Source organism: Chiloscyllium punctatum, chromosome 8 (assembly GCF_047496795.1).
Source record: "Chiloscyllium punctatum isolate Juve2018m chromosome 8, sChiPun1.3, whole genome shotgun sequence".
NCBI classification, from domain to species: domain Eukaryota; kingdom Metazoa; phylum Chordata; class Chondrichthyes; order Orectolobiformes; family Hemiscylliidae; genus Chiloscyllium; species Chiloscyllium punctatum.
The window spans coordinates 104,408,647-104,544,423 of NC_092746.1; the positions used below are offsets into that span (position 1 = coordinate 104,408,647).

General features: G+C 40.6%; 1 protein-coding gene across 4 annotated transcripts; it reads right to left on the reverse strand.

The window, feature by feature from the left end:
- Positions 1–807: 807 nt before the first annotated feature.
- Positions 808–105,604, reverse strand: dync2i1 (dynein 2 intermediate chain 1). 4 transcript variants are annotated; one of them, XM_072576191.1, is made up of 25 exons: positions 105,481–105,604; positions 94,136–94,189; positions 86,979–87,495; positions 83,821–83,909; positions 78,809–79,195; positions 74,236–74,306; positions 70,284–70,341; positions 60,217–60,291; positions 58,925–58,999; positions 55,608–55,797; positions 53,427–53,529; positions 48,390–48,519; positions 44,910–45,021; positions 35,116–35,207; positions 34,631–34,760; positions 33,694–33,866; positions 29,967–30,129; positions 25,684–25,797; positions 24,234–24,295; positions 16,948–16,999; positions 11,672–11,729; positions 10,076–10,175; positions 6,991–7,122; positions 5,800–6,023; positions 808–2,494 (listed from the first exon to the last, which is right to left on the reverse strand). In XM_072576191.1, exons 1-25 carry the CDS (start codon positions 105,493–105,495, stop codon positions 2,323–2,325), a joined length of 3,348 nt encoding a protein of 1,115 aa, XP_072432292.1. In that variant the 5' UTR covers positions 105,496–105,604; the 3' UTR covers positions 808–2,322. The 4 variants fall into 4 exon arrangements, with proteins under 4 accessions (XP_072432292.1, XP_072432291.1, XP_072432293.1 ...); XM_072576190.1 differs by having other exon boundaries at positions 60,217–60,333; XM_072576192.1 differs by lacking the exon at positions 94,136–94,189 and having other exon boundaries at positions 60,217–60,333.
- Between the last annotated feature and the right edge of the window lie 30,173 nt (positions 105,605–135,777).

Consider the following 135,777-nt stretch of genomic DNA (forward strand, 5'->3'; position numbering starts at 1 on the left):
GAGGAAAGGCTGAGGGATTTGAGGCTGTTTTCATTGGAGAGAAGGAGGTTGAAAGGTGACTTAATTGAGACATATAAAATAATCAGAGGGTTAAATCGGGTGGACAATGAGAGCCTTTTTCCGAGGATGGTGATGGCTAGCACGAGCGACATAGCTTTATATTGAGGAGTGAAAGATGTAGTACAGATATTGAGAGCAATGTTTGACCCCAAATCTCAGGAAGGATGTATTGGCCCATGAGAATGACCCCAGAAATGAAAGGCTTAAGATATGAGGAACATTTGAGACTTTGGGACGAGATGAAGTTTAGAAGGATGACGGAGGATCTAATTGAAACATACAGAATACTGAATGGCCTGGACAAAGTGGACGTTGGGAAGACAGTTCCACTGGCAGGAAAATGGAGGACCTGAAGGCACAGCCTTAGAGTAAAGGGAAGATCCTTTAGAACGGAGATAAGGAGAAACTTGTTTGGCCAGAGAATTAAGAATCTGTGGAATTCATTGCCACAGAAGCCTGGATGCTAGGTCATTGAGCATATTTAAAACAGAGATAAATAAGTTCTTGATTGCCAAGGGGATCAAAGCTTGCAGCGTGAAAGTGGGAAAATGGGGTTGAAAAACCTATTGGCCATGATTGAATGGTGGAGCAGACTCAATGGGATGAATGACCTAATTTCTGCTCCCATGTCTTAGGGTCTTATGGGTTGCTTGAGTCCCTCACAAATGTTTACAATAAACAATAGTATTCTTCAAAACTACTTTCATGTTTTGTGTAAACTTTATTTTTTAAACAAAATATTGTTAATTTATATTTAAATTTGACGACTGAAGAACAATTCTAGATCCATAGTCTCTGCCTAAATGATGCAGATTGTAAGAATAAGTCTGTTTGAATTGAGTTACAGTGTGGGTTTGAAATATAATTTACTACTCAATTTCCTCTGATGTACAGAACATTTTTTTTAGTTGAGAGTGTTTTTCTGCACTCACTGCATCTATCGCCATGTGTTGGCACTAGTGATAACATGAGAAATGTACTACAGCAAACGTCACAGGGCAACAGCAATGAAAAATTAAGAAACCAAATGCAGTAGGGAAATCAAAAATGAGGCTCATGGAGCACCATGTACTATTCTCCGGCATTGAGCTTTCAGATGGAATCCTGGTGTCGGCATGAAAATATCTATGAGTAAACCATACCTGTGTAATTTTCTCCCAAGTAGTAGGATCTTCTGAAAAGTATTTTAAACTCTGAAAATTCTTTCAGTTTCTCCCAGTTTGTTCAAAATGGTTCCCCTGGATTGCCCACCATGGGAACTAAAACATTTGTATAACCTTGTTGCTGAACTTACCCTGACATTCACACCTACAATGGAACTGCTGTGCTGGCTGGATATTAGATCTATATGATGATCTACTAGCTATCACAGGATTTGTCTTGAGAATCATGTTTAAGAAATTATTTATACCAATAATCTGTAAGTTTTTCTTAATTTCTGTAATATAATATATGTATTCAAATATATATTAAAAACAACTGAGCCCCTATTTAGCCCCTGAATTTAGCTTCCAGGATAAATACAACATTGTAAAAATCGTACATTTTGCATTTTTGTAGTGAGTTACAATATGAGGATTTTTATCAGCTTAACAAGCCAATAACTATATGTGTAATTTAGAAAATTAAGACTGAAAATAAAATTGAGAAAATACTTTACCTCTATATTTCAATATTCTGCCTTTACTATTAAAAGAAAACTCTGCAGATGTGAGTTAGAAATACACAATTTACCTGACTGGTACGTGGACTTGGTCAACCCCAAACGGTGAATATCATGAGTTATATAACAGGCAGTTGAATTCTATATTCAGTAATCAAATCACATGTACAGGACTACACGTGAATAATAAAAACAAGTGTTATTACCTATCATTAATATTGTACTTTCTATCACTGGTGTTGCAATCTATTATTAATAGCTATGTGGATTCTTAAAGTTTTGAAATCATATTAATAATGTTAACTTCCTGATAACCTACAACAGAGAAAAGAATACTCAAACCCAGTCTGGTATCTTCAATGAGCTACAAAATATATTGTATTTGCATGTCTATATATATGAAGGAGAAACAACATATAAATCAGGGGACTTTGTAAATACTTTATATGTCTGATGTACTCTAATGAATATATAATGACATTTTATAAATAACTTTTACAAAAAAAGCTGACTGTAGAAAAAAATAGGACATTTACAAACTCATTATCATGGGCAAGTTGATGAACTCGCAGAGTTCTTTTCAGAGTCTGTACACAATTCTATGCAATTTTCTGCAGAATATAGTGCAATGTTTCCAATTCATTTAGATGAGGCTCTGACCATTGCTTCATTAGATACTGAATCTCAATTCCTCCAGACTGCTTTGCCAACATGAGGCCTGAAGATGCACTTGGCTTCTCTGGATCACCAAGAATAGCTATAGCTGTTATTCTATGAAGTGGGGAGAGGGTGACAAATAGAACAATATTTAGTGAACAAGCCTTATATTTAACTGAAAGGGCACAAACATATCAAACATTCCAGAACACAGACAATAAACTATTGAATATAATGGGTAGCCCATGCATTTTCATTTACATAATGAGTACAAGTAAGAAAATCTCTGTATAAGATTCAGAAATATAAAACAAAATTATTAACTTTTTGTAAAATGTCAATTTGCCACTAGAGTAAAATTTAACTACTGAAATGGAGACTTTTATATATTGCAGGAAAAGCTCCATCATTAGAAAATCCAATCATATGGGTATTAGCGTATCAGAGACTTTAACAAAGATTTACATACAAACAAAGGTACCATTACATGCATACTCAGAAACATAAATATGTAATTGCTGTAACATTTGCTGAAAAACATTATGAGCAGAACTAACAGAAGAGAAATGTGAAAAATCTAACTAAAATGTATAAAAGACATGGATTTACAGAAGAAAAGCACAATTTTTGCAAATAGACAAAAGCACAGCAGGGAAAATCTATACAAATAATTCCACTGCAAGAAAATGAGGAGAAATATGCACTCAGTTAGATTTCCAATTATAGTACACTTAACAATGGACATGGTCAGTCACTTTCAGTAATCAATAAAACAAGCATAATATATTTGAAACAGGAAGCATATTTGGGACCTACACAGTTTGCTGGATAATTATACAGAATGTATAATGCAGAAAGAGGACCAAATGGTCAACATTTAGGTCCACGCCCCTTCCAACCCACCCTCCACCTTTCGCACCTTCCCTTGCTGATGCAGGTGGTGTAAAATTTGTGCCCACACTTCCCCTAAAGAATCCTTCCATATCCAGCAGATATTTTCCTGCATATTCAAACACCTCATTTACTGGATCTGTTGCTCTCGATGTGGTCTCCTCTGCATCAGTGAGACAGGACGCCAACTTGCAGAATGTTTCAGGAAACATCTCTGGGACACATGCACCTAACAAACCCACCGTCCTGTGGCCAACCATTTCAATTTCCCACTCCCACTTCACCCAGGACATGCAGGTCCCGGGCCTCCTCCACTGTCAAATCCTAACCTGGAGGAAGAACGCCTCATCTTCTGCCTTGGGACCCTCTAACCACACGACATTAATGTCGATTTTACCAGTTTTCTTCTTTCCCCTCCCTCCCACCTCATCCCCGATCCAACTATCCAACTCAGCGTCGCTCTCTTGAACTGTCCTACCTGACCTATCACCATCACCCTCCACCTATCTATTGCCTTCCCAGCTACCTTACCCTCAGCCCCACCACTCCTCCTATTTATCTTTCACCTCCTTCCCCCATGCCCACATTCCTGATTTAGGACTTAAGCCAAAAACGTCGATCCTCCTGCTCCTCGGATGCTGCCTGACCTGCAGTGCTTTTCCAGTACCACACTTTTCAACTTTATCAGCATAGCCCTCTATTAGATTGGAAATAGGAGCAAGGGTAGGTTAGTCAGCCCTTTCAGCAAGCTCTGTCATTCAAAATGATTGTGACTAACCAGCTAACCCAGTCCCCTATTCCTATTTTCTCCTCATACCCTTGGATCCCTTTTGCCCTAACAATTATATCCAACTCCTTCTTGAACAACATTCAAAGTTCTGTCCTCAACCCATTTATTCAACCACTGACTGGATGAAACGATCTCTCACAATCTCATTCTTAAATGGCCTACCCATTGTCCTGAGATTGTGACCCTGGTTGTGGACTCCTTGGTCATTGAGAATATCCTTTCCATGTGTACCCTGTTTAGCCCTATTAGAATTTTACAGGTTTGTACGAGATCTCCCCACATTCTTCTGAACTTCACTGATTATTGTCCCAAACAATTCGGTTTCTGTTCATAAGTCAGTGTTGTCATAGAACCAGTTTTATTCCTTTCCCTTCAATGTTTCAAAACTAGTTTCCCCAACTACTCCTTGTTACTGCATGATCCACATCTTAACCATTATTTGGTAAAAGAGACCTCCTAAAATCTCTTTGAATTTATTGGTCATTTTATAGCCCCTAGTTTTGGAATCCCACAAAATGAAACCTCTCTACCCTAATATCACGACCATAGAGGGAAGATGTTAGTCTGTTCCGCCGTTTCTGATGAGCTTATCATTGGATTGAATTTTAGAGAGGAGACCATAAACGGGTAGGGATGTCAAGTGCAGGTAGCCGACTGAGCTATTAAAGACACAGTAAGGGACGCCACACCCCAGGAAGCATCTGGGAACACAGTAGCTGCTTGGAGGCAGATGATGATGGTGATGGTGGTGGGTGAGTTGGAAGAAGGACACAATGGTCCAGGTAGACTGGAAGCCCTCCCGGGCTGTGCTGTGAAGAGGCTCACACCATACAGCCAACCCCAAAACTAAGGGGTGGCACTGCTGCATCACAGCGCTAGGGATCCAGATTAGATCTAGCCTCGGGCGACTATCTGTGTGGAGTTTGCAATTTCTCACTGTGTCTGCATCATTCTCACTGTGTCTGCATGGGTTTCCTCTGGGTGCTCCAGTTTCCTCCCAAAGATGTGCAGGTCAGGTGAATTGGCTATGTTAAATTGCCCATAGTATTAGGTGTATTAGTCAGAGGGAAATGGGTCTGGGTGAATTACTCTTTGGAGGGTTGGTGTGGACTTGTTGGGCCAAAGGGTCTGTTTCTACACTGTAAGGAATCTAATCTAATCTAAAATGATGGTCTGACTGCTGAAGACAGTCTAACTATAAAATTAAGAAAGTTGGAGATGTCCTCTGTCTCACAAACCTGAAAAGGCATCCTCTGCTTCTTCCAAGACATCTATTAGTTTTCCTGCTTTGCATCGAGCCACAGTCCTTACTTGGGCAGTTCGCCTGCTCTCTGACCATTAATTGACCAAGTTGTGGAAAATCACAGTCGGTTGACTGTTTCCTAAGTAGTGCAGGCTCCTGGACCTTATTTCAAGCTGATGGTGGGTCATGAAGCCCACAGGAAAAATTCTCTCCCTCATCTATGTGATCTTTCAGAACAAACTGAAACACTGAGTTCTAGATATTAACCCTACTCCATGCCCTCATCTTCACAGACAGGAGTCAGTTGATAGTGCGGGTTCAAGAGTAACATAGCAGGAACTTTGAACCACCACTTCAATTCTGTTTAAAAAATAAGCTATCCAGCATTTTCTATCTTCTTAATAAACAACACTGTGAATAGCATGACACAACTTTGAAGTACAGTTACCAGAAATGGAGCTATAGCTTCTGTATTAATTAAATCACTGTACTTACTTATCAGACTGAAGGCTCTCCTCTGCAACAGGTTTGGAAACATTTTGCAGTAAATCCCATACGTAAATATGAGATGACACGTCAAGAACGAAAAACATGCTAGGTCGAGTTAATGCCCATAATACAGCCTGGATTGATCTACCCTGAGTGCTTTCATTCCACTGAATAACAGGGAGCTCAGTTGTCACTGAGTGCAGTCTAATTGTTCCATCTGAGCACCCAACCTGCAAGGCAACATCACAAACAGTATTTTCAACCATTCTGACTTTTAAACAATATCTTTGACCTTTGTGATAAGGTCACATACCAACAGTTATATTTTTATTGATCTCAGATATCCTTGTGTTGAAAGACTGACTGACCCATTATCCAGGCCCTCTAGTTTTCTTATATGAATCCACAATATGTTATGATATAAATTTACTTTAATTCTTCAAGAGTTCTCTACTTGTACAATCTCTTCAATTGCAGAAGCAGTGTTCTGATTATATTATATCTAATGAATAAACCTTTGTTATGTATCTAAAATGCCAGGTAGGTTGTAATATCACATAACAAATCATAAAATGTAATTATGAAAAGGATCACATTTATCTTCAATGCCTATTAAATCTGTATTTGACATTGCGATAGGAGTCCATCAATGTTATTACTTGCTAAAGTTAGTAATAGCATAATTTCAAAGGGGAGGATCTGTGTTAAGATTTCTGTTCAGTCCATGTCACAGTGCCCATCCAGGCTGAGGTCATGAATAGGAACAACCTTACTTGTTTCTAACAAATGAACATAAAGTAGCAATGAGACGTGTGCTGACATCTTGACAACAACCCAAGGAGGCTGAAGCCAACTGAGACTGGTGCCTTACAACAAGCTGTGTTATAACTAGAACTAGTCACAATTCCTACTCACCAGCGCTTTCCCCATTAACGCTACCGAATACTGAAGCTTAGCAAAACCAGGATTAGAACCTATGGTTACACACCCAATGTTAAAAAGTTAGTAATACTTTGTGTGTCAAGTTCATGTATAAAGATGTGTGCTAATGACCTGAATGGGATAACACATCCTAAAAATGATAATACTCCAGAACAGGGACAAAAAAAACAATCATCCTTCATTCCCCATTAAGGCATCAGAAATGAGAATAATGAGCATTTGAGTAAATCAAATCCATACTGCTAAGATACTTACCAGGAACAGTGTTTTGCCAAAATGACAGAAATCAATACATGTGACTTGAACTGGTCTGGAACCGTTTATTTGAAATCTGTACAGCTTTGGCGCTGCTTGCAAGCCATGACGTGTACCATGACTCACAAGACCCTATTAAGGGAATAGAAATAATTATACCAAATATGCTATTATTAATACTGATCTCAAAGCTTGATTTTCTTTTCCATTTCATTTCCATAGAATGTCAGTTTCTATTTAGTACAGTATCAAACAAGTTTAAGAAAATCTCCAGCTCACAGCTAAAGATATGAGGACCAGTAGAATCAGCTGAGTTCGAGTTAATCAAATTTAAGGAAAATGGACAAAAATGAACAGAATAAAAGAATCAAACAAAAATCAGATTGATAAGAGCAGAATCTCTTCATAGGGGATCTTCTAGTGCTATGGCTGTGCCTTGTCAATTAAATAACAAAATGTAAAGCAATACACTAAACGATATAGCCTGGTTAACACTAACAAAACATAATAAATTGATTTTTTTTTCTTTCATATTTGATGCTTTGTTCTGTTCTAACTTATTTTCAACTTATTTTCATTGTCTATATAATGGACCTTAGTAAGTAAAACAATGGAGTCCAGAGGGTGAATTAAAACAGACACTGTGGAAAATAGGCATATTAGACAAAACAAAAGCAAAATAAAGGATGCTGGAAATCTGAAATAAACACAGAGAATGCTGGCAAACTCAGCAGGTCTGGCAGTACTTGTGGAGAGAGAAAAACAGAGTAACCATTTGAGGTATGTGACCTTTGATTAGAACAGGAAAAAGTTATAAATATAATACATTTTAAGGTTGAGATGAGGAGCATTTCCTTTATCATAGAAGGAACTTTCTTCTTCAAAAGATGGTGGAAGCAGAATCTTTAAAAACTTTTAAGGTAGAGGTGGATAGATTCCTCATAAGCAAATGGGTGAAAGATTATTGGGGATCAATGGGAACGTGCAGTCATCAGAAAGAAGAAGCAGGCTTCAGGGACTGAGTGGACTGCTGTTGCTCCTAATTGGTGTGTTCATACATAGGTTTTGAGCAGACTGGGTCAGAGTGTGGGGCAAAAGAACATGGACAAAAGGAAAATATGTAATAAAGTGGAATACAGGATGGACTGAATAGACAATAGACAATAGGTGCAGGAGTAGGCCATTCTGCCCTTCAAGCAAGCACCACCATTCATTATGATCATGGCTGATCATCCTCAATCAGTATTCTGTTCTTGCCTTATCTCCATAACCCTTGATTCCACTATCCTTGAGCGCTCTATCCAACTCTTTCTTAAATGAATCCAGAGACTGGGCCTCCACAGCCTTCTGGGGCAGAGTATTCCACACAGCCACCACTCTCTGGGTGAAGAAGTTTCTCCTCATCTCTGTCCTAAATGGCCTACCCCTTATTTTTAAGCTGTGTCCGCTGGTTCGGAACTCACCCATCAGCGGAAACATGTTTCCTGCCTCCAGAGTGTCCAATCCTTTAATAATCTTATACGTCTCAATCAGATCCCCTCTCAGTCTTCTAAACTCAAGGGTAAACAAGCCCAGTCGCTCCAGTCTTTCAGTGTAAGGTAGTCCCGCCATTCCAGGGATTGACCTCGTGAACCTACGCTGCACTCCCTCAATAGCCAGAATGTCAATTCTCAAATTTGGAGACCAGAACTGCACACAATATTCCAGGTGCGGTCTCACCAGGGCCCTGTACAGCTGCAGAAGAACCTCTTTGCTTCTATACTCAATCCCTCGTTATGAAGGCCAGCATGCTATTAGCCTTCTTCACTACCTGCTGTACCTGCATACTTGCCTTCATTGACTGGTGTACAAGAACACCCTTTGTTCTGCCCCTTTATCTAACTTGACTCCATTTAGGTAGTAATCTGCCTTCCTGTTCTTGCCACCAAAGTGGATAACCATACATTTATCCATATTAAACTGCATCTGCCATGCATCTGTCCACTCACCTAACCTGCCCAGGTCACCCTGTAATCTCCGAACATCCTCCTCACATTTCACCCCGCCACCCAGCTTTGTATCATCAGCAAATTTGTTAATGTTACTATTAATACCATCTTCTATATCATTAATATATATTGTAAAAAGCTGCGGTCCCAACACTGATCCCTGCGGTACCCCACTGGTCACTGCCTGCCATTCCGAAAGGGAGCCGTTTATCACTACTGTTTCCTGTCAGCCAATCAATTTTCAATCCAAGTCAGCACTTTGCCCCAATACCATGAGCTCTAATTTTGCTCACTAACCTCCTATGTGGGACTTTATCAAAGGCTTTCTGAAAGTCCAGGCACAATAAATCCACTGGATCTCCCTTGCCCATCTTCAGAGTTACATCCTCAAAAAATTCAAGAAGATTAGTCAAGCATGACTTCCCTTCATAAATCCATGCTAACTCTGTCCTATCCTGTTACTGCTATCCAGATGTGTCGTAATTTCATCCTTTATAATAGACTCCAGCATCTTTCCCACCACTGAGGTCAGACTAACTTGTCTATAATTTCCTGCTTTCTCTCTCGCTCCTTTCTTAAAAAGTGGTACAACATTAGCCACCCTCCAATCCGCAGGAACTGATCCTGAATCTATCAAACTCTGGAAAATAATCACCAACGCATCCACGATATCTACAGCCACCTCCTTCAGTACCCTGGGATGTAGAGCATCAGGCCCTGGGGACTCACAGCCTTCAGACCTAACAGTCTCTCCAACACCAATTCCTGGCAAATATAAATTCCCTTCAGTTCAGGTCCTTCAGCCATTGTTACTTCTAGGAGATTGCTTGTGTCTTCCCCAGTGAACACAGATCTGAAGCACCAATTCAACTCTTCTGCCATTTCTTTGTTCCCTGTAATATTTTCCCCTGTTTCTGTCTTCAAGGGCCCAATTTTAGTCTTAACCATTTTTTTTCCCTTTTTGGCTGGGGGGAATTGGCGATTGGCGAGATTAAAAAAACAAAGAAGCAAAAGATATGTCTACAGCAAGTGCAAAGGAAGAAGTTTCAATTTGTATTACAAAACATTGCACTGCACTTATTTTTACAATTACTCACAGTATCTGTTCCAATAAAGAAATGATTAGGATCAGAAGGCAGAAACCTGATACTCAGAGTCCGAGGAGGTCCTAGCTGCATAAGATTTCTTGGGAGAAAGCTGATTAAGACACAACAGAAAAATAGTATCAATATCCTGGAATAGTATCCTGGAAGCTGGAGGCTATGATCGAAACAACTTCATTTAAATTCTAGCTAATTTGTATAAGGATAGATTAAAAATATATAAGCAAAAAGTTATCTTAAGAAATAAGTGATCAGCATGAATGAAGTGCAGAGTTGAAGAATGAAAATGCATGCAGTAGTCCATTATGAGAGAAACAAGTTCAAAACTAATTCAGGAATGCTCATTCTTTTCACATATTTTCCATTTTTTTTCAAACCAAAACAAGCAAAATACCTTCTATCACTTAGTTCAGTTGGCAGAATGACCAGTTTGCGATGCAACAATGCAACTCTACTGCTTCAATTCCTGCATCATTGAAAATTGACTTTGCCCCTCGCTTTGAGACACGGTGATCCGCAAGTTAACCTTACCATCAGTCCCCCTCCTCTCTCTCAGAGGTCAATGTACTTTAGAAGAAGTATTGAAAGTAAAGTGAGAGAAAACCAAATGGTTTTCAAAAAGTTGATAAAAATGTGGAGCTGGAAAATGCACAGCAGGTCAAGCATCATCAGAGGAGCAGGAGAGTCACTGTTTCGGGCAAGATCCTTCATCTGTACTGATGAAGGGCTGTGCCCAAAACATCAACTCTCCTGTTCCTCCGATGCTGTTTGATCTGCTGTGCTTTTTCCAGATCCGCATTTTATTGACTCTGACTTTCCAGCATCTGTAGTCCTCACGATCTCCAACTTTCAAGAAGTAAAGAGCATTCAATAAGTTAATAGTTGAGTAACTTTTCAAGTTAAGCAGGTGAAGAAAAATAAGCCAAGAACAGTGCAGGATTGTTCAATTATATATGCAATAAACCAAATGTAGTGCTGTTCCATTTAAACATTTTTATTGGGAAGGTAGGGCCATAAAACAGGGTATTAATAAATAATTACGTTCAATCTGTCTGTACTCAGGGAAGGGGAAATTTCTCATTAAAAACTGAATTTTGAGGAGTGAGTGAGGAGGTGCCAGACAATATTCACTTAACAATGAATAGAAAAACAAAAAGCTGCATGTTCTTAAAATAAACATGGCAGCTGGTCCAAATAATTTTAAATTTGAAGTTATAAAAGGGATGCAATTGTAATTACTGAAGCTTTAATCAATAAAATCTAGAGGTTTACAACACAGGAGGACACCATTAGTCTCACTGTCTGGCTTCACCAGGATAATAAAGGCAGCAGGCAAAATAAATTTACATCACCCAAATGTAACACTTCCCTTCAAGATGAAATACTCTATATTGGCTGATTATTATTCTTGCCAAGCTAATTTTAAATGAGTTTTTTCCAACAGACGCTTGTGAAAAGAATGCAAGTTTATAATTGGCATGCCCATCTATGCTTAAGGAATCAACAGGCCTGAAGTGCATACCTCAAATAATGTAAGATCAACTGCATAACCAGTGTGCATTGTCACAGAATTGGGCCACCTGAGCCTACCTGTTCACCTCAATAGAAGAGCTGTGGATCAACTTTATCTTCCCACCAGGAATAAGGCCTGGATCAAGAGAAAAGACAAAGATTTTTATTTAGATTTATTCAGATCAAAGACAGTATTTCATCAAGATTAATTAGGAGTATGGATTAATTTATATCATATGATCGTGGCTGTTGCTTTTTATCCTCCTCATTTATCCTATGTCCTCATCAAACTAACAGCAACTGCTGTTACCTGTCAAATGTAGGCAATAAACCTCTTCCTCTGCCTAGATGGTTAGTTCAGGTATATCTTGGTTTCTGAATTTGTCCTTCCCTGTACAGACTACACTCCTGGACGTATCAGGAAGCAAGGACCAATCACTCCATGTACAGTAATGGCATCTTTAAAAGTGAGCTTTATATTCAGGTTGCATACCTTGGATCTTAGCTTGGATAAATCATAAGATTTTTCACACAGAGGGTGCTTCAAATGTAGAATGAACTTGCTGAGGAAGTGGCGGACAGGGTACAATTACAAAGTTTAAAAGACATTTGAAGAAGTACATGAAAAGGAAAGTTTTGGAGGGATATGGGCCAGGAGCAGACAGGCGCGATTAGTTTAGTTTGGAATGATGCTCAGCATGGACTGGTTGGACCAAAGGGTCTCTTCCCAGACTGTATGACTCTTTGACCATACGATATAGGAGGAGAATTAGGCCATTTAGCCCACTGAATCAGCTCTGCCATTAGATCAATGCAGATATGTTTATCCATCCCATTCTACCCAAAACCCTTGACTCTCTTACCAATCAAGAACCTATCTAGTTCTGGCTTGGTTTCCCTCAATGACATGGGTTCCACAGACCTCTGAAACAGTGAGTTCCACAGATTAACTGGCTGAAGAAATTCATCCTCATCTCAGTTCTGAAGGGCCGCCACTTTATTCTGAGGCAGTGCCCTTGGGTCCTAGTCGCACCTAAAGAAAACAGCTTCGTCATGTCTACTCTATTCAGACCAATCAAATCCCTCCATTCATCCTTCTAAACTCCATGGGTTATGGACATAGAGTCAATACCTGTCCTATAGCAAGCCCTTTGTCCTCAAGATCATTCTTGTAAACCTCCTCAGGACCCCCTCCAATGCCAGCACATCCTTCCAAAGATACAGGGCCCAAAATTGCTCACAATATTCCAAATGCGGTCTGACCAGAGCCTTATACAGCCTCAGCAGTACACCTCTGATCTTGTGTTCTAGCCCGCTTGAAATGAATGCTCAATTGCATTTACCTTCCTAACTGCCAAATGAACCTGCATATTAACCTTAAGAGAATCCTGAACTCGGACTCCCAAGTCCCTTAGTGCTTCACATTTCTGAAGCTTTTCCCTGTTCACCTCTATTCTTCCGACTAAGGTGCATAAACTCACAAAGTGTGCCATTACCACTTCCTTGTCCATTCTCCTACCCTGACCAAGTCCTTTCTGGAGTCTCCCTGCTTTCTCAAGACTTGTCTTTGTGGTATTTGCAAACTTAGCAACAATGCCCTCAGTTCCTTCGTCCTGATCGTTAATTTCGATGTTGTGGTCCAGATTAACAGTGGTAGTTCCAACACTGGCCCCTGGGCCATTCTGACAAGGCCCCTTTATCTCATCTTATTCAGCATCCTCCTGCACAGCTGTAACAAAGGCCTTCTGTAAAAAAATCCAAATAGATTACATCCACTGGCTCTTCTTGGTCTAATTTGCTTGTTAAATCCACAGAGAATTCTAACAGATTGTCAAAATGACCTCCCCTTTTCATAGTGATGCTGAGTCAGCCCTATTTTACCATGCACTTCCAAGTATTCCATAATCTCATCGTTAATAATGGGCTCTCAAATCTTATCAATGACCGAGATCAAGCTAACTGACCTATAATTTCCTGTCTTCTGCCTCCCTCCCTTCTTAAACAGGGGTGTTAGCCATTTTCTAGTAATCCCTGACTCCAGTGATTACTGAAAGATCACTCTGGGGTGTAGTCTATCTGGTCTGGGTGATTTATCCACCTTCAGACTTTTCAGCTTCCCCAGCACCCTCTCCTTAATGATTGCCACTATACTCATCTCTCCTCCTGACTTTCATGAAATTCTGGTGTGCTGATGGTGTTATGCAGTGTGAAAACTGATGCAAGTATAAATCAAGAATTTATTAGTTTATGAAAGTATTGTTTTGGCCATGACTACATTTAGCTGCCTCTGTCCTTGATTCTATCAACGACCAGAACTGCCAGCTTAGGGTGATGCAGGAGTTGAAATGCCAAGTGTTCAGATTACCCCTCTCCACCAAGTCAATAGTTCAGGTTTTTGAGGTTTGAAATTAGCTAACATTTGCTGTGTTGGTTTAAATGAAAACAAAATGAACAAAAAAGCTCAGGTTGAGGTTTTGGATGTAGGTTTGCTCACTGAGCTGGAAGGTTCATTTCCAGACATTTCGTCACCCTACTAGGTAACATCTTCAATGTGCCTCGGGGGAAGCACTGCTGATAATTCCTGCTTTCTATTTATGTGTTTGGGTTTCTTTGGGTTGGTGATGTCATTTCCTGTGGTGAAGTCACTTCCATTTCCTTTTCTCAGGGGGTGGTAGATGAGGTCTAACTCAATGTGTTTGTTGATAAAGTTTCGGTTGGAATGCCATATTTCTAGGAATTCTCGTGTGTGTCTTTGTTTGACTTGTCTGAAGATGGATGTGTTGCCCAAGTTGAAGTGGTGTCCTTCCTCATCCGTATGTAAGGATACTAGTGAGAGGGGGTCACGTCTTTTTGTGGTTAGTTGGTGTTCATGTATCCTGGTGGCTAGTTTTCTGCCTGTTTGTCCAATGTAGTGTTTGTTACAGTCCTTGCATGGTATTTTGTACAAACAGGCAGAAAACTAGCCACCAGGATACATGAACACCAGCTAACCACAAAAAGACATGACCCTCTCTCACTAGTATCCTTATATATGGATGAAGAAAGACACCACTTCAACTGGGACAACACATCCATCCTAGGACAAGCCAAACAAAGACATGCACGAGAATTCTTAGAAGCATGGCATTCCAACCGGAATCTATCACCAACACATCGAGTTAGACCCCATCTACCACCCCCTGAGAAAAGGAACAGGAAGTGACTTCACCACAGGGAATGACATCCCCAACTCAAAGAAACCTAAACACATAAATAGAAAGCAGGAATTATCAGCAGTGCTTCACCCGAGGCCCACTGAAGACATTGCCTAGTAGGGTGATGAAACGTCTGGAAATGGACCTTCCAGCTCAGTGAGCAAACCTACATCCAAAAGGTACATCCCATTGTTAGAAGTGTCTTAGATTATTGATATCTAGAGTAAACCCAATGGGCCAGGGAAAGTGGGAATAAAAGCCTAGACTTCTGCAACATTATAATACTGGTCACTCAAACCTGCTCAACTGATCAGAATTGTTATAGGCCAAATGCTCGCTCACATTAAACCCTGTGCTCCCATTCTCTCAAAGGCCCAGAAACTGCCTGCAAGTTGAGGTGGAAGTTTTCATCTTTTATCTCAAATCCCTCCACTACCTCACCTTAGCTAACCTTAATAACGTCAGTCATCTAGTATTCATTAAAGCCGCATTCACTCCTCCAGCAACAAACCTCGAATTCTTTACTCCACTCCAAGTGGCCATACATTAAGGCTGAATGGTCCTGCTCTCTAAAACTCACCTCAAGCATTTAGGAACACTGGACTTTGGAGCAAAGGTAGGCCATTCAACCCTTCCAGCCTCTTCCAGATTCAATGAGATCACTGCAACTGGTTGATGTTGCAACTCCACTTTTCCAGTCTGTCCCTCATAGCCTATTACACCTTGGGGAGGTGGTAGTCTAGTGTTATTATTGCTGGACTGTTAACCTAGAGACCCAGGAAATGTTCTAGGGTCCTGAGTTCAAATCCGGTCACAGGAGATGGTGAAATTTGAAGGCAATAAAAAAACACTGGAATGAGGAGTCTAATGGTGACCATGAAGCCATTATCAATTGGCAAAAAAAAAATCCATCTCGGTCACTAATGACATTTAGGAAAGGAAACTGTCATCCTTACCTAGTTTGGCTTAATACTCTCAGCAATGTAGGAGCAAATTACTGCAGCTACTGGAATCCGTACCGAAAACAAAAAATGCTGGAAATCACAGCAGTTCAGGTAGATTTCTGTGGAAAGAGAACGAACTAACGTTTTGTGTCTAGATGACTTTTCAAAGCTCTGATGAAGTGTCATCTAGTTTCAAAAGGTTCATTGCTGTCTCCCCACAGCAATGTGGTTGACTCTAGGGATGGGAAATAAATGCTGGCCTAAAAAAAAATTTGTTTGCCTTAATAAAAATCCAAAATCTGTCAGAACAACTCTCTCTGTAATTTGTAATTAAAAATTTCCTTCTGAAAGTTTCTGTTTTGGATCATTAATTTCATTCCTCAACTCATACAATTTTTAAAATTTTTTCCCTTTTACTGAGCAATCGACGATTTGGCTCTACTTCACTAAAGAACAAACTTGTCATTATCCTGACCCTTCACACCCTCCTAAATGCAGCCAATGAATTACTTGGACCTTTCTTTCCCGATTCATTTAAGGCAGCCACAGCAACCAATTTGCCACAAAGCAAGATCTCACAAATAGCAATTAATCTGTTTCTGTTGTTTCCATTTCAGGGGTAAATGCTCAATGCAAATGGAACAAATTACCTGCTCTTTTTTTTAAGTACCAAGAGGTTAGATTAGATTACTTACAGTGTGAAAACAGGCCCTTCAGCCCAACAAGTCCACACCGACCCGCCGAAGCGCAACCCACCCAGACCCATTCCCCTATATTTACCCCTTCAACTCTCACTACGGGCAATTTAGCGTGGCCAATTCACCTAACCTGCACGTTTTTGGACTGTGGGAGGAAACCGGAGCACCCGGAGGAAACCCACACAGACACGGGGAAAATGTGCAAACTCCACACAGTCACCTGAGGTGGGAACTGAACCCAGGTCTCTGGCGTTGTGAGGCAGCAGTGCTAACCACTGTGCCACCGTACCGCCCAAAACTCACTAAGAGCAGATGAGCAGAATGTCTCATATATAATTCAAATATTCCCTTTCGTACTATAACCAAAGTGTAAGTATAGATTATGTGCTCAAGTCCTGGAATAGGACTTGAACCCATGACATTCTAAACTCAGAAGGTGAGAGTTCTGCAATTCTGAAACTTGAAACTGATTTTCTGTTTAACTATTTATCCTGCTGCTCTACATAAACCATACATACCCAAATCAATTAAAGAGCCAGCTAGATCTGCCTTTTGGAGTTCAACCACCACCTGAAAAAAAAATAGAATTTATATAGCACCTTCCACTGCCTCATCAACAACAAACCTCATTTATAAAGTACTATTAATGTAAAAAAGCCTCCCAAGGTGCTTCACAACAGTGTTGTCAAACACAACTTGACATTGTGCAGCTAAGTAGATTCAGAGGATAGGTAAATAAACACTCAGTGTAAAATAGAAACAAACCAAATCCTGGAAAAACTCAGCAAATCTGGCTGCAATCTGTGAAAATAGAAAAGGTTATCATTTCAGTCTGGTGTGACTCTAAAGATCAGTTCGACAGAAGATTCATACCAGATTTGCAGGAATAAATATTTCAGTCTTGCTGGACCTGCTGAGCTTCTCTGGCATTCTATATTTGTACTTGGTTAAAAAGGTTGGTTTTAAGGAGTGTATTTAAAGAATAAGAGCAGCACTGAGTGAGATAGAGAAGAGGAAAGAACAGAGAAGGAATTCTACAGCTGATGACCTTCCACACTTAGGTGAAAACAACGACTGCAGATGCTGGAAACCAGATTCTGGATTAGTGGTACTTGGATGCTGCCTGAACTGCTGTGCTCTTCCAGCACCACTAATCCAGGACCTTCCACACTTAATTCAGTTTAGCACTTTGATAAGCAGGGATACTCTAAAACAGCCTGTCCCAGTTGTTGCTTCCCTTCCCAACTCTCTCAACTGCTCTTTCACCCTTACCTGTTTCCTCATGCTCACTGCTCCTTTCCCTAGACCTTACTCACAATGAGGGCTCAAGAAAAGGTCAGCAAAAGAGCATGATGATTGGCAACTAAATGTTCCAGGATATAGATGCTTCAGGCAGGAGGGAAGTAAAAGGGGGTTGGAGTTGCATTGCTGGTCATTGCTGTGCTAAAGGAGCACACTGTGGAGGTCTTGGGTAGTGAGGCGTTATGGGTGGAGCTGAGAAATAAGAAGGGTGCAGTTACATTGTTGGGGCTGTATTACAGGCCTACCAACGATGATTGTGAGGTAGAAGAACAAATAGGTCAACAGATTATGGAAAGATGTAGAGGCAATAGGGTAGTGGTGATGGGAGATTTTAATTTTCCCAACATTGACTCGGATGCACTTAGTGTCAGAGGTCTAGATGGGGTAGAATTTGTAAGAAGCGTCCAGGAGAGTTTTCTAGAGCAGTATGTCAATAGTCCTACGAGGGAAGGGGCCATATTGGACCTGTTACTGGGAACGAGCCAGGATAGGTGGTAGAAGTTGCGGTGGGGGATTTCTTTGGGAACAGTGACCACAATTCTGTAAGTTTTAGAATACTCATAGATAAAGAAGAGAGTGGTCCTAAGGGAAGAGTACTAAACTGGGCCAATGCCAATTATATCAAAATTAGGCAGGAGCTCAGAAATGTGGATTGGACACAACTATTTGAAGTGAAGTCCACATTTGGTACGTGGGAAGCTTTCAAAAATAGGTTAAAGATAGTGTAGGATAGGCATGTCCCGTTGAAGGCAAAGGATAGGAAGGGCAAGATTCATGAACCGTGGATGACAGGAGAAATTGTACGACTAGCCAAGAGGAAAAGGGAAGCATACATAAGGTCTAGGCAGCTAAGAACAGAACGGGCCCTGGAGGAATATCGGAAGAGAAGGACAAGTCTTAAACAAGGAATCAAGCGGACTAAAAGGGGTCATGAAATAGCTTTAGCAAGCAGAATTAAGGAGAATCCTAAAGCATTTTATTCTTATATAAGAAGCAAGCAGATAACTAGAGAAAGGATTGGTCCACTAAAGGAGAACGAAGGAAGGCTGTGTGTCGAACCTGAGAGAATGGGTTAGATTCTGAATGATTACTTTGCATCAGTGTTCACTGAGGAGAGGAACATGATGAATGTTGAGATTAGAGATAGTAGCTTGATTAGTCTGGATCACGTTGACATAAGTAGGGAAGATATGTTGGGTAGGCTAGAGGTTATTAAGGTGGACAAATCCCCAGGACCGGATGGGATCTATCCCAGGTTGCTGAGGGAGGCGAGAGACAAAATAGCTGGGGCCCTGACAGATATCTTTGTAGCATCCTTAAAAACAGGTAAGGTGCTGGAGGACTGGAGGGTTGCTCATGTTGTCCCCCTGTACAAGAAGGATAGTAGAGATATTCCGAGTAACTACAGACCAGTGAGCCTGACGTCAGTGGTGGGAAAGCTGCTAGAGAAGGTACTGAGGGATAGGATCTATTTATATTTAGAAAAGAATGGGCTTATCAGTGATAGGCAACATGGTTTTGTGCGGGGGAGATTGTGCCTTACCAACTTAATAGATTACTTCGAGGAAGTGGCCATGTTGATAGATGAAGGAAGGGCTGTTGATGTCTTATACATGGACTTTAGTAAGGTGTTCGATAAGGTTCCCCATGGGCGACTAATGGAGAAAGTGAAGTCGCATTGTGTGCAGGGTGTTCTAGCTAGGTGGACAAAGAACTGGTTGAGCAACAGGAGACAGAGGGTAGTAGTTGAAGGGAGTTTCTCAAAATGGAGAAAGGTGACCAGTGGTGTTCCACAGGGGTCAGTATTGGGGCCACTGTTGTTTCTAACATACATAAATGATCTGGAAGAGGGCACTGTTGGTATGATCAGCAAGTTTGCAGATGACATGAAGATTGGTGGAGTAGCAGAATGCATAAGGGACTGTAGAGAATACAGGAGAATATAGATAGACTGGAGAGTTGTCGGATGGTTTTCAATTCAGACAAATGTGAGGTGATGCATTTAGGCAAGACTAATTCCAGAGCAAATTATACAATGAATGTAAGAGCCTTAGGAAAAGTTGATGGGCAGAGAGATCTGGGAGTGCAGGTCCATTGTACCCTGAAGGTTGCTGCACAGGTGGATAGAGTGGTCAAGAAGGCATATAGTATGCTTGCCTTCATTGTTTGGGGTGTTGAGTAGAAGAGCTGGCAAGTCATGTTAAAATTGTACAAGACATGGGTTCGGCTACATTTAGAGTACTGTGTACAATTTTGGTCACTGCATGACCAAAAGGATGTGGACGCTTTGGACAGGGTGCAGAGAAGGTTTACGAGGATGTTGCCTGGTATGGAAGGTACTAGCTATAAAGAGAGGTTGAGTTGTTTAGGTTTATTTTCATTAGAAAAAAGGAGATTGAGGGGGACCTGATTGAGGTTTACAAAATCATGAAGGGTATAGACAGGGTGGATAGAGACAAGCTTTTTCCCAGGGTGAAGGATTCATGCTGCAGTTGTATAAGACTCTGGTGCGGCCGCAACTGGAATATTGTGTGCAGTTTTGGTCGCCATACTATAGGAAGGATGTGGAGGCACTGGAACGGGTGCAGAGGAAGTTTACCAGGATGTTGCCTGGTATGGTAGGAAAATCCTATGAGGAAAGGCTGAGGCACTTGGGGTTGTTTTCATTGGAGAAAAGAAGGTTTAGGGGTGATTTGATAGAGGTGTACAAGATGATTAGGGGGTTAGATAGGGTTGACAGTGAGAACCTTTTTCCACGTATGGAGTCAGCTATTACAAGGGGGCATAGCTTTAAATTAAGGGGGGGTAGATATAGGACTGATGTTAGGGGTAGGTTCTTCACTCAGCGAGTCGTAAGTTCATGGAATGCCCTGCCAGTAGCAGTAGTGGACTCTCCCTCTTTATGGGTATTTAAGCGGGCATTGGATAGGTATATGGAGGATAGTGGGTTAGTGTAGGTTAGGTGGGCTTTGATCGGCGCAACATCGAGGGCTGAAGGGCCTGTACTGCGCTGTATTCTTCTATGTTCTATGTTCTAATAACGAGAGGTCACGCTTTCAAGGTAAGAGGTGGAAAATTGAAGGGGGATTTACGCGGGAAGTACTTCACACAGAGGGTAATGGGCGTTTGGAATGCATTGCCAGTACAGGTGGTAGAGGCAGGCACGGTAGATTCATTTAAGATGCGTCTGGACAGATGCATGAGTAGGTGGGGAGCAGAGGGATACAGATATTTAGGAATTGACCGACAGATTTAGACAGTACATTTGGATCAGCTCAGGCTTGGAGGGCTGAAGGGCCTGTTCCTGGGCTGTAAATTTTCTTTGCTCTTTGTTCACTGCACTTCACATGCCTTAGGTTGACCCATAATGCCCTTAGAGAGTGAATTCCATGATTTTGAACTAGCAACAGTGAAGGATAGGCCATATATTTCCAGTCAGGATGGTGAGTGACTTGGAAGGGAGCTTGCGGGTGGTAATGTTCCCATGTATCTCCTGCCCTTGTCCTTCGAGATGTAACTGGCTGTGGATTTAGAAGGTGCTGTTTCAGGATTTTTGGTGAAGTTCTGCAGTACATTTGTAAACAATACACATTGCTGCTACTGAGCATCGATGGTGGAGAGAGTGGATGTTTGTGGCTGTAGTGCCAATCAAGTGAACTGCTTTGTCCTGAATGATTACCAGCTTCTTGGGTGTTGTTGGAGTTGTATCCATCCAGGGAAGTGGGGAGTATTCCATCACACGCCATATCACAAACATTCATTCCCACCCCCATCCCCCATGCTGTCTCAGAGCTGGGAAATAGCTGTCGGCAGACCCTCCCTTGTCTCCAATCTGTGCCCAACTTGCCCAGACTGGAGTAAATGAAGGCCTCCTCTGCAAGCCTGGGAGGCCATTGCCCTGGTTTCCCTGGCAGTTTCTCATCTGCTGGTCAAGCAGGTATTCAGATTACTGGTGACTCGAGGCCCTTAAGACGCCTTTAAATTGATCACATTAGTGTCGTAATTGTTGGTACTAAGAGGACTTTATTGCTGAGATACCGAGAAGGGGGAGAGAATCTTTCAAGGGCCAATTCACTCAATTACTTGCCCTCCTGGCCATTTCCGGCAGGGGGAGAATTATGTCTATGGTTTTGTGAGGAGAGGATGGGGCAACCAAGAAGACTTATTCCTCACATAACCATATTAAACATGAGAGTTTACTACTATTCCTGCTTTAACACTGGCTAGTAGAGTTTCTGCAGCATCAGGAAACCTGGAATCTGAAGGAAGATGGGGAGTGCAGATTGCAAAAGACAAATGCCTTCCCAGCACTGCACGCAAACAAGGAAGTGAAACAAAACTTCAAACCACTAAGCTATCCAGCTAATGCCCTCACAATTGCATAGCCTGCTGCAAATTTTCCAAGTCCAATTCACCTCTCCAGCTACTCTGATGTATCAAAACACCCAATCCACTATCTTTATAGGAATCCCATCGTCCACTCAAGCCATGCTCTCCCCAACCATGCAATCGCAATATTATCCCCAATATTCCATCCATAATCCCCCAAAAGCTATTTATCTCTCTGTTATAAAAGGGAATGGCTTTTTCCCTCTGCAATACCTGTTCTAAACCTCGCAATTACTCTCCCCCCTTATTTCCTCTCTGCACTATCAAGGCATAATGCACTTATTGTATTTTGTTTTTAAGCAACATAGCCTATCTGCAACATTAGAATTATATGTTTCTAGTCAGGTTATATTTCAAGAAAAGTTCATCTTCACAATCATTGGCATAAGAGGAATGCGCAGTTTCCAGTTTCTCATCTTGACAAAAACAGCTTTTACTAAGACCACATAATTTCCTTTCCCCAGACCCGTGGCTCATTCCTTTGACTCCAAAGTTTCTGGTACAAACACAAGAACTCAACATCAAATTGTCAGGATAAGGCTCACTGTGTCCTTTACATTCATCTTATCTTATTGAATAACCTTTCTAATTATTAAAGCTATGCTGGACTGTTAACTGTTAACATTTAAAACATTATTAATTAATTGAGTGACCAGCTCAAATAATCATCAAATGATTAATTCCTGGTCTTAAAGCAGAGACTCAGGTACACAACAATGTATTTTTTTGTTTAGCTTTCAGGTTCTTCACAAACGGCAGGGTTTGCATTTATTGTCCATAGTTGTTCTCATGCTGTGACTTCTTGAACAGATGTAGTTCTTATGCTCAGAGTCCTCTCATTTAGTGCTAGACAAAGAATCTCTGTTACTGGGTCAAAAAGGTGAAAAAAAGAAATATGTCCATGTCAATTTGTTTAAGACTCGGAAGGGAAACTGGAGATAACAGTTTACCCATACTGTTGTTACTCTTGATGGTAGAAGTTATAGGGTTGACAGCAGCTACTGATAGAACCTTGGTAAGGTTCTACTGTGCATCCTAAAGAGAGTACAGTGTGCCATCAGTGGGTGATACAAAGTCCAAGTACAGGGCAGGACCTGATGGTGTTGAGCTTCTACTTTGATCCCACTCACCAGCTCATTTCCCAGGTACTCCTTAATATCTTTCTTCTTCAAGTTACTACCAAATTCCCTTTTTGTAAATAACACAGCACAGCATTTCTCACTTTAAGGAACCATGCTTCAATTATCGTTCAAGCATTTACAAATTGCAAACCTGCACTTCAAAACTATACTTATTCCATCTTGCAAGTAAACCAGATTGTAAATTAAAAACATTTAAAAATAAAGTGAAGGTCACACACAGTGTGATACTATGGTCACATGTTTAAGCACTAGTTAGTCTAAATAATGTGTTTCTCCACCAAAACCAAAGCCTTGGTTCATATAAACACTAGAATAAGCTGACAGCTCATAAAAAAGCCATAAACATTATAAACGATTTATAATGTGACTCATGAAATAGCAAACATCAAAAGAATTGGAAGAGGACAAGCTCTCTCAAAAATATGAAAAACTGGTTCAGGACTTAAACAGAGTATTGCTTATTTACAGTGAGGGAATGTTGCTATCCAGTTCCAAGAAATTAGATTTTAATTTTAATGCAATATAACAATTTTAAAACTTCTAGCAATTCTGAATTAAATTATAGATAATTGAATGAAACAATTAATTGAATTAACTAAATAATAAAATAAATAATGACCAAAATAACTTGAATTTGAGAATAATATTTGGAGTGTCCTTCCAAAAACTTTAGTTCTATTTATTAAAACATTGTTAGGAATATTCAATAAATAGAGAAAAGTGAGACATGTATAAATATACAGTTGATTCAAGTGCAGAATTGTAAATTTCCTTTCAATTTCATTTTATAGATATTCTGATGCAAACAGAAGTTAATTATTCAAATGCTAATCCAAAATAAAAATATATGTTCCAGAGTCACAAACTTTTACTGGCCTGTACTATAAATAGATTAATGTATTTTGTTAATTCACCAATCGGAAATAAAAATTACTTAGACTTTTATGTGGAGTAACATGACTTGTGCTTACCCACAGATTAAGCAAACCACCTTCATCCAGCGTTGCAAGTTGAAATGACAGGCCTGAACTTCCTTATGCAAAAAAAAAAGAAAACTGTTAAATACCAAAACATAAAAATATAATTGCTAACTATTCCAGTAAATTGGAATTATTTTGATTTCAACCACATGAATATATTACAAAGATAAAATTCGAAACCACATAATTAATCTTTAAGTACAATCACTGATGCCCTGTAGGAAACTTGGCTGCCAATCTGTTCTCAGCGTGTTCCCACAACAGTAAAGTGATAACGATTAGATTTTATTTTTTGAGCTGTTGATTGTAAAATAATTATTGACCAGTGAAGTGATTGTACAGAGGTCAGTCAACTTTACTTCATTGAATAGGAGTGTCCCGATTGGGGCTGTTCATTTGGTCTAATCAGAGAGCCTTGGCTGATAAATAAAAAAAGGGAGTGTCAGAGGTATTGCCACTCTGATAGCTGACTCTGAATGAGGCAGTACTAAAGTCATGAGACAGTGCTAAGTCAAGGACTGTTCATGTGCAAGTAAAACGTGACTTGATGACTGGACAGCAGCCTCTGTGGAGTAATTTCAACCAGGGCAAGGGAGATAACTTCACTGCCCCCTATTGAAACAGTCTGGGATTTTACACATCTCCTCAATAAATGTTAACTTCCTTAACATTTCATCCAAAAGATTACTCCTCCAACAGTTCGGCAGTGGATGGAGATTTGCACCAGGTGGAACCCTCTGTCTCCTGACTTGAGGATAATATGTTGACAAGTGAGCCACAACTGTGGTGTTCAGGTCACACTAATGTGGCAAGTTTAGTCTCAGTCAGGTTATGAAATGTATGCGCCAATCAGCAGGCAAGACCAATTCTGATGGGAGCCATGATAAAGTAATAGCAAAACAATTTGGTTGACTACTTTGTGGTTTTCATCTGCAGTTCAAAGCACATAACTACAGAATCACAGATTGGCAAAATATGAGCAGGAATACATTTGTCTGCTGTATTGGTCATGAACACTGCAGAATATATTTAAATCTTGAATCAATAAGTAGAAAAGCAGTTAATGAAATTTAGGTGGAGTTTTCATTGCTCTCATTATTGTCATAATTTCCAAATTAGTAGTTGTGTTAACACAGTAGACCTCAAATTAAATTGTCAATTTTAGTCTTTATGTGATTTTGTTCAGACTGAAATGACAGGCCCTAAACATTTAATAATGGGAGAGACATAAAACAGGGTTAACAAGAAGTCTCATATTTATCTAAGTAAATAATAGCTAAATATAAATATATAAACAATTTTGTTTCTTTTTACAGCACATCATTGATTATAAAATATACTCAATATAAACAAAATACACTAAAAGGATTTTGTGGATGACAAATGATGATCTTTACTAGAAAAACTGATGGAAGACCCACAATGCTGACTGAAAACTGACCTTTCTGCGATGAAAAGAGTGAAAGCCCAACATCATGATTATCAAAGCAAGCAGATGACACCGGATAAACAGCTTTCACTGCACAGGAATGATTGACAGCTGTGAGAACACCATCTGTAATGAAAATTCATTCAAATAAAATCACATATCCTCACTTTTTTTTGGTGTTACCAATACTTAGTAAGTACATTTATACTGATTGCAATGTGAATTCAAATTATGAGGTTCAGGAAGGAGGCACACCACAATAGCAAACATGTCAACTATCAACTTACAAATCCATTCAAATTGAGAATGCACGAGTCTATAGCACACAAGCAGATTACACAGCCCAAGTGGTTAATCTGTGCGAGACACTGTCCAACCCTCTGGACAATGAAATAACAAAAATCAGGAAGAATTTACCTTTGCAGTACCCAAATTATTTTAGAAGAAGATATTCTCAGGACTAATGAAAAAAAGTAATGAAATGAGAACAAATTGTCTCTAGACATTGATGGTGAGTTATATTGCTGACATGCCATCAATCTGTGTTTCAATTAAATTCACACAACAATTAAAAACTTTGGTGGTAGCTTACTATCTCAATAATCCAAAACACCAGTGATTATGACATATGGGATCATCTTTAATTCAGTAAGGCAGTCACTCCAACTGGTCACTGTTAATCCTTACAACTATAGAGGAGATTCTTCTCAGTTCTTGCTAAGAATCTCTAGATTCTTTTAGGAATTTTTGTGAAATCATGAAGGAAGCAACAGCTAAATGCTTTTTATCGGCAATAGTTTCACTTTAGAGTCAGCCACACAATAATTGTGGTACACTACTTAGGTGAATCTTGCTCAGCAAATAGAGATCATTGAACTCGAACAGTAAAGGCAGTAGCTATGCAGATTTATTGCTGTGTCAGACAGCAGTGTAGGTTTCTCTTCCTATTTGAGTCACTGCCCAGGAGTTCTCTGTCCTTTTTAAAGTGCCGCTGTTTTGATCTTTTCTTCCTCAAACATCCAAAACAGTGTAACAGCTTATATAACAGTAATTACTGCTCAGGGAATACAGTGAAAACTAACCATTTGGATACAGAACTGGCTCAAAGGTAGGAGGCACAGGATGGTGGTGGAGGGCTGTTTTTCAGACTGGAGGCATGTGACCAATGGTGTGCCACAAGGGTCAGTGCTGGGTCCACTGTTTTTTGTCATCTACATAAATGATTTGGATGTGAACATGGGAGGTATAGTTAGTAAGTTTGCAGATGACACCAAAATTGGAAGGGTAGTGGACAGAAAAGAAGGTTAACTCAGAGTACAATGGGATCTTGATCAGATGAGCCCATGGGTCGAGGAATGGCAGATATAATTCAGTTTGAATAAATGTGAAGTGCTGCATATTGGAAAGGCAAATCAGGGCAGGACTTACACTTTTAGTGGAAAGGTCCTAGAGAGTGTTGCTGAACAAAGAATTCCTGGAGTGCGGGTTCACAGTTCCTTGAAAGTGGAGTCGCAGACAGATAGGATACAGAAGAAAGAGTTTGGAATGTTTTACTTTATTTGTCAGTGCATTGAGTATAGGAGTTGAGAGGTCATGTTGCAGCTTTGTAGGACATTGGTTAGGCCACTTTAGGAATATTCTGTGCAATTCTAGTCTCCCTCCTCCAGGAAGGATGTTGCGAAACTTGAAAGGGTTCAGAAAAGGTTTACAAGTACGTTGCCAGAGTTGGAGGATTTGAGTTACAGGGAGAGGCTGAATAAGGTGGGGCAGTTTTCCCTGGAGTGTCAGAGGTTGAAGGGTGACCTTATACCATCATGAGGGGCATAAATAGGGTAAATAGGCAAGGTTCTTTTCCCTGGGATGGGGGGGGGGGGGGGGGGAAAGTCCAGAACTAGAGGGCACAGGTTTAGAGTGAGAGGAGATTCATGCAGAGGGTGGTGTGTACATGGAATGAGCTGCCAGAGGAAGTTGTGAAGGCTGGTACAATTGCAACATTTAAAAAGCATCTGGATGGGTACATCAATAGGTTTAGGATTGGTAGGGATATGGGCCAAATGCTGGTAAGTGGGACTAGATTAATTCAGAATATCTGGTCGGCATGGATGAATTGGACCAAAGGTCTGCTTCCGTGTTGTACATCTCTAGGACTCAATGACTCAAAAACATAGCTTCTTTTTTTTTATTTACGCATGAGATATGAGAATTGCAAGCTGGCCAGTATTATTGCTCTTTCTCGTTGCCATTGAGAAGGTGGCAACAAGCTGCCTTCTTCAATCACTGCAGTCCACATGCTTTAGGTTCACCCACCACGCCTTTATGGAATGAAATCCACAATTTTGACCTAGCAACAGTAAAGGATAGGCCATTTATTTCCAGTTAGAATGGTTAATGACTTGGAAGGAAGCTTGCAGGTGGTGGTGGCCTCTTGTATCTGCTGCCCTTGTCCTTCGAGATGCAACTGGTTGCGGGTTTTGAAGTTGCCATCTAAGGATCTTTGGTGAAGCTCTGCAGTACATTTATAGATAATACAGACTGCTGCGACTGAACATCGATGGTGGATGGAGTGGACGTTTGTCGTGGTGTCACTCAAGTGGACTGCCTTGTCCTGGATGGTGTCCAGCTTCTCAAGTGTTGTTGGAGCTGCACTTATCCAGGCAAGTGGGAAGTATGCCATCACACACCTGACTTGTGCCCTAGATGCACAGGCACTGTGTTCCAGATGTGATTCAATTGGTCCACTGTTAGGCTTTAAGCAAAACACACTTCATTCTTAGACTACAGTTAAAATACAAACAAAAAAATTACCAAACCTTTATCTCCACTGAAATACTTAAGAAAAGAATATATTGTTTAACTACTATTCACCGACTGTTCCAAGAAAGAAGCATCCCATAAACACATCCATGGCAAAAGCAAATTCAGCAAATCCAGTCCAGTAGAAGGTAACACCAAAATAAACATTACTACAAAGGAAGAACTCAAAGTTAGAACAGAAAGAGCTGTATCTAGTAGTTTCAAACCCCAACTTTAACTGAAAGCAAAATTAAAAAGGTGGGTCTGTGTGAACCTGACTCCATCCACTCATGCCTCTTTTGCCTAAGTTAGAAAAACTCTTAGGGAACTCAAAGTGGTTTACCCACTGTTTTTGAAACAAACATTCTGGTCCCAGGGTGATAACACTACTCTGCAAAAGAAATAGCACAGAACGAATCCCTTTAAAGGCACATATCATCACACCATAAATAGGGAGACCAATAACATACTCTTGCTCCACAAACTGACAATTTAAAGTAGATTGCAGATAGGTGTAGTTCCTCTTGGCCCTCTCAAATAGACCAGACAGAATATTGTGCCTGGACTTCAGACTTGCTCTATAATTTTGTCCTTGGAAATCACTCCACAATGACAGTGAAAGTGTGACTGCACCATAAAAAACAATTTTGTTTTGCTACCCATCTCCTGTTCTCATTCCCAAAAACAACAGATGGCCAGTAGTGAGAAGGATACGCAACCCACTGTCAGTACAGCCCAAATATTAGTCAAAGAAGAACAAAAAATAATGACCCAAGATTGATTGCTTTTAAATATACTCATAGACATTTTCGTGCTTGCAGAAAATACGCAATTAGGTTTTCAACGTTTGTGTAAAGATTTGTAGCTCAGGTGCCACTTGGCGTGGTTGCGGGTAACAACCCACCAGGACAAAAGACCCTATACCCATCATGTGCAAAACAAACAGAATTTACAGGATTCCATGCAAAGACTTCATGAAACACTATATCAAGCAAACAGGTAGACAACTAGAAATCCACATCAACAAATACCAACTAGCCACTAAACACCACAACCAGCTGTTCCGAGTAGTCAAACACACAGGTGACAAGGATCACAAATTCGACAGGAAGGGAAACACAACAATCATAGGACAAGCCAGACATAGGACAGCCACAGAACTTCTAGAAGCATGGCACACAGCCATGGATTCGATCAACAAGCACATTGACCTAAACCCAATATACCAGCCACTACAACAAACAACCGGAACTGGCATCCGGAGGTAGCGGAAACGGAACCAAAGAAATTCCCAAAGAGACAGTACAGCAGCACTTTAACAGGAGGCTCCAAAGCACTGAAGATGTCACCCAGACAGGGGAAGAAACGACTGCAAATGAACTTCCCAACTCAGCGACCATGCCCACAATCACAGCAATTAGGTTTGTTCGACCTTAGATATCCTTTACAAATCAATATTGGTTCTCTTGAACCATTCAGTTGCTTTTGCATCTTTGACTTACCAGTTGAGAATGTTGGAGTTCTGAGAATCCACTCTTGGCCCCCAATCTGAAGAGTGTAATGCATAGTGGAATGTTCACGAAGATCCCAAGCTATGACTGAACCATCTACTGTTCCAGCAAACACAGATACCACATTACTTGGGCCAAAGCAGCAGCATTGTACCTGCAGTAGAAGTCACACTACATCAGCATTTACTTCAATATTAAACTTTTAATATGATTGGATAGAAAACTAGCTTGAAATCTGAAAAACAGAGTGAACAACCTTAATTGGGGGCAATAACTAACAGAACACAATAGCAACCTATTGAGTCTGCTGCCCCTCTCAATACAGAGCAACTTAGTAGCATAGATGTTTGCAATGTTCGAACATGTACTGACCATATCAAGTTACTTGTGCATATGAACAAGATAGAAGCATGACACAAGTACCTTAAACCTGTGAACATAACTGCATAAGAAATAAGCACAGAAATAAGCCACATAGACCTGTGCTGACATTCAATATTGTTTACTTTCTATTCCAACTTCACTTTTCTGACATTTCTCCACATTCCATGATTGCATTAGTATCCTAAAGTCTGCATATATTCAGAACTGAGATCAATTATGTCTAATCACTCACAGACGTCTGGGATAGCAGATTCCAAACAGTTACAATGTTGAGTGATGCCATTAGACATCAATGGAGCCCAAAAGGAAATGCCTCTTCTTCAGAGACCATGCCTCCTAATTCAACCAGCAATTCATGATAACCACCACTGATTGGCCAAGACCTTAATTGGACCTAAGTCATATAAATAAACTGGCTAAATGAGCAAGGCAAAGGCTGCGTTATGGAAAATAACTTCACTTCCATTTCTCTAAGGTCTTTCCACCATCTGATTGTCAAAACTCAGGAGCTCAGAACAATAAAAGGCAACTTGAATGAAACATTTACCCGAGTAATATTAATAGGTCGCATGGAGAAAGGATCTTTCCTCTTTTGTGAGAATCTAGAATTAAGGATCATTGTTAAATAATTAGGTGGAGAGAATGAGAATTTTTCTCACAGTCATGTATTTTGGAAGTCAGCTTCCATTGTTTCGAGAAACAGTCTTTTTGATTTTTTTTAAAAGGTATGTAGATTCTTGAGAAATGGGGAGGGAGTGTTGAAAGGTTATAGAGGGTAGGCAGACAAGTAAATCAGACAAGTCAAGATGTTATTGAACGTGGAGCAGGGTTAAAGATCTTTATACTTGTTTTAAACTTATATGTTTACATGTTTCTAATGCATCAATTCCTATTTGCCTGGACAAATGCATCTCCAACAGCACTCAAAACCTCTTCTGGAATATTGTGTCCAGTTCTGGTTGCCCAATTATATGAAGGATATTATCAAGCTGGAGGGGGTTCAGAAGAGATTTCTGAATGTTGCCAGGTGTGGAAAGTTTGAGTTATAACGAAAGGCTGGATAGACAGGGACTTTTTTCACTCGAAAGTTGAAAGATGACCTGATAGAAGTTTATAAAATAATGAGAGGTATAGATAGAGTTGATAGTAGTTGGTTTTTCCCTAAGAAAATGGAATTTCAAGACTTGGGGGCACCTTTTTAAGGTGAGACAAGAGAGATTTAAAAAAGACATTACAGGCAAACTTTTTACACAGAGGGTGGTTTGAGTGTAGAATAAACTTCCTGAGGAAGAGGTGAATGCGGAAACAATTACAACGTTTAAAAGACATTTGAATGGATACATAAACAGAAAAGGTATGGAGGGATATGGGCCAGGAACAGGCAGGTGGTACTAGTTTAGTTCGGGATTATGTTTGGCATGGACTGGTTGGACCAAAAGGTCTGTTTCTATGTTGTATGAGACTATGACTCTATGATAGTTATGGCATCCTATTCAATACGTTAAGGATTCAATTCCTCCACTACCATTGTGCCACTACTGAAGACTCTATCATCTGCAGGTTGCAGCGCAGCAACTTGCTCAGGGTTCTTCAATTACACCTTCTAAACCTGCGAGCTCTCCTACTCAGCATAAACAAAGCAGCAGGGTAAGGGAACACCACGACCTGCAAACTTCCCTTCAGTTACACATCATCCTGTGCTTTCATTGTTGCCAGTCAAAATTCTGAAATTTCCTCCCTAACAGAATGGTGGACATTCCAAAAATACACAATATTCAGCAGTTCAAGAAGATAGCATACCAATACCTTCTGAAGGACAAATAAATGCTAATCTTTCCAGCTAAACCCACTTGTGATGAACAAACAAGATAATTTTGGACACTAAAAGCAAAAGCAGGGGTAAGAGCTTTACAAGCTCTTAGTGACGCTACAAGAGTTATTGAACAAGGAAGGGAGGCAATAGCAGAGAGCTACTTTCACTGGGCTGGTAATCTAGAAATACAGGCAATGTTCTGGGGACTCGCATTTGAATCCCACCACATCAGATGGTGAAACAAAATCAATAAAATCTGCAATTAAAATTCTAATTACGACTGTGAAAACATTTTTGATTATCCAACTAGTTTAATAATGATCTTTAATAACACAACACTATTATTAATATTCAATGGTACATCTGACCATGATGATATCGATAGGAGTGACCAAGACACAGTCCTTGTGGAAACGAAGTCCCATATTCATATTAAAAATACCTTCCATCATAAGTGTGGCACTATGATTGTGCTAAATGATAAAAACCTTTAACAGATCCGCAAACTCAAGCTTGGCATTTAGGAGGTAGGATGGATAGTCAGCATGGTAGAACTATTTCCAAACAATATGCAAACTCAACCTGATGTGTCACTCAATTTATCATTATCATCAAACCAGGGAATCAGTCCTGGGTCAATGAAGAGTAAAGAAGGTTATTCCAGGAACAACAATAACCATGATTACATAATTTAAAAGGTCCCACAGGAAATTTGGGCAACAATCTTCACCACCAATGCAAATTTATAAAAGCTACTCTTATTAAATTAGTAGTAGCTATACGTCACAGAGCCCAGCTCTTTAGAATTGTCCAATCTCATTTCATATATGTTCCTTAGAAATAGCATTTCGTATTTATTTTCTTGCTAGAAATCGCTGGAATTGAACTGGTAGGTACATCCCAAGGATGTTACATGATTGTAGCTTGCTGCTTAGGGTTTTATAGAGATCTATTTTGCTTTTATAAACAGTCTCTGCCCTTAAAAGTAAAATATTGTAAGATTCCATCACTGCACTCAGGTTTATACCTATTGTGATTTACATAGGCACAGACACTAGAACACCACTACTCCATTACTTACTGGTTCCTGTGTGTAAATGATATCAAGAGGATACACTTTTTCCATCAAGGTTTATCAAATGCATGGTGGCACAGTAGTTAGCACTGCTGCCTTCCAGTGCCAGGGACCCAGGTTCAATTACAGCCTTGGTCAACTGCCTGTGTGGAGTTTGCATGCTCTCCCTATGTCTGCATGGGTTTCTTCCCACAGTCCAAAGATGTGCAGACTGGGTGGATTGGCATGTTAAATTGTCACATTGTGTCCAGGGATGTGCAGGCTAGGAGAATTAACCACAGTAAATGTGGGGTTAAGGGGATAGGATGGGATGCTCTTCGGAGATTAGTGCAGACTCAGTGGGATGACTGGTCTTTATCTGCACTGCAGGGATTCTACAAATTATCGATAATTGCATCCATTATATTATCTGAATAAACAAGACTTGTTTAAAACTTTCCACAGACCTCAGACTCACAGACAAGGATTTTCTGAGGTGCTGATGGTTCCCAGATATTCCAAACGCAAATCATGTAATTGCTAGCAAGTTGGACAACCCCAGGCTCTTTAGGAAGACTGTGGACTGAAAGCAGAGTTTGTCTCTGGACTTGTGAAAAATGTAGACATAATATCTCACGACCTACAAAAGAAATCACAAAAAACACATTTGCCATTTGGAGTATCACTGAAGTACAAACATAAAACTAGCTTTTGGTGACTACTTGTTGAATTCTGTGGAAGTAAATTGCATAGTATTGTATTTATCAACATAACTTAAGACAATATATGTACTACAATACATCATTAAAAAAAAGTTGATGACATAGCTCCATCAAGTGGTAAGGTTTGAGGTGGCAAATCCTCAGCTTACCAGTGCAAACTCTGGGAAGATAGTGTTGCTGGACAAGCTGATCAAGATGATGTACAAAATGTTTAGCAGATGACGGAAATGAAAATGCTATCAGTCACATGGAAACTTCAATTAGAGCCAGTCTGGCTGACACTAGGTTCGAGCAAAGAAACAAATACATTTCAAAGCGATAACTTTGTTCTGCAAGCCTGAATCACAACAGAACTACTGTATATAGAACCCATAAAGTAAGGTACTTCACAGGCACTTTATAAAACAAAAAGATCCAAACCACAAAGGAGACATTAAGTAAGATGACCAAAATTTTGGTTAAAAAGGCATGTGTTAAGGAGTGTCTGAAAAGGAGAAAAGATAGGTCAACAGGTAGAAGGAAGGAATTCCAAAGCTTGGGTTTTCAACAGAAGGCATAGACACCAATTAAAAATTACTTGCTTTGCAATTTCATTAAACAAACGACGTATGTGGAAAAGAGAATACAAATTTCAAATAAATGTTTACATTCTTCTTTTAAACATGCTCAGACTGTTTATTACCATGTAAAAATGGCAAGTTGACATTCAGTTGAGCACATCCATCACTGACAGACAAACTGGCTGCTTTTGACGGTACATTCTGACTGGCGTGGTCTTCTGCCTCATCTTCTTCAAGTAACACGGAGATTACCTGTCAGTATATTACAGTGATACTGTTAGCAAACCAGGAAGATAACACACAAAGATTAACACCCCATACAGTAACAGCTCAATCTACCATGCACCTTTTGACATTGAAAACAATCAGCATTGAACAACTGCATTAGGTATTATCAAAATGCATTTGTTTAAAGCTTCAGAAGGACAATATTGCTATATTGAACAGTTATTCTTCCTATTCTGTTCAACACTTTAAATTAAACCTATCAATGCAAGGCATTTTAATTTAAATGATCAGATAAAATTAAATTAGATGTGAGAATCTTGCCAGAAATGTTGTAAAATAACGTGTTAGGTCATAGTGCTACACATGTTGAATACAGCACCTGACAAGCAGATTTCAGGAAGTTGGTCAGTCTCTGAGAGTCAACATTTTTGGCCATTGAATCCAAGGACAAGGCATCATTAACATTAGCACCTGTTCAAGGAAAGAATATTAAACATTAAAACCATTAGCTTAACATTCATACAATTTCAATCCTTGTGTTTGTTCATAAAAATTAATACAATCAAGACTGATCAAAACAAATGATTGAAGAACATAAGTCATACATCCACCAGCCAATAGAAATCCTTTGGAGGAACGCATAGAGGCACACAATTAAAAATAAATAGATGCACATTTTTTCCTATTAAATAACATTAACAAAATAGGAAGAAATTACATTTAGGGCCTTTTACAAGCTAGGGGCAGCCCAAAGCATTTTACAGCCAGTAAGTACTTAAAATGCAGTCATTTGGGAAATACAGTAGAGACTTGCACATAGAAAGGAGAGGCAATGGCCTTGTGGTATTATCGCTCAACTATTAATCTAGAAAACTAGAATACTGTTCTGGGGACCTGGGTTCGAATTCCACCACAACATATGGTGTTGAATATGGATTCAATTTTAAAAATCTGGAATTAAAAGTCAACTGATGACCACAAAACCACTGTAAACTGTTGGAACAACCCATATGGTTCCTAATGTCTTTCAGAGAAGGAAATCTTCCATCCTTACCTGATCTGGCCTACATATGACTCCAGACCACAGCAATATGGTTGACCCCCAACTGCCCTCTGAAATGGCCTAGCAAACCACTCAGTTGTATCAATCGTTAGAAAGTCACAACAAAGAAACTAAACCTGATGGACCACCTGACATCGACCTTGGAACCGGAAAAGACAACAGCAAAAATACAAACAGCACTTACCAACAACTGGGGTCTCATGCCAAAATCACAAGAGCTGTCTCACAGACTAGTCAAGCAACAACCTGACAGTCATTCTTACGGAATCATAGCTTACAGATATAAATCCAGACACCACAATTACCATCCTTGGATATGTCCTGTTCCACTGGCAGGACAGACCCAGCAGAGGTGGTGGCACAGTAGTATACAAGGGGATGGAGTTGCCCTGGGAGTCCTTGACATCAACTCCGGAGCCCATGAAGTCCCATGGCTTCAGGTTAAACAGAGGCAAGGAAACCTCGTACTGGTTACCACACACTGTCCTCTTTTGGCTGATGAATCAGTACTCCTCTGTGTTGAGCAACACCTGGACGAAGCACTGAGGGTGGCAAGGGCACAAAATGTACTCTAGGTGGGGGATTTCAATGTCCACCACCAAGAATGGCTCGGCAGTAGCATTGTTGATTGAGCTGGTCGGAACCTAAAAGATATAACTGTTAGACTGGGTCTGCGGCAGATGGTGAAGGAACCAACAAGAGGAAAAAACATACTCTACTTCATCCTTACTAATCTGCTAGCTGCAGAAGCATCTGTCCATGACTGCATAAGTAAAAGTGGCCACTACACGGTCCTTGTGGAAATGAAGTTCCGCCTTCACATTGAGAATAACCTCAATTATACTGTGTGGCACTATCATTGTGCTAAATGGGAAAGACTTCTTGCAGCTCAAGACTGGGCTTCCATGAGGTGCTTTGGGCCAATAACAGCAGCAGAACTGCACTCCAGCACAATCTGCAACATCATAGCCTGGCATAGCCCCCACTCAACCATTACCATCAAGTCAGGGGATCAACGCTGGTTCAATGAAGAGTGCAGGAGGACATGCTAGGAGCAGCATTAGGCATTCCTAAAAATGAGGTATCAGCCTGTTGAAGCAACCAAACAGGACTACTTGAGTGCCAAATGGCATAAACAGCTAATGATAGACAGAGCTAAGTGATCCCACAACCAACGGATCAGATATAAGCTCTGTAGACTTCCACTTTCAATCGTGAATGGCAGTGGATAATTAAACAACTCACTGGAAGTGGAGGCTACACAAACAGCCCGATCCTCAATGATGGAGGAGTCCAGTACATCAGTGCAAACGATAAGTCTGATGCATTCGCAACAATCTTCAGTTGGAAGTGTCGAGGGGATGATCCATCTTGGGCTACTCCAGTGGTCCATAGCATCTCGGACACCAGTCTCCAGCCATTTGACTAACTCCACGTGATATCAAGAAACGCTGGAAACACTTGATACTGCAGTGGCAATGGCCCTGATAACATTCTGGTACTGAAGACGTGTACTCCATAATGTGCCGCTCCCCTAGTCAAACTCTTCCAGTACAGTTAGAACACTGGCATCTACCCAACAATGTGGAAAATTGCCCAGGCATGTCTTGTACACAAAAAGCAGGACAAATCTAACCCAGCTAATTACTATCTAGTCTACTCTCCGTATTCAGTAAAATTATGGAAGGGATCATCAACAGTGCTATCAAGCAGCACCTGCTCAGCAACAACCTACTCAGCGACACCCAGTTTGGGTTTCGCCAGGGTCACTCAGCTCTTGATCACATTACAGTCTTGGCTCAAACATAGACAAAAGAGCTGAATTCCAGAGGTGAGGGGAGAGTGACGGCCCTTGACAACAAGGCTGATTTGACAGAGTATGGCATTAAGGAGCCCTAGCAAAACTGGAATCAATGGGTATCAGGGGGCAAACACTCTACTGGTTAGAGTCATGCCTGGCACAAAGGAAGGTGGTTGTGCTTGTGGAAGTCAGTCATCTCAGCTCCAGGGCATCTCTGCAGGAGTCCCTCAGTATAGTGTCTTAGGCCCAACAATTTTCAGCTGTTTCATCAATGTCCTTCCTTCTGTCACAAAGTCAGAAGTGGGCATTTTCACCAATGATTGCACAGCGTTCAGCACCATTGGCGACTCACCAGATACTGAAGCAGTCTATTGTCAAATGCAACAAGATCTGGACAATATCCAGGCTTGAGTCAGCAATTGGCAAGTAACAGTCAGGTCACACAAATGCCAAGCTATGACCATCACCAAGAAGAGATACTCTAACCACCGCCCTTGACATTCAACAGTATTACCATCACTGAATCCTTCACTGTCAACATCCTTGCAGTTACCATTTACTAGAAACTCAACTGGACTCACCATATAAATACAGCAGCTACAAGAGCAGGTCAGACACAACTGCGATGAGTAACACACCTCCTGACACCCCAGAGTATATCCAACATCTGCTAGGCACAAGTCAAGAGTGTGATGGAACACTCCCCACTTGTCTGGATGAGTGCAGCTCCAACAACACTCAGAAGCTTGACACCAGCCAAGACAAAGCAACCCACTTGATTGGCACATCTGCAAACATTCAATCCCTCTACCAACAGCGCTCAGGAGTGCAGTGTCAATGACCTACAAGGTGCACTGCAGAACCTTCCAAACCATGACCACTTCCACCTAGGAGGACAATGGCAGGAGGTACTTGGGAACACCACCACCACCTGCAAGTTCCCCTCCAAGCCCCTCACCACCCTGACTTGGAAACATACTGCTGTTCCTTCACAGACATCCAGTCAAAATCCTGGAAATCCCTCCCTACCAGCATTGTGGGTCAATCCAGAGATTCAAGGAAGAGAAAGCTAAGAGCAGCAAGGAGGGGACATGAAAAGTCCTTAGTTGGTAGGATTAGGGCAAACCCAAAGGCTTTCTATAGGTATGTCAGGAATAAAAGAATGACTAGGGTAGGAATAGGTCCAGTCAAGGATAGTAGTGGGAAGTTGCGTGTGGAGGCTGAAGATATTGGGGAGACACTGAATGAATACTTTTCGTCAGTATTCACTCAGGAACAGAACATTGTTGCCGATGTGAATACTGAGTCACAATTAATTAGAATGGATGGCTTTGAGGTATGTAGGGAAGAGGTGTTGGAAATTCTGGAAAGGGTGAAAATAGATAAGTCCCCTGGGCCTAATGGCATTTATCCTAGGATTCTCTGGGAAGCAAGGGAGGAGATTGCAGAGCCATTGGCCTTGATTTTTATGTCCTTGTTGTTTACAGGAATAGTGCCAGAAGACTGGAGGATAGCAAATGTGGTTCCCTTGTTCAAGAAGGGGAGTAGGGATAACCCTAGTAACTATAGGCCGGTGAGTCTCACTTCTGTTGTGGGCAAAGTTTTAGAGAGAATTGTAAGGGATAGGATTTATGAACATCTGGATAGGAATAATGTGATCAAGGATGGTCAGCATGGTTTTGTGAAGGGCAGGTCGTGCCTCACAAACCTTATTGAATTCTTTGAGAAGGTGACTAAGGAGGTGGATGAGGGTAAAGCTGTAGATGTGGTGTATATGGATTTTAGTAAGGCATTTGATAAGGTTCTCCATGGTAGGCTACTGCAAAAAATACGGAGGTATGGAATTGAGGGTGAGTTGGAGGTTTGGATTAGGAATTGGCTGGCTGGAAGAAGACAGAGGGTAGTAGTTGATGGTAAAGGTTCATCTTGGAGTGCAGTTACTAGCGTTGTTCCGCAAGGATCTGTTTTGGGACCATTGCTGTTTGCCATTTTTATAAATGACCTGGAGGAGGGGCTGGAAGGTTGGGTGAGCAAGTTTGCGGATGATACGAAAGTCGGTGGAGTTGTTGACAGTGAGGAAGGATGTGGCAGGTTACAGCGGGATATAGATAAGCTGCAGGCTGGGCAGAAAGGTGGCAAATGGAGTTCAATGTGGGTAAGTGTGAGGTGATTCACTTTGGTATGAGTAACAAAAAGATGGAGCACTGGGCTAATGGTCGGATACTTGGTAGTGTGGATGAGCAGAGGGATCTTGGTGTCCATGTACACAGATCTCTGAAAGTTGCCACCCAGGTAAATAGTGCGGTGAAGAAGGCATATGGCGTACTGGCTTTTCTTGGTAGAGGAATTGAGTTCCGGAGTCCTGAGGTCATGTTGCAGTTGTATAAGACTCTGGTGCGGCCTCATCTGGAGTATTGTGTGCAGTTTTGGTCGCCATACTATAGGAAGGATGTGGAGGCACTGGAACAGGTGTAGAAGAGGTTTACCAGGATGTTGCCTGGTATGGTAGAAAGATCGTATGAGGAAAGGCTGAGGCACTTGGGGCTGTTTTCATTGGAGAAAAGAAGGTTTAGGGGTGACTTGATAGAGGTGTACAAGATGATTAGGGGTTAAGATAGGGTTGACCAGGAGAACCTTTTTCCACGTATGGAGTCAGCTATTACGAGGGGGCATAGCTTTAAATTAAGGGGTGGTAGGTATAGGACAGATGTTAGGGGTAGATTCTTTACTCAGCGAGTCGTGAGTTCATGGAATGCCCTGCCAGTAGCAGTGGTGGACTCTCCCTCTTTATGGGCATTTAAACGGGCATTGGATAGGCATATAGAGGACAGTGGGCTAGTGTAGGTTAGGTGGGCTTGGATCGGCGCAACATCGAGGACCAAAGAGCCTGTACTGCGCTGTATTCTTCTATGTTCTATGTTCTATGTTCTAAGGAAGCTCATCATCATCTTCTCAAGGGCAAATAGGGTTGGGCTATCAATGTTGGCCAGCCAGTGACACCCAAGTCCCACAAATGAATATAAAAAGTCTAAGTTATAAACCAGGCCAGACCCCCTCAAAATATTTCAAGAAAGTAGCTCAGATCCTAACTTTGCGAGTTATTTTAAGTAGGTGTAATGTTGATATTCCAGGAGTGATGCTTGGCTCAGCCACTTACTCTTAAACAAAACAAAATTTATTTGCAAGATTACCAAATGAAAGATGAACAATAAAGAGAATATAGAATAACTTAATCAATCTGAAAACTCAACAGATTGTCCCAACTTAATGATGCTGTTCCAAATTCCTGCAACAATCCCCATAAATGCCCCATGGCAGAAAAGGTAAAATCCAACATCTTTGTCATACAGGAGAGAGTCAGAGAATGAGATGACAGAGAGATTCAGCATGGAACACCTTCTTCCATGTAGCTGTTTCTTTGACTAGCAGCCTCAAAACTGACTGATTACTCTCTCCGAACAACGAGACTGCTAAAACAAAACAAAACTAGAGATAAGCTGATCTGGGAGAACTGGCCACCTTCCTTTCATTGCACAAGTGTTGTTTTTTTTAATTTAAAAGCTTCCTGAAGTAGATCAGCCCAGACATTTCCAAACCTGTATTTTTATGACCTCCTAAAAAATAACTAAGGCCAACATAACCCAGTTAAAGGAGCAGCATCATCACACTACAACAGCAATGTCCAAATGTCTGCTTCTCTGTTCTTCAAAATTATGCCATGGTAGCTTTCTTCATGCACCAGAGAGAGCACTAATTTTAAAATATCCCCCACAAAATGGCACATGCTAAAAAAGCCCACCTCATTAAGAAATTCAAAGACATGTCAGTCTATCGTCATCCCTTAAGGCCTGAATCTTCACTCCCAAGTCAGTATTGGAGAATTGGAACATTACATGACTCAGAAAAAAAAACTACAGAAGTTGGAATTTTCGTTCCAGATGGGGTCAGGCTTCAGAGATGCCACGGAAAGAATTCAGATACTGCAAAGTATGAAGGCCTACTGGCAAAAGACTAGCCTATGCAATGAGTCTCGATTCTAACTGCAAAGAAAATAAAACAAAAACACTCCAGCCCTCACCCTTCACATCCCGCACTGCCTCGTATACTCCATATGCCCAACCATGCCAATTAATGGTCTCCACCCACCTCTCATGACCTTGCCAACCAAGCTCACAGTCTCACGTACATGCTAACTTGTCCCCCTCCATCCACTCCAATGGCTCAAATATCTTCCATGCAAACCTTAATCCCTCAACTCAATAACTACACTCTCTTCTAGCTATCCGCCAATCCATGATCCACACCCATAACACTTTTCTGGATATAGGTTTGCTTGCTGAGCTGGAAGGTTAGTTTTAAGATGTTTCGTCACCATTCTAGATAACACTTTTAGTGAACCTCTGAATGAAGCACTGGTGGTGTAGCCCGCTTTCTATTTATGTATTTAGGTTTCCTTGGGTTGGTGATGTCATTTCCTGTGGTGGCATAATTTCCCAATATTGAACTACAGAAGCAATCAACCCAACATCCACAAACAAAGCTGCATTAGAACATTATTTCAATGAGCCACCATTGATGATTACTATAATGTCAATGCTCATCTCATCTCACTGCACCTGTGGAATTCGACTCTTTTGCCCATGTTTGAATCAAGACTGTAATGAGGTCGGGGGGTGAGCGGCCCTGGCGGAACCCAAACTGGTTACTAAGCAGGTTATTGTGAACAGGTGCTGCTTGATAGCACTGTTGATGACACCTTCCATCATTTTACTCATGATCGAGAGTAGACAGGGAGGTCAGGATTTGGCCAGGTTTGATTTGGCCTGCTTTTTGCGTACAGGACATGCCCGGGCAATTTTACACATTGTTGAATAGATGTCAGTTTTGTAACTGTACTGGAAGAGCTTGGAGCACAAGTCTTCAGTATTACTCTGGTTTGCTGTCAGGGCATTGAATTTGCAATATTCAATGCAACTGTTTCTTGATATCAAGTGGAGAGAATCTAATTGCTGTGATTGTAGAGAGTGCTTTGGCCTTATATTTTACACTGATTTTTAGGCTTTTCCATAATTGAGGAAAGTGATATCTTCAGAGCCTCCTCCTCCAGACAGCTGTTTAACTGTCCACCTCCATTTACAACTGCATGCGGCAGGACTACAGAGCTCAGTCTATCACTTTCTGCTTATGCTATCTGGCATGTACGTAGCCCTGTTTGGTAGCTGTCCTTGGTTAACCTCATTTTTAGGTACGCCTGGTGCTGTTCCTGGCATGCCTTCTACACTTTCCATTGAAGCAAGGTTTATCTCCTGACTTGATGGTAATGGATGAGTGGAGGATATGCCTGGCCATGAGTTTGCAGGTTGTGTTGGGAGTACAATTCTGCTGGTGATGGCCGACAATGCCTCATGGATGCCCAATCTTGAGTTGCTAGATGTGTTCAAAGTTTGTTCAATTTAGCACGCTGATAGTGTCACACAACATAATGGAATGCATTCTCAATGTGAAGGTGGGACTTCAAACAAACAAAATCACATCCCACATTTCTCACTCTTGGCTCGAGGTTCTACTGCAGGACCTGAGTGACTGAAGTGAAGAGATTTTCTCCTGAGCACAGGAGGAAGGCAGCACCCTCCCCAGCCAAGCAGACAGATATGGCACAGGTTAAGAATGTCAGCAGCATAAATGCATTTTCTCAGAACCAGAGAGCACTCTTCAAAACAAACCTTGCAGCTATACTCATTCCTCTTTATTCAGGTACCTCTCCTTCTGATATGAACAACCAATATTCACACCCACCCTCATAGCATTGTCCACTCATCTCTATTCCTCACAATTAGCTAATCAGAATCACGTAATTGTTATGGTACAGGAGGCCATTCAGTCTGTCATGTCTGTATCAGCTTGGAGTAATTTTCCACAAATGCAGTCTTTCCCTTATCTCCTGTGGGAAAAGAACTGCCACCCTACCTATCTATAGCATGCCCACACAGAACATAGGAAATCAAACCTGTCCAAACCATACCAGAAACACCCAGAATGCCTCAGCATTGGCCAAACAGGCTGACAGGAGAATCCAGACGTGACCACAGTCAAAGACACTAACAATAAGCTTCCTGGACCTGGTCTACACAACTGTCCCAAAGCCCCGAGGTCAATTTCATAACCCAGCAATACCAAAGCCACACAAAGGACAGATCAGACGGAGAGGCACCAGAAAATCTCGCTCATAGGACAGGTAGAATGGAAACACCTTATTGTTTCAAAAGAGACATTCTCACCTACCTGCGAAGAAAGCTGGAATCTCTTGATCCCATAAGAACTCATTGATTCTACCAGGATGTTACGTTATATCGACAATCAGGACATGCTTCCAATAACGGTCTTTCAATTATCACCATTGTAACTGGATTACTTAATTTTCAAACACATTGTATTTTTCTCAATGTTAACTCATTGTACAAGATTCCTATAAATCCTGGCTTGATTCTCAGCTCGAGGAAGAGAACTCTTGATCTACCTGTACAGACCGTCAGTTCTGTGTCAGCCTAGTCAACTTCTCTTCCAGCGATATTACTTGAAATAAACAGCTTATCAATTTCACCCAATCTGGCTTGTCTGGTCTCTGCTTTATTGGGCTAATTTCTCCGACATCTCCACTCCAGCAACTTCTAATACTTTTGGCTTGACCTTTCCAAATCTTTGTGGAGAGGCAGAGATTAGGGACAGGGGCAAGGTGACCATAAAATGAAAGCCATTTGCAATGATGGGCATTAGGCCATCAACAACTTTTCTTTTTATTTGTTCAAGGGACATAGACGTCACCCATCCCTAACTACCCTCTTGAAGACAGCGATGAGCCACCCTCTTGGACCATAACAATCTGTGTGATATAGGCATGTAAGTACATTTTTAATGCTGTTAGGTGGAGTATTCAAGGGTTTTGGCCCAACAATGAAGCAGGAACAATAATATATACCCAATTCAGGATGGTCTATGCCTTGGAGAAAAGTAAAAATAAGAGTGTTTCGGTATGTACCCTTGTCCTTCCAAACAGGCTAAATTGTAAGTAATAAACTTTTATGAAAGAAACAACACATTTCCATTCTTTTATCACCATCAGATTCTTTAAAGTGAACCTTTGTGAACAAAGTAAGACAGAAAAATTTAAAAGATTTCAAGACCAAGTCAGGTACCACCAAATTAGCAAACCATCATCAGGCAGTTTGTGGACTTAGAGTCAAATGGGCAATTTAAAGTTATTTCGTGAAGTAAGATATTTGTTTTCTCAAAGCTCACAAAAGGTGCTTACCCCCACACAGCAAGTTACCCTCTCCAGGATGCTGTGTCCACTTTTCAACAGTTTCAATTTCATCTGTTTGAATGTCTCGGTCCACATTGTCTTCATTGCACTGAACAAAAGCCTAAGAACAATAAAACCAAGTTAAAAACTAAATACTTAAACCAACATGCTTCCTGAGAAGGTCAAACTTCAGCCAGCATAACCATTGGATAACAACATGTTTGGAAGATTTGACACATTCTCTGGATAAATAGTTCAATTCAGGAGGAAAAATTAGTTCAAAGTGAGGCATACATTCCAAGCAACTGTTGAAATTACATTGAACGTTAACTCTCTTAAAATAAATCAAAAATAATATCTATATAAAAATAGTATAAGTGGGAACTTTTGCTAACACAATAAACTGAAAACTATGGCAGGCAGCGTATAATATCTTGTTCCTTCCATTTTCTACAAAAACAATTTAATATATCCATCCTAGAACACTGAAATACTTCCCGACATGTTTACACAACTCTTTCAAAGTTTAAGACATTATCACAATAATCTGTATGTTTAAAGTGTTCAAATAATTCCATCAATTAACATTGACCAACAAATCTGCATGCTTCCTCCAAATATCAGAGCATCATTGAATACATGTTGAATTACAAAGAAATTGTTGCACAAAAATATGCTATTTGGGTTCATTAGGCAATCTTGATGTCTAATTCATACACAAACACTGGGTTAAGTTCTTGGCCATATCCATGCATGTGCTAAGTACATGCCTACTGACAAGCATAAGTGTCAAGTCTCAAATTAGATTGGAATCACTGAACAGAGACCTATATGCACAGTGAAGATAAAGTACACAAAAATACAAAGCAGCAACCATTTATTTTCTCTTCTATTCTCTTCTTTTGTTGAATGAGAAAACAGTATTAATAATTCAGCTTATCTAACTACAGGACATTTAAAGTGACTGGTATATAGACAATGACAGGAATCATGCTGTCCTAGCTATTTTTCACATTGTTCTTATTATAATTTTATTTCAGTGGTACCAAGAGTTTTCTTGTGAATGTGAATTTATGAATCTTTAATCTAAAAATTCGATTTCAAATTTTTAAAAACAATTCAACTGAGTCAGTTCATTCATTAAGAGCATCTTTTATTGCAAACAAGCATACAAGGATTAGTGATAGACCTGCTTCAACAGTTCTAGTTTCAAATATTCACCTGGAGCAAGTAAACTTGTGAATCAATCTGAAGTAACCAAAAACAAAATGCTATCTGGATGAGAGTCATTCTACAGTCAGCAATAATAATGGAGACTGTTGATCTTGGTTTTTTCACTGATGTTTGTTGAAAAAGGAATATTGGCCAGGACACAAGGAGAGCCAACTGCACTTCCTCCAATAGTCACGGACCTACCTCTTAATCCAACAATAGCATCTCAAACAATTCAGCATGTTTTTAATATAAATATTCCAAAACTCTTTTGTTTATATGCTCATGTTTGACTGCAATAGCAGTTTCAGAATTAGGGAAACTTAGAGAGCAGGGAGAGGTCCCAAGGTGTGTCACACCCATGCTGGCTTTTGAAAAAAGTTGTCAAGCTAGTCCCATATTCTTGCCTTTTGTATTGTATGTTGCTGATCCGCAAATTCTTATCTAATCCCCTTTCAACAGTATTTATGTACCAGCTTTTCAGGTGGAACATTCCAAATCCTGAAAACCTCCTTCCAGATCTTTGACCAAAGATTTTGAATATTGCCTCTATGTATCGTCACCTTCAAAGTTCTATTGTGTACTTTGTACCAAGATCAGGTAAGATCTACGACTCTGGAAATTTATACATCACACCATCATTAATTCACCAACAATGTATGATACCTGTTCAAAACCTCCAGCAAAGTACTTCAACATACCATGTTGTTAACAAATCCATGCTGGGTTTCCTTGATGAACAACATGGTCTCTCTGTTTTTACATTTATTTTTCTATTTAAAAAAACATTTCCTTGTAAATCACCTTTCCCTGCAACCTCACTCACTCGTTTCTCCCATGTCACACCCACCAATGTATATTATACACACTATAAACAACAAGAACTCTAGAATCATACTGGCTAAAATCCACGAGGATTAAAAAGTAACAAAAATACTTAGTTGCTGAAATCATGTTTAACTTCATATTTCACAAAACTAAAAGGCCATGCTGAGCTGAAAGGTTAATTTCCAGATGTTTTGTCACCCTATTAGGTAACATCTTCAATGGGCCTCTGGACGAAGCCCTGCTGATAATTCCTGCTTTCTATTTATATGTTTGGGTTTCTTTGGGTTGGTGGTGTCATTTCCTGTGGTGATGTCATTTCCTGTTCTTTTTCTCAGGGGGTGGTAGATGGGGTCTAACTTGATGTGCTTGTTGATAGAGTTCCGGTTGGAATGCCACGCTTCTGGGAATTCTTGTGTGTGTCACTGTTTAGCTTACCCGAGGATTCATGTGTTGTCCCAGTCAAAGTGGTGTCTTTTCTTACCTGTATGTAAGGGTACTAGGGAGAGAGGGTCATGTCATTTTGTAGCTAGTTGATGTTCATGTGTCCTGTTGGCTAGTTTTCTGCCTGTTTGTCCAATGTCGTGTTTGTAACAGTTCTTGTATGGTATTTTGCAAATGACATTAGTTTTGCTTGTTGTCTGTATCGGGTATTTCAAGTTCATTAGCTGCTGTTTTAATGTGCTGGTGGATTTGTTGGGTACCATGCTGCCAAGGGGTCTGAGTAGTCTGGCAGTCATTTCCGAGATGTCCTTGATGCAGGAGAGAGTGGCTAGGGTTTCTGGATGTGTTTTGTCTGTTTGTTTGGGTTTGTTGCTCAGAAATCGGCGGACTGTATTTATTGGGTTTCCATTCTTTTTGAATAAACTGTACATGTGATTTTCCTCTGCTCTGCGTAGTTCCTCTGTGCTGCAGTGTGTGGTGGCTCGTTGAAATAATGTTCTGATGCAGCTTTGTTTGTGGGTGTTGGGATGATTCTGCTGTAGTTCAATATTTGGTCCGTATGTGTTGTTTTCATGCAGACACTGGTTTGAAGATCCCCGCTGGCTGTTCGCCTCTACTGTGACATCTAGGAATGGCAGTATGTTGGTGTTTTCCTCTTCTTTCGTGAATTTTATGCCAATAAGGATATTATTGATGGTCTTGAAGATTTCCAGGAACTATCAGCAGTGCTTCGCCTGGACGCTCACTGAAGATGTTACCTAGTAGGGTGATGAAACATCTGGAAATGAACCTCCCACCTCAGCGAAAACCTCAACTCGAGCTACAAATCTTCTCATAACTTACTAAAAGGCTATGAATGATTTAAACTTATTGCTCAAAGTTGTCCATCAAGCTTCACGTTTGAATACCTGTTCAATTCAACAAATTTTAGAATTAAAAAAAATTAAGACCATTTTATTTAAATGTATTCTAATGACCATAAATAAATGTGGAATATTCCTAACATACCTGTTTGGTGTTTGAGCGTCCAAAATTCTTGATATAGACATCGTACTCATTCAATGGAGGCAGATCAAGCATGGAAAAGCTAACTGAGAAATCCAAGTCAATCAGCCGGAGCAACTCCGCACTGCGCTTTCTGCACAAAATTCAAAATTAGGGCTTTTAACATATCCACCAATGTGAAGAAGGCAGGCTTATTTCAATGTAATGAGTTCATGGAGTGCTCATTATTCAGCACTGGTTTTCTTTCTTGTTGAAATTAAATGAGCTAAAAAAATCTCCATCCAAATTTTTTGTGTGAACTTCTCATTTCTAAAGCTATTACGATGGACTGAAAAATTATTTCTATGTTTAAATTTAGATTTCGTGCAAACTCCGCGTTTGCCAGCCTTAAAACTAATAATTCCAGAAATTGATAATGAAAATCTGCTATTTTATAATTCACTTTTCAAAGGCAAATTGCTTATGGTTATCTCACGGAGTTTGAAAATCATGTTTCATCAAAGCCGGCAAGGCCAGTGGAAATGGAAAACTTTGAAAGCTGATGTTAAAAATGTCCACATGAATTATACAAATCCGTTACTTGCGTTGTGACAGTCTTATGCTATCCTTCAGATTGTTTTGTCAGTCGGATAAGGAGAAAATAAGAAATTCACAAGTATGATTTACATTGTGTAAACATTACATTTACAGTACAATCATTCTTGCAATACATGGAACTCCAAACATTTCAACACTTCTTTTTAATGTTATACCACTTTCAAATACTGGAAGTGCTAAAATACTCAGAGAATGTAAATATCCATCCTTCACCACAGTTTATCCAAACTTATTGCAACTTAAGAAGGACAAAAAGCAAATTAACTTTTACACATACATATATATACGACCATATGAATTTGGAGCAGGAATAGATCATTCAACTCCTTAAGCCTGCTTCACTATTCAATAAAATCATGGCTGATCTGATTGCAACCTCAAATCCACATCCCTGCCTACCCTGAAACCTTCCAATGCCTTGCCTAACAATAATCTATTAAAAAAAATTAAGGACCCTGCTTCCATTACTTTTTCAGGGAGACAATGCTCTGTATTCACTGCAAGAAAAACATTCACCTAGCCTATTTTAAGAAGGCAATGCTAATTTTTAAGCAGTGAGTGCTAACTCTAGATTCTCCCTTAACAGAAAATATTCTCTCCACATTGAAACATACAAAATCTTAATAGGTTCAATCAAATGACCTTCTAGTGTTCTAAACTTGAGCAGATACAAGCCTAGTCTGTCCAATCTTTCCGCAAAAGACAAACCCCTATTTGTGGTATCAGTCCAGTATTCCTTCTCTGTGCTGCTTCCAATGTTAAATAAGGAGACCAACATTTTGCAAACTAACTCAGGTGTTTTCTCACCAGCACTCTGTATGAGCGAAACATAACCAGCTACTTTTGCATTCAATTCTCCTTTTGATGAATGTTAACATAATTAGCTTTCCTAATTACTTGCCTCTCTTAATTTGCATATGCAAATCAACTGTTCAGTAGTTCATGCACAAGAACATCCAGATCCTTCCGCATCATGGAGCTCCGAAATTTCTCACCATTTATAAAATATGCTTTGTTTTCATTCTTCCTGCCAAAATGGTCAATTTTACATTTTCTTAAATTGTATGCCATTTGCCACATTTTTGCCTACTCACTTATCGATAAATTTTGGTAGGCTCCTTATATCCTCAACCCAATTAGTTTCTAATCCGTATTTTGATCATCAGAAAATTATTCAAAAAAAACCATATGAACCCTTAAGTCATTTACATAAATTTTATACAGTTGATGTCCCAACACAGATCCCTGCACCACTCACTGCATCTTATCAACCTGAGCAAGACTCATTCCAGCCAACCTTCAATCTACTCAGTCAGGCATTTGACAAGGTTCCCCATGGGCGACTGGTTAGCAACGTTAGATCACATGGAATACAGGGAGAACTAGCCATTTGGATACAGAACTGGCTCAAAGGTAGAAGACAGAGGGTGGTGGTGGATGGTTGTTTTTCAGAGTGGAGGCGTGACCAATGGTATGCCACAAGGATCGGTGCTGGGTCCACTAACGTTCATCATTTATATTAATGTTTTGGATGTGAGCATAAGAGGTATAGTCAGTAAGTTTGCAGATGACACCAAAATTGGAGGTGTAGTGGACAGCGAAGAAGGTTACTTCAGATTACAAAAGGACCTTGATCAGACGACCAATGGGCTGAGAAGTGGCAGATGGAGTTTAATTTAGATAAATGTGAGGTGCTTCGTTTGGGAAAGCAAGTCTTAGCAGGACCTATATACTTAATGGTAAGGTCCTAGGGAGTGTTGCTGAACAAAGAGACCTTGGATTGCAGGATCATAGCTCCTTGAAAATGGAGTCGCAGGTAGATAGGATTGTGAAGAAGGCATTTGGTATGCTTTCCTTTATTGCTCAGAATATTGAGTACAGGAGTTGGAAGGTTGTGTCTGTGCAGGACATTGGTTAAGTCACTTTTGGAATACTGTGTGCGAATCTGGTCTCCTTTATATTGGAAGGATGTTGTTAAAGTTGAAAGGATTCAGCAAAGATTTACAAGGATGTTGCCAGGGTTGGAGGATTTGAGCTATAGGGAGAGGTTGAATAGGCTGGGGCCTATTCCCTGGATCGTCGGAGGCTGAGGGGTGACCTTATAGCGGTTTATAAAATCATGAGGGGTATGCATGGAATAAACAGACAAAATCTCTTCCATGGAGTAGGGGAGTCCAAAATTAGACGGCATAGGTTTAAGGTGAGAGAGGAAAGATATTAAAGAGACCGGAGGATCAACTTTTTCACACAGAGGATGGTACGTGTATGGAATGAGTTGCCAGAGGAGGTGGTGGAGGCAAGTACAATTGCAACATTTAAAAGGCATCTGGATGGGTATATGAATAGGAAGGGTTTGGAGGGATTTGGGCCGGGTGTTAGCAGGTGGGACAAGATTGGGTTGGGATATCTGGTCGGCATGGACGAGTTAGACCAAAGAGTCTGTTTCCATGCTGTACATCTCTATGACATTATGACTATTCCAATAAACTGCCTGCTACATCATGAACATTCTTTTTCTGCAATAACCTTTGCTGTAGCACCTGATCCATCTTCTGGAAATCTACCTGCAGAACATTCATCAGCTCCCCTTTTTTTTACCAAAGCATGTTACCTCCTCAAAGAGTTTTAATAGATTGATCAAACATGACTTCCCTTTCATACAATCATGTTGACTCTAAGTGATGATCTTGAACTTGTCAGAGTGCCCTTCACTAACATTTTTAATAATAGCTTTACATTTTCCCTGTAGTCTGCTTTCCTTCCTTTCTGAATAAATGAGTTACATTCACTATTTTCTAATGTAGTGGGATGTACCCAAAACAATGAAGTTTAAGAAAATTAAAATCAATTTGTAAACTACAAGTTACTTCTTTTAAGACCCTAAAATGAAGCCAACGAGGACCCGGCACTGAGCAGCCTCCAACAATTTATTAAGTACCACTTCTCTGGTATTAGAAATATTCTGGAGTCCATCCCTCGCTTTTCATTTCAGACTTATTACTGCTTCTGGGATGTTATTTGTAGCCATTATAGTGAAGATTGATGCAAAATACCTTTTCAATTCATCTGCCATTTCTTTGTTTTCCATTATTCATTCTCCAGTCTCACATTTTATTTACACAAACTCTAAGTATCTGTTTTTATATTTACGTTTGGCTTTGCTTCATACTATTTAACTTTTCACTGTTTCTTTTTGGTTGTTCTTTCATTTTCTTTATATTCTGTCCAATCTTCTGGCTTATCACCTGTCTTGGTACAATTATGTGCTTTTTCTTGTCATTTGATACTATGTTTAACACTTGCAGTTAACCACAGATAGCGTTTCCACCCCTCCCATTTCTATTTGCATATTATTTAAACGGTTTTATCAATTCATTAGAGCCAGCTCTGCTTTCAAGCTGTGAAAATTCCTCTTATTTTCATTTTGAAAATGGTCTCAGACCCACTCCTCTCCCTCAAACTGAATCAAAACTTATTCATATTATGGTCCCTACAACATTGGTGGGTGGGTGGATGGGAGGGTGTTGGGGACAGGGGTGCTTCATTATGAGATAATTCATTAATCCTACCTCGATTGCATGATATCAGGAATGGTACCTTGCTGTCTGGTCAGCTCCAGAAAATGCTGTTCTTAGAACTATCCCAAAAATATTTCAGGAGTTCCTCATCTCAGTTATCTTTGCCCATCTGACTTTCCCAGACAACATGTATATATGAAATTTTCCATGGTTAGTACCATAGATTTCTGACAAGTTTTCATTATCCCTTACTTTATGCTTCACCCTAATATATAGGCACTGTTGTAGACCTGTGCACCACTCCCACAAATGACTCCTTGCCTTTATCATTTTTAGTATCTACTCAAATTGTTTCTCATCTTGGGTCAACCCTCTAAATTGTGTTAATACCATCATTAATTAACAGAGCCACCTCTTCACTTTATTTTAGCTTCCTGTCATTCCTAAAGGTCCTGTTCCCTTTAAAATTCAGGTCTAAACTCATTCTGCAGCTATGATCATTAATGCCTCTATAACTCTGAATCCACTTGCCAATCAATCAGCACTCTCCTTGTACGCAGAATAAATGTTGGCTTTTTCCTTGAACTTGTATTCTTGTGAAAAGTCCTGATGAGGACAAGATGGAGAGCTTCAACAAAATGTGTTTTTCTCAACCATATTGAAATTCGAGAAAAATATTGGCAGTCAGAAAGCTATATTGTTGACTTCCAGGCCTGTTTTCACATATGAACAGGTTTATCTGTCATTTTTCAGAGTGGAAAGTTTTGGTTTTTGTTTGAGTCTTTGATGAAGAAATAATTAGAAATCCCATATTCAAACAAGTATTGCATTGTTGCAATGTAGATTCTAATTCCACCATAAACATCTGTGGGTTTTTGCTGGCACGCAATTGTTTGCACGTAAACTGTTAGCTCCAGTTACCTACTTTTGTTTACTAGCCATGTTTGAACTGATCTCACGCTGCTTGGCTGCCCCAAAATCTATGAACGCTCCTCGGACAGGTCCTATGGTTGGAGAGTTTCCAAAATCTAAATTAGGCAACAAATTACACGTAAATAAAATGAACAGCTTACTGCAAGCAGTAGATAATATTTACTAAAACATAAGTAAATGCAAATTTAATTTTATTCATTTACATCTGCTTGATTAAAAATGCAATATCATTTCATGATAATTCAACATACCTAGCTGGCTGTCTGTCATGGTCAAGATTTACTGTGGTATATTACTCGCTGTTTCTGAACTGGAACATTTGTATTCTGAGCTTCACTGGCAAAACTTCAATATGATAGGCATGTGTTTTATGCCTGCACATGCTGTCAAGGTCATAGCTGGACAGAACCTCAGATTACATTAATTGATGATGCAGGTCCCTTGTTCCATCACCCACTGTACAGTGAAACTAATATGGTTTTTACATTTAATGCAAAGCCTACCCATAGGGCTAGTTGACACATTCCCTCCAAAATCTAAAATACTAGTGTCCACGTAAAACTGGGATGATGTGCTGACTGTAAAAGCAAAATGTACATTCTATCCAAAGCCAACTATCTTCAGGACTTCCAAATTAAATAAGTATTCTACCTGAGGTGTGGCAGATGGAGTTTAATTTAGATAAATGAGAGGTGCTGCATTTTGGAAATGCAAATCAGAGCAGGACTTACACACTTAATGGTAAGGGTCAGGATTAGAGTGGTGCTGGAAAAGCACAGCAGGTCAGGCAGCATCCGAGGAGCAGGAAAATTGACGTCTCGGGCAGGAGCCCTTCATCAGAAAACATTCCTGATGAAGGGCTTCTGCCTGAAACGTTGATTTTCCTTCTCCTCGGATGCTGCCTGACCTGCTGTGCTTTTCCAGCACCACCCTAATCTTGACTTAATGGGAAGGTCCTAGGGAGTGTTGCTGAACAAAGAGACCTTGGAGTGCAGGTTCATAGTTCCTTGAAAGTAGAGTCGCAGGCAAATGGGATAGTGAAGAAGGCTTTTAGTATGCTTTCCTTTATTGGTCAAAGCATTGAGTATAGCAGTTGGGAGGTCATGTTGCGGCTGTACTGGACATTAGTTAGGTCATTTTTAGAACAGTGTGTAAGTCTGGTCTCCTTCCTATCAGAAGGAAACTTGAAAAGGTTCAGAAACGACTTACAAGGATGTTGCCAGGATTGGAGGATTTGAGCTATAGGGAGAGGCAGAATAGGCTGGGGCTGCTTTCACTGGAGTGTTAGAGGCTGAGGGATGACCTTATAGAGGTTTATAAAATCATGAAAAGGCATGGATAGGATAAATAGACAAAGTCTTTTCCCTGAATTGGAGGAGTTCAGAGCTAGAGGGAGTAGGTTTTGCATTAGAGGGGAAAGATATAAAAGGGACCTGAGGGGCAAAGGTTTCATGCAGAGGGTGGTGCGTGTATTGAGCTGCCAGAGGAAGTAGTGGAGGCTGGTACAATTGAAGCATTTAAAAGGCATCTGAATGGGTAAATGAATAGGAAGAGTTTCAAGGGATAGGGGCCAAGTGCTGGCAAATGGGACTAGATTGGGTTAGGATAGACAATTTGCACCGAGGGGTCTGTTTCCGTGCTGTACTTCTCAATGACTCTATGACTCTGCATTACTTTATTCAGGCAGTAGCTGCGAGTCACTACCCATCTTTGTTATGCTATGTAAAAGTTGACTAAACTGGTCCTTCATAAGATCAGCTGCAGCTTATCAATAGCACAGAAAATAAGTCCATAAAGAATACTGAATTCAGGCGCTACACTAGCTTTAACAGTTGAGAATTGTGCAAAGCTGGGATAAACATGTCCTCAGCTGAAGGGCAGTTAGCACCAGTGCAGAACAGTGAAAAAGTTTTAGCAATTCAGCAACCAAAGAACAAACAAATAAGATATTTCAGTAAATTTTTACTTATTCAAGTGAGGGGTATCAATGTTGGAGTTAAAAAAGCAAATCTGTCAAAGCATTCATCTCAAATTTCACTTATAACACAGTATGGTGTATTGAAAATGAAGCAGGAAATCACAAAAGCCAGTGGTTTGACAATTTTAAAACACAGTTTTGGTAGTCCAATAATTATTTTAAAACCATGGAAATTCATATAATAATTAATCTCACCTCTATTTGGATCTTCCTCACAGGTTTTTCTGTGACTTCCAGGGTATTTTTCTCTGACCTGGTCATTTTCTGCTGTTATAGCCTTTTGAATTGCTTCAATTTCAGCTCGCTGATGTGCTGGAATTTCCTCTCTTTCATGCTGTACCTCTTCATCGTCACATTCCTCTTCCTCAAAGTCATCCTCGTAGTCCTTTAAACAAAGGGACATAACAACATTGTATTTTGTGACACAGCTTTACAGTTGAAGTATTTATTTATTTCTTCCTTTTGTAGACATTTTGCTGAACAGACATTTTAAGGCAGTCTCTAATACTGCTTTGCTGTAAGCTGCTAGAACTGTTAAGTCTGCCATGACCAGAAACTCATATACAACAATATACTGGGGATAAATAATACAAAATTTCTGTCTATAGTTAAGCCCAATATACAAAATGTTTTTATTTTTTAAGTTTTCTTTGCGTTTCTCTCATCTAAAAGTCTGATGCAATTATAATATTAAGTGCATATGAATATTAATTTTCATACTAATAGTCTTGTTTATCAGTGTAATTAAATTCCATGATTTTCTCAAATGAGAAAGAAACAGAAAAAATGCTGGAAATTAGATTGTTCAACAGCTTTCTCATAACAGCTATAAATAGCAGTCTGCAGATATCCAATTCTAAGGTCAATCACCCCATTCTCAAGTCAACTATTAATGTCTAATAATTTCCTTCCCAGTGATTCCACAGGATTCTGTTTGCCATTTCTGTAAATGATTTAGATAAGAATATAGGAAGCATGCAGATGACACCAAGATTGGTGGTATAGTAGACAGTAAAGAAGATTATCTACGTAGAAACAGATGGTGATCAATTGGGCCAATGAGCTGAAGAGTAGCAAATGAAGTTTAATTTGGCTAAATGCGAGGTATTACATTTTGGCAAAATAAACAAAGACAAGACTTAGACAATTAAAAGTGGGACTTTGGATAGTATGGTAGAGCAGACAGACCTAGTGGTTCAGGTACATAATTCTTTGCATCACATATAGATAAGGAGGTTAGGAAGGCAGTTAGCATGCTTGTCTTCATTGTTCAGACCTTTGAATATAGGAAATAGGACGTTATGTTGAGGTTACCCAGGATGTTGGTCAGGCCTGTTCTGAAGTACTGCGTCCAGTTCTGGTCACCCTGTTATAGGAAGGATATTATTAAGTTGGAGAGGGTTCAGAAGAGATTTGCCAGCATGTTGCCAGGACTGCAAGGCTCCAGTCATAAGGAGAGGCTGAGACTTTTTCACTGGAGGTTGAGAGGTGACCTTATGGAGGTTTATAAAATAAGGAGGGATACAGAGGGATAAGGTGAATGGAAGGTGTCTTTCCCTAAGGTGGGGGATTTCAAGACTAGGGGGCATATCTTTAAGATGAAAGGAGAAAGATTTTAAAAAGACATGAGGCAATCTTTTTTAAAACAGAGAGTAGAGCATGTGTGGAATGAACCTTCTGAGGAAGTGGTGGATGTGGTTACAGTTACATCATTTAAAAGACATTTAGATAAGTACATGAATAGGAAATGTTTAGAGGGATATGGGCCAGGAACAGGCAGGTAGGACTAGCTTAGTTTGGAATTATGGTCAACATGGAATGGTTGGACCGAAGGGTTTCGTTCTGTGCTGGATGACTCTATGATGCCCACTTTTCAATAATAAATAGTTGATTAAAGTGACTGTGTGTACGGATGCGTGTGTTTTTGTATGCGTGTAAGAGAGAGAGAGAGAGAGAGAGAGAGAGAGAGAGAGAGATAAAAGGGGCTGGTGGCAAGAATGTGAAGAGTACTTGGAGTGTTGAGACCATCACTGTTTTCCGTACTTTAGGTTTGGAACGGAGAACTGAAAATGAGAACTGAACATATGAACATCAGCTTGTTTTCATAAAAAAAAAGGAAAATCTGATGTTTGCTGTTGGGAACTGACCTGGAAAAATAATGCAGATTAATTACTGCTTGAAGAACACTGTAGACAAAGCAACACAAAGATGTTGTTATGCTTAGGAACTGGTAGCTGTTTGCACGTTGAATTGATCAATCAAGGGAGGACCGGTGTTGGCCAGCTACCCACTGAGAAAATGTTGGGAAAAAAAGACAACAAAGAGTGAACTACTTCTGACTGGGTTTTTTGCAGGAGGCAGTTTTGCTTTGGAGGCTGCTGGATAGGGATGGGGTCTTGGCTTTGCACTTCCTAGTTATTCTCCTACCATTGACTGGTTGAAAGTTCTGAGAAAAGAATCCTGGTCAGTCAAAATAAGCAAAAATCTCCAGAGATCCCTGGAAACTATTTGCAGTTATCGATGAAGTCAGAATTCAAGTAAGATAAAGTCTTACATGCCTGTAACACAGCCCGTTTCCAAGAATATCATAAAGACCTTTGATAAGACATTACAACACAGGTAGAAACACCATCAGTGAGCCACAAGAACCATTACTTTCAGCTTGCTGTTCGACATGAATAATGTCCACCAGCTGAATCCAATTAACACTAAAAACTCTTGTGGCACAGTGATTTGTCCCTACATCAGGACCAGGAGGTCCAGGTGCAAGCCCCATCTGATTCTGACTGTATAATAACATCATTGAACAGGTTGATTAAAAAATATCTTGGGGAGGAGTGATAATTTTCATAAGGCTCTTGTGGTGCAGTGGTAGCGTCCCTATCTCTGAACCAGAAAGCCCACTCTCACATCCTACCTGCATGAAAGGAATGCAATGGCATTTATGGACAGGTTGCTTAGAAAATATGTCATAATGGCCCTTCTTCTGAGTCAGGGGCCTGAGGTCAAGTTCCACCCGTGAGTCATAACGTATCCAAAAAAAAAGTAGATTAAAATTATACAACCATTGTGGTAGTGATAGAGCCGCTGGCTCTGAGCCAGGAGGCCTGGGTTGAAGTCCCACCTGCTCCAGGTGCAGTAATGACATTTCTGAACAGGATAATTAGAAAATATCAATTAAATTAACACTTTAGTTTTGTGCTGCAGTTTACATGCGAATAACACAGTCAAATGCTGCAATATGAATGTGATCATGGAGACTTTCCAGACGTGACTGTGTTAACATAAGTAAACTAATATGCACATCCTGAGAAGAAAATTCTTTCAAGCCTTGCTAACATGCTAAACTAGAAGATGCTCAATAAATAAAACAGAATTACGTTTAAAGTAATAAAAAAATTGCAAATTTTAACAGCCTGAAAACATGTCAACCCAGGTACAAAAGTATAGTTGAGAAATGTTACAAATCATGCTTTTTGATTATCTATACACTACAAGCTAATGGTCAATACCTCAAAATCATCATCATAGTTTGACGATTCAATAGGGGACTGGCTATCCATAGCAATTTCTTCTCTTTCAACAAACTGCAAAGAAATTTTCAGTTTTTTAGAAGTAGGATAATAGTTATCTGCAGTAATACGAATATCAGATCCAAACAATACTCCATTATTAAGTCACTTCGAAGTTATACATAACTAAAGCTTTCATGATTAGGACATAGAAAAATTACACAATTTCCATGCGAGCAGAAAAGGCCAAGAAAATCTGATAGCCATTCTTTAAATTACAAACTGCTTTGATATGGTAAAACGGGAAAAAGAAGTTGTCATTCGTCAGCCAGTCATTAACTCAATAACAGACTTTAGTTTGACAAAAGAATAATGAGATAAAAAGAGCTATATGCCAGGCTTTGAATGATCAACATAAAAACAGTATTCAAAGACAATGCTTTAAAAAGGGATATAGGTAAATATTGTTCAACATAACAAGAGTCCAAATTAAGGGCAAGTGCAGAAACATCATTTAAAATTTGACATTTTAAAAACTAAACATGAATTAATACCTAAAAGAATAAGACTGCATACAAAACTTAATCTTCAGTGCCCGAGGGCGGTTAACTATGATTAACACAGAAGATATTCACAAACTAGTTTTTAATGCTTGATATGTTAAGATATAACATTGTGTGGCCAGTCTGTATCTACCACAGAAATAAAGTAACTTCACACTATTCAACACTTTTCATGAAACAGTAAAACGGTTTTCACAAAACTAACAGAGGAGGATGAAACTTGAACAAGGTAGTTTGGATTTTTGCACTAAATGATGCAACTCCTTTTCTGAAATTATTGAACCATTTACAGATAAAAAAAAATTGCACATAATGCTACTTAACATTTCTTTGACAGCAAAGTATTCCAATTTGAGAAATTTTGAAAAAAAAGTAAATTCATACTGTGCATCAAACAGTGAAATAATGTCTTCAGCCTTGTTAAGAATAAAAAAAACTTTAAGTGCAATTATAAGCGCACAAAGAAAAGATTTGATTAATATTATTCAACTTTGATGACTCTATTAATTTTGAAATGGACGAACAAAATATTCACACAGCAAAATACTTGAAAGAAGAAAATTAACTTCTAAAATTAGTAATTTTTTCACTGAATAAAATCCTGCATATTTTAAAATAAAAACGACACTAACTCTCTCTCTCCCACTGTCTAGATTTCTAATAAGGGAATGGAATAACTTTAAGCACTGATTTAATTGAACTACTTTACAAGAAAGGTCAAATTCTTACAGCTGCATCATCATCATCATCATCAATTAATCCGGCCTGACTGGACCGCCATGTGGATGGAAATCTGCCTGTACCCTGCGATTTTGTCAGGAACATAGTTGAAAAGACAGATAAGAGCTATAATAAACAAAAGCATTTTACATAATGGAAAATATGATAGCCTTTTAAAATTATACTATAGGATTAAGATATGTTACATTGCCAGATGGCACATCATTGATACAAAACTGAAATAACAAGTGGAATTCAGTTCCTTGCTTCTTACTTTAGAGGGCTCCAACTACCTTTGCAAGTGACAAATTGAACACTGGTGAGACATAAACTTGAAAATAATCATAATCCTGCGGTTCCAGTGAATATCAAAAATTCTCAACTGTTCCTTATATTTCATATGAAGAATATTCACATTAGGAGATCACCCCATTTGTAAGAAATAAACAGTCCCACAAAAAACTCTAAAGTTCTAAAGTTGTGTTTTTGACCATTCTAGAATTGGTTAGCATAATGGTTGGCATGCTCACAAAGCCCAAATTGGCAAGGCCAGGGGTTGGCATGTGGAGTTGCAGCAGCCAGCTAGATGGCCAAAAGGTTTTGTGGTGACATTTACCTACGCAGATTTTGAATCAAATGGTTGAAGGAGCTAATCACTTATCCTATTCTCAAGCCATGGAGAAATCCATGAGTGGGTGGGAAATAGATCCCAAGTACAGACAGTTAGATGGAAACTCATTGACCTCAATAATCAGCCTGAATTCTGTATCCCTCTGCAAATATAGCCAAGCAGATGACAAAGAAGTAATACAATGGACATTCAATCTTACTAATAGAGCCACAGAATGGATACAGCACATTAATTCACCTCATTGTGTATATATCAGTTCCCTGTAAGAGCAATTAAGTTAGCCGACTGCTCTGTCCTTTTCCTGCACTTTTGCACATCTCTTCTCTTCAGACAATTATCCAATTCACATTGAAGGTCACAACTGGATCTGCAAACACACACTTTCAGGCACTGCATCCCAAGCCTTAACCAACTGGCATTTCCTTAAAATGTCCATTTTGTCAATCGCCTTAAATTGACTTCATCTGGTTCTCAACTCTTCTGCCAATGCGAACAGTTCTCCTTATCTACTCTGATCTGACTCCTCATGACAGTGAAAGCCAGTATCAAGTCTTGTCCCAATCTTTCTTTCTCCAAGGAGAACAATGTCAGGTTTTGATTCAAGTATCCATGTTAAGTGGAAGCCTCTCACATCTGGGAACACTTATGCAAATCCCTTCACATCTCCTCTAATACAGTCACAGTGTTCCTGAACTGTGGTGTAGAGAACTGGCCATAATACTCCAGTTGAGGCCAAATCAGTATTCTATAGGAGTTTGATTCCTTGCTGTTTCACTCTATTGACAGAATTTTCTCCTTTCGGTGTTTCAAGAAAGGTGACAAAATAGATTAGAATGAACAGAGTCTCAACAAGAGGAATGCTCATATGATTTTCCCAAGTGACAACTCTCTTATTTCTATGTATTTGCATCTCAAACCTCAACTCACCTAGTTATATCTTCCTTCTAATTCTCCATCTCTCCTCTAAGAAGGCACTTCATGCAAAACCACGATAGGTAAAACAGGTGTGGTAGCTGCAGTTTGACAAGTGCCTGTCGTGGTCACCACATAACTACTACTTCTGCATGATCTCCATGCATAGTCCATGCCACCATCCTTGGAGACCTTTCATCTACACAGCACAGCATTGGAGAACCATCAGGCTCATTTGCTCCCAGACCAACTCAGCACTGAATACAGCCCTCCAATCAGTGTACCTTGAAGCTGAGGGACATTTATGATTAATACTCCTGTCAGATTGCTTTGTCCATAGAGTAGCCATATATCTAATGCATCATCACAGGATACTTTTGTACTGACATGAACACATGCACTTCATGCCCCTTCCTTCAATTTCTGAGCCTCAATGGCTTTCACACTTGCTTGGAGGCTGCTAGCATCTATCTGGATAACATTGTTTTCCTCCTGCACAGTCAGCTACTGAGCAGTCAGTTGCAGGCTACCAGCCTCTGCCATTTAGCTGGCTTTTTAGTGCAGATTGAGAGGCATGCAGCTTGGAAGGATTTAGAGCACTGAACAATCAAACTCTCAGTTCAACAAGGGGTGGCTGCGTCACTGGAGAGCAATATCCTACATCAATGTCAGAGCTGTAGCGTGTCACAGTAGATTACATGGTAAAAACACTACCATTTGCTTAAAGCACAAGCAATGCGTGGAATTCAAAGGGGAAAAGTCCTGAGTTACATGAAAGAAAATGACAGTCTGTCAGAGGGCACCACCACAGTGGGCAGCACGGTGGCACAGTGGTTAGCACTGCTGCCTCACAGCGCTAGAGACCTGGATTCAATTCCCGCCTCAGGCGACTGACTGTGTGGAGTTTGCACATTCTCCCCGTGTCTGCGTGGGTTTCCTCTGGGTGCTCCGGTTTCCGCCCACAGTCCAAAGATGTGCAGGTCAGGTGAATTGGCCATGCTAAATTGCCCATAGTGTTAGGTAAGGGGTAAATGTAGGGGTATGGGTGGGTTGCGCTTCGGCGGGTCGGTGTGGACTTGTTGGGCCGAAGGGCCTGTTTCCACACTGTAAGTAATCTAATCTATTCTAATCTAATCTAATCACAGGCAATCAAGAAGTTTATTCTATGCCAGCCCAGGGGTTGGCCATGGTCAGTCCTGCAAGTTAATGACAAACAGTCTGGGGATTATAGATAGGTCAGTCAGGATGCTGAGGAGTGATCAGGCAGGAGGGTTAGTTTAACCTGCAATGGGATTGAATTTGAGGGAAGTGGCTGCGAAAGCAGTCATAGGTCAATCATAAACTGATGCAGTGCCCCCTCTCAGAAGTGCAGAGGGCTAAGAAATGCAGAGGGCAGACTGGATTGGTAATCTGGAAGGATGAGGCAGATCAGAGGTCTTGGTCAACATGATGCCTATAGTACTGAGGATTGTAGTCCATCAGACTTGGTGAGGTCTATGCGTGTATGCAGCACCAGACTTAGAATAAGCCCTTGAATGTAAAGTAACAAAGAGAAACACTATTACTTAGCCCTTCGGAGAGCAGAGGATCAATGACCTTCTTGCAGCTCTGCTAGGCATCCCTTTTCGTTGAGCTGCAATTTCTGTCCAAGCTACTTGGGCCTGTTGGTGCGGCATCCTTTGGCAATCAACAGATAAAAGAATTACCCATCTTTCCATCACTCTAACCACCAGCATCTCCAGATCCCAGTAGGAAGTAAGGAACAAGCTTGCCTTTCATTGGAGTCATTTCAGGGACGAGCAGGAGACCGGAAGGTAGTTGCTAGGTGCAGAGCTGGGCTCTAAATATGGCAACAGAAATGTGCAAGCTGGAGCTCCTGGCAGTGGAGAGCACTTCTGCCTCACTTGCCACAAAAGTACCTCAGAGTCACACCAGACATATAGCTGCATAGTTAGTGAGGTGAAAAATGAACAAATCATTTCACCCCTAGCCATGGTGGGCTATATGCCATGGAACTCACTTGCCACCATATTTCTACAATTCAGTCTAATGTCTGAAAGCCCAGTCAGAGTCATTAAGCACAGAAACAGACCCTTCGGTTCAACTTGTCCATACTGACCAAGTTTCCCAAATTAAACTAGCCCCATTTGGTCCATCTCCCTCCATCTTTTCTATTCAGGCATATATCCAAATGTCTTTTAAATATTGTCACTGTACCTCTATCCCTTTCTCTGGCAGTTCATTCCACATTCAAACCACCCTGTTTGAAACAGTTGCCCCTCTGGTCCTTGTTAAATCTTTCTCCTCTCACCTTAAAAATATGCCCCCGTTTTGAACTTCCCCCACCCTAGAGAAAAGACTTCTGCTATTTAGCTTATCTATGCACCTCATGATTTCATAAACCTCTCTAAAGTCACACCTCAATCTCCTATGTCTATTCTCTTCCATAATCAATGAGTTGCATCCATAAAAGCACAGACAGCTCTACTCTTAAGTGCCCCTTAGAATATCATCCTTTATATTATGTTGCCTCTCCTCTGTCTTCCTAACAAAATGAAACAACTTTTACTTGTCAATTTTCTGAAAAACATTTTTTCTGCCACATGTCCATCTTTCCACCAGCCTATCCATATTCTCTTGAAGTCTATCACTACTCACAGTGCATAATATTCTCAAAAATTTGTCATCTGGAAATCCTGCAATAATTCCCTGTGCTCTTAAGTCTAGTCCATTAATACTGATCAGGAAAAGCAGTGGTCCAAATAACAACCCTTGAAGAATTTTATGTATATTCTTCTGACCTGAAAATAGCACATTAACCACAAATCTCTTTCCTGTCATTCAGGGAACTTGGTGTCTATGTCACCACTGGTCCTTTTACACCATGAGTATTAACTCTGTTGCGGAGCTTGTTCTCAGGCATGTTACCAAATACTAGCACACACCACATCAACCATATTATCTATGTCAATGTTGTCTATTACCTTACTGAAAACCTCAAATGAGTTAAACATTATTTGTGATGAACAAATTTGTTGCAGCTTTCCTTAATTACTGTACACATGCCCAAGTGACTGTCAATTTTGTCAGAGTATCTTTCCTAAAAGCCTTCCTTCACTGAAGTTAAACTGATGGGCCTATAGTTGCGAGATTTATCCTCACATCTTTTTTGAACAAGGGTGTAGCTTTTACAGTTATCCACTCCTCTAATACTGTCCCTGTTTCTCAGGAAGATTAGAAGAGATTGGTCAGTGCCGCTGCAGTTTCCATCCAGAATTCCTTCAGTATCCTCAAATGCATATGATCCAGTCCTGGAAAATCATCAACTTTTAACTAGAGCCAGCCTTTCTAATACTTTTGCCTTATTAATTTTTCAGCCCACCCAGGGCTACAACTACTTCCAGTTTTATTACGACATTAGCAGCATCTTTGTTGGTAAAAACTTATGAAAAAAACTCATTTAATACCTCAGACATGCCCTCTGCATCTACAAGGAAATCCATTTTTCAATGTTTAATGATTCTACTCCTTTTATCATCATTTCACTACTTATACGCCTTTAGGAAACTTCTACATTCCTTTACTTACTTGCAGAAATTTCAATATTTAACAGGTTCTCACATATTATCAAAATGTTATACAGACCTTTTCCGGCTTCATCTTACTCTCTATCTCTTTCCTCATCCATAAATGTCCAGCTCTGATTCTCCTATCACTTACCTTTGGTGAGAATATACCATAAGAAATAGGAACAGGAGGAGGCCATTTAGCCCCTAGAGCCTGCTCCACCATTCAGTAGATTTCATGGCTGAGCCAACCTTCCTCATATGCACAGTTCTCTGTGGCAAGGAGCTTCAAAGACTCAACTCTCAAAGAAACTCATCCTCACCTCAGTCTTAAATTGGCTCTCCTTTATTCTGGGATGATATTCTCTCCCATGAGGGAAATATCCTCTCAGGTTTTATCTTGTCAAGCCCCCTAAGAATCTTATACATTTTAATAATTTCACCTCTAATTCTTGGCTCATAAGACAATCCCTCCATACCGGGGATCATTCTACAGAATCTTCTGAAATCTGACCCTCCTTCTGCCCTCTGGTCCTAGACTCACCCAAAATGGGGAACCACCTTTCCACATCTACCTTTCAAGCCTCCAAAGGACCTTCCACATTTGAAAAGAGGTCACCTCTCATTTTTTTTTATTTAAATGACTACAGGCTCAATCTACTCAGTTTCTCCTAGTAAGATAGATCCTCCATAGCTGATACCAACTCAGTGAACTCTCCCTCAGTGCCAGTATCTCTCTCCTTCAATAAAGATCCAAAACTCTGCACAGCATTCCAACTGTGGTCTGACTAGAGCCATATATAGTTTGAGCAAAACCTCTCAACCTTTATTCCATTTCTTTTCAAATAAAGGCCAACATATATTTTGCTGTTCCTATTACCTACTGAATTTGAATGTGATTCATGTATGAGTTCTGTGGTTTTCTGCAGTCTTTCTCCATCTAAATAATAGAGCTCCTCTATTTTTCCTGCCAATGTACAAATACTTGTATTTTTCCATGTTAGATTCCATTTTTCAAGTTTTTGTCCATTTGCCTAATCTGTCCATATCCCTCTGCCAACTCTTTATATCACCCTCACCATTTGCCTTTCCATCTATTTTTGTGTTACCTGCAAACTTGGCTATGGTACATTCACTTTCCCCATTCAAGTCATTAATATAATTGTAAATAATTGTAGCCCCAGTTCTGATCCCTGTGGCACATCACTAATTACAAGAACCACCCTGAAAACGTCCCCCTTATCCCAACTTTCTGTCTTCTATTAGTTAGTCAATCCTCTATCCACCTCCAACACCATGGGCTCCTATTCTGGTGAGTAGTACAATGTAGAGTACTTTATTAAATGCCTTCTCAATATCCAAAACAAAAATTACATCCACTTCTTTCCTTGATGTATCCTGCTTGTTACTTCCTCAAGGGCAGCGCAGTGGCACAGTGGGTAGCACTGCTACCTCACAGCACCAGGGACGTTCGATTTTAGCCTTGGGTGAGTGTCTGTGGGAGTTTGCATGTTTTCCCTGTGTCAGCAAGGGGTTCCACTGCATGCTCCGGATTCCTCCTACATTCAAAGATGGGCAGGTTAGCTGGATTGGCGATGTGAAGCTGCCCTGTGGTGCCCAGGAATGTGCAAGTTATATGAATTTACCATGGATAAAAATATTGGTTTGGGGGTGGGGATGTGGTAGAGGGGTGGGAGGTGGGCACCTCTGAGTGAGATGCTTTTCGGAGGGTAAGTTCAATGAGCCACATGGCCTCTCTCTGATTAGATTAGATTACTTACAGTGTGGAAACAGGCCCTTCGGCCCAACAAGTCCACACCGACCCGCCGAAGTGTGACCCACCCAGACCCATTCTCCTACATTTACCACTTCACCTTACACTACGGGCAATTTAGCATGGTCAATTTACCTAATCTGCACATTTTTGGATTGTGGGAGGAAACCGGAGCACCTGGAGGAAACCCACGCAGACACGGGGAGAATGTGCAAACTCCACACAGAGAGTCGCCTGAGGCGGGAATTGAACCCGGGTCTCTGGCGCTGTGAGGCAGCAGTGCTAACCACTGTGCCACCGTGCCGCCCGCCTGTAGGAATTCAATGATTCCATGATTCAAAGAATTCTACTAAATTTGTCAGGCATAATTTCATTGAAACCACACTCACTCTGCTTGATCATATTACATATTTCTAAATGCCCTGCCTTGTATCCTTTCTAACATGCTTGAACATTTTCCCAATAAGACATTAAGTGGCATAAAGTGAAGAATATTCTTGCCTCCGTTCCTTTTTAAATAAAGGAACATATTGTCAGTTTTCCAATCCTCTAGGACTTTTCCAGAATCTAAGGATTCTTGGAAAATTACTACTGTCTTCTTTGACAGAACCTTTTAAACAGATGACTTATAACACCCTAGAAGAATAAGGACCACATCTGCATGGGAACACTACCTGCAAATTACATACAAACATACCAATCAGGAGCAGTTAATCCTTCAGCCCTTCTAGCTTGCTCCACCATTCAATTAACTCATGGCCGATCTGACTGTAACCTTTAATCGGCATTCTTATATTTACCACTGTATCACCCCATTTGCCATATTTTTGCCCACTCACAACTAATAAATAGCTTCTTGCATCCTTCTTCTACCTTCTTAAAAACATGTTTTTTTTAAACCAATCTTTGTGGCATCAGCAAACTTGGCAACCATTCCTTCCATCCTTTTGTCCAAGTCATTTATACCAAATATAAACAGTTGAGATCTCAGCATCACCCTGGCAGGACACCACTTGTTGCATCTTGCCAACCTGAAAAAGACCCATTTGCACCTACTCTGCTATTTGTTGACCAGCCAATCTTCTGTCAATATGCTACACTCTCTATATTAAGCCACACACCTTCCTATATTTCAGTTCTTTCACTGTCACTCAGTCAAAATCCCAGCTCGTCCTGCGGAGGAGCACAGGATTTCAGTTGTTAAGAAAGCAGCTTCCCACCACTTTCTGTGTGGCAATTAAGGATAAGCAATAAAGGTCGACCTTTCCAATGATGTCCATATCTCAAACAGATAAGCAAAAAGAAATAGCACGACAATTCTACCCAATTGCAATGAATCAGTGGCCAATAGAAACTTGTATACAAGGCACAGTTTGATGCTGATATAATCGTACCTATTCTGGAGGAATCAACATAGAAATGGTAACAGACAATGCTGACAGCAAGGGATGCAAGAGAATGAAAAATAAATATTCACCTTCTATTGCAACAATCCAAGAACAATTTCACTGGCACAGCTCCTTTAAGTACTTCAAACCACTTTCGGGAGCAAGATACCCAAAGCAACCTTGGGTGAGATTAGGTAGAATGTCTGGACTTTTAGTGAAAAGATGAGTTTTGCAGAGGTACTTAAAAATTGAAAGAAAAGCGAGATCATGAGAGATTGTGAATGTTGCATATCAACCACAAGGTAAAGAGGGCACAAATGTATGCAAGGTCAGAATTAGAAGATCATAGATTGAAGAAGGGGATGCAAGCCTGAAGGAAACTGCAATGACCAAGTCACTGGGTCAAAATCCTGATGCTCCCTCCCTTAAAGGCGCTGTGGGTTCACCTTCAGCATATGGACCACAATGGTTCAAGAAGGTAGCCCACCACCACCTTCTCAAGGGCAACTAAGAACAGGCAATAAATGTGGTCTGGCAAGCGATACTACGTTCTATAACAGAATCAATAAAGGAGGGTGCCATGAAGCCATGGAAGAATTTAAGAATAAAGGCAGGGCCATTACATTTAATGTGTTGAGGGATTGCATGTGACCTAGAATCAGTGATTTCCATTTACACAGATTGAAACAGAAGAAGTCTGAAAATCAGAAAATTGAGAAACAATTGTTACAAAAATTTGTTTCATTGTACAAAACTTCAATAGAACTGAAGTATTAAAACATTTCAGAAGTAGAAAGGTGAAGTATGGATGGTGATGGGAAGCATTGATTTTGATCAGCCATGATCATATTGAATGGCGGTGCAGGCTCGAAGGGCTGAATGGCCTACTCCTGCATCTATTGTCTATTGTCTATTGCATTCTGAACATGTAAAGTAAACATGCTTGTTGCCAGCTCATGTGGAATTTGCATCTCAGCTCTGTATTCAAAGGTCATTCAGATTCTACTTGATCTGGTTTGGCCTGGAGGAGACACCCTTACAGGAGATGGACTCAACAGCTAAAGTAATGTTTACAATGACATGTAAGAATATTGCTTTGATTCTCTCAAACGTTCCATCAGACTTGCACAACTCTAAATCAAATAGAGATTCTCACAAAACAGAACCAGCCATATGATTAGATTAGGTGACTTACAGCATGGAATCAGGCCCTGTGGCCCAACAAGTCCACACTGACCCTCCGAAGAGCAACTCACCCAGACCAATTCCCCTACATTTACACCTTCACCTAACACTACGGGCAATTTAGCATTGCCAATTCACCTAACCTGCACATCTTTGGACTGTGGGAGGAAACTGGAGCACGTGGAGGAAACCCACGCAGACAGAGAATGTGCAAACTCCACGCAGACAGTTGCCTGAGGCAGGAATTGAACCGGTCTCTGGTGCTGTGAGGCAGCAGTGCTAACCATTTGCCACCATGCCGCCCATCATAAATGATGGTGGTGAGGTAGAAGGATGGTGTTGGTTTGTTTGTAAAATGGAAATCTGACTCCATGTCTGTAAATTATGCAAGAAAGAGATAGGATGTAGATAAAGGAAGTGGAGCAAGCCAAGGATAGATGATTAATTATCAGGTTCGGCAGAAATGTGAAATTAGAAGTTTGGTGGTTTTCTCACATGTGACAGATTAAAATAGTTTGTATGTCAGGAAAGGTTAAAAAAAAGGCAACATTCTTTGAAACATCCAACAAATTTAATAAGCAGTTATTATCCTGGGAAGTTAACATAACAGAGAAAATTACCTCTTCCGCAAGAGTTTCGTTTGCTTTCTTTTGACTATCAATTTGTTCTGACGTACTCCTAAAAATAAATACAATTGATTCAAAAATAGAGTTTGTAAAATTGCATACACGCTTATATCTCCATCAAAAATTCCTTTTGAACAAGTCAAACTGATTCAAACAAATATAATTAACTTCATTTCTATTTTTACAGTACATTTTATTGTATCACTTTGGGTTCAGTATCTTAAGGAGGCCAGTGCAGCAAGTGAATTTATATTAATGCGGCAACTCCTAAAATCATATCAGCTTCAGATAAATCACGACATTTATTTCCACTTTTTTCACCATTCTTTATCTCCAAATATTCAATCTTAATTTCTTACCGGAGTTTGTCTCCAAAGATTCTGAACATTTCTGACATCACAATTGCAGAAGCTAATATACGTTTTGAACCAAACCAATCAGATCATGTTCAACCTATCCCTGCAGCAGGCCACTGTCCCTGCCTGTTTCAAGAGGGCCAACATCATCCCTGTGCCTAAGAATGCTCGTGCAGCATATCTCAGTGAGTACCGCCCAATGGCCCTAACTTCGGTGGTCATGAACTGCTTTGAACGGCTGGTCATGGCATTAATCAACTCCAGCCTCCCCACTACTCTTGACACACTCCAATTTGCCTATCGGACTAAGAGATCCACATCAGATGCCATATCACTTGCCCTTCACTCCTTCCTAGAACATCTTGACGCCAAGAAGAGCTACGTCAGAATCCTATTCATTGACTACAGTTCAGCCTTCAACACTATTATCCCCTAGAGATTGATCTCGGACTAAGCCCCACTCTCTGCAACTAGATCCTCAGTTTTCTGACCCACAGGCCACAATCTGGAGATTGGGGACAATACTTCATCATCACTAACACTCAACACTGGAGCCTCCCAGGGGTGCATATTCAGCCCACTACTGTACTCACTGTATACCCATGACTGCATCGCCAAATATGAGACTAATGCCATTTACAAGTTTGCTGGTAACACCACCATAGTCGGTCGAATCTGAGATGGCGACGAAACAGACTACAGATGGGAGGTGGAAGACCTGGGAAAAAGGTGCACTGAGAACAACCTAGCTGTCAATGCCAGCAAAACCAAGGAACTCATTATTGACTTTCGACAGGATGTTATTCATGTCCCCCTACACATTAACAGCACAGAAGTGGAACGAGTGGAGAGTGTCAAGCTCCTGGGAGTGGTCATCCACAACAAGCTTTCTTGGACTCTTCATGTGGACGCACTGGTTACAAAGGCCCAACAACATCTCTTCTTCCTCAGGCAGCTGAGGAAATTTGGGATACAATGAATACCCTTGACAACTTTTATAGGTGCGCCATCGGAGAGCATTCTGCCTGGATGTATCACTACCTGTTATGCAACTGACCCATTCAAGATCGGAGATGGTTACAGAGAGTGGTGAACTCGGCCTGGACAATCACAAAGGCCAACCTCCCATCCACAGAATCCATCTAACAGGCCCACTGTCAAGGAAAGGCCGCCAGTATTCTCAAAGATCCATTCCACCCTGGCAATGCTTTTCTGCAACCTCTACCATCGGGGAGAAGGTACAGGTGCCTGAACACATGCACCAGTCAGTTTCATAACACTTTCTACCCTACTGTTGTTAGAATACTAAATGGACTCTCAAACTCTTAACATTCGCCTGCACATGTGTTTTTGGTTTTGCTGCTGTTTACCTATTATTTACTTACCTATGCTACTTAACTATGTGATCTGCCTGTATTCCTCGCGAGACAAAGCTTCTCACTGTGCCTTGGTACACGTGACAATAAATTCAATTCAATTCAGTATCAAGGGTAAGTGGGTGAGAGCTTGAGTGTGAGTGAGATATAAAATGAGTGGGGGGAGAGTGAGAGAGAGATAGAGAGAGAGATAGAGAGAGAGAGATAGAGAGAGAGAGATAGAGAGAGAGAGATAGAGAGAGAGAGATAGAGAGAGAGAGATAGAGAGAGAGAGAGAGATAGAGAGAGATAGAGAGAGAGACAGAGAGAGAGAGATAGAGAGAGAGAGAGAGATGTGGGGAGGGCAGGTACCGTACAAAACTAAGCCCAGTTCTCCTTTGACCTCGATATCCACAAACTAATACTTCCAGCCTTGTTGATTGAACTATTTTTATTCATTTAAAGGATGAGAGTCTCACCAAAAGAGTATTCATCCCTAATTGACCTTGAAAAGGTTGTGGTGAGCTGCTTTCTAAACACCTGTGTCCATCTCATTCATCAGTTACCCTCATACTTCTAGTCAGCAGAGGTCCTGGGTTTGGAAGGTTCTGACAAAAGAATGCCTCCATGTTACTTGTACATGATACGCACTGGTGCAACTGTGCACCAGTAATGGAGAGAGTAAATGTGGAAGCTGATGAATCTGGATGTTAATACATTTCAGTCGGAAGAAACAAGAAAAGCAACATTAAAAAGGTACAATTCTGATGGGGTGCAGGAATCGAGTAACCTACGAGGAAAAGGAAACAAAAATCAACCTGTTGGATATGTTCTAACACACTTCTGTAGTAATCACATCCCGAGATACAATTTCAACTTGAGCTTCTGGCCACAAGACCTCTTAAACATGATATGAATGAGAATTGCTATCATTAGTATGGAGTATTTGGATTTCTAGTCCAACGACAATACCACTATGAACCAAATAATTTAAAATGGCAACGTATGCTAAGAAAGGAGGTTAGCAATGCATATGGGATCCTGATCTTCATTCGAACCTTAGAGTACAAACACTGGTTCAACATCAACTGGCGTACTGGACCAAATTCTGGGCAAAACATTTAGGAAAAGTAGTAAAAGCATTGGAGAGGATGCTATTGTTCAAGGAACGATAAGAATAAAATGGGACTCTTGCCCTGAAAGAAGGTTGAAAGGAGATTTAATACAGATATTAACCTAAGTGTGAACAGAGGAGAGAGAAAATGGTTCTATTGGCAGAAAGGTTGAGAACCAGAGGATGCTAACATAAGGCAATCGGCAAAAGAAGCAGAGATGAAATTGTATGGAAAGAAAAACATTTTCCAACATGAAATGTTGGATCTGACTGACAATGTGGTGGGGGCAGATTCAGTTTGCAAAAGGGAATTGGATCATTTTACATTAAGTGAAAAGATCTACAGGAAAAGGCAGGGCATTGGGATCAAGTTGCCTCACAGATAGCCAGCAGGAATATGACATCTTTCTTCTGAGCTGTCACTATCCTACAGTATTATGATTCTCGGAGCTGAAGGTGACCAGGCCAACAACAGTCAAAGGAAGCCTCGTAAAGATGTCCAGGGCTGAAATGATTAGTCTCCAAAATAGATAACTACCTTCATTCTTGCTAGCTAAGACTCAAACTTAATCTAACAACATAACATCCTAACATTGAAATGTTCTCAAAGGAGATTTATAAATTTATCACAATGTAAATTCAAATTTCCAACTTACACACAAATTATCTTTTAATCATTGCAATGTGTATAATTTTAGAATGCACTGAAAATTAAAAGGGAGAGACATTTGCTGAAATAGTGCACACTGCATTCCTCAGTAATAAAATTCCAGAAGGCTGCAGGGGTCATGCACATATTGGCCTGCAAAGCTGCTTCACCACAGGAAGGTGATGTTATTCTGTGCAGTCCCAGCAGAAACAGTGCCAAGCAAGTAAATTTACCCTCTTGAAAACTGCAATAAGCAGAACTGCTCAATGACAGAGACATCAAGGATTTTGTACAAAGATATATGAATAGGGGGCACATATTCAAAACAACACATAGCTCCTAATACTATAAGAACGTCATGGAGAGCACTGCACAATCATAAATCTTCATCATGAAGACATCACTGGATCTACTTATTAATCTACTTATGTACAAATCACAATGCAAAATTATCAAAATCATAGCAATTTACCCTTTCCTTCTGCTATCATTTGTGGCTTCTTGCACAAATTTCCGTTCTTTTTTCCTTTTGCTATTTGGTTCCTGTAAAATAACAGTGAGATAATGTCAATAGATCAAATGCATTCGCTATCATTTACCAATAGGCACAGAAAGGTGTTGAAATCAGGAAGATTTATTTTTATATAGAGTAAGTTAATTGTATCAGCCAAACCAGTCTGGGATTAAACAAAACCCAATGAGCACCCAGGACGCCAACAGGCAGAAAGACAGCAGAGGGCTATTTAAGCAACCAAGAAACACTAAAAACCAAGAAGCCTGATGAAGGATATAAGAACCTGTAGTTTGCCAGGGATATCAGATCATAGGAATTGGAGAAAGTGCAAAGAAGAGATTGAAACACAGCAATGTTGGGGAAAATTGGGAGGGAGGGTATTAACTCAGAAAGGATGATTCAGCTGAACATGAAAAGGCAGATTGCAGCAGGCTTGCTTCCTTCTGACCCACACACAGTACTGGAAAAGCATGTATTAGCTGGAATCAACTTTGTTTTATTTATCAGGTTTCCTAAACTCTGGGTAAACTAAGCTAGATTCTTTTGCCCAAAACGTCGATTTTCCTGCTCCTCCGATGCTGCCTGAACTGCTGTGCTTTTCCAGCACCTCTAATCCAGAATCTGGTTTCCAGCATCTGCAGTCATTGTTTTTAGCAAATAGATTCATTAAAGTCAAATCAGTACGATGTGATTCCAACTAAGCATATTCTAAAAGATAAACAAAAAAAAGAGAGCCAACCTGGGCTATTCATAAAAGCACACCAAGCAATGGACTTTATTTCTAGGGACGGATAATTGAAAACTAGGGAAATCATACTAAACTGTTACCAAACCATGGTTAGATCACATTTCAAGTACAGCATGCAATTCTGGTTGCCAAATGGACAAGATTTACTAGAACAGTCAGAGGTATACAGCATGGAAACAGATCCTTCGGTCCAACTCACCCATGACAACCAGATATCCCTAAATTAATCTAGTCCCTTTTGCCAGCACACGGTTCTCTAAACCCTTCCTATTCATATACCCATCCAGATGCCTTTGAAATGTTGTAATTGTACCAGCCTCCACACCTTCCTCTGGCAGCTCATTCCATGCACCTTCTGCATGAAAACATTGCCCTTTAGGTCCCTTTTAAATCTTTCCCCTCTCACATTAAACATATGCCCCCTAGTTTTGGACTCCCCTACTCTGGGAAAAAGACCCTGGCTATTCACCCTATCTTTGCCCCTCATGATTTTATAAACCTCTAAAAGGTCATCCCTCAGTCTCCAAAGCTCCAGGGAAAATAGTCCTATTCAGCCTCTCCCTATAATTCAAACCGTCCAACCCCAGCAACATCCTTACAGATCTTTTCTGAACCATTTCAAGTTTCACCACATCCTTCCTGCAGCAAGGAGGCCAGAATTGAAAGCAGTATTCCAAAAGTGGCCTAACCAATGTCCTGTACAGCCGCAACATGACCACCCAATTCCTATACTCAAAGCTCTGACCAATATAGGCAAACATACCAATTTTTTTTTTCTTTTTTTTTAAGCCTCATTTAAGTGCATACCTTTCCAGGCAACCCTTTATCTCTCACAGAATTCAAAAATGAAACTAAATTCTTCTACTCTTAACCCTCACAATGTCAAAATAGAAATCAAAATGAATGCTACACATGGTTCCTTCCACATTGGAATGCAAGTTTCCTAACAATAGTATCATGAATATTCATCACAATTTCAAATTCCTTCATCATTTAAAACACCTGATTATATCGCTATTCAACATTCTTATTCAAGAATATGCAAATCAAGTTTATTCGACCTATCTTCATCATTTAAGTTTCAACCTTTTAATCTGGTGAATCTGCACTGTATCCTATCCAAACTCAATATATTCTTTGTGAAAATCTGCCCAAGGCTGGTACTCCAGATGGAATCTGACCAATTCTTGGTACAACTGAAGTATAATTTCTTCACGTTTGAATTTCAACTCTTTGGAAATAAAGACCATTGCCTATTTGGTGTATTTTATTAGTGTACTAGACTTTAGTGATTTGTGAAAATGGGCACCAAAATCTCATTGCTCCTCCACAGTTTTTAATTTTTCGCCATTAAGAAAAAATTTTCATTTCTTTCTCGAAATCAAGATGGACGACCTCACACTACCCACAGCAAATTCCATCTGCAATAGTTTTGATCACGATTTCTGAAAGGCATTCAGTAAGGTGCCAAATAAAGGTAGAAGTTTACTAGACATGGCAACGGGGAACTGTTCCTCCAGCAGAAAGGTTGGGAGTGAGCCAACAGGCTGAGATCAAAAGCTGTCTTTCAATCATGGTACAACAATGGACTAAATTGGTGTAGAATGGCAGAATATCCAGCAAATCAAATTTATTGGCAAATTCAACTGTTTGAGCAGAGTCAGAGAACCTGGATTGCAAACTGGTGGAGGTCTAATAGCATCCTAGAACCAGGTAGGTCTGGGCCTTGGGTAAGAAAGGTTTTGTCACCTTAGTATGGAGATGGAGGGGAGGGGAGGAGCAAAAGCACAGGCAGGTTAGAAGTAGGCTAGCAATTACTCAGAAGTTGGCCTGATTGGCCAAAAGTAACAAAGACATCAAAATATCGCGAATGATGGTAACCGTTTCCTTCCCATACTTAAAAAAAAATGGGCTGTCACCCATCCATGCCAACCATACTATGGTGTGGCCAGCTAGGTTTTTAACTAGCCTAGTTGACATTTATTTGGATGTAGGTTTTCTCGCTGAGCTGGAAGGTTCATTTCCAGATGTCATCCTACTAGGTAACATATTCAGTGGGCCTCCGGCTTTCTATTTATTTGTTTAGGTGTCTTTGGGTCAGTGCTGTCTTTTCCTGTGGTGATCATAGGCAGGCTAGTAACAGAATATTAGTATGAAGGTACAGCATGAAATTAGGAAGGTAAATAGCTTTTAATGCAAGGAAACAAAATCTTACTCCAACTGCATAGTGCTTTGGTAAGGTTACAGCGAGAATATCGTGTACAGTTTTGGTCTCTACATTTCAGGAGGGATATACCTATACTGGAGACAGGATAAGAGAGGTTCACAAAGTTGACTGTAGTGATGAGAGGACAGACAGTCCTTTGATGAGGGGCCGAGTAATTTGGGTCAGTGGTCTCTGCAGTTTCAATGAGACCATCTCACTGAAACACACAAGTTTCTGAAGGAGCTTAACAGGGTGACACAGAGGATATTTCTCAGGCTAGGGAATCTAGAACATGGGACATTGCCTTAGCATTAAAGAACAAATACTTAGAACTGAGATGAGAATTTCTTTCACTCAAGTAGTTACAAATTTTGGAATTCTCTGGCCCAGAAATTGTTGATGCTTCATCACCAAAGATATTCAAGATTTTTTTTTTTTAAATTTGTTTCTGAGAATCAAGGGATGTGGGGAGCAGGCAGGAAAGTGGAACTTGAAAATGAAGATCAGCCACAACCATACTAAATGGCAGAGGGGGCACAACAGGCCATGTAGTCTTGTTCGTGTTGCTTACATTGTGTTCCTGTCGCGTTGCAACTTCCTACTCCCATCCAATTGGTTTCCTGTGTCACCTGCAAACATATATAATGTTCTAATCCTTCCTGCAAGTTATTAATATGCATTATGAAAGATAGGTCCAGTCCAGATTTGATAGAAACATCATTCCACCGATCCAAAAACATACCCTTTAAGTTAAGATGTCTCCTCCACTTAACTAATTACATCCATATCATAATCACTTCCAATTCCATATTTTCCAAATTTTGCGAATATATTCATATGAGGAACCTTATTAAATGCCTTCTGAGTGTTCAGATACATAACATCCTCAGAAACCCCCCTTTCACTATGCCAAATACCTCAAAACTCAATGTCACTCAGACGTGATCAACACTGTCAAATAAATTTCTGTTGACTTTCCTTATCAATTGGTAACTGTCCAAGCACTCAGTCTATCTCAGATGATAAGTTCTGATTAAGTTTCTATCCTGCTGTTAAAATTCTTACTATTATATTTTGAAAAGAGCCATAATGAAAATTACCCCTAGAAAGGAGCATGCACTTACTGGGTGTGCTTTCAGTGAGTGGACATTCAAAATAGAGTAGGTAAAAGTTGCTGCCTGAACTGCTGTGCTCTTCCAGCACCACTAATCCAGTATTCAAAATAGAGTAGCTGCTCTGTCTATAACCTTTCCACCCAATCTTGTATTCAAAATAGAGTAGCTGCTCTGTCTATAACCTTTCCACCCAATCTATCACCTCCTGGTCCACGCTAAAATTACTAGACTGCCCACCATATCTAAATAAATAAATGTCACAGCGAGTCTTGAGAAGATTTGTAGCTCAAAATGACCAGTGCCAAATCTGCATCTATTAAGCAAACGCAGTTCACCTCTTGAGCATGCTTCTTGCAAGAATTAGTGTTTTATACTTTAATTCAATATTTCTACACAAAACATAGATTGAATTTTGAATAATTGGTTAAGTACAGGAAAATATACAACTTTAGAAAGACTCACCTCATTGTAATCCCCTTTATAATCCACTTTTTCCTCATTTTCTTTCTTTACTTTGTGTTTATGTTTTCGCTCTCGATCCTCTTTTCTTTCCCAATCTCTTTTTTCTCTGTCTTTGTGTTCTCGCTCTCTGTCCCTATACTCCAGGGTAGAATTTTTTGTATCTTTATACCGTTGTTTTTTCCCATCCTCCTTGTATTCTCTCTCTTTTCGGACTCTATGTTTCCTGTCCGTTTCTTCAACCTCTGTTTTCTGACCAAGGTCTTTTCTTTCTTTATGTCGTTTTTCACGATGCCCATCATGAGATCCATATTCCTTGTAATGTCGATCAAAATCTTCATCTCGAAATTCAGAAGACCTTCTTTTCTTCTCTTTGCTGTCTTCAAAGTTCTGTTCAGAGCAAATATATTTTCATGGTACATATTTAGTTTTATTTACTGAGGAAAACTGAGAAACAATTTCATCAATGGCCTTGACTCATTGGTTAAAAGTCCATTGGCGTAAGTTGAAACCACTACAAACCAAACGTACATGTCCGAGCTGCTGCTCTAATGTTACTTTTCACATTGTTACCTCATTCTCAAAACAAAACTCGTGTTTTGAATGGAGTTGTTGAAATGCAATTGTTGGCTGGAATAACCAGGGAATTCATCATTTATGATTTTGAACTTCATAAAAGATTTAGAACAAGGAACAATTGTATAAAAATGTAATAACAAATTAATTAAATCAAGACAAAGGCAACTGAGCAAGAATTTTGTCAGTGAGGCAAACAATACCACAATTCACTGTACCACTCTCCTTGATCTTCCAGCGGTAAGTGTACAGAATTCACATGGGGGGGGGATGAATAGAAGTCACTGCAACAAGCACAAAAGCAGATCAAAGGCTGCATGAACAGTGGAAATTCCAAACTCTTAATTTTGTGGCAATGTTAATCTTTTCAACATAAAATCAAATATTAAATTCAATTTTGTTAATTATGATTAATATTGTAACACCAAAATGCCATGGATATTTTTAACATATGGTTCCAAAATGTTGTTTTAAAACAGGACTCACAAAATGGCTGTGGATGTATATTAAGTAGCTGCTCAGGAGAGACAAAAAGAGAGAGGCAGAGATTGGATATAAACCCTAAAAATGTTGAAGAAACTTCAAACCAACCAAATTGTGACCTTTTATAACAACAAAGATAATTAGGGACTAATTGCCCCTGCTCAACAGCAAGCCACCCCTGTGGAGTTTAGGTATTTTTCATCAACCTGTTCAGGGATGTCTGACACACATGTGGAGCAGGTGGGACTTGAATCCAGGGCCTCCTGATTCAGAAGTAGGGACTTTGCTTCAAGAGCCATCTCCCCTGTAGATTATGTCCCAAACTGCAGACAAGTTATGTTTATCCCTCTCAATGATACATCAGGACAGGATTGAAAAGTCAGTTTGAACTTGACTGGAGCAAACAAGTGGGACTCAATACTGTCATGTATAGCTTCAAGCGTTGGTATGCTGTTAGGGTCATAGTAGAAGACTTATTCCCTATTTAAGTCCATGCTATATATAAAGACTCCACTGGTTGCAAAAAAGTTTTTAAAAAAGGAATTAGAACAAATAAATTTCAATCAGTCTATAAAACCAAGAATCCCACAAAACAACTGTTCAAGTATCATCAAGGCTTCCGGTAACTTCTACTTCTACTTCTACAATGCTTAACTGTGAATTGTTCAAGAAAAACAGGCTGGGAGCTATATCTCTTTTTGTAAAATTCTGATATGCTTGGATTCATTTCTAATCAGTGTGTAGCATTATTAATTATTCTAATTTTCAGTAATCAATGGCTCTTTTTTTAGTTCAAGGAAGTCTCGTTAAATTGATTTCTATTAAAGCCTAGACTCATTTGGAGTCATAGAGATGCACAGCATGGAAAGAGACCTTTCGGACCAACTTGTCCATGCTGACCAGATATCTTAACATAATCTCGTCTCACCTGCCAGCATCTGGCCTGTAACCCTCCAAACTTTTCCAAATGCCTTTTAAATGTTGCAATTGTACCAGCATCCACCACATCCTCTGGCAGCTCATTCCATACACATACCACCCTCTGTGTGAAAAAGTTACCCCTTAGGTCTCTTTTATATCTTTTCCCTTTCACCCTAAACCTATGCCCTCTAGTTCTGGACTCTCCGACCCCTGGGAAAGGACCTTTTCTATTTATCCTATCCATGTCCCTCATAATTTTGTAAACCTCTCTAAGGTCACCCAAGGAAAACAGCTCCAGCCTGTTCAGCCTCTCCCCATAGCTCAAATCTTCCAACCCTGGCAACATCCTTGTCAATCTTTTCTGAACCCTTTCAAGTTTCACAACATCTTTCCAATAGGAAGGAAACCAGAACTGCATGCAATATTCCAACAGTGGCCTAACCAACGTCCTGTAAAGCCGCAACATGACCTCCCAACTCCTGTACTCAATACTCTGACCAATAAAGGAAAGTATACCATACACCTCCTTCACTATCTAATCTACCTGCAACTCCACTTTCAAGGAACTATGCACCTGCACTCCAAGGTCTCTTTGTTCAGCAACACTCCCTTGGACCCTTCCATTAAGTGTATAAGTCCTGCTAAGATTTGCTTTCCCAAAATGCAACACCTTGCATTTATCTGAATTAAACTCCATCTGCCACTTCTCGGCCAATTGGCCCATCTGGTCAAGATCCTGTTGTAATCGGAGGTAACCTTCTTCACTGTCCACTACATCTCCAATTTTGGTGTCACCTACAAACTTACTAACTGTACCTCTTATGCTCACATCCAAATCATTTATGTAAATGACAAAAAGTAGAGGACCCAGCACCGATCCCTGTGGCAATCCACTGGCCACAGGCCTCCAATCTGAAAAACAACCCTCCACCACCACACTCTGTCTTCTACCTTTGAGCCAGGTCTGTGTCCAAATGGCTAGATCTCCCTCTATTCCGTGAGATCTAATCTTGCTTAACAATTTCCCATGGGGAACCTTGTCGAACACCTTACTGAAGTCCATATAGATCACATCTACCACTCTGCCCTATTCAATCTTCTTTGTTACTTCCTCAAAAAGCTCAATCAAGTTTGTGAGACATGATTTCCCACACACAAAGCCATGCTGACTATCCCTAATCAGTCCTGGCCTTTCCAAATACATGTACATCCTGTCCCTCAGGATTCCCTCCAACAACTTGCCCACCACCAACATCAGTCTCACTGATCCATAGTTCCCTGGCTTGTCCTTACTACTCTTCTTAAACAGTGGCACCACGTTTGTCAACCTCCAGTCTTCCGGTACCTCACCTGCGACTATCGGTGATACAAAACTCTCAGGAGGAGGCCCAGCAATCACTTCTCTAGCTTCCCACAGAGTTCTAGGGTACGCCTGATCAGGTCCTGGGGATTTATCCATCTTTATGCGTTTCAAGACATCCAGCACATTCTCCTCTGTAATATGGATTGGTCTCGAAGAAAGTAATCACAAAGGAAGGATCCTTTTGAAGTAACCTTCTTGCAACCAACCACAGGAATGGTGAATAAAGGAAGGGAGCCAATTAATCTCTCATCATTCAGGGGCTTCACAACTTGGGGTATCCCATTTGGAATCATAATGAATTGGGAACATTGCCAAAAATAGAGAATGCAGAAAAGCAGAAGTTGTTGTCAATGATTCTACGCTTCTCAATACAATTCACTGAAGCCTCCAGTCAGACTCAGAGTCTAAACTACTTTTGGAACACTGCATTCAGTTCTCGCCTCCCTGCTACAGTATGTTGTGAAACTTGAAACAATTTGAAGAAGATTTACAGGAATGCTGCCAAGGTTGGAGGGTTTGAGAAGAGGGAGAGCCTGAACAGGCTGGTGCTATTTTCCCTGGAGGACCGGAGGCTGAGGGGTAACCTTACTGCTGTTGATTAAAATCGTGAAGGGCATGGCTAGAGTAAATAGCCAAGGTCTTTTCCTCAGGGTGGAGAATTTCAAAACCAGAGGGCATAGGTTTAAGGTGAGAGAGGAAAGGTATAAAGGGACCGAAAGGGCAACTTTTTCACACAGAGGATAGTGTGGGTATAAAATGAGCTGTCAGAGGAGGTGGTGAAGGTTGGCACAATTACAACATTTAAAAGCATTTGGATGGGTATATGAATAGGAAGGGTTTCAAGGAATGTTGTCCAAATGCTGGCAAACGGGACTAGATTTATTTAGGATATCTGGTCGGCATGGACGAGTTGGACAGAACAGTCTGCTTCCATGCTGGCCAGCTCTAAGGCTTTAATAGAAAAATCTCCTTTTCCAACATAATATCACTTTAAAAAATTCTGCAAAAATAAAAAAACTGCAACACTGTCTTATTCATGAGGAGTAACTGAGTTTTTAATAGCATACAACTTTAAAGAATTACTACTTTAAAGAATCCCTCACACTCTAGAAAAAAAATGTTATGTTTGTGAAATGTCAATTTTTTTCATGATAAAACAACACAACCTTATATGTAATCAGTTCTGACAGGGCCACTTAAACTGCCATCCGAGTCTTGAACTTATCAACCAAAACCTTTCACTGTTTATGTGATCTACTGTTAAATCAGTGTTAAACGTCTCTCCCTTGGCCCCTCAACCCTAATTTCCAAAAATGCAAGAAGCTCATGATGATCTTTGTTGTTAATTTGCAGTCATCTGATGAGCTGTTTGTGTTATTTCTTTCCCTTCTACTAGCCTACCCAGTCAAACATCCTCCAATACTCTCCTTTATCCTTTTCTCTTCTAAATTTCCATCGACAATCAACTCTTCAGACAAACATTCCCAGTCTTATCTGTGACAACAGGGTAGAAGTATCCATTTGTTTCTGGAGTAACATAAAAGGGCAGGTGTTTCTTTGATTTTAAAACAATTTTGACAAATACCCACTCTCTCAAATTGAAAGGATAGCTTGTGAAGACAAGACAATGAAGCAAAAAATTTACAAAATGAGACACAATACATTTACTCACTTCAGTACTTCTCCCTTCCTTTTCTTTTCGCTCTCGATGTTTTCTTTCTTTTCGTTCATATCTATCATCCATTTTAAATTCCAAATTTTCTGAAAGACAGAGGGACACTAAAAGTGCATGCAAGTATTAAATTTTTTACTAGAAATTGATTAGTAACTACCAGGTTGGTTCTATCACGTCAGAGGATAAAATTTCGGCAGTAAACCACTCATATTTACAAAGTACACAAGCTGTTTGAATGGAGATACAAAGTCTGCAACACTTGCAGAGAGGTGACATAACCCAATGTTTGAATGTAAAATATATTGGTTTTGACAGGGTCAGAGAAAATCCGCCACAGGATCAATAGACTTCACCCTTTCTTTCACTGAAGGCATTTGGAGTGAAGCTTGAGAGTTGAGAAACCTTTGGAAGACCTTGGATGAATTTTCAAAGTCTCTAATCATTGTGAGACAGTTGGGAAAATATTGAGAGAATGGAAACATGGGAATCCTAATGTCAAGACAGCTTTGATGGCTAAATGAGAATCTCATTAGTGAGCTGCAAGAGGTCTATTTGCATGAATTAACATCTCATTTCAGTGATTTTCACCTATTTAGGGAAATTATTGGGAAAACTCAGTAGGTCTGGCAACATCTCAGGGGAGAAAGCAGCATTGATGTTTTGGGTCTTATGATCTTCCTTCAGAACAGTTCTCTACATCCCAGCATGCTGCCTTCAATCCCACACTTGATTTTCCTGTCTTTCCTACCAAAGTGGCTCCTGATAGCCCTCCAATAAATTTCAGTGAGCCGATTGCTAGGACCAACCCCTGTAACTGACTTGGAGTGACAGATCTGACTGATGATCAAAAAGATCTCTGACTAATTTCTCTGCAGTTCTCCAACTGACTTCATGCTCATCCTGAACTGGCTACAACTCAATCTGCAAATTTGACTGTGGCCCACTCTGTGACTATAATCAGAAGGATCCCTGACACTAAACATCCCTAAACTGAGTGTATACAAGCCCCTGAGCTGAGAACAGGCAATGCCTTGACGGACTATGGCAGCACCTCCTGACCTGGGTTCAAGTCCCACCTGCTTCAAATGTGTGTAATATAATCTCTGAACAGGTTGATTAGAAAAATAAGTCATGTCAGTTAACTAGCAGCTGCAGCACACCGTGTCTTTACTGGGCCTGCATCATGGTCAGCATTTCCCAATATCTCAGGGGACACTCCATGGGCAACAACCACCTGAACTTTCCATCTTCAGAGGTTGGTAACAGCAAAGTGCCAGGCTCACCGCATTATCATGGTATACCTTGTACACACTTATAGTATAGTTCAGCATTTCAGTGCTACAATTTATAACCTTAATAGCAATGCTGCTTCCAGGTCTTCGGTGCACAGGGACAGGCACCTATCTCATGCATCAGAACATGGTGCATCACAGCGTTCCTGACTTGTTTTTTTCAGTTCTCATTCACTTTGTGCCTACTGGGATGCTCACAGCATCGTTACCATGCTTTTCTGCACATTGCCACAAGCTTACAATAGTTCTGGTGTGCCTTGCCTTTTAGTGCTGACAGAAAGCTGGTCATATTCGCTGGCACTGATCAGAGGGGATGAAGATGATGCAAAAGAACATCATGCTAGACAAATGTCACACCTGCACTATGTGCCAACAGCTTAGACTGCAAACACACTGTGTACATTAACCAAATGGCCAATTTTCAAAAGCCTAAGGGGTGTAGCCCTTATTCTAGTCAAGCAGGGCTATTGTCAGTCAGGAGGTGCTGCCATAGTCAATCAAGGCATTGCCTGTTCTCAGCCCAGGGGCTTGGATACACTCAGTTTAGGGATGTTTAGTGTCAGGGATCCTTCTGATTATAGTCACAGAGTGGGCCACAGTCAAATTTGCAGATTGAGTGTTACCAGTTCAGTATGAGCATGAAGTCAGTTAGAGAACTGCAGAGAAATCAGGCAAAGGATCTTTGTGATCATCAGTTGGACCTGTCACTCCAAGTCAGTTACAGGGGTTGGTCCTAGCAATCGGCTCACTCAAACTTATTGGAGGGCTATCAAGAGACACTTTGGTAGGGAAGTCAGGAAGATCAAGTGTGGGATTGAAGGCAGCATGCTGGGATGTAGAGGACTGTTCTGAAGGAAGATCATCAGACCCAAAACATCAATGCTGCTTTCTCCCCAGAGATGTTGTCATACCTACTGAGTTTTCCCAATAATTTCCATTTTTGTTACTTGACCAAAGTACTTTTAAGGTAACAGGCTGCAGAGTTCTCTTTTCCCAAGTTGGATGGCTTGTTATTTTTCAAGAAATTAGTTGGCATAGTTGTACATTTTAAACCTCTTATAAATATTTTTGAAGGTTTCCTTGAGCAAGCTTACTTTCCAATAAACTATTTGTTACTTGTCAATGGAAGGAACCTGACTAAAATGCTTCTGATACTGAGATGGATACTCTAATTGGCAATATTCTTTTGAAATATAAAATTTGCTGTGGCCAGTGAAGTGGGTCATTAAAAAGAATCAGTTGACACTCCTAACTGGGTTCTAAAATGAGTATCAGCAAAGTTAAGGCTGACAGTTATTCTTCACTAGGTTAATCAGGATTCAGAATTGATTCTTGAGTAATGGAAATAATAATTGAAGCACCAATCAAATGTTCAAAAGAGGTAATTTGAATACCATTCTAGACTTACAAACTGACAGTTGCCTAGTTCCCTCATCCATAAGTATCTTGGAATTGACCACTCAAAGAGGAACTTAATATTTTATTGAGCTTTGAGAAGATTTGTAGCTCAGGTTGAGGTTCTGGATGTGGGCTTGCTCGCTGAACTGGAAGGTTCATTTCCAGACGTTTCGTTACCCAACTAGGTAACATCATCAGAGGGCCTTCGGGCGAAACACTGCTGTTGGTTCCTGCTTTCTATTTATATATTTGGGTTTCTTTGGGTTGGTGATGTTATTTCCTGTGGTGATGTTATTTTATAACAAAGTAGAGATCATAAAATGTATTGAATAAGCTAACACAAAAATGGCAATATGGAAACCTATCCTTAAAAGTCAATTACAATATATTTATAATGAAAAGTACAATGCCATAACTTTTCAGAAACCAATTCTCATGAATTTTGAATATTAAATACAAATCTACCTTTATCTTTTTTCTGACGATGTTTAGATCGCTGGTCACCAATTTCATCTTTTCCTATCTCTTTTTCCTGGAGTTTCTCTCTTTCTTTTCTCCGGTCTCTTTCCTTATCTCGGTGTCTCTCAGATTCATGTTCTTGTTTTGTCGGTCTCTGTGCATAAGAATCCCATTGTTTCTCTTTGTCATGACCTCTTGAATCTGCATCATATTCTAGATCTTGGTCCCATACTGGGAGCTTCTCTTTATCTTTATATCTTTCTCTTTCTTTTTCTGGTTTCTTCTCTCTTTCTTTATACTTTTCATCATTCTTCACTTTCTTTTGTACTTTTTCATACTCTCTTTCTTCTTTTTGGTCTCCATCCCTTTCCTTGCCTCTGTTCCTCGGTCTGTCCTTATCTCGTTCCCTTCCCTTGTGTCTACGCTCTCTAGAGTCAGAGTTCCCAGTAGGTTCTTCATCCTTAAGTCTTTTCTTTTCTCTGCTCTTTTTACTACTGTCATCTGTATAATCTCCTTGAGCCGCCTGAAATAAAACAACATTAAAAAATTGCATATAAGACCAATTTTTATTAAAAGTAAATTTGACAATTCAAATGAAACAATTTCAAATAATGAGAACTAGATTGTGCCAGATCTGAGAAATTAAATAGTCATGTCTCATCGTAGCTCCAGTTGCTACTCTTCTAGAAATTAAGTGCACAGAGAATCCCTTCTGACACAAATTGCTGGATCCTAAAATCAAATTCTTCGATTACAGCTGATTCTGTCTTCCCCCTCAGCCAACAGAATAGACCATAAAACAATAAAATGTTGAATCAAAAGTCAGTCCTGCTGTTCTGCTGTTCAGGAGATTTTTGATGGTGGGATAATCCTCAACTTCACTTTCTTGCCTTTGCTCCAAAACCCTCAATTTCTAAACTGTTGAAAAAATTCACCTCAGTCTTGAATATACTTAATGACCCAGCCTCCACAGATTCACACTCTATGAAAAAAGAAATTGCTCATCTCTATCTTTGTGGGCGGCACAGTGGCACAGTGGTTAGCACTGCTGCCTCACAGCGCCAGAGACCCGGGTTCAATTCCCGCCTCAGGCGACTGACTGTGTGGAGTTTGCACATTCCTCGGGTTTCCTCCGATGATCCGGTTTCCTCCCACAGTCCAAAAATGTGCAGGTTAGGTGAATTAGCCATGCTAAATTGCCAGTAGTGTTAGGTGAAGGGGTAAACTGGGTGGGTTGCGCTTCGGCGGGTCGGTGTGGACTTGTTGGGCCGAAGGGTCTGTTTCCACACTATAAGTAATCTAATCTTAAATATGCAACATCCTTCCTTACTCTGCGACAAGGAAAAACAGCTTCTCTGCATTTACCTTGTTAAGTTTCTCAATCCAAAAAAATATACAAGCTCCAATTTGCTCATGCTCTCCTCAAAAGAAAATCCCTTCATACCAGTTATTTATCCTGGTGAACATCCTCTAGACTGCTTCCAACGTGAGTATATCTTTCATAGAATAAAGCGAACAAAATTGGTCACAGTATTCAAATTGTGGTCTGACTCGTGCCTTGCATAGTTTTAACAAGACTTCGCCATTTTTACACTCCATTCCCTTTGAAATAAAGAGGTGGAATTCTTTGAGTGCATATGACATGATTTTCTGGTTCAATATGTTGAGAAACCAACTATAGCATAGGCCACCCGAGACTGGTAATATGTAATGAGAAAGGAATATTTGGAAATCAAGCTGCGCAAGGCCCTGGGAGAAGAGTGACTATAATATGATGGAAGCTTTCACTAAGATGGAGAATGACGTTATTGATTTTTAGATTGAGGTCCTGAATCTAAATAGAGGAAACTAGAACAGTATGACATGGAAGCTGGTTATTATAAATTGAGGGGAGTTACTTAAAAGGATGACAGTGGATCAGCAACGGCGAACATTTAAATAGTGCATGGAAGAACTGCAACAATTGATTCTTTTGTCTGGAACAAAAATAAAATGAGTAAGGCATGGCAAACAAGGGAAATTTGGGATAGTATTAGGAAGAAGCATACAAATTTGCCAAAAAGAGCAGGCTGGGGTACTGTCAGCAATTCAGATTTCAACTAAAGAGGACAAAAAGATTGATTAAGAGGGGAGAAATCTCCAAGTATGCAGATGATGCCGAGCTGGGTGCAAGGGTGAAATGTGAGGAATATGCTTCTATGGGTTCAAGAGTAAGCTTGCAGGGAACATATAAACTGATCGTTAAAGCTTCAATAGATATGTGAAGAGAAAAAAAGAGGAGTGAAGACAAATGTGGGTCCCTTACAATCTGAAACATAAGACGTTACAATGGGGAATAAAGAGACAGCAAATTTAATACCACATCTTGGTTCTGTTTTCACAAAAGAGGATACAAATGAGGTTCCAAAAAAAACTGAAGAAAATATGGTCTCATGAGAAAAAGGAACTAAAGGAAATCAGGATTACTAAGAAAATGGTATTGAGGAAACTAAGGGGATTAAAGACTAATAAATCCCCAGGGCCCGGTAATCTGCATCCCAAAGTACTTAAGGAAGCGGCCTGAGAAATAGTGGATGTATTAATGGTCCACCTTTCAAGATTCTATCGACTTTGAAACAGTTCCAATGTACTGGGGAGTAGCTAATATAACCCCAATATTTAAAAAAGGAGGTAGAGAAAACAGGGAATTATAGTCTGTTTATCCTGACATCGGTGATGGGGAAAATGCTAGAGTCCATTATTAAAGATTTCATAGTACAGCACTTGGAAAATAATTACAGGATTGGACAAAGTCAGCATGAATTTACACCAGGTAAATCATGTTTTAACAAATCTATGGATGCAAGATTAGAATTTTTTAGATTAGATTCCCCACAGTATGGAAACAGGCCCTTCGGCCCAACAAGTCCACACTGACCCTCCGAAGGGTAACCCACCCACACCCATGCCCCTACATTTATCCCCGCCTCATGCACCTAACACTATGGGCAATTTAGCATGGCCAATTCACTTAACCTGCACATCTTTGGATTGTGGGAGGAAACCAGAGCACCCAGAGGAAACCCACACAGACAGGGGGAACTAACAGCAATATCTCCAAGTAGGCAGATGACACCAAGCTTGGTGCAAGGGTGAACTGTGAGGCATATGCTTCTTCAAGATGTAGACAAGTTGAATGAATGGGCAAATGTATGGTCAATTAAGTATATTGTGGATAAATGTCCACTTTGGTAGTAAAAACAGGAAGGCAGTTATCTGAATGCTAATGGATTGGGAAAGAGTGAAGTGAAAAATGACCTGGATGCCCTTGCATACCAGTTGCTGAGAGTAAGCATGCAGATGGTGAAGATGGCAAATGATATCTTGGCCTTCATAGTGAGAGGATTTGAATACAGTAATAAGGATTTTTTTTTGATTAGATTAGATTCCCTATAGTGTGGAAACAGGCCCTTCGGCCCAACAAGTCCACACCGACCCTCCAAAAAGCAACCCACCCAAACCCATTCCCCTACACCTAACACTACGGGCAATTTAGCATGAAGGAGAAAGTGAGGACTGCAGATGCTGGAGATCAGAGCTGAAAAATGTGTTGCTGGAAAAGCGCAGCAGGTCAGGCAGCATCCAAGAAGCAGAAGATTCGACGTTTCGGGCATAAGCCCTTCTTCAGGAATTCCTGAAGAAGGGCTTATGCTCAAAACTTCGATTCTCCTGCTCCTTGGATGCTGCCTGACCTGCTGCGCTTTTCCAGCAACACATTTTTCAGAGCAATTTAGCATGGCCAATTCACCTAAGCTGCACATCTTTGGACTGTGGGAGGAAACTGGAGCACACGGAGGAAACCCACGCAGACACAGGGAGAATGTGCAAACTCCACACAGAGAGCTGCCCAAGGCGGGAATTGAACCCGGGTCCCTGGCGCTGTGAGACAGCAGTGCAAACCACTGAGGCACCGTGCCGCCCTAAAGGATGTCTTACTGCAACTGTGCAGGGCCTTGGTGAGACCACACCTGGAGTATTGTATGCAGTTTTAGTCTCCTTTTCCGAGAAAGGACGGTCTGGATATGAAGGAAGTGGCGGATGGCAGGACTGACATATGAAGAGAAATTGGATTGGTTAGGCCTGTATTCACTGGAGTTTAGAAGAGTAAGGATAGGGAACTCAGAAACCTATAAAATTCTAACAGGATTAGACCAGTAAATACTGGAAGGATGCTCCAGAACCAGGGGTTACAATCTAAAAATACAGGATAGGCCATTTAGGACTGAGATGAGGAGAAATTTCTTCACACAGAGTGTGGTAAGCTTGGAATTCTCTGTGACAGAAAGCGGCTGAGACTAAAACATTTAATGCTTTCACGGAGTTAGACCTTAGGGCAAAAGGAATCAAAGGTTCTGGGACGAAAGCGGGAATAGAGTACTGAGCTGGGCAGCCATGATCATACTCAATAGCAGAGCAGGCTCAAAGGACCGAATGGCCTTCTCCTGTTCCTATTATTTTGTTTATATGTTTCTATTACCTGCTGAAGTTGGATGATAGCTTTTTGTAATGAATGCACACGGACTGCCAAGTCCAAATGCTGCAGCTTTCTGCAGTTAAATAGCGATTAGTTCCTCTATCTTTCAGTTGAGGTGCATAAACTCACGTTTTTCCACATTATATTCAATCTGGCAAGTTTTTTGCTCACTCGCTCAACATGTCTGTGTCCTGTGCTCTTCTGTCATCCTCACCACTTGCTTTCCCACCTATTGTTGTACCATCCACAAACATGGCAATAGCACATTCACTTTCCTCATCCAAATCATTGATATATATTGAAAATAATTATGGTCCCAGCACTGATTCCTGTGGCTCACCACAAATTACAGGATGGTATCCTGAAAATGCCCCTTCTGATCCCAACCTTCCATCTCCTCTTCGGCAGTCAGTCCTCCACACATGCAAATATACAACCCCAAAACCATGGGCTTACCTCTTCTGAAGTAGCCTTATGTGTGGTACCTTATCAAACTGCTTTTGGAAATTTCAATATGAATTATACCGGTTGTACATTCTTTATTACATTATTAAACAACTGCAAGACATTTGTCAGGCATGATTTCCCCTTCATGAAGTCATACTGACTCTATCAAGCTACATTATATAATTCTAAAATGCTCTGCTCTTACATCTTTCGAAATGCATTGTATAATCAATACAATGCCATTTGACAACCTCCTCAATTTTATCAGCTGATACTATGATCTCTAAATGTCTGCTGGATTCACTCCTCACCAAAGCTGGCTCTGAATTTTGTCAACGGTTTGTTGACAAACTGACTCCACACCCTTTGCAAGACAATGTAATTCCACCAGAGAATCCCACATTTTAACTCTGGAATGTTTAATATCACCTTCCCACCCACCATCCCATCCAACCATTTCACCCTGTACTCTATGAATTCACGAAGTCTTACTAACATCAGACCCAAACTGGAGTTCATTCTCTCGTAGGAATTGGCTTCCATTTTTTACTTAAACGTCCATTTCTTTTTTTGTCCATCCCTCTGAAACCATTCTATATTCTCCCTTCAATTTCCCTCTCACGTCACTTGGCTGTACCACCTTTAATTTCTCTTGATTGAGGTGCCTTGCCACCAAACCTGTATCCCAATTCAACACATGCTCTCTACATAGTAACACATTATCAAAGGTTTGGTTTCGCCTTGAAATGATTAAGCCCAAGTCTTTACTAAGACGAATCAGCTCGCACTGCTGCTCTCTCTCATCCAGCGAGACAGCGAAGAGGGTTACCTCAGATTACAACAGGATCTGGACCAGATGGGCCAATGGACTGAGAAGTGGCAGATGGAGTTTAATTCAGATAAATGCGAGGTGTTGCATTTTGGGAAAGCAAATCTCAGCAGGATTTATACACTTAATGGTAAGGTCCTAGGGAGCATTGCTGAACAAAGAGACTTTGGAGTGCAGGTTCATAGCTCCTTGAAAGTGGAGTCACAGGTAGATAGGACAGTGAAGAAGGCACTTTATTGCTTCTTATGCTTTCCTTTATTGGTCAGAGTATTGAGTACAGAAGTTGGGAGGTCATGTTACGGCTGTACAAGACATTGGTTAGGCCACTGCTGGAATATTGCGTGCAATTCTGGTCTCCTTCCTATTGGAAAGATGCTATGTTCAGAAAAGATTTACAAGGATGTTGCCAGGGTTGGAGGATCTGAGCTACAGGGAGAGGTTGAACAGGCTAGGGCTGTTTTCCCTGGAGCGTCAGAGGCTGAGGGGTGACCTTATAGAGGTTTACAAAATTATGAGGGGCATGGAAAGGATAAATAGACACAAAATCTTTTCCCAGGGATCGGGGAGTCCAGAACTAGAGGGCATAGGTTTAGAGTGAGAGGGGAAAGATATAAAAGAGACCTAAGGCGCAACGTTTTCACACAGAGGGTGGTATGTGTATGGAATGAGCTGCCAGAGGATGTGGAGGTGGCTGGTACAATTGGAACATTTAAAAGGAATTTGGATGGGTTTATGAATAGGAAGGGTTTGGAGGGATTTGGGCCTGGCGCTGGCAGATGGGACTAGATTGGGTTGGGATATCTGGTTGGCATGGACAGGTTGGACCGAAGGGTCTGTTTCCATGCTGTACATCTCTATGACTCCAACCCCAAATCCCCTATCTTTTCTCCCACCAACGTCCATCATCAAAACATACCTTACCAACTGATAACACCTTCACAACTATCTTTCTCAAAGAAAGAGATTTAATTATTGTTTTAATTAGGATTAAATGGTGGATGGTGAAAAATAAGCATCCAGCAACCTTAAGCAATATAATTTTAAATTAATATAATGAAACATTGTTTCAAACGTTTCATTAACTTAAACAGAATGAATGAAACAGTATACTTAATGAAAATATAGGAAACTGATGATATAAAGCTGCTATAAAATTGAATATAAATGAACTTCGGGATCTCTGAACATCACCGCCAACATTAATCAAAGTATACAAAACCAATTCAGGACTCAAGTATAATTTGTACCTGAAAATCTATAATACAAAGTAATCTTAAATAATAATTCTGCAGTGAAATTGACCCATGAATAATCAACTTTTACATTCCCGATTGTCCTATGACGGTATTATATTTTGTAATTGAAAGCAATTACTTTGATATGCTTGAGCAGCTCATCTGATTTCCAAGTATCATCTTTGGTTTTTGCCTAAAATAAAAGTAAAATTGAACATATTTAAGAAAATATATATATACTGTGCACACATATGACACAATTACCAGGAATCTGAACCAAAAATAGAAACCACCACCAAAATAAAGCAGATCAATTGGGAATTTGAAATATTTCTGTAGGTGCTTTAAAAATCAGAATACAATTGTGTATTAAATGCATATCTTGCTCAAAATTCTACATAAATATTATGTTTCCTTTGCTTGAAAGCAGAATGGCCCATTTTTCATTTATGGAATCAAAATATAATTTTTTTATCTAAGATTATGGAAAGAACAGAGAGTGTGAAGTCGACAGAGAGGGAAAGATGAACTTTTGAAGCTGTTTCAGTTTTAGTAATATCAATTTAATATTAATTTATTCAGGATTTTACCATTTATACAATTTATTCAGCAAGTTATTCTGTGATCCAAGATGGTGCCAGAATGTTGTCCACTTTTCACTGTGCCTAGGTACAGGTAACAAGATATTAAATAATTTTTTAAAAACTGAATTTGAATTCTTGAAAAGCACTTTGCTAAATGAGATTTATATATGCACACTAAAGGAAAATGCTGATTTTGTCATGCTTTGTTAGGAAGTTGTAAGGTTGAATGTTTAGCTTATATTGCCATTTGAGAAATAATGTGTCTTTTTGGCGGAGGTTATCTTGCATTACTTAAACTTTGCCCTACTTGGAGTCTAAAACAAATCATAAGGCTTACTAAATTTTCTATAGCACAAAACATTTGAAGTTAGGGAAAGCAGGATAGTCAGTGATTAAATTTTCTTTAATTTCTGACAGAATCAGCTTGAACTGGGCAAGGAACCAAATCTCCAATCTAAAATATACTATAAACAAAATGCCATACAGTCCTAATTCTGGTTACATTTCAGTTTCGGATCCGCTCTATCTCAGTCTTTGGAAGATCCTAAAACTTGGCCCGGGTCCCAAGTTTTATTATCTTATCTTATTATGACTTCTGTCATGAATACAAGCATCGTGGTGTGGCGACTTATAAAACTTTTCACTGTACTTTTCATGTAAAAGTACACATGATGATAAATTTTGATTCTACTCTTTTCTGCTTCCATCAGTGGAAACAAAATAGATGTTTACCTGTTAACCAAATGAAACGATTTCCAAGTTTGATTTATTAAAAGTAATACATCAACACATTATTTGCAATCTTAAAATGCAGGACATTTCAGAGTTAATCACAAAGCTCCCTCATCAAAATCACATGCGCCAGAACTTAATGAAAGTAGCAAAAGGACAGCATCTGTCACTTACTCTTGCCCACTAAATTTCTATGCCATTTGACAATGGAAGTTGTTAATTGCAAAAGACTGAAACAGTGTGGCATTTTTTGCAGGATATCTGGGCCCGCTTGAAAAAGACATGCAACTACATGCTTCCTTAACCAACCAGGATAAAAGAATTGTCAATGGAGAGAGTAGAGTCTGACCAGAAAATCCAAGTTCACATCACAAATTATGAATAATGAGTTCCAAGGAAGGGTCACTGGATCAGAAACATTCACTATGATTTCTCACCACAAATGCTGCCAGGCCTGTTGAGCTTTTTCAACAATTTTTTTTGCTGTTGATAATGAAGTGAATGTTATTTTAGGCACAGAAAACAAAAGAAAGAAAATGAAGCTATTTTAACAGCAAGGAACGAGGCAAAGAAAAGTTTTTAAAAATTAGTTTCCATTTTTTAAAATCTCCAGTGATCGAGATCTGAAGGAATAAGAACCCTGACTGATTAAAGTTAACTTCCAGTGAGCACTATCGTGCTCTTACCTAAATAACAAGGACCATGAGTATCATCATAACTTTCATAGTAAATTCTTATCCATAGAATTGTGGGCGGTACTGTGGCACAGTGGTTAGCACTGCTGCCTCACAGCGCCAGAGACCTGGGTTCATTTCCCGCCTCAGGCGACTGACTGTGTGGAGTTTGCACGTTCTCCCAGTGTCTATGTGGGTTTCCTCCGGGTGCTCCAGTTTCCTCCCACAGTCCAAAGATGTGCAGGTAAGGTAAATTGGCCATGCTAAATTGCCCGTAGTGTTAGGTAAGGGGTAAATGTATGGGTATGGGTGGGTTGCACTTCGGCGGGTCGGTGTGGACTTGTTGGGCCGAAGGGCCTGTTTCCACACCTTAATGTAATGTAATCTAATCTAATCTAATCTAATGTACAGGTCAGGTGAATTGGCCATGCTAAATTGCCCATAGTGTTGGGTGCATTAGTCAGAGGGAAATGGGTCTGGGTGGGTTACTCTTTGGAGGGTCGGTGTGGACTGGTTGGGCCGAAGAGTCTGTTTCCACACGGTAGGGAATCTAATCTAATCAAAAGAAAGATTGGGTAATCACAGATTGTATTTACTTAAACAATAAACCCTGTGGTTAAAATAAGTAAAGCATTAAACACTGCTTCACCCTAGCAGTAGAGTAACACATTGTGATTTGTATAAAATAACATTCCTTTCACTAAAAGATCAGCTAATTTAAAACGAAGTATGCCAATTTTTATTTTCATTGTCACTTTTAACCAAGTCCAGGCCAATTTGAAAATTTCTTTGACTCAATAGTCAGGGAGGTACAACAATAGTTGTTAAAGAAGAAATTTCTTATGAATACCTTCATGCTGAGCAGGGATACTTTTATTCTGGACAGTCATCACTTAGTTCAGTAGATTCTCAAATTACCAGTTCAAAGAACAACCACTTATCAACACATTATACCAATTCAATCACCAAAATAACATTGTCACATTAGCAAAGTACATTGCTAACAACTGGTATTTCACATGATGCTGCATAAATAAAACACTGCTGAAAATTAAATCCTGGAGATGTTGGTTAAAATGAAGTAAACATTCAAATCATGAATCCACGTAATTGGTTACTTATGTACTACAGCACAGTTAGACAGCCAAGAAATGACTCATCAAACTCACAATTCACTTATTCATTGTTTAAAATATTAACAATCTGGAAACAAAACTATGATGAAATTTGTATAATTATTAATTTTATTGATAAAGTTCATAGATTTCACAAAAATAAAACTGTTATTGCTCCCCTTCTTCAAAGCTTCCGTTTTGATTCCTTGGTCCTTGAAAACAACCACTTCATCGTCAATCTCTTTCCTATTCAAGGTCCTTGGAAATGTAGGCACTTCCAAAATTTGAATTGCTCCAACTAGTTTTTGTACCTGGTACAGCACCAGGAATTTTAAGTGAAGTCACAGACAACATTTTGTGACTGTGATGCACTAAAACTCATAAATCCCACCCCTACCTTTGAAGATAATTATCCAACTATGCTGCTGCAACACGTCTTTCACTCTACACTGAGGCAAGCTGGTTTTGCTAAATTCTATTCATACCAATCATACTATAGCCAAAACATCTCCAGCAAGTTTCTTTCTTTATCTCTGCACTGTTATTTCAGAAATGTGATCAGCTCCTATAAATACACAGCCAATGCCCAATTTTACCTCTATACTGCCTGTCTTTACCCCTCCCTTATATCTCCTTGCAATTGATTCCACCATGCTATGGAGCAGTTTGTTTCCAACCTCATTATTGTGTTCAATCCCTATAGCAAGTTGCTGATCTTTTATCATCAGCAACACAAGAACACCTACTTCAAACTTTGTCAAACGTCGATTCTCCTGCTCCTTGGATGCTGCCTGATGTGCTGCGCTTTTCCAGCAACACATTTTTCAGCTCTGTCTCCATCCTCACCTCAATCCAACTGCAATGATCTGCAATTCTGAAGGTGAACTATCCCCATTCTCCACTGAGTAAACATTGGTTAGATTTCTGTCGCCTATATCCTATCCTGCGCAATTTTTTTAAAGAAACTACAATGCTGAGTGAATAAAGACATCCTAAAGATGAGGTCATCGTTGACTGAGCCAGCATTTATTGCCCATTCTTTAAGGCCCTTGAGAAGGTGGTAGTAATCTACATTCTTCAATATATACACCTACAACATATTTGGGGTAATAATTCCAGGAATTTTACTCAACAACATAGAAGGAACAGCAATATATTTCCAAGTCACGATAGTGAGTAACTTGGAAAAGAATTCGCAAGAATTTTGCACAACTCCCAATGGAGCATTTATGGATTAGAAAATGCTATCTAAGGAATCTTGATGCTTTACTGCGTGGATCTTGTAGATGGTACACACACCACTGTTTATCAGATTACTGCAGAAATCCAAATTTTGACCTGCTCTTGTAGCCAAAGCATTTATATGGAAGATCCAGTTCAATTTCTGGTCAATAGCAACTCCAAAACACCAGTTAAGTTAATAGTAGGGGTTTCAGTGATGATAATGCTATCAACTGATCTTAGAGTAGGATATAAAGGTCAGCATAATATCGGGGCCGAAGGGCCTGTACTGTGCTGAACTGTTTTATATGCTATATAAATGTCATGTAATAATTGATTAATTGCCACTTTTTGGAGACTGTCACTGCCTAGCACTTGTGGGCAGGAATGTCACTTGCCACAAGCTGAGATTTTGTCCAGGTCTTGCCACATACAGACTTGGACTTCTTCAGTATCTGAGATGGTGTGAAGATTGTTGGACGTTGCACAATCAGCAACAAACATCTCCACATCTGACTTCAAAACAGAGGCAACTTCATTGACGAAGTCGCTGAAGATGGTCAGACCTTTGACACTATCCTGAGGAACATCTGCACTGAAATCTGACACTGAGAGAATAGATTTCCATTAACCACAACCATCTCCCTATGTGCCAGGTATGACTCCAACTAGTGCACAGATTTTCCTGATTCCCATTGACAGCAATTTTGCTAGGGGTTCTTGATGTCATATTAAGTCAAATGTGGCCTTGATGTCAAAGTGCAGTCATTCATCCAGGGAGTACAACTCTTTCATCTATGTTTGGATTAAGGGTATAATGAACTTGGAAGCTGAGTGGCCCTGAAGTAACCCAAAGTGAGTGCTAGTGAGCAAGTCAGTACTCTGTAAGAGATGTTCGATAGTACAGTCAACAACTCCTCTCACTATGCTGATCATTGCAGGTAGACCTATTAGGCAGTAACTGGTCAAGTTGGTTTACTCTGCTTTGGCAGGACTTACATGGTCAATTTTTCACATTGTCAGGTGGATACTTGTGTTAGACCTTTACTGGAACAACTCAGGTAGGGGAACACCTCACTCAACAGCCATCTTCAGTACCATCAGTGCAATGCTGTCTGGACCCATAGCCTTTGCAATATCTGGTGCTTCCAACCATTTCTCAGAAGGCGATTAAGGTAGATTATCCATTCTTCACTCTGGTTGCAGATTGTCATTAATACTTTAGTCTTACCTCTTATACTGATGTGCTTGTTTTGCCCATTATTGAGGGTGTGAATATTTGTAGAGCATCCGGCTCTTCTGCTTTGTTGAATTGTCACCGCCACTCATGATTGGATATGGCTGGACTGTTGAGCTTAGATTTGAAGCACAGGACGTGGGGCCACATAGCAGCATGCAATGGACTGAGCTTCAGCAATTCAGCATGAAAGTAGGCACGTGACTCCAGGTTTTAATCCAACAGGTTTACTACTTCACATGAAGGAGTAGCATTCCAAAAGCTTGCGATTTCAAGTAAACCTGTTGGGCTCTAACCTGGTGTTGTGACTTCTGACTTTGTCCACCCCAGTCCAACACCAGCAACTTCACATCACAGCATGAAAGCAATCTTGTGTTTTAGCTTCACCGAGGTGACAGCTCATTTTTACTGGTGCTACATGTGGCTTGCCTTCCTGCACTCGTCACTGAATCAGAGTTAATGCCCCAACTTGATGGTGATGATAGAATGGAGATATGCTAGCCATTAGGTTATAAATTGTGAAAGATATAAAGAAAGAGATACAACGAACAGTCGAGCACGTGTCCTTTGGCCCTTCAAGATTGTGCTAACACATTATACCTTTCTAAACTAAAATCAGTTTGCTTCCAAGCTGCCATTTTCTAAACTGCATACATTTTCAAATCTTGCATCATTGCATTTGTCTACAGTTCATGAACAAAGCTACAAATTAAACAAGCTTTTCCAGACAATACACATCAGGATAATGCTCTGAACTGATTAATTTTTCACTCAATTGAAATGATGTATCCTATTTATAAATATATAAAAAGAAATCAAGAAAATGTCATCAGATTTTTCAATGCTCACCACATCAATTAGATGTAAAACATCACATTCCTAAAGCTTGACAGATGCTAACTCAGAAGGTGAACAAACAAAAGACTTCAAAACCACCTCTGGGTTTCCCGGAAAATGGCACAGTGGTTAGCACTGCTGCCTCACAGCGCCAGAGATCCGGGTTCAATTCCCGACTCAGGCGACTGACTGTGTGGAGTTTGCACATTCTCCCCATGTCTGCGTGGGTTTCCTCCAGGTGCTCCGGTTTCCTCCCACAGTCCAAAGATGTGCAGGTCAGGTGAATTGGCCATGCTAAATTGCCCGTAGTGTTAGGTAAAAAGGGGTACACGTAGGGGTATGTGTAGGTTGCGCTTCGGCGGGTCGGTGTGGACTTGTTGGGCCGAAGGGCCTGTTTCCACACTGTAAGTAATCTAATCTAAAACTTCCTGGAAATTACTCCCCCAAAATAATTCTGCATATCGTGTACTGCAACTCATGGCCGATCGAAAGATACACAAGTCTTCCAAGCTCTCTGTGGAACATATGGAGAGACTGCGACTTGGTGGTAATGTTATTAGGCTAGTAATCCAGAGCTAATGCTCTGGGGAGACAAGTTAAAATACCACAATGGTAGCTGGTTGTGGAATCAATTAGCTCTATCACTTGCTGCTGAGGAGATCTGGTACACAAGTAGTCCTGCGTTGTAACTTCATTATGCTAACACTTCAATTTCAGGTGTACCTTCCTGCACTCCTCATTGAACCAGGATTGATTCCCTGGCTTGATGACAATGGAAGGGTCGGGGACAATTTATCAGGCCATAAATTTACAGATTATGTTGAAGTACAATTCTGCTGCTACTGATTGCCCACAACATTTCATGGTTACCCAGTCTTGAGTTGCTAGATCTGTTCAAAGTCATAGTTATAGAATGGAGGGTATCTTCAATATGAAGACAAGACTTTGCTCATTAACGACTGAACAGTGGTCACTCTGACCAATAGTGTCACGGACAGATGCATCCCTGATTGGGCAGGCTGATAGGTGATAGAATTCTTAAACTGTAATGAGAGCTTTTTAAGTCAATTGTAGAAAATTCAAATGAGACAGGATAGTGCTGTCATGGAATCATAGAATTGAACCCCTACAGTATGCAAGCAGGCTATTTGGCCCTTCGAGTCCTTCACCAACCCTCCAAAGAACATCCTACCCAGAGCCATCTCCTACCCTGTACCTGTAATCCTGCATTTCCCATGGCTAACCCACCTAACCTGCACATTCCTAGATGCTATGGGCAACTCACTCTGGCCAATCCATCTAACCTGCACATCTTTGGACTGTGGGAGGAAACCAAACCATCTGGAGTAAACCCACACAGACACAGGGAGAATGTGCAAACTCCACACATTCTCCACCAAAGGCAGGAATCAAACTCAGGTACCTTGCATTGTAGGCTGCAGTTCTAACCACTGAGCCACCATGCCAATCCCTCCTGTCGTTGGTCAAGGACTGTTTTTGACAAAAAGAACAAAGATAAATCAGAAATACAAGCTTTGAATTGGGAGAAGGATGATTTTAATACGGTAACACATGATCTGGTCAAAGTGGATTATTTCTTTTAGGAAACTCTCTATCAGAGCAGGGGAAATCTTTCAAAAAGGGATAGCGAAAGTGCAGGGCCAACATATTCTTATGAAGGTGGTGAAAAGTGGAACCAATTATTCCAAGAACCTTGTATATTGAGCAATGGATAGGATTTGATCACAAAAAAGGAAGCTTATGGTAGATACAGAGGGCTCAGAATAACAAAAGCCCTGGAGAAGTATAGAAAGTGCAGGGTTTACTTGTAAAATGAAATAGGAAAGTAAACAAGGGACATGAGGAAACAATGACAGGTAAAATTAAGGAAAATCCAAAGACATTTTATAAGTATGTTAAGAGAAAGAGGATAGCCAGTGAAAGACTAGGTCCCATTAAGGATCTAAATGGCAAACTGTGGATGGAGGCAAAATACATAGGTGAATTGCATCTGTATTCATTACATTTGCATAATAAAGAAGAACTATGTTAGTATAGAAATCAGAAAAGAACTGTGATATACTTGAACAAATTATAATTGAGAAGCAGGTGGATTCAGTAATTTTGAGTGGGCCTAAAATTGGATAAATCCTCAGATCCAGATAAAATATATAACCGGCTACTCTGGGAGATAGGCAAGGAGAATGAAGGAGATCGGACAGTAATTTTCAAATTCTATTTCAAGTATGGCTCTGTTGTTCAAGAGGGTGGAAGGAATAAAACACAGAACAATAGGCCAATGAGTATAACATCAGTAATACTGAAATTATTGGGAAAAAAAACTGCAAAACAGAACTAATCTCCACTTGGAGAGGCAAGGGGTTCATCAAGGAAAGTCAGCATGGCTTTGTCAAGGAGAGATCATGTTTAACAGGTTTGAGTGAATTTTTCAAGAAGGTGAGTAGATATCTGTATCTCAATAAGACTTTTGCCAAAGTCTTGCATGAGAGATAACAGCCCAAGTGATCAAGGGCAAATTTAGCAAACAGGATAGAAAATTATTTTAGCAACAGGGGCCAAAGAGAAATGGTCAAAAGTTACTTAAAACATTGGAAGCCTGTTTCCAGTGACACACTGTATGGTTTAGTGATGGGTTCCTCGCTCTTTGTAGTGTATGTTAATGATTGAGAGGTAATGCAAGAGGTTTGATCAATACATTCAATAATGACACAAAAATTGGTGGTCTGGTGAACTGTGAGAAGAAAACTACAGAATAATATGTTTGGGGTGGTCGGCAGGCAAATCAACAGCAAATGTAATTTAACTCTGAAGAGAGTAATTTTTTAGGACTAACAAGATAAGGAAGTCACAAATGGTAGGACACTAGGAGGCATAGAGGATCTGAGAGACCTACATGTCCTTTAAAGCAACAGAGCAGGTAGACAATATGGTAAAGGCAGCATGTGGGATACATGCCTTTATTAACTGCGACACTGAATACAACAGCAAGGAAATTATGATGAGGCTACATATTACATTGATCATGCCACATCTGGAGTACTGTGTGCTGTTTTGGTTGCACAAGAAAGGGTGCAGTGGAGATTCACCAGGATGTTTTCTGAACTGGAGCGATACTCGTTAGACTGGGGTTGTTCTCCTTAGAACGGAAAAGATGGAGGGAGGACCTAATTCAGAATTCCTAAATTGTGATGGACGTATTTGGGTAGAGAGGAAGAAATGTCTTCACTTAATGGAGGGATGAATAACTAGGGAGCAGTTTTAAATTAAAGGACAGGAGATTTAGATAGGACTGGAGGAAGAATGTTTTCAAGCAGAATCTGGTAAGTATCTGTAACTCTCTGCCAAATTGAAAGGCAGAAAGTTCCAGATTTCTAAACAGAAATCGCACAACATTTAAGTGGTATTTAGATGATCACTTGAAGCATTCTAGATACAAGGATATAGGCCAAGAGTTGGGAATTGGGGTTATAGTAAAATCATAGAGTCATACAGCATGGAAATGGGCCCTTCGGTCCAACCAGTCCATGCCAACCATAATGTAAAACTAGTCTCACCTACCTCCACTCAGCTCATATCACTCCAAGATTTCGTATTCACATATTTATCCAAACGTTGATTCTCCTGCTCCTCAGATGCTGCCTGACCTGCTGGGCTTTTCCAGCACCACACTCTCAACACTATCCAAGGCCCTACATTTAATTGTGTAAGTCTTAACTTTGTTTGTTTTCCCAAAATGCTATCATCTCGCATTTATCCAAAGTAAAGTCCATCTGCCATTCTTTAGCCCATTAACTCAACTGATCAAGATCTCTTTATAATAAAAGATAACTTTTTCCACTGTCCACTTTACCACCAATTTTGGTGTCATCCACAATCTTACTAACTATGCCTTCTATATTCACATCTAAATCATTTGTACAAATGACAAATAAAAGCAGACCAGTGCTGATTCCTGTGGAACACCATTGGTCACAGACCTCCACCATCGTTCTCTATCTCCTGCTGTTAAGCCAACTTTGTGTCCTACTGGCAAGCTCACTCTGAATCCCATGCAATGTAACTTTACTCGTACAAGTTAAAAATCACACAACACCAGGTTAAAGTCCAACAGGTTTATTTGGAAGCACTAGCTTTCAGAGCACTGTTCCCCAAATAGACCTGTTGGCCTATAACCTGGTGCTGTGCGACTTTTAACTTTGTCCACCCCAGACCAACACCGGCACCTCCACCTCCACTAGTCTACATTGCAGAACTTTTGCAGAACAGGCTTTACCAAACTCCAATAATTTGGGGGGGGGCGTGGAATGCAGAGCAGGTCAGGCAGCATCGGAGGAGCAGGAAAATTGGCATTTCGGGCAGGAGCCCTTCATCAGATTCCTGATGAAGGGCTCCTGCCCGAAACGTTGATTCCTCTGCTCCTCCGATGCTGCCTGACCTGCTGCGCTTTTCCAGCACCATTCTAATCTTGACTCTGATCTGCAGAGGTAAAAACAATGACTGCAGATGCTGGAAACCAGATTCTGGATTAGTGGTGCTGGAAGAACACAGCAGTTCTTCGAAGCTACTTGGATGCTGCCTGAACTGCTGTGCTCTTCCAGCACCACTAATCCAGAATCTGATCTGCAGTCCTCACTTTCGTCCAAGTAAATAGTGTCTACCGCTGTGCCCTTATCAATCCTCTTGGTTCCTTCCTCAGAAAACTCAATCACGTTTGAGAGCCATGATTTCCCTTGCACAAACCCATACTGACTATCCTTAATCAGTCCTTGTCTCTCCAAATGCATATAAATCCTATCTTGCGGGACCATTTCTAACAAATTACCCACCACCGAAGTTGGACTCACAGGTCTACAGTATAGCTGGATGAACTGCACGGACACGATGAGCCCAAGAGCCTAATTCTGTCCTGGACAAGCAGCGTGACATTTCTGAACCCCTTCGCTCCCGGGTTTTTTGTCTGAGCCCCCCCCCCCCGCCGTTCTGAGCTTCTTCCCAAATCTCCAAGACTCGTTGCGTTACAATTCAAGCACATTTTCTCCCCACCCTTTGTTGTTTAATCTTACCTTGCTGGACTTCATGGTGCCAGCGGGCGGCGTTACTATAGCGTGCCCGCGGATCCCTGGTTACCAAGGAGCCGCCATTTTGGTTCAGGGAGAAACATTCGAAACAGCGCCTGCGCCGATCGGGCCTGCAACCATGGCGACTGGGTCGGGCCCTATTGTGAAACCATGGCAACCGCGGCACGAATGCCCCCCCCACGCCCCGCCCCAAACACTGGGTTCAGCCAATCCGGTGGCGGGCTGGCTTCGTTGGACGTCATCGCTTCAGCCAGTGATCTTAAAGGGATTTATCTGGAGTGCCTGTCAGATGCTGAATATCTGAAAAAATACACTAAAATAATGATATCCACACCGACTCAGGGAATGTTCTTTATTTTGGATATTACCTGATATATAAACATACATTATACTAGATCGAGCTAAAACACTTCAGTAACTGCTGAAGTTAGCATTTTGTAACACTGTGATAATCTGCAGATTTAAACATGAGGTCCCAGAAATAATCTGTGCATCAAACGAAGCTCACTGCATTAACTAATACAGGAACTTAACATAAGCTCATCATAAAGCCTTGCTGACTATCCCTGATAAAACCTTGCCTCTCAAAATGGAGATCCAATTTTCTCCCCTATTTTCTCCAATAGTTTCTCTTAACACTGATCTGATACTTACTGCCCAGTGAAGTAGTTGAGGCATCCTCAGTAAATGCTTTCAAAGGTAAAATTTTGAAAAGTAAAGGAATTAAAGGTTATGGTGAGAGGATGGGTAAGTGGAGCTGAGGCCACGAAAAGATCAGCCATGATTTTATTGAATGGCAGAGCAAGCTCAAAGCGCCAGATGGCCTACTCCTGCTCCTAGTTCTTATGTTCTATAAACAATACATGGGCTTGGGCCAAGTACTGGAAAATGGGATTAGAATAGTTAAGTGGTTGTTTTTGACTGGTGTAGACTTGATGGACTGAAAGAAGATTTTCTGTGCTGTGGATCTTGCTGACTGTTGAGTCAGAAATATTGTCCTCATCACTCCACCCACTTGAATACTGGGTTCAAGAAGGACACCAAAGTCTTTGCACTGAATTTTGAGGAAGTGGCAGAGAAATTGTTGATGGAATGTCTCCACTTCTTTAATGTGACAATGGTACACAGTCTGGGTCTCATTGCAGTACAGGAGTGTGGTGATGACAGCTACTCTGTATGTTAGGAGTTTAGTTGACTTGCAGAAGTCTATACTGACAAGTACAGTCGTGGATTGTAGAAGACTGAATTGGTGCAGGTGGTCCAGGTGTTGGAATTTCTTATCAATGGTGACTTTCAAGATAGATAGATGACAATGTATGAGCAGTGCCCAATATATTCCAAAGTCTGCTTCACTGTGTATGGCAGGTAAAATAATTCCTCTGAAACAAATGCAGAGATTACTACAGGAATTCAGCAGGTCTGGCAGCATCTGTAGAGATAGAAAAACAGTTAACTTTTCAGTTCTTCTTCAGAACTGAAAGGTGTTGGCAGCTGAGTTTTTTTAACTCCATTGACAGAAGTGGAGGAAAAGCAAGAGGACAGATGGTATAGCAGCCCAGTGCAAAACACAAAGGTTGTTAATGGTGGTGAAAGAGAAAAGAAGATATAATTTAGGTGTAAGTTAAGATTTGGAAGGGAGAAAATGGAGTCAAACACTAATATCACCACATTACCCTGCACTGAATGGTACTACAAAAGAAAGTTATACAGACTGCGATGAAATCTTTTCATGTATATTTGCTTGATGGCATGCTAGGTCATGATTTTCATTTTGTTTCCTTCAACACCACCTAGACATTTTATGTTCTCTTACAGAATAACCGCACAATCAATAACAGGTTTCCCACCTTGTGAGTTAGTTTTTAAATACATTCCTAGGACAAAGGTTAGGTTGCTTAAGCTTGATGTCAATAGCAATACAAAACATAATACAAAACAAGTAATAATACCTAACACACGAAACTTCAGTGTTGGTCAGAAGGTCAGATGTTGGTCATTCTCAGCAACCACCAAGGTGACAAAGAGACATATATGATCATTGGTGTTAGTTGAAGGAGATTCAGTGCATTCACTATTCATCCAGTTCTGAACATGGAGAGGTAACAGCCATGCAGTTCTACCACTGAATTGTTAATGCAGAGAGCCAGATAATGTTCTGGGGACCCAAGGTTTGAATCCCTCCATGACAGATAGTGGAATTTGATTTTCACAAAAATCTGGAATTAGGAGTCTAACATTGGCCATGAAACCAATGTTGATTTTTAGAAAACTGAATCTGAATCACTAATTTTTCTTCAGGGAAGGAAATCTTTTGCTCTTACCTGATCTGGGCTACATGCAACTGCAGACACACAGCAATGTGGCTGAAACTGCCCTCTGGGCAATTAGGGTTGGGCAAAAAATGCTGGCCCAGCGATATCCTCATGCTGTGATCAATTAAAATAAAGTAAATTATAATCTGAAAATGCAGAACATTGCACTTTCAGGAAATAATCCTTAAGTGTCTACTGCCAATAATTCCATCTTCAGACTGATTATCATCATCAACTTTATCCATTAAGCAGCTGTTTTAAATTTGTGATGCTTTAGTTTTAATACCTCTGCTTCAAAGCTAATGCTGTTGTCATTGCACATGGAATTGGTGACAGCCTGTCACAGCCAGATCACTTCACTGACCCCCCTGCTTATGAGCAGGTAGGCCATTGTATCAACCATTTTGATGTTCTTTGTTTTCTTTTGTGGGATATGAGCATTACTGGTTAGGCCAGCATTTATCAACCGTACTTCATAGTGCGTGAGAATTTAGCAATAATCCACCTTATAGAACTGTTGTAGTCCATGTACGGTCTTTTTCCCTCTCTTTTGGGGTTGTTGAAATAAACTTAGTTCCATAATGACTGCTGAAGGTTGAACATTTGTTAGTGTTATCATTATGTTATAGCAGCAAAATAGAACATGGTATTCTAAATGCGGCTGGTCCAAGGCTTTAACAAGGCAAAGACACTAATACTTTAATGCTGACTTTATGTCCTTATGTAGTATTCACTTTTGCAACAATCTTGTGTCACATGGACCTTCATAGAGTTTACAGACATTCATAGAGCTTTTACAGCAATGGAAAGAAGCTTAATTGTCTGGAAAAACATGAAGCAGGAAAATGAAGCTACAATAAAATTTAAATTGATGTGGCAATACTACAGAGTTTAGATCCCACCAGATGATTGTGGAATTGCTTAGCTCTGTAATATGTTGTCACTTCACCAGGTTGAAACTGAAATTACTTCACTGAGGCCAATATATTGTCACTAAGTTGCACTTTATTTACATTTGGAGTGTCCCTGACACTGATACAGCTCCCTCCGAGCAAAGTCCCAGAGTGAACACAACCTCTGGCACGTCTGTTTTTATCTGTCAGCCAGGACTCTCTGATTGGACCAGATTAATAGCCCCAAACAGGGAACTCATATTCTATGAGGTCCACCTGGCTGATGTCTTTACAATCACAACAGATACTTTATTTTTGATTATGTGCAGTGCTGTCCTGCCACTCTACAATAAACCAATGTTAATTTCCTGTCTCGATGGTAGAGTGGAGGATAGGCCAGACAATGAAGTTACATGTTGTGATTGAATACAATTCTGTTGCTGCTGGTGGCACACACAGCCTAACAGATCTCCAATTTGAGTTGCTATGTCTGTTTAAATTCTGTCCCATTGAGTAGAGTGATTGTGTTGTGTAGCATTATGAGGATGTCCTAAATTTGAAGATAGGAATAGGGCAAATGCAACCAATTCTTTATCTGATACCTGCTGATCTACAAGATTTTCTGAGAAAGGGTCAGTGGACCCGAAAGTTAACTTTGATTTCTCTTCGCTATTGCTGCCAGATGTGCTGAGCTTTGACGGCAACTTCTGTTTTTGTTTCTGATTTACATCATCCACAGTTGTTTTGATTTTTAGTTAGTACTTTGAAGCCATTTGTGCAGAAGTTTTTCAAAAGCTTTTTGTAAGCGTGGACAGATAATATAAACTGGCCTTTCCATATTCACCATCTTTATAGCCTCCTAAAATAAAATGTCAATCAAGTTGACTCTCATTTTCCAGGAGGCAAAGTGAAATATCCTAATATTCCCTGTTAAAAATCACGCAACAGCAAGTTATAGTCCAACAGGTTTAATTAGAAGCACAATTAAATCTGTTGGACTATAACCTGGTGTTGTGTGATTTTTAACTTTGTACATCCCAGTCCAACACCAGCATCTCCAAATAATAATATTCCCTGGTCTTTCAAAATTATCAGATAATGCATCTTATAACCCTTCTCAGCAATGAACATGAATGGTGGCACACAGGCTGCATATTTATTGGAACAATCATAGTTAAATATATTCAAAGCCAAATATATTCTCTATGTTGAGACAGACGTGATTATGCTGCTCCGTGCACAAGGTTAGATTGTCCTTGGTTTTTTTTCAGAGGGATCGTAAAGAAACAGGTTCCAAAATGTTTGTGTTTATCTACTCAATGAAGCTTTTAAGTTAAAAAAAAATGTATAATGAAAGGGGAGCGGTCAATACTCCTAGCTCTGCATTTTGTCATTTTGGTTTGGTTTGACTTTTAGTATTCTGGCTGTTCAGAGCTGCTGTTCAGTTGTTAGCTGGGAAAGAAGAAACAGCTACATTGAAGAAGGTGTTCCATCCTGAATCTCTCTCTACTGTAAAGGTCCTGTGTTTAATTTTACCTTTTTTGTCAAAGTGTGTTTATGGCAATTGTTGCAGGAATTTGGAGCAACATCATTAAGTTGGGATAGTCTGTTGGGTTTTCGGATGGTTAAGTTATTCTGTTTCCTGTTCTCTTTTATTTGTGTTTAATTTGGTACTCTGTAAATAAATTCTGTTTTGTTTGAAACCAAAGGGTTTTGACCAGCTGTATCACTTCTGGAATATAGAACAGTTAGGGTCTGGGCTACCTTCTTGAAATGTTTTGAGGGGGTCTGGTCTGGTCCATAACACAGACAACAGCAAAGACCAGTGCCAGTGTAGATGGCAGAAGAATTTTTCAATAACAAACCTTGAGGCCAGGACATCAGCAGAACCTTGAGGAACTCTGACAGGATTTGCCTTGAGCTGAGATGATTGCCTGGCATCAATCACAAACGACTTCCTTTGTGTTGGGTATGACTCAAACTAGTGGAGAACTTTTGCCTGGATTTCCAGTGACTTCACTCTTAAGAAAAACCCATTTGGTTCACAAATGTCCTTGAGGGAAGGAAACAGCCGTTCTTACTAGGACTTGCCTACTTGTGACTCCAGACCCACAATTTAGTTGAATCTTGACTGCAGTCTGAAATGACCCAACAAGTGTTCAGCTCAAAGACGTTTGGAATGGACAATAAGACCTTAAGACATAGGAGCAGAAATTAGATCATCTGATCTATCCAGTCTGCTCCACCATTCAATCATGGCAGATAAGTTTCTCAACCCCATTTTCCCGCTTTCTCCCAGTAACATTTGATCCCCATGACAATTAAGAACCTATCTATCTCTGTCCCAAATATGCTCAATGACCTGGACTCCACAGTTTTCTGTGGCAATGAATTCCATACATTTGCTACTCTCTGGCTGAAGAAGTTTCTCCTCATCACTGTTCTAAAGGATCTTTCCCTGACTCCAAAACTGTGTCCTCAGGTCCTTCTCTCTCCTGTTAATGGAAATATCTTCCCAATGTCCACACTGTCCAGGCCGTTTGGTATTCTGTAAGTTTCAGTTAGATTCCCCCCCTCATCCTTCTAAACTCCATGTATAGACCCAGAATCTTCAAACATTCCTCATATGTTAAGCTGTTCATTCCTCAGACCATTCTCATAAACCTCCTCTGAACACACTCCAGGGCCAGCACATCTTTCCTGAAGTATGGGGCCCAAAATTGCTCACAATATTCTAAGGTGAATACCTTTACTAACTTTCATAGGTACACCATCGAGCGCATTCTGTCTGGATGTATCACTACCTGGCAACTTTACCATTCAAAATCGGAGATGGTTACAGAGAGTGGTGAACTCGGCTCGGCCAATCACAAAGGCCAATCTCCCATCTATAGAATCCATCTACCAGGCCCGCTGTCAAGGAAAGGCCGCCAGTATTCTCAAAGATCCATCCCACCCTGGCAATGTTTTTCTACAACCTCTACCATCAGGGAGAAGGTACAGACACACACACCAGCCGGTTTCGAAACAGTTTCTACCCTACTTTTGTTAGAATGGACTCACAAACTCTTAACATTCACCTGTACCTGCGTTTTTGGTTTTGCTGCTGTTTACTTATCTATGCTATTTAACTCTGTGATCTGCCTGTATTGCTTGCAAGACAAAGCTTTTCACTGTACCTCAGTACATGTGACAATAAATTCAATTCAAATGTGGTCTGACCAAAGCCCTATAAAGCCTCAGAAGTACATCCCTGCTTTTATATTCTAGTCTTCTCAAAATAAATGCCAACATTGTATTTGCTTTCCTAACTACTGACTCAACTTATAAGTTTACCTTGAGAGAATCCTGGACCAGGACTCTCAAATCTCTTTGCATTTCAGATTCTGAAATTTCTCCCCATTTAGGATATAGTCTGTATTCCTCCTAACAAAGTGTATGACCTCACACTTTCCCATGCTGCACTCCATCTGCTGCTTTTTTGCCCATTCTTCTAACCTGTCCATAACTTTCTGCAGTCTGCTACCCCCTCAATACTACCTAACCCTCTACCTATCTTTGTATCAATTGCAAACATAGCCAGAATGCCCTCAGTTCCTTCACCTGAATCATTAATGTATAAAATGAAAAGTTGTGGTTCCAACACTGACCCTTGTGGAACATCACTTGTCACTGGCTACCATCCTGAAAAGGACCCTTTTATCCCCACTCTCTGCTTTCTGCCAGACAGCTAAGCTTCTATCCATACTAGTACCTTACCCCTAACACTATGGGCTCTTATCATACACAGCAGCCTCCTGTGCGGCATCCTGTCAAAGGCCTTCTTGAAATCCAGGCAGATAGTATCCATTGGTTCTCGTTGGTCCAACATGCTCATTACCTCCTCAAAGAATTCTGACAAATTTGTCAGGCATGGCCTCCCTTAATGAAATCATGCTGATTTTGCCCAATTTCTTGTACACTTTCAAGTATTCAGAAATCTCATCCTTCACAATGGACTCCAAAATCTTAACAACGACCAAGGTCAGGCTATTCAGCCTTCAATGTCCTATCTTTGCCTTACTCCCCTTTTAAACAGAGCGGTTACTTTAAGGATTTTCCAGTCCTCTGGAACAGTCCCTGATTCCAGTGATTCCTGGAAGATCACCACTAATGCCTCCACAATCTATTCAGCTATCTCCTTCAGAACTCTGGGGTGTAGTCCATCTGGTCCAGGTGATTTGTCATTTCAGTTTTTCTAGCAGCTTCTCCTTGGTGATGGCCACCAACTCACCTCTGCCTCCTGAACCTATTGAATCTTTTGAGATGTTACTTGCGACCTCCGTCCTGAAGCCTGTCACAAAGTTCTTGTTCAGTTCCTCTGCCATTTCTTTGTTTCCCATTACTACTTCTCTGGAGTCATTTTCCAATGGCCTAATATTCGCTTTTGCCTCTCTTTTGCCCTTTAAATAGCTGAAGAAACTCTTGCAATCTTCTTTTATATTATTGACTAGCTTACCCTCTTTAATCTTCTCTGTTGATCTTTGTAGTCTTTCTAATCCCCTGACTTCCCATTGCCCTTTGCCATATCATATGCTTTCTCTTTTGCTTTTATGCTGTCCCTGACTTCTCTTGTCAGCCATAGTTGCCTCATTTGCCCTTTAGTATGCTTCTTTTTCCTAAGGATAAATCTCTGCTGTGTCTCCCAAATTACTCCTAGAAATTCCTTCCATTGGTGTTCCAATGTCTTTCTTGTGAGGCTCATCTCCCAGTCAATTCTGGTCAGCTCCTCCCTCATGCCTCTGTAGTTGCCTTTATTTAACTGTAAAACCGCTACATCTGGTTCCACTTTCTTCCTCTCAAATTGCAGAGTAAATTCTATCATGTTTTGGTCACTGCCTCCGAAGGGTTCCTTCACCTTAAGTTGCCTTATTGATGTGCAAGAGGCAGACTTCATAAATTTGGAATAGCTGTTCCCTCGTGGGCTCCATCAGAAGCTGCTCCAAAAAGCCATCTTGTAGACATTTCACAAATTCCTTTTCTTGCAATCCATCACCAACCTGATTTTCCCAGTCCACCTGCATATTGAAATCCCCCATGATCATTGTAACCTTGCCTTTCTTACACACCTTTTCAATCTCCTGGTGTGTCTTGTGCCCCACATCCTGACTACTGTTTGGAGGCCTGTACATCATTTCTTCCTATTGATTTGTTTGCATTTCTGACTAACAAGGCAACCCCACCCCCTCTGCCCACCTGCCTATCTTTTCAACAGGATGTATATCCTTGGATATTTAGCTCCCAGTCCTGATTCCCTTGCAGCCATGTCTCCATGATGCCACCACATCATACCTGCCAATTTCGATCTGTGCCACAAGCTTATTTCATATACTGTGTGCATTCAGATACAACACCTTCAGTCCTGTATTTACTGTTTCTCTTCCCATAGTTATTCCTTTATCCAGTGTACTTGAAGTTTGATTCCTAATCCTTTCCAAACGCTGTCTTATTTTGTGTCCTGGACACTTTAATAGCCTCTCTTCTCTTTTCATTTTTTTTCGTACTTTTCCATGCAGTAAAAGGTGGTCTTACCAACAATGCCTGCATCCCAGTAAATAAAATTTAAAAAACTTCCTTCATACCCCCATTCATTCAACTGATGTCAAAGACAATCATTCATCTTACCTCTTAGTTTCTGCTCTTTTGTTCATGTTTGAACTAAGGTGGTAATGAGGTCCGGACTTGAATAGCTCAGACACAGCACAAATTGAGCATCCATGAGCAAGTTATCACAGTTTAAATGCTTTCATTTTGCTGATTTTTGTAGGACAGGACAAACCTGGACAATTTTCCACATTGTCAGGTAGATGTTAGTGTTGGAGCTGTACCAAAACTAATTGGTGAGAGACATGACTAATTCTATTTTTTTTTATTCACTCATGAGATGAGGGCATTACTAGCTAAGGCAGCATGTATTACCCATCTCTAATTGCCCAGAAGGCAATTATGAGTCAACCATATTGCTGTAGACCTGGAGTCACATGTAGGTTAGACCAATTAAGGATGGGCAGTTTCCTTCCCTAAAGAACATTAGTGAATCAGATGAGTTTTTCTGACAATGGTCTCATGGTCATTGTTAGACTTTTAATTCCAGAATTTTATTGAATTCAAGTTACAACATCTGCTGTAACAGGATTCAAACTCGGGTTCCCAGAATATTATTCAGATCTCAGGATTATCAGTCCAGTAATAATACCATAAGGCCATCAACTCCCTTATTCTGAAGCATATGTCTTCATTCTATTGCCTAGATCATATCAGGGAATTTAGCCTTTGCTGTATCTGGTGCCTTCACCCTTATCTTAATATCACATGTGGTGCACTGATTTGGCTGAAGGCTTGGCTGATGCTGAATGACTCACAAGGAGTCTGAGATTGATCACACACTTGGCACTTAAGACAACATTTAGTTGCAAATGCTTTAGCCTTGTTTTTTGCACTGATGTGCTGGGCCCTTTATCATTAAGGGTGGGAATATTTGTGGGGTCTCTTTCTCCAGTAAGTTGTTTAATTGTCCACCAATATTCAGAACTATGGACTGCAGACCTTTGATTTGGTCTGTTGCTCACTTATCTCGTCTTTCACATGCTGCTTCAACTGTTTGGTATACATGTAGTCCTGTGCGATATATTCATCATTTGGCACTTCATTTTCAGTACTGCGCCTGGTATGTTGTCCTGCTCTCCACACTGAACTAAGGCACTCCCTTAGAGATGCCTGGAATTATGTGGTTCATGTTTTACATCTCTGCTGTATTTATGTAATTCAGTTCCAAATCATAAACAAGACAGCAACTTCTGTTTAGAAAGTATGTAGACTTATGCCTGACAAGAAAATGAATATATTCTGAGTGAATGCCAATGTTATGATTCAGACAAGACCTTCTCATTTCCTCTGTTCAAAGTGAATGCATTTTTTCTTTATCTCTGTATTTAACATTTTGTTCCATACTTTCATGCGCTGTAATTAGGATAACTCCTAGTCTACAAATGTTAAAAGTTTTCTTTGAAAAAAGTACTACTTTTGTCCAATTGAATGTTGATCTCACTTCAAAATTTTAATTTTGAATTAATGTTATTTTAGCTTTATTTTCCTGCTTCAATTCTCCATAAATATCCTCTGACCATTCTCTTCTCGAATACAGCAGAACACATTCTGGAGTCACACTGAAGTAGCTATTCTTCATCTGTGAATTTAAGTAGTGAATGGAGTTGGCTAGCCACCTAACATGGGGTGGCATGGTGACTCACAGCACTACAGACCTGGGTTCAATTCTAACCTCAGGCAACTGTCTGTGTAGAATTTGCACGTTCTCCCTGTGTCTGCGTGGGTTTCCCCTGGGTGCTCTGGTTTCCTTCCACAATCCAAAAATGTGCAAGTTAAGTGAATTGGCTGTGCTAAATTGCCCATAGTGTTCAGAGATCTGTAGGTTAGGTGCATTAGTCAGGGGTAAATATCGGGTAGGGGTCTGGATGGGTTACTTTTCTGAGAATTGGTGTGGACTTGTTGGGCCAAATGGCCTGTTTCTACATTGTAGGCATTCTATTTTATTCGAGCAACAGTTGAAGAGTGTAGAGCTGGAAAAGCACAGCTGCACAGGCAGCTTTGGGCTGCAGGAGTATCGACGTTTCAAGCATAAGCCCTTCATCAGGAAACATTGATTCTCTTGCACCTCGGATGCTGCCTGATTGGCTGTGTTTTTCCAGCTCCACACTCTTTGCTGATCTCCAGCATCTGCAGTCCTCACTTTCTCCTGGATACCAAACAACAACTTTATATTCTACAATAAAAGCAGACGTTGAAAAACTGAAATAAAAAGAAAAAAATGCTGGAGAAATTCAGCAGGTCCAGCAGCATCTGTGGAGAAATCAAGTTAATGGTTGTTTCAAGTCTAAACCAACTCTTCTTCTGAATTTTAATTTCTATAGCAACTTCTGTAGCACCAAACCACAGGAGGCAGTATTAATTCAGAAGCTTGGTCAAAGAAGCAGTTTTTATGGAATGTTTTAAAGGAAATATGCAGACTGGTGTAGGAATGCTATTTCAGAGATTTTGACTGAGGCAACTGAAGGCAAAGCCAGCAATGGAACAATTAAGATTAAATGTGCAAGAGGCCAAAACTTGTCCAAGTCTAGCGGTATCAAAGATTGTAACTGAAATATGCAGCAGCATGATCTCCCAGCTTTCACATGTGAACAACACCAACAACAGGAACAGTAACCATTCTTTCCCTCTTTACTAATAGCAGGAATACTAAGACCAGTTGTTGACTTATACACTCCCCCCATCCTTGCTCCTTTCCCCACTCCCTTCACACCCAGCTGTGTCACCATAGCCAAATCAGATAACTCACTGCAGATAGAAAATGGCACATGGCTATATTCTTGATCTGGATGGATTAGTGACACATCACATGGGGGACATGGTGGCAGAGTGCTCATGCCTGTGGACTCGTAATCGAGAAACAAATAGAATATACTGGAGAAACTCAGTCGGATAGCAGCATCTGTGGTGAGAGAAACAGAGTTAATGTTTCAATTCCAATGTGACTCTTCTTCAGAGCTGTAATCCAGAGGCCCAAGCTAATGTCCTCCAGATATGGGATCAAATCCTCCCAGTGGCAGCTGGTGCAAATTGAAGTATTAGTTCATAAAAACAGTTCATGAAAACAAAATTTGGATTTGAAAGCAGAACTAGATTTACCCTCCTTGGGAAGAATTGTAAATAATTGAGCAAGTTTCTCCTTGAGAGAAGCTCAGCACTTTCTCACCATCTCTGCATTTTTAAAAAATTAATTCACAGGATATGGGTTTCGCTGGCTAGGCTAGCATTTGTTGCTCATCCCTAATTGACCAGAGGGCAGTTAATAGCCAATGCACATTGCTGTGGGTCTAGAGACACATGTAGGCCAGATTGGATAAGGACAGCTGTTCTTTCCTTAACAGAAATTAGTGAATCAGCTGGATTTTCTGCCAATTGACATTGGTTTCATGGTCATCATTGGACTCTTAGTGATTTAAAATCCTTATGTGCCAAGGCAAGATTTGAATATTGAGAATCCATGGGCAACTTTCTTAACTCTCCAGCAATGAAGGTCCTTCATTATTTAGCCAATTAATGGCTACTTCAGGACCTCCAACCAGTACCTCCCTGATCACCTGCTTCCTGGGTGGGCAAGAAAGGTGGCTAGTTTTCTGACTGGGAAACAATGACGACCTGCCTGCTAAGTTGATTTTGGGATGTAGAGTTCAATTTACCTCTAATCTGTAGGATTGCCCCCCTCCCCACCCCTCAGGTCCCCTGACTCCCTTCTTCACATGATAAGGAGGCAAACAAAACTTATGTTCTCATCACTGGATCCCCAAGGACTAGGCCTTGACAAGTGGACTTCAGGATCCCGAAACTGCTGAACTCTAGTTGTTGGCCTCCATCAACTCAGGTCATCAGTGTCAAGGCCTACAGGGTACTTGCCCTCAGTCACCTTTCAAGTCTTAATGAGCTGACTGGGCCACCTAACACATACATCCTTTTACATCAGGAAAAAAGAAAAATCATGATCCTAATCTATGTAACAGTGGCCAATTGTTGTAAAACAGAGTCTGGTTCACCGACGACCTTTCGGGAAGGAAATGTGCCATGCTTACCTGGTCTGGCCTACATGTGATTGCAGACTCACATCAATGCGATCATCTCTTAGCCACTTTTAGAGATGGACAACAAATACTGGCCTTGTCAGTGATACCCACAGCCCACGGATAAATAAAGAAAATCACAGAGCTATTAACAATTGAAATATGTGTCTTGGCAAGCAATGATTTTATTTACTGCTTTGTCAGTGTCAGTAGCTGTATGCAGATCAATACTAGAATGCAGTAACCATCGATTCTGAAGCAAATACAGAAATAGCTGGTGAAACTTGGCAGGTCTGACAGCATGTGTGGGATGAAAGCAGAGATAATGTTTTTGCTGAAGTTAAGGCTGGACGAGGAGAGAGGGGCAGAGTGGAGAGGTGAGTGGATGGGTAGAGATGGAGCCCAGACAGATGGAGAGGGAGATATGAAAGGGCTAGGTGAACAAGGAAATTATGGATAGCACACTAGGACAGACAAAAAGCTGAATAATTGATTCTAAGAGTAGGAGAGAGAATGGGTGATCTGTACTAATTCCTGATGAAGGGCTCCGGCCTGAAACGTCGATTTGCCTGCTCCTCGGATGCTGCCTGACCTGCTTTGTTTTTCCAGCAGCACACTCTCAAGTATGATTATTTTTACATCATGCTCAAAATCAGCAGGAGTTATTCATGGCGAAACCCCCACTCATTTTCCTTCTCATCCTTTTCCCAGGACACCATAGGTGCATCTGACTGAAATTCTACAAATTGATATAAACCCCAGGGTTCTCTGGGTTTAAAATTACTCAGTTCAACATTAGTATTCAATAATTAACTTACTGACCAGACAGCAGAAAGAGAGAGATCTTGAATTGTTTCTTTTTCAAAAAAAGCTATATTCCCTCCAATAAATTTTCCTAAAACGGTCTTTTGCTGGATTGCTAAAAGAACTGCTACCAAACACAGAATGAGCAAGCTGCTTGCTTCTTGATATTTCCAGAAATCATCAAGACAAAATCTTCAAAGCAAACCCAACCCCTCCTGGGATGTGAACTTCCTTGCTGTGTGAGGACATTGCAGCAAGCCAACACGCTGATCTCATCAACAAGATGATTGGAACAAAAGAAAGCATTGTTGGGTAGATGCCAATAATTTAGCAGTTCTGGAACAGCTTGGCTAGGGGTGTGGCAAGTTCTGGAGCACAAATCTTCAGTACTATAGCCTGAACATTGTCAAGGCCCATAACCTTTACAGCATCCAGTGTCTTCAACTGTTCCTTAATATCAAGGTGAGTGAATGGAATTAGCTGAAGACTGACATCTGTGATGCTGGGGAGCTCTGGAGAAGGCCAAGATGGATCATCCAGTCAACACTTCTTGGTGAAAATTGTTGCTAATGCTTTAGCCTTATCATTTGCAATGTAGGTATCCGCCAAAAAGACCCTGAGCTCCCGGTTGCCTTCCATTTCAACATACCACCATGTTCCCTGGCCAACATCTCTATCTTGGGCTTGCTGCACTGCTCCAGTGAAGCTCAGCACAAGCTAAAAGAACAACACCTCATTTTCCACTTGGGAACACTGCACACTCTCAATCAGGTTGAACAATTTTAGGGCTCAGGAAACTTCTCCCATGTCCTTACCCAAGCCCCCAAAGACCAGGCCCTGTCATTACATGGGCTGCTACCACAACTGCTAACGGTCCTCATTAGCAGCTATATATTCTCTCAGACTGACCTTTACCTACTCCTTTGCCCACTGTCTTCTTCTTTATCTCTGGGTTCCACCTTCACCTATCCTTTACTCCTACCCCCACCCCCAACCCCACCCTGACTTCAGCATATATACCAACTTTTTCCCAGCTACAATCAGTTCTGAAGAAGGGTCGCTGGACCTGAAACTTTAATTCTGCTTTCGCGCCACAGATGCTGTCAGACCTGTTGAGTTTTTTAATCAACCTCTAGTTTAATTTCTGATTTCCAGCATCCACAATTCTTTGGAGTTTGTCCCTGTTTTATCAGTTCACTTCATTTTTAGGTGTCGCTGTTTCTGCTGTTGGTGTGCCCTCCTGCACTCTTTATTGCACCAGGGTTGATGGTAATTGCATGGATTGAGGATTGATTAATGGATAGGAGCCAGTGAGTTGGGCTTAATGGGTCTTTTTCAGGTTGGAAAGGTAACTACTGGATTAGTTACCAAGGATTAGTCCAAGGACCTCAATGATTTACTAACTACATTGATGACTTAGAAGGGGTAGCAAAATGTGATTGTATCCAAATTTGCCGACAACACAAAAATAGGTGGAAGGATATGTTTTGGTGATGACATCAGGAATCTGTGAGGTGATATAAAGATATTGAGTGAATGGCCAAACTTTAATGAAAGAAAATGCAAGGTTGTGGACAAGAATCAACCAAAAAGTCCAGGAAGGCTTATCTTGATTTTGGGACCATGTTGCTCCATCAATCCTTTTCACAAGTGGTGAGTTTCGTGCTAGATAGTGGTGAGTTGCCTATCATATGATTCATTAGTATTGCAAATTGCTTCATCAATATTCAGCTTCCCAGCTTGCCAAACATGATAAACCATCTAGAAAAAGAGAAAAGTCGACCTGGAAATTAGTGCAGGTATCTGGCAACTTAAGCTCTCTGCTTGCTTTGAAGGACCTCTCTGTTGCTTAGAACCAAACAGATCCCATGCATCTTTTTGATTCATTTGTAGGCCACTCAGAAACACAGATTTGCATTGAAGGGTGTAGCAGCAACTAGCATTGAAAGGGGCACTTTGTAAACATGAACAGAGACCAAATCACGGGTTGGACATGGCTGCCTGTTTGCTTTCTTAATGCATGCTCAATTAGCACCTACCTGCATGCTCACAGCATCCATGCCTTGCCATGCTATGCCAATTAGTGCAGCCACACAACAGGCAGCTTGCCTATTGGTCAGTAATCCTTCATCAAGGGGACATCTATTTTGACATATGGCAGCTTGTTACATCAATCTCACACCTGCACCATGTCCCAGCAGCTCACCCAACAAAAACATAGTGCGAGTGCAACAAGCAAGCAGCCAGGTCTCAAACTCTTAGAGTCTCACTGAAGTCCATAGAGGCTACTGTCTGTCAGGGTTCCCATCACAATAAGTCAAGGACAGCCGTCCATACCAATGAAGAGGATTGGCTACTATCAGGCATCGGTTCAGACGATTTCCAGTCATGGAGTCTGTGCTTCTCCAATCCAGAGAGTGAGTGTCAGTCGCATGGCTCCATTGTAACCAGTCTGTTGGTTTGGGCTAACATGGTCAGGCAGATGTACATGCAAATGGGATTAGAATAATTAGTTGGTTGTTTTTGACCGGTGCAGACCTGTTGGGCTGAAGTGCCTTCTCCTGACCTCTATGACTATGCACCAGGTAGGGGACTGGGAACCTCTCATTTGGAGCTGTCTGCTTCTGTCACTCAAGAAGAGAGGCCACAGTCAGTCTATTCAGTCTGGCTTCAAAAACTTTCAATGTAAAGATTTGACTTTATCTCCACAAGAACTGTGATGGTTACTCACACTGATATTGTCATGGACCAACTGTGGCAGGAAGATTACTGAGGATGAGGTCAAGTATGTTGGTTCCCACTCCACTTGCCACAGTCACAGTCTACCGTCTGCAGCCATTAGGACTTGGTCAGTTTAATTATTAATGGTGCTACCCAGCACTCTTGGTAATGGCAATTAAAGTTCCTAAAACAGAATACATTCCAAGCCCTTACCATCCTCAGTGCTTCCTCCAAGTCATGTTCAACATGAAGGAGAATTGATTCATCATGTGAGGGCCTAGGGGGCCAGAGTACTTGGTGGTAAGCAGCAGGAAGTTTCTTTGGCCACATGTGATCCTGATGCAAAGATTTCGTGGAGTCCATAGTCAATGTTGAGGACTCCTAGGGTTATTCCATCCTGACTGTATAGCACTTTATAGCCACCTCTCTTGGGTTTGTCCTGCTAGTTGACAGAACATACTCATGGATAATGATAAGACATTTTTTTAAGGTATAATTCTGTGAATCAGTTCCTTGACTAATCTGTGAGACAACTCTTCCAATTTTGGCACTAGCCCCCAGATGGTTATAGGATCAAAAGGGCTGAAATTGTTCTTGTTGTTTCCATTGCCTAAGTTGGTTACAGGTGTTGGATCTTATTCATTTTTGAGATTTTATAGTGGTTAGATAATATTGATTTGCTAAGTGAAGGCTGTTAAATACATCCTGCCCTTCACATTGCTCTATGTTTGGAGTCACATGTCAGTCAAATCAAAAAAGAAAGCAGATTTCTTTTAGAAATAGAGTCTAGAGATGAACAGCATGGAAACAGACCCTTTGATCCAATTTGCCCACACCAACCAGAAATCCTAAATTAATCTAGTCCCATTTGCCAGCACTTGGCCCATATTGTGAATTAATAGGCATTTACAAACATTGACAATGGTTTCATGGCCATTGTGAGATTCTTAATTCTAGATTTTTTTAATCATTTAAATTCCATCAAGTACAATGGTAGGATTTGAACCTGGGCCCCAGCTCTCTTCTGTTGAAGACATGCAATAGTCATAGCAATACTGCACCCCTTTCTGCTCCCACAATTCAGACAGCACCTGCAACACTGGAAAATAGTGTTTTTTATGTTGTAGACATAGGGGAGGAGACGAAAATTGGTCAGATTGCAAAGACGGCCAGAGAAAAAGACAAAGGTTGTGATAATAGAGACAAAGGAGAGATAGATATGCAAACTAGATATAATTGCTAGATATGTCTACAGCATTAGAACTACATCATTTTCCATCTCTTATCAGTTCTAAAGAGTCATACTGGATTTGAAATATTAACACTTTTTCTGTCATCACGTTTGCTACCATTGCCATTGAATTTCCTTTGCTCTTACATCTTATTGTCTTAATCGCCAGCATTTCTGTTTTTATTTCAGATTTCCAGCATCTGCAGTATTTCACTTTTATTAGAGTAAGGATTTGACATAGCTTCCCAGGCCAACACTGATAGAGTTCTGAAGAAGGGTCACTGGACTTGTTACGTGAATTCTGTCTTCTCTCCGTAGATACTACCAAACCCGCTGAGTTTCTCCAGCAGTTTCTGGGTTTTTTTTGCTTGTTTCAATACTGGTACAAGTTGCTTCTCCTCTTATCTAATTCTTTATTGAAGTTCTAAGTTTTAAGTATGAAACATAGAAATAGGAATATATTCTTCAACACTCAAGCGTATTTCACTATTCTAGTCAGATCAATGGCAGGCCTCTAACTCAACTCCATTCACGTGGTTTCATTCCACATCTTTTGCCAGCATATCGAACAAAAATCTGGCTGTCTCAATCTTGAAAATGTAATTGATCCAGCATCCAAAGCCTCGAGGCCAAGAAGTTCAGACCTTGGTAATAATACCAATTTCATTCTGAAATGTTCCAGGACTAATTTTAAGATTCATCCCCTCTGGAATACCCCATGAGAGGAAATAGTTGTATCAATTCTCCTCAATCTACTAATCAGTTAACCACATGAATTAGGTCACCCTCAAATGGCCATCCTAAAGTTGGAGAACAATTTCACAGTGTTTGCATTATCAACACATCAATGTTAATTTTAATACTAGTCCTGCATTACTCTTATGCAACAATACTTTTATACTGGAGCAGCAGAGAGGAAAGGATACAGCTTGTCATTAGCTGACAGAACTGTGCCATCCCACAAATTCATGCAACAAAAGTGAAACAACAGATGCAAGGGTCAGACTGTCCACATCCCTACAATGGTCCCTGGGCAGGAATGTGCAGTTCTTGTGGTTATACAACTTCACAATCTATCTGAAGCATTGAAATACTCATGAAATTTTCCAATAGAGCTGAGAAGGCAAAAGGAAAGTTTAATAACAACTTTTAAAAATCAGGTACCATTTTGATATTGAGTACAGAATATTAATTTTGTGTGTGAGGGAGGCCAGACAAGACACCATCAATTATTGTTTGGAGTCCACATAAAAAAACCGGGTGACATTTCTTGACACAAAGAATTGGAGTTATTTGACCAGGAAGCCAGTTGAATTAGAGATAATAAGGGAAGAGGGGATAAGTATTAGCAGAGGAAGATACAACACTTCAAGGAGAAAACAGCAGTTAGATTTGGATTGATCTGTCAAAGTCCCAGTATGAGCTCCACACTAAGAAAGGGCTAGCTTTTAAATACAAATAAAGTGTTATAGCCACTTAGCTAGATCTCCAATTTCTAACATGTTAGTTTTGACTCAATGACAGTTCTTTTCTGTCTGAGCCAAAAGGTTGTAGGTTTAACTATAGAAACATGAAATGTAATATCACAGAAAGAGTCAATTGTGTCTCCATTGGCTGAATAAACTAACTTTGTCAAAAGCCTTCTGAAAATCTACATATACTACAGGGCATCAACTCTCCTTTATCAACTTTGTTCGTAACATCTTCAAAAAACTCCAAAAAGTTCATCAAACATGATTTCTCCCTTTCAAATCTATGATGACTTACTCAATGGGAGGCATAGATAGTGTGGATAGCCAGAGACTTTTCCCCAGGGCAGAAATGGCTGTCGTGAGGGGTCATAATTTTAAGGTGATTGGAGGAAGGTTTAGGGGAGATGTCAGAGGTAGGTTCTTTATGTAAAGGGTGTGTAGAATGCACTGCCAGCAGTAGGAGTTGAGACAGATACATTAGGGACATTTAAGCAACTGCTATGAATTGAAGGGTTTGAAGGTTGGGTTACTCTTAGGCTAAGATAAATGCTTGGCACATCTTGGGCCGAAGGGCCTGTACTGTTCTATGTTCTGAGATTCCCTACAGTGTGGAAACAGACCCTTCAGCCCAACCAGTCCACACCGACCCTCCAAAGAGTAACCCACCCAAACCCATTGCCCTCTGACTAATGCACCTAACACCATGGGCAATTTAGCATGGCCAATTCACCTGACCTGCACATCTTTAGACTGTGGGAGGAAACTGGAGGAAACCCACGCAGGCACGTGCAAATTGCACACAGACAGTTGCCCAAGGCTGGAATCAAACCTGGGACCCTGGTGCTATGAGGCAGCAGTGCTAACCACTGAACCACCCTATGTAACTTCCTATGACAGTAATCAAGACCTAATTTAGTTAACGAATTCCAGATATTTGATTAATAACTGACACTATCAGGCAGTAGCCTGTTAATCTTCCTTCAAGATTACTAATCCTAGATCTGATTCTGACTTTACCCTATGACTAAACTTGCAAAATATTTACCAGTTGAATTCCCACTTTGATTCAAATTCCAAGATATTGACTCTGTCACTGCCTATCTATGACCAATTGGATTACTCTGACTGTATGCTTTAAACAAATCCTTTTTACATGGAAAGCTCTGATCAGTCCATTGTTTTCCTTAATTTCCTGCTTCAACAACTTGAAGTTAATATGTTGGCATGCTGATTGGCATGTGCAGAACTTCAGAGAAACCATGGTTGTGCTGCAAGTTGGGAAATAAATGGTGAAATTAAAGAAGATTAAGAGGCTGTGAACTCAGAGGAGAGAGAGAAAAATAATGAGTTGAGTGAATGGGTTAACATTGATAGCAAAATCAGCAAGGTAGATTATCTGAATGGTGATAGATTGGGAAAAGGTGAGATACAAAGAGACCTGGATGTCCTTGTAAAGGGTAAAGTTGCCATAATCTTACCAGACTATAGGGCTGTTTGTCATTAGGGAGCGATGACTGGTGGTGGTTTAACCTGAGGGTTACCATGCCTCAGGCAAGGGAGACGTTGAGGAGAGTTCCCCCATGGTAACCTTGTTCATGCAGGAATTCGGCCCCCGCTGTTGGCATCACTCAGCATTGCAAACCAATTTGCCAACCAACTGAGCTAATTGACCACCTAAGTGATTGTATACCAGTTGCTGAAAGTAACCATGTGGGTGCAACAGGTGATAAACAAGGTAAATGCTATGTTGGCTGCCGAAGAGGGGATTTACATACAGGGATGTCTTTCTGAGACAATCGTACAAGGCTTTGCTGAGACTACACCTGGAGTGTTATGTGCAGTTTTGGTCTCCTTTTCTGAGAAAGTATATTCTGGATATGGAGGATTTGCAATGAAGGTTTACCAGACGGATTCCTAGGATGGCAGGACAGATGCACAAAGAGTGACTACAATTCTAAAAGGACTAGACAGGGTAAATGCAGAAAGAATGATTCTGATGACTGGAAAGTCCAGAACCAAGGGTCCCAGTCTAAGGATTCACAATAGGCTATTTAGAACAAAGAAGAAACAAAGAAAATTTACAGCCCAGGAACAGGCCCTTTGGCCCTCCAAGCCTGAGCCGATCCAAGTGTACTGTCTAAACCTGTTGGTCAATTCCTAAGCATCTGTATCTCTCTACTCCCCACCTACTCATGCATTTATCCAGAAACATCTTAAATGAACCTACCGTGTCTGCCTCTACCATCTCTGCTGGCAACGTGTTCCAAACGCCTACCACCCTCTGTGTGAAGTACATGCCACATGTATCCCCCTTAAACTTTCCACCTCTCTCCTTGAAAGCGTGACCTCTCGTTATTGAATCCTTCGCCCTGGGAAAAAGCTTGTCTCTATCCACCCTATCTAGACCCTTCATGATTTTGTAAACATCAATCAGGTTCCCCCCTTAATCTCCTTTTTTCTAATGAAAACAAACCTAACCTACTCAACCTTTCTTCATAGCTAGCACCTTCCATACCAGGCAACATCCTCGTAAACTTTCTCCGCACCCTCTCCAAAGCGTCCACATCCTTTTGGTAATGTGGCAACCAGAACTGTACACTGTATTCTAAATGCGGCCGAACCAATGTCTTGTACAATGTTTACATGACTTACAAGGTCTTATACTCAATACCCCGTCCAATGAAGGCAAGCATACTATATGCCTTCTTGACCACTCTATCCACCTGTGCAGCAACCTTCAGGGTACAATGGACCTGCACTCCCAGATCTCTCTGCCCATCAATCTTTCCCAAGGCTCTTCCATTCATTGTATAATTCGCTCCAGAATTAGTCTTGCCTAAATGCATCACCTCACATTTGTCTGGACTGAAAACCATCTGCCACTTTTCCACCCAACTCTCCAGTTTATCTATATCCTCCAGTATTCTCTGACAGTCCCTTATGCTTACTGCTAGTCCACCAATCTTCGTGTCATCTGCAAACTTGCTGATCATACCAACAGTGCCCTCTTCCAGATCATTTATGTATATTAGAAACAACAGTGGCCCCAGCATTGACCCCTGCGGAACACCACTGGTCACCTTTCTCCATTTTGAGAAACTCCCTTCAACTACTACTCTCTCTCTCTCCTGTTGCTCAACCAGTTCTTTGTCCACCTAGCTAGAACACCCTGCACACAATGCGACTTCACTTTCTCCATTAGTCACCCATGGGGAACCTTATCAAATGCCTTACTAAAGTCTGTGTATATAACATCAACAGCCCTTCCTTCATCTATCAACATGGCTACTTTCTCGAAGAACTGTATTAAGTTGGTAAGGCACGATCTCTCCCACACAAAACCATGTTGCCTATCACTGATAAGCCCATTCTTTTCTAAATATAAATAGGTCCTATCCCTCAGTACCTTCTCCAGCAACTTTCCCACCACTGACGTCAGGCTCACTGGTCTGTAGTTACCTGGAATATCCCTACTACCCTTCTTGTACAGGGAAACAACATGAGCAACCCTTCAGTCCTCCAGCACCGTACCTGTTTTTAAGGATGCCACAAAGCTATCTGTCAGGGCCCCAGCTATTTTGTCTCTTGCCTCCCTCAGCAACCTGGGATAGATCCCATCCGGTCCTGGGGATTTGCCCACCTTAATAACCTCTAGCGCACCCAACACATCTTCCCTACTTATGTCAACGTGATCCAGACTAATCAAACTTCTACCTCTAATCTCAACATTCATCATGTTCCTCTCCTCAGTGAACACTGATGCAAAGTAATCATTCAGAATCTCACCCATTCTCTCAGGTTCGACACACAACCTTCCTTTGTTATCCTTTAGTGGACCAATCCTTTCTCTAGTTATCTGCTTGCTTTTTATATAAGAATAAAATGCTTTGGGATTCTCCTTAATTCTGCTCGCTAAAGCTATTTCATGACCCCTTTTAGCCTTTGATTCCTCGTTTAAGACTTGTCCTACTCTTCCGATATTCTTCCAGGGCCCGTTCTGTTCTTAGCTGCCTAGACCTTATGTACGCTTCCCTTTTCCTCTTGGCTAGTCGTACAATTTCTCCTGTCATCCACGGTTCATGAATCTTGCCCTTCCTATCCTTTGCCTTCAACGGGACATGCCTATCCTGCACTGCTGTTAACCTATCTTTGAAAGCCTTCCACATCTCAAATGTGGACTTCCCTTCAAATAGCTGTGTCCAATCCACATTTCCGAGCTCCTGCCTAATTTTGATATAATTGGCCTTGGCCCAGTTTAGTACTCTTTCCTTAGGACCACTCTCTTCTTTATCTACGAGTATTCTAACACTTACAGAATTGTAGTCACAGTTCCCAAAGAAATCCCCCACCGCAACTTCTACCACCTGTCCTGGCTCTTTCCCCGGTACCAGGTCCAATATGGTCCCTTCCCTCGTCGGACTATTGACATACTGCTCTAGAAAACTCTCCTGGATGCTTCTTACAAATTCTACCCCATCCAGACCTCTGACGTTAAGTATATCCCAGTCAATGTTGGGAAAATTAAAATCTCCCATCACTACTACCCTATTTCCTCTACATCATTCCATAATCTGTTTACCTATTTGTTCTTCTACCTCACGCTCACTGGTGGGAGGCCTGTAATACAGCCCCTACAGTGTAACTGCACCCTTCTTATTTCTCAGCTCCACCCATAATGCCTCACTACCCAAGACCTCCATAGTGTGCTCCTTTAGCACAGCCATGATATCGTCCTTGACCAGCAATGCAATTCCACCCCCCTCTTTTACCTCCCTCCCTGTCGTGTCTGAAGCATCTATACCCTGGAACATTTAATTGCCAATCATCATGCCCTTCCTTCAACCAAGTCTCTGTGATTGCAATAACATCATACTGCCAGGCACCAATCCAAGCCCTAAGTTCATCTGCCTTACACAGAATTAAAATAGATGCATTTCATGTCACCAGTTTTTTTGCGCTCATCTGCTCTCTGCCTACTCTTCCCTTTATTAATGCTATCTTAATTCTTACAGTCTCCACCTCACTGCCTACTTGTTTTCTCTTCTGGTTCCCAGCCCGCTGCCACATTATGTCCCCCAAGGACATTGGTTCCGGTCTGGTTCAGGTGTAGATTTAGGACTGAGATGAAAAGAGATTTCTTCACCCAGATAGTGGTGATCCTGAAGAATTATCTGCCACAGAAAGCAGTTAAAGCCAAAATATTTAGTGTTATCAAGAAGGAGTTAGGGTGAAAGGCATCAAAAGGAATAGGGAAAAAATGTAAACAAGAAACTGAGTTGGATGATCTTCCATGATCATATTTGATGGTGGAACAGGCTCAAAGGACTAAGTGGCCAACTCCTTTTTTTTTCTATTTTCTAGATTCCTCAATAAAGCATTAATTCTTTAAATACTAGCCATTGCCTATTTACCACACTTTTTAATACATTTCATTCAACACAACTTCTCTCTCACACCTTCGTAATTGTCCTCATTTAGATTCAAGACTGTTGTTTTAAACTGAATTATTTCTTTATCAAATATAATACAAAACGCTATTACACTGTGATTACTATTTCCTAAACATTCTTTTACAGCAGGTTTATGAATTAGTGCTTTGATATTGCATTGTAAATCTAAATAGTCTGTGCCTTAGTTGGTTCCTCAATATATAGCTCTGGAATACTATGGGAAAATGTTCCAAGAATTCTTCTTCCAGAGCATTGGTCCTCATTATCTTTATGTAGACTGCAGTTACCCATGATTACTGCATTCTCCTCATTACATGCACCCCTAATTTCCTGACCTTTACTATGTTCAATATCACCACCAGTGGTTTAGCCTGTAAACCATTCTCATGAATGTTTGCTGCCCCTTGCTGTTTCTTTATCCACCAAAACAGACTCTACCCTCTGTAATCTGATTCTGGATTAGTGGTGCTGGAAGAGCACAGCAGTTCAGGCAGCATCCACGGAGCTTCGAAATCGATGTTTCGGGCAAAAGCCCTTCATCAGGAATATTCCTGATTTATTCCTGTTTATTCCTGATGAAGGGCTTTTGCCCGAAACATCGATTTCGAAACTTCTTGGATGCTGCCCGAACTGCTGTGCTCTTCCAGCACCACTAATCCAGAATCTGGTTTCCAGCATCTGCAGTCATTGTTTTTACCTCTGTAATCTGAGAATACTGCTTCCAGAGATTCTGTTTTTCAGTCTTTTGGCTTGCTCACTGAATTCTACTTTTCGGACCCTATCCCTTTTTCTACTTATTTAATTGGTTTCAATGTGGACCATCAGTTTATTTCTCTTCACCTTTCCCCAAGTGAATTTCCTTCAGCTGTTTTGTGACATCCATGTCCTTGGAACCCAGGAGACAACATACCTGTCCTGTCGTCAATGACCATGGAAACACCCGCCTATTCCCTTTACAATCAAATTGCTTACTGCCATGCCCTTTCACTCTTCTTCCCTCCTCTCTCTGACCTGTGCTTCTGAGCTACTTGCATTGCCATAAACATAGATCTTACTATATTCCTCTGAAGAACCATTGCCCTCAGCAATATCCAAATGAAAAAAAAGTTAATGAGTGAGAATGATTCAGGGTACTTCGATTACACTGATTACTCTCTCCATCTCCTCTCGGTGATGCTGACTGCCTGGCTCAAGTACTTCTCTCACCTGGTCCTATGAATGCTGTTAGCCCCCTTCTTCATCTCAACTTTTCTTTTCAGGGTACTTGGCTCAATCAGAAAACAGATCGATTTCAGTCACACGCTCATATAATTGCAACATGCCGTGGGTGGAAATATTCAGAAACAAAAACAAATCATGCTGGAGAACCTCAGAAAAACTGGCAGTATCTGTGGAGAGAGAATCAAAGTAAAACTGCTCTGGAGTTCAGGAACAGTCAGAACAGACTTGAAATACTAACCTTGAAAAGTCATGGTAATCAGGCAGAGTCAGTATGGTTTTATGAAAGAAGGATCATGTTAGCCCCCAAGTTACTGATGAGGTAATATGTTCTGTGGGTAAAAGGCAACCAGTTGATGGCTGCACTGAGATACTGGCATTTGATAAGATGTTACATCAAAGATTATTGAGCGACATAAATGCTTATTGTGGAGTGGGTAACAAATTGACACAGATAGAAGGTTAGCTAGCTAACAGGAAACATCATGTAGACATAACTGGGTCATTCTGTGGTTGGCAAGATGAAATGATCCACAGAACACACCAGATGGCCTCCTTCTTTAGAGACCACAATTTCACTTCCCACGTGGTTAAAGATGCCCTCTAACGCATCTCGTCCACATCCCACATCACTGCCCTCAGACCCCACCCCTCCAACTGTAACAAGGTCAGAACGCCCCTGGTGCTCATCTTCCACCCTCCCAACCTTCGCATAAACCAAATCATCCGCCGACATTTCCACCACCTCCAAACAGACCCCACCACCAGGGATATATTTCCCTCCCCACCCCTTTCCGCCTTCCACAAAGACCGTTCCCTCCGTGACTACCTGGTCAGGTCCACAGCCCCCTACAACCCACCCTCCCATCCTGGCACCTTCCCCTGCCACCGCAGGAATTACAAAACCTGCGCCCACACTTCCTCCCTCACCTCCATCCAAGGCCCTAAAGGAGCCTTCCACATCCATCAAAGTTTTACTTGCACATCCACTAATATCATTTATTGTATCTGTTGCTCCCGATGCGGTCTCCTCTACATTGGGGAGACTGAACGCCTCCTAGCAGAGCGCTTTAGGGAACATCTCTGGGACACCCGCACTAATCAACCACATTTCAACTCCCCCTCCCACTCTGCCGAGGACATGGAGGTCCTGGGCCTCCTTCACTGCCGCTCCCTCACCACCAGACCCCTGGAGGAAGAACGCCTCACCTTCCGCCTCGGAACACTTCAACCCTAGGGCATCAATGTGGACTTCAACAGTTTCCTCATTTCCCCTTCCCTAACCTCACCCCAGTTCCAAACTTTCAGCTCGGCACTGTCCCCATGACCTGTCCTACCTGCCTATCTTCTTTTCCACCTATCCACTCTACCCTCCCCTCCGACCTATCACCTTCATTCCCTCCCCCACTCACCTATTGTATTCTATGCTACTTTCTCCCCACCCCCACCCTCCTCTCATTTATCTCGCCACCCTTCAGGCTCTCTGCCTGTATTCCTGATGAAGGGCTTTTGCCCGAAACGTCGACTTTATTGCTCCTCGGATGCTGCCTGAACTGCTGTGCTCTTCCAGCACCACTAATCCAGAATCTGGTTTCCAGCATCTGCAGTCATTGTTTTTACCAAGATGAAATGTGTAGTGTGCTACAGAGTTTACAGCCAGGTCCTTCATATTTTGCAATTTATATGAATTATTTGGATGAAAGGACTTAAGGTAAGATAGCAAAGTTTTTTGATGACACAAAGATGTACAGGAAAATAAGATGTGAAGAAGATATAGGGAGATTTTTAAAAATGTATTGGTAGGTTAAGAATCTAGGAAAGGATATAACAATTGATCTCTAATATGGAAAGATGTGAAATTGTCCATTTGGCAGAAATATAAAGAAGATATACATAGAACATAGAACAATACAGCGCAGTACAGGTCCTTTGGCCCTCGATGTTGCGCCGATCCAAGCCCACCTAACCTACACTAGCCCACTATCCTCCATATGCCTATCCAATGCCTGTTTAAATGCCCATAAAGAGGGAGAGTCCACCACTGCTACTGGCAGGGCATTCCATAAACTCACAACTCGCCGAGTAAAGAATCTACCCCTAACCTCTGTCCTATACCTACCACCCATTAATTTAAAGCTATGCCCCCTCATAATAGCTGACTCCATACGTGGAAAAAGGTTCTCATGGTCAACTCTGTCAAAACCCCTAATCATCTTGTACACCTCTATCAAGTCACCCCTAAACCTTTTTTTCTCCAATGAAAACAGCCCCAAGTGCCTCAGCCTTTCCTCATATGATCTTCCTACCATACCAGGCAACATCCTGGTAAACTTCCTCTGCACCCGTTCCAGTGCCTCCACATCCTTCCTATAGTATGGCACACAACACTCCAGATGCAGCCGCACCAGAGTCTTATACAACTGCAACATGACCTCAGGACTCCGGAACTCAATTCCTCTACCAATAAAAGCCAGTATGCCATATGCCTTCTTCACCGCACTATTTACCTGGGTGGCAACTTTCAGAGATCTGTGCACATGGACACCAAGATCCCTCTGCTCATCCACACTACCAAGTATCTGACCATTCGCCCAGTACCCCACCTTTTTGTTACTCATACCAAAGTGAATCACCTCACACTTACCCACATTGAACTCTATTTGCCACCTTTCTGCCCAGCTCTGCAGCTTATCTATACATTCCCTAAATGATGAGAGATTGCAGAGTTTTTAAATGTGGATGTCCACGTGCATGAAATATTAATATGTAGGTACAATAAATAATTAGGGAAGCTAATAGAATGTTACTGTTTGTTGTGAAGGAAATTGAATACTTAAAGGAGGTTATGCTTCAATTATGCAGGGCATTGTTGAGACCAAATCTGGATTGCTGCTTACAATATTAGGCTCCTTATTTAGTAAAGAATGTAAGTGCATTGAAAACAGTTCAGAATAGGTTTACAAGATGAACATTGAAACTAGTTGGGTTGTCCTACGATAAAGGATTGGACCAGTGAGACTTGTATCCTTCAGAATTTAGAAGAGTAAGAGGAAACTTGATTAAAACATATAAGATTCTGAGGAGTCTTAACAGGATGGCTGTGTAAAGGATGGTTCCTCTTATGGAAATTTCCAGAACTAGGGGTCACTGTTTAAACATAAGGGGGCACCCATTTAAGATTAGGAGGATTTTTTCTCATGGAAGGTTGTGAATCTTTGGATCTGTCTTTCTCAGAATGTGGTCGGAAGTCAGACAACACCTGGTTAGAGTCGAGCATGCTTATATTTGAAATCACAAGCTTTCAGGGCGTTGCCCCACTGCTCCAAAAGCTTGCGATTTCAAATAAACCTAATGGACTAGAACCTGGTCTGAAAATGTGTTGCTGGAAAAGCGCAGCAGGTCAGGCAGCATCCAAGGAAGAGGAGAATTGACGTTTCAGGCATCAGCCCTTCTTCAGGAAACAGTTGAGGAACCCAGAGTGTGGGGGTAAGTACATGAAAGATTTTGGTACTTACTATCTTTAATTCCCGATATGGCTACGAAGAACAGTTTGTTTAGTGTATGGATTCTTCTGTGGATGAAGAACAGTAGAGGCTGATGCCCGAAACATCGATTCTCCTGTTCCTTGGATGCTGCCTGACCTGCTGCGCTTTTCCAGCAACACATTTTCAGCTCTGATCTCCAGCATCTGCAGTCCTCACTTGCTCCTTGAAGAACGTGACAGCTGCCTGATTATACATTACGCTCTTTTGAGCTATCTACATCAATGACAAGGTGTGTTCAAGAATTGCCCTCGACTAAGTGTAGCCATTGGCATAATTTGAATCCCAAACTGAAAGTCTATCGCGCAATAAGAATGTACACTCTGCTGTTCATGTGCAAAACATAGACTGTGTACAGAATCATACCAAAAACCTCAATCATTTTCACTTGAGTCGCCTTCAGAACTTCTAAAGATCAGATGTCAAGACCAAATACCAGATACTGAGGTGCTGACTTGAGCTGGCATGCTGATACACCTATAGACTATATATTAGTGGAATGGGTGACGCCGATACAACAAGAATATTAACATGTTCATACCTTCACAGCAAAGGTACAACGTTTTTTTTTAAATCCTGAAGTAGCTTTTGAGTAAAGATTCTTCCTCTCAGAATTTCCGCAGTACAAATTAGCACTGCTGCCTCACAGCGCTAGGGAGTTGGGTTCGCTTCAAACCTCAGGTGACTTTCTGTGTGGAGTTTGCATATTCTCCTAAGTCTGTGTGAGTTTCCTTCGAATGCTCCAGTTTCCTCCCACCGTTCAAATATGTGCAGGTTAGGTGGATTGGCCATGCTAAATTGCCCCACAGTATCCAATGATGTGCAGGTGGATTAGCCAGGGGGAATGCAGAGCTATTGGGAGAGGTGCACTGATCTTCGGAGGATTGATACCTGATGAGTCAGTAGTTAGGAAGACAAATGCAATGATGGTACTTATTTTGAAAGGTCTAATATAAAAGCAGGGATGT

Coding starts and splice junctions, on each gene's coding strand:
- dync2i1 (XM_072576190.1), bottom strand. Junction 33,867..34,630: donor CAACTTGCCATTTTTACATG/GTAATAAACAGT, acceptor TTTCTTTTGTAG/GTCGTGAGATATTATGTCTA. Junction 24,296..25,683: donor ACTCTTTTCATCGCAGAAAG/GTCAGTTTTCAG, acceptor TTTTTGCATAAG/GAAGTTCAGGCCTGTCATTT.